Genomic DNA, 142,612 nt, shown 5'->3' with positions numbered 1-142,612 from the left:
CTTAAACAGGCTGTCTTTCACCTGCTGCCTACGCTCACTACAGATCACACTGAAATGTACTGAAATGTACACACTGTAATCAGATTCAATTACGGCTGGCATCATTAACTTGATGAATAAATTATGTCTTTGTAGTTAAATAGCTGATTTGTTTTTACCCCTATGAGAGTTTGGTGACCTGTCCCGTCTGTTGCCCTATGACAGCTGGGATAGGCTCCAGCCTCACCCCTGATTTGTATAAGCGGAAGAAACTGGATGAATGAATCCTTTTCTTTTTTCCCTCTCGTTCTCTTTTTAGCTTGTTTTGCATTATGTTATGTAAAGCATGTTCCTGTTTTCAGTGCTTCCTTTTCTGACTTTGATCAGTAGTTACATTCATTTTCATATTCAAAACCAAGGTCACTACAAGAGAGCCTTTCAAAGTCAAAGTCACCCTCTGCTTTCTCCGTTCTTTAGACATATTAGCTTTGAACTTCACTGCACAGGACATGAAATTGCTGCTACAGAAGCCACATTATGTTGAAATGACACCAACACCAAAAACTAAAGAGATGCACTAAGTTTTGTTGCCTCTGCTGTTGTTTGAGTACTTTAAGATCCAGAGGTTCCAGTTCATGTCTGAGTTCTTTAAGCTGACTTAAATTTGATGGTTTGCTAATTTTCTATCACATCTTTGCCAGACTGGCCACTCTAAAACACTCGTTTGCTGATTTTGGAGATTAATTCTACCTAATGAAGAAGGTAATTACACTTAAAATAAAAGTGTAGAAAGGAGGAGAGCACCTGAGCACAGAAGTACAGATACAGTTATAATGTGTGTTACCATCAAGATATCGAGAGAGAAAGAGAGGCTGCATGCCCAGAGATGCATGGGTCCTTGTAATGTGCTCTTGTGCATCATGGAGACTGCACAGAGAGTACATATGCATGGTTTCTACATCATATCACACTGACTGTTCACAGCAGACAAAAAGACCCTTGGACAACTGCAAACATTCCAGCCTTCCCAATAGCAAGTCTGACCCTCTCTAATATTTGTAGCAATGAAATGATTCATTCAGCTTTTTCAGTTTATCAGAAGCTAATAATTCAGAGTTTGTCCAAACAAAACATTTCCTTTAAACTCATATTCGTTTCGTTTCATTGTATTTGATATAAAGTAAACTCGACTGACCGTCCATGTTGTCAAAAGAAATCACAGTCGTCACCGGGACCTCACGATGTCCTTGCTGTGTGTTTTTCCACCTGCTCTCTTGCTGCACTTTGGCTGTGCTTTCGTTTGTCACCGGTTGGACTTTTAAACTGACACTGTAACTACACAAAACAATGAGCAACACCTGATGCTGCAGGGTGCAGTACACTCACAAATATTTTTTGCTGCAACTCCATGCGAAACCACAACACGATGGTGTATAACTGTTCACATTTGATATATCAGAGCTGGTTATCACATTAACCTGTGTCCACTATTTTTTTATTTTATGAGTGGTAACAGAACTGAAAATCAAATGCCACATATAATAGCAAAATCGTTTATAAATAAAAGCAATTGTTGAAAAAAATAGTTTGAAGCAGATACTTTGATGACTGCACAATGAACTGAGACATAATTTCTTTAGGGATTATTAAAGTATTCTGATTCTGACAAAGTGTTGAACAGCTCAGTAAATCCTCTCAGTGCTTTAAAAACAGGACAATTCAGAGTTTGAATAAGGGACTGGTAAAATGTTTCTGTTTCTCATCCTAGTTAAAGAAGTTTTAAACAAGGAAGGTATTTTTTAATTAGGTTAAGTTTGAAAAATGGGAGAAACTGATGCATTTATTCCCTCTTGACAGTTTACTGGTACATGCACATGTAATGCTTCATCATTAATGCATAACTGCAGATTACACAACCAATCAGTGCATGAAATCCAGTGTCTTTGAAATCAGCTGCTTTTTTAAAATAAATGTAGTATGTTTGATATGAGTATGTAAGTACATAGAATAGGAAAATAGTTTTTTGTTCACATTTAAAAATATATTTCATATATTTAGGGCTGAAAAACACATATAAGCTCTATTAACTAAGTCAATTTTACACCCCTCCAAGTGTCACAATCAAAAGTCATATCTGTGGTCCAAGTGTGGACTAAACACTACATTTGACTGAAATTGGTGAGAGGGTCATGCTGTCTCATGCACAATGAAAACAAGCACAAGCTGAACTTCACTAGCTGGGCCCACGTCCTCATTTTAGGTTTGACAGCGTTTTAGTAGGGAAAGGTGAATGCTTGGACATGAATTGAGCTGCGGATTGGGGAAGGCCTCGAAGGCGACTGGCGATGGCTCCCGGGCCTGGCAGATCCCCAAAGAAGGCATCCCCTAGAAGCAGTAGTGTGCGATACGAAGGTTGAAGACGTCAACGGAATAATTTGATTCTTGATTTGACTTATTTATACAGCACCAAGCCACAGTGGCAGATGCCTTGAGACCCTGCAATGATGTCTAGAGGAAAACCCAACAATCATATGACCCCCTATGAGCAAGCACTTTGGCAACAATGGGAAGGAAAATCTCCCTTTTAACAGGAAGAAACCTCCAGCAGAACCAGGCTCAGGGAGGGGCGGCCATCTGCCGCGGCCGGTTTGGGGAGAGAGAAGGAGAAGAGAACAAAGACGAGCGCACGGAGAACAAACGTCGCTCCGTGGTTTGGAGTGGATGAGCTCAGACAATTCGGAAGGAATGGCAGGAATGCTGGATTTGAGATTTGAGGTAGGGCTTGGCGGCTCGAAAAGCTTGTGACCTTGTCTTTGAGCAGAAGATGGAGAGGGGGTGCTTAGCTTGTTAAGTACTTCAGATAAGGTAGCGATAACGACTGAGCTGATTTCTGAATGAACAGAAGTGACAGCAGCAGCTTCGGAAGAGTTGATGAACTGAACTTCTCCTAAGTTAAATATGCTAAATTACAGTCTTTTTTATGTTTTGAAGTTCTTACTTGCAGCAAATGAATGCACTGCAATGAGAAAAATAGTTCTAATACTATGAAAAACTACTCAGTATTATTGAAGTATAATTAATTTGTTTTTTGATTCAGGTTGGCTTATCTTAAAATATAGCCCAATCGATATTAAATCCAAGCAAAAAATAACTTATATATATATATATATATATATATATATCTCCATCCATCCATCCATCTTCATCCGCTTTATCCGAGGCCGGGTCGCGGGGGCAGCAGCCTAAGCAGAGATGCCCAGACCTCCCTCTCCCCAGCCACCTCCTCCAGCTTATCCGGAGGAACACCAAGGCGTTCCCAGGCCAGCCGAGAGATATAATCTCTCCAGCGTGTCCTGGGTCTGCCCCGGGGCCTCCTCCTAATATATATTTATTCCTCTCATGAGAACAAAACCCTTTTTGTAAACAATATAGGGCTGCTGCACAAACCCTAAAAGTCTAAATCAACATTTTAAAAGGCCTAAACAGAGAAAAAAAATTACATTTTTGGCCTTAAACTTTTGTGACAGTCACATAGTCTCACAATGTTGTAAATAACGGCATTACTGACTTAAAACTTTACATGCCTCAGGTAAAGTGTCATTAAGTAAAGAAAAAAAACAACTTTCATTTGTAAAGCATTATAAGTAAAGCCGTTTCTCAGGACATTACTAGGCAAATTAGGAACAAATTGTACAAACGTACTACAAAACTAAACAAACTGCAAATGACCTGATAAAATTCTGCTTGGTATTCACCTATTTTTCAAAGAATGACTTCCACTCAGCTATTGCTTTCTTATATGCACTAGTGGCATCTTGATCATGGATGTCATCAGTGATTACCTCGGTTTGTATGACAGAGAGGACCGTTGCAACACATTTCGGGTATGTTAAGTGCAAGGTGTAGTAATATGCCATCAACACCAACATTCCTTCCCAGAAATCCTCCAAGGGGAGAGTGGTCACTGGTATGTTTCCTACAGCAACAATGCTGGTTGTCCCATCAAAAAGCAGCACTGATGAGGAGAGAGGCCGCTTCTCCAGGTATAGCATAGCATCTTCACCCAGCTAGCACAAAAAAAGGACAAATTCTTCAAGATGTTAAATGAAAGGGTTGCTGTGCATCCAAACAGCTTAAGACACAAAAAGCAATATCAAGAGTTTAGAATGCTCCAACTGATTTACTGTTGGAATAGAAGAAATAAATATAAAATATCTGACTTACATAAATATGAAATTTTGGAAATGTATTAATTCTGAGCATGAATTTTCTCTAGTTTGCAGCATTTTTATCATGTATATTTGTGCTTTTTTCTCATTTGATTTTTAAAACTATTTCTTTTAACTTTGTTACATATTCTAGTTTTTGAAGGCCTTTTTAAATATATCATTTTACTGCTTCTACTTGTATCCCAACTGTAATGTGCTTTTGCTCTGCGCTGCCTCTCTGGAGTAGGTTTTGAATAACAATTAAGAAATCCTGAATAAGGAGTAATTTAATCCCTGCTGAATTGAGCTTTGACCCGATCTTATTAAGCATGAAAAGCAAAATAATAATATTAATAATAATAATACAAGTAAATGGAGAACAAGTTACAGTGGCTGGTATTGCTAACAGCTGTTCTCACCTTGAGGATATGAAGGAGAGCCTCACTGGCACTTCCCAGTAGTGATGGGATTTCCGGCTCTTTTTAGAGAACCGGCTCTTTCGGCTCCGAACCGGCTCTTCAGGTTGTTTTGTTGCTTTAATTTATTTATTATTAACAATAATATAAAATTATGCAGAAAAGGAATTACTAATGTAAAAAAAGTGGTTTTATTTATATATGTTTATATATAAATATATGCGGTGGCCCCTAGAGACAAAACACGTACAAACTCAAAAGCACATTTCTAGCGTTAACTGAACTTCCAAAACAGAGCTACCTGGATCACTTAAATTACACAATTGAAAGCATATGTGTATTGTTTGTGTATTTATACACAAGCACTCATAGAAATCACAGCTGTAACCAGGACCTTGTGCTGTGTGTTTTTGCTCACTTGCTGCACTTTGGCTGTGCTTTAATTTAACAGTGGTTGAACTTGTTAACTGACACTGTAACTACACAAAACTATGAGCAACACCTCATGCTGCAGGCTGCAGTACACTCAGAAAATTAATTTTACTGGAAATCCATGTAAACCCACAACATGTCGCTGTATAACTGTTCACATATTATATATTAGAGCTGGTCATCATCCACTATTTTGTTCATTTTATAAACGGTAATAGGGCTGAAAACCAAAAAGCCTCATATATGTCAGAACTATGTATAAAAAATGATTTGATCACTATGACACATTGAATTTGACATAGTGTTGAACAGCTCAGTAAAACCTGTACTTTGAAAAACAGAAAAATGTAGAGTTTGAAAAAGGGAGTGGTAAAATGTTTCTGTTTCTCTTTCTAGTTAAAAACAGTTTTTCAGTTAAGTTTAGTTTGAAAAATGGGATAAAACTGATGCATTCATTCTCTCTTGACAGTTTACTGGCACATGTGCATGTAATACTTTGCCATTAATGCATAACTGCAGTTATTAAACAATTAATCGTCAGGGCGCACACTGTGTCTGAGGAGGATGTGCGGAAGTGCTTCAGGAAGGTGAACGCACGCAAAGCTACTGGTCCGGACGTCATGCGCGGCTCAGCTGGCTGGAGTGTTCACGCACATCTTCAGCCTTTCCCTCTCTCTGTCTGTAGTCCCAGCCTGCTTCAAAATGGCCACCGTCGTCCCTGTACCCAAATCCTCCACCATCTCCTCATTGAACAACTGGCGACCTGTAGCCCTGACCCCCATCGTAACAAATGCTTCGAGAAGCTGGTCAGGGACTTCATCTGCTCTGCACTACCCGACTCACTGGACCCTCTACAATTTGCATACCGCCACAACAGGTCCACTGATGATGCCATAGCCCTGACACTACACACTGCCCTGTCACACCTGGAGAAGAGAGACACGTATGTGAGGATGCTGTTTGTAGATTACAGCTCAGCATTCAATACCATCGTTCCCTCGAAGCTGGACAGGAAACTGCAGGATCTAGGACTGAGCAGCTCCCTCTGCAGCTGGATCCTTAGCTTCCTGTCTGACAGACGCCAGGTGGTCAGACTGGGCAGCATCACCTCATCCCCCATCACACTGAACACTGGTGCTCCACAGGGGTGTGTACTGAGCCCTCTCCTGTACTCACTCTACACCTACGACTGCACAGCCACTAACAACTCCAACATCATTGTGAAGTTTGCGGACGACACTACAGTGGTGGGTCTTATCACCAACAGTGATGAGACGGCTTACAGGGAGGAGGTCAGCGCCCTGACCCACTGGTGTCAAGACAACCATCTCACCCTCAACGTCGCAAAGACAAAGGAGTTGATAGTGGACTTCCGGAGGTGCAGAGAAGTACACACCCCCATCACCATCAACGGCGCTGCTGTGGAGAGAGTGAGCAGCTTCCGGTTCCTTGGAGTACATCTGGCTGAGGATCTTATGTGGTCAGTACACACAAACAAAACAGTGAAAAAGGCGCAGCAGCGCCTCTTCTTTCTCAGGAGACTGAAAAGATTCGGCATGAGCCCCCGCATCCTCAGGACCTTCTATCACTGTGCCATTGAGAGCATCCTCACTGGATGCATCACCACCTGGTACGGCAACAGCACCGCCTACAACTGCAAAGCTCTCCAGCGAGTAGTGCGGTGCTGTGAACGGATAATTGGAGGTGAGCTTCCCTCCCTCCAAGACATCTACAGGAAGCGCTGCCTGAGGAAAGCGGGGAGGATCATCAAGGACTCCAGTCACCCCAGCCATAAACTGTTCAGACTACTTCCATCAGGAAGGAGGTTCTGCAGCATCCGGTCCCGTACCAGCAGACTGAGAGACAGCTTTTTCCATCAGGCCATCAGACTGCTGAACACGTCATAGACACCTCAGCTTCACTACTGGAACTTCAACATTATGCACTCCATACTGTATATAAATGCCACTTGTTTTGCACATATTCAACTCTGTATATTTTATATATTTTATTATTATTATTATTATTATTATTGGTTTTTACTATTTAATGTGTAAAAATGTGTATACACACACACACACACACACACACACACACGTAGGAAAATATTTATTATACACATCCAGAAATGCATACACTATTATATATTGTACATATATTTATTAGTTTCAGGTCGGCCATTCTTGTGTTTTGCTCGTTTGTGTTGTTGTGTTTGCACATCTCTGTTGCTTGTGGGGCTCGCACACAAGAATTTCACTCGCATGTGCTGTGCCAATGTGCCTGCACATGTGATGTGACAATAAAAGTGATTTGATTTGATTTGATAATCTGTCATGGTCCCTGTGTCTCTCCGACTGGCTCACCCTTGGCCACATATTTGTTGTTGTTTTTTTTCTCTCCTGTATGCCTGAGCAAAGCTCAGCACTGGGCTCCTGCTCCTGACCCACACACCTGGACTGATTATCCCCGCCTTCCGCTTATTGACCTGGTTTTCTGGTGACTCAGAGCATCTCATCGCTGGATCATTGTACAACCTGAGTTTGTGTAGCCTCGGAAAATTCCTTGTCTTATTTCCCCATAAATCTGTAGCTTGTTCTAACTACTTGTCTCTGTACATAGATTCCCTGGACCTGTCCCTGTAACCTTTCATGGATTCCCAAGTTTGGCTGAGTGGTGTGGAGTGAGAATGAGTGGCAGAAGAGGAGCATGGTGTGCGTGGATTTCCTTCCCTTCTTTCCGTCAGAGCCCTTCACCCCCTGCCCTGCACATTTTATATATTTTGCACTTTGGTGATTGTAAATAAACTTCTGAACTTTTATTATCAAGAGCTTGAGTCTGCGCCTGAGTCCATTCAGTCTGCCTTGACAGACTTCGTGCATAAATCCCATGTCGATTATTTATTTATTAGCCGTCCTGTTTGGTTATTTAGCAATCAGAATTTTTCTCTGAAGGCCAAGAACTATGCCTACCAGATTTACTTTACTAAATAGATCATCACAACCTTGCCATATTGGTCCATTTGATTGACCTTTGTTATTATTATTATTTATTTTATTTTATTTTATTTTAAGTTATTACAGACAAGGCAGACATGACAGGGTATAGGACATCAAGTAACACAGAAAGAACGAATGAAAGAAAAAAGGGAGGGAAAGAAAAAACAGAGGGGAAGAGGGACAGTGAGAGAAGACACCTTAAAAAAAAATCAGCTGGATCACCTGTGATGCTATAGACAGACCCACAGCTGGAACGAGACAATTCTACTACGACAGCAAAAGCAAGACGCAAGTCACCAAAGTTCTTTGTGTTACTCGTGCACGAAGGAGAGAACTGTGACAAGCGTGTTCCTGTCGCTCACCCCAGTCACTCTCGTCTGCTCCCTCGTAACACTGCTCTTTATTGAGGTTACATGAATATGCATAAGTTCATTAACACATGACGTCTTACATAGATATACATCTAAACAAAGAATACATTGTCTGTGTGTCGTGTAGGTATATGTATGTGTGTGTGTGTGTGGTGGTGGTGGGGGGGTCAAGATGTGACCCTGTGAAGACTCCCAGCACCTACTGGTGCCAGGGAGTCCAGCAGTTCACTTAAACAAAAGGCTCTTACACTCAAACAGATATATGTGTGTTTGCTATACCATATGTCAGCAAGAGAAGATACGACCTCTCTCATGACCCTAGGAGGTGTGTGATCTATGCCAGAACACTCTGAAGAGGAGTGAACACACTCCCCTCTTCAGGCTACATACAGGGAGTGCAGAATTATTAGGCAAGTTGTATTTTTGAGGAATAATTTTATTATTGAACAACAACCATGTTCTCAATGAACCCAAAAAACTCATTAATATCAAAGCTGAATGTTTTTGGAAGTAGTTTTTAGTTTGTTTTTAGTTTTAGCTATTTTAGGGGGATATCTGTGTGTGCAGGTGACTATTACTGTGCATAATTATTAGGCAACTTAACAAAAAACAAATACATACCCATTTAAATTATTTATTTTTACCAGTGAAACCAATATAACATCTCCACATTCACAAATATACATTTCTGACATTCAAAAACAAAACAAAAACAAATCAGCGACCAATATAGCCACCTTTCTTTGCAAGGACACTCAAAAGCCTGCCATCCATGGATTCTGTCAGTGTTTTGATCTGTTCACCATCAACATTGCGTGCAGCAGCAACCACAGCCTCCCAGACACTGTTCAGAGAGGTGTACTGTTTTCCCTCCTTGTAAATCTCACATTTGATGATGGACCACAGGTTCTCAATGGGGTTCAGATCAGGTGAACAAGGAGGCCATGTCATTAGTTTTTCTTCTTTTATACCCTTTCTTGCCAGCCACGCTGTGGAGTACTTGGACGCGTGTGATGGAGCATTGTCCTGCATGAAAATCATGTTTTTCTTGAAGGATGCAGACTTCTTCCTGTACCACTGCTTGAAGAAGGTGTCTTCCAGAAACTGGCAGTAGGACTGGGAGTTGAGCTTGACTCCATCCTCAACCCGAAAAGGCCCCACAAGCTCATCTTTGATGATACCAGCCCAAACCAGTACTCCACCTCCACCTTGCTGGCGTCTGAGTCGGACTGGAGCTCTCTGCCCTTTACCAATCCAGCCACGGGCCCATCCATCTGGCCCATCAAGACTCACTCTCATTTCATCAGTCCATAAAACCTTAGAAAAACCAGTCTTGAGATATTTCTTGGCCCAGTCTTGACGTTTCAGCTTGTGTGTCTTGTTCAGTGGTGGTCGTCTTTCAGCCTTTCTTACCTTGGCCATGTCTCTGAGTATTGCACACCTTGTGCTTTTGGGCACTCCAGTGATGTTGCAGCTCTGAAATATGGCCAAACTGGTGGCAAGTGGCATCTTGGCAGCTGCACGCTTGACTTTTCTCAGTTCATGGGCAGTTATTTTGCGCCTTGGTTTTTCCACACGCTTCTTACGACCCTGTTGACTATTTTGAATGAAACGCTTGATTGTTCGATGATCACGCTTCAGAAGCTTTGCAATTTTGAGACTGCTGCATCCCTCTGCAAGATATCTCACTATTTTTGACTTTTCTGAGCCTGTCAAGTCCTTCTTTTGACCTATTTTGCCAAAGGAAAGGACGTTGCCTAATAATTATGCACACCTGATATAGGGTGTTGATGTCATTAGACCACACCCCTTCTCATTACAGAGATGCACATCACCTAACATGCTTAATTGGTAGTAGGCTTTCGAGCCTATACAGCTTGGAGTAAGACAACATGCATGAAGAGGATGATGTGGACAAAATACGCATTTGTCTAATAATTCTGCACTCCCTGTAGAGTTGTTACAGACCTCCTAGGACAAGACATTGTTTCAATATGCAATCAACTATATACTTCTAAGCATAAATGATTATATGTCTCTAAATACAAATGACAATAATAAAATACAAACCCAACAACCTGTTAAAAAGAAAAAGAAAACAAGAAAAAGTAGAGTAACACAATAAACACAACACCACAGCAATAACCTAGATAAGTATAAGTAACAATAAATACTAAATATTGAATGTTATTGTGCAGCACGTGAGACTGACAGCGCACAATATGCCTTGAGGTAGCAGCCAAGAAAGATATAGTTTCTATCTGTGAACATCCGTGTGTACACCTGTTTGCATGAGTGCACTTGTATTCAAAAGGTTTTTCCATGTAATGATCTGCTAGAGGGTGTGGGGAGCCCCAACCCCCAGGGCATGAAGCAGGCATGGATGGGATCCAGGCACCAGACATCCAGAGGCCCCCAGAGCGTAAGAGCCCAAGGAGGACCATCGGAGGGGCAACTGTGCCACCTTCCTGTAAAGAGCTGAAGACAGCCCCAGACGTGGGGGTCAGCCAGCAGCCACGGAGCAGAAGCCATAAACATCCTGTTTATGGCGGTTAAAATAAATAACATTCATATAAGAAATAAAATTGTCTTGTGTAAACTGAATGTAGTGTTAAATAGGCCTATACTACTGTACTTTATTGTTGGTCATAAGGGTGGTACTTCAAGAGCCATACATTTTATGAGGTGGTACTCATTGTGAAAAGTTTGAGAAACACTCCTCTAGGAAGTTCGAGCTTTGAACATTATTTTTTACTCCCTTCAGAGTTGCATACCAGGAAAACATACTTTACATAATAGTTTTGTTGCTCTAATTACCTACATTTACCTTATGACTGTGCACAGGGCACATTACATTCAGGTTACATTTAAATCACATGATTAATTGTGAACACCTTATGTTACTGTGCCCCAAGTCCATGGGAATTATGAGTACCTATACTCCTGAATTTGTCATGGTCCCCGTGCCTGCCCAGCCGACCTCATAAGGCTACACTTGTGTTTTTGCTTTCTCTCTCTCTCTCCCCTACCTCTCTGCCTGGGCGGAGCTCACTGCTGGCTCCCGCCCTTGGCTCACACACCTGTTGGCGATCAGCTGATTTCCCGACTACTATATGAGGCTGGGCCACAGATCTTCTCAAGGCGGGATGATTGTGCTACTAACTTTACCTTCCGGGACCTGTGACCTCCCAGCTGTACGAACGTGTGTGAGTTGGATGTGAGGACGTGAGCGAGCGAGCCTTCCCCTAATCCCTTGGAACCCTGGATTTTTCCCCGTCACTGTATATATTATCACACTGGTGTGTAAATAAACAGTGCTCTGAGCAGAGGCGGGGCCAGACATCTGAAACACCCGGGGCTTAGCCCAAAAGGGTAGTATGCATGTGGGATTTTTTTTTTCCCCTTGGGGGGGGGGTAGAAATGACTGAAAGATTAATTGGCTCTGTTTTGAGTTTTGTTCAAAAAAAGAATGACTTCATATAGGGAAAAAATATATATATCACATGTGCAGGACACCTTAAACTAGTTTTTTAATTAAGCAGCAAGGCAGAACAAAATCAGGGCTGTATCAAGACATGAGGACTAAACCCCAATTCAACCAGACCCAGAACTGATCCGGAATTAAAACAGGACTACAACAGTTCAAAATCAGGACTACTTGGGACTTAACCAAGACAGAACCAGAATCAGAACTAGATGATAGTAGCACTAAAAATCATCATATACCTGCACTACATTTATTTTTTAATTTTACCAAAGTACAATATTTAGATTGAGAAAAGTTTATATAATTATTTAGCCTTGTTGTGCAAACAAGCCTGCATAACTTAATAAATATAGAATTTGAAAAATAACAAACCTAAAAAGAAACACTAGGTACGAGATACATGAGGACCTGTGATACGGTGATACTTTTGGCAAACGACCATTTGACTAACATGTGTGTCTCACCTGCTCTTGTTCATCTCTGTTCTGTCCTCATTCTCCATCTCCCTCTCTGTTCCTCTCTCTCTCTTTGTGCTGACAATCATCAAATATACAGATATTTACAAACTCTTCAGATCAAAACACAAACACTTTTTAAATTGTGACATCAAATCAGACTAAATATTTATTTTTTTTAGATTGATAAATATAAAAAACATATTTGTTAACTTTAAGAGTAAAGAGAGAAACTGTCTGTATTTCTTAATTGTAAATGGCACCAAATTGTATTCAAACTGAGCCACACTTATGGAGCTCCACAGTTATTTTTCTGGTGTTTTGGTTGACATCTCTTGATGTTCCCATGTCACAGAAACAGGCTCTGTGTTTTGCCTTATATGCATCCACAGCTGTGCCACCAGTTTACTCACATGGACTCTACTAACCTATCAGAAGCTTCTTCAGCTCAGAATGGAATCGTCTGGAGTTTTCTTATTAATTAACAATAAACTTAGTGTATATGTACTCCTAAATTTGATCAAAGTGATAAAAAATAGAAAGCTCTGTCTCTCTTTATTCTGACATTTAACTAATTCAAAATATATTTCAATATTTATCTAAAACAAAAGTTTACTCTAAATTGATGTTGTACAGTAAAAATGTTTTATGTTTTCTCCCTAAAGTGTATGTAAATATCTGGTTACAAATGGGAATATCCTGCTGTGTACTGAAATCCCTCGTTTTGCACAGAAATATACTGAACAACATACAAAGCATAATATATAAAATAACATTTACCGGAGTTTTTTCTTTGGAAGAACCCTCTAATGTCCATTCTTATATTTCAGTACATAACTGAAACCGATTTAGTCGGGGAGGGTAAGAACTGAAAATATGAAATAAACACAAGTAAGCTAAGACTCTCTCTTTAAAAAAAATAGCATTTGTTCGGCTTTTCATTTCGCCGTTTGTTGATTCACTCGAACAGCAAGTAACGTAATATGGGTCAAGTGATCAGTTTGATATCAATCTTTCGTGATGCACCGTCATATTTACATTATTTGTATGGTAGGAATGATTTGCTTTGGTACCTGGTCAAACTTAAGCTCTCCTTAGTATGGCTGGCTCCGTCTCTCCTACAGCGCACTCACGGGCAGCAGCTGCCCCGCCCCCTCGCTCAGTTGCTTAGTGCCTGAGCTCGGATCATACCAATATCAGGGGGGATTCACGCACAGTCGTAAATTCCCACAGTGTGCACTATGTGCTTCGAATATTGTGTGTACTTTTTGTTTTATACAGTTGTCAGCCAGACATCTAACTATGAAAAAATTACACTCCAAAAGACCCCGGGCTTCTGACAAAACAACCCGGGCTTAAGCCCAGTAAGCCACCCCCACGCTCCGCCCCTGGCTCTGAGACGTCAACCTGTTCTGCGCTTGAGTCCCTGCTTTCAGATTGTGACAGAATTCCCATTTGGGCTACAATAATTACGCTGTTTTATTATCTGGCTGTGCATCAGTGTTTATTCAAACGGATTCAATTGATTGTATATTCTCTCATACAAAACATGAAGTTGATTCCAAATGGCCTGGAAACCTGAGAATCACCACAACATAAACTAACAGACATACATCTTAGGGCACTGACTCTGTTTGTATAGGGTTTTTTTGGGGGATTTCGCACAACCCAGGAAAACATAATTAATACATAATGGGCTTGGATTTAAAACATAATGAATGAAATGTATTTGGAAGCAGCCCACACCCCCTCCCCTTTTGACAGGTTGTGTGTGAGACTTCAGCAAAGGGGCAGCAGCAAGCAGGCGCACCGAGGGCCCTCGTCCTTATTTTCACGTATATGTTTTTAGTAGAATTTAGAAAACACATCAGTGCAAATTTTGAATCTATATCATAATGTCTGGTGTTTTTGTGTTTGTTGGTTTGTTTTTATTTTGTTTTATTTTGAAAGCTGGTTATTAGTTGCCGCTCCAGCCAGCGTAAAATCACTTGCCACCCCATTCCTCTTATCCCTGTGTGGCCAGCAGCAAGCAGCAGGCGCACCTTGCAAAAATCCCCAAAATGCGCTGGCATGATGTCGGGGCAACATGGGTGCAAGCAACTTTTTTTGCCGATGCCCACCCGCACCACGATGCCTCCCTGGGCAATGGCCCATGTCGCCCATATGAAAAACCGCCACTGTATATAAGCCATCACACCGGAACCTTACACTACTGACTTAATAGATTCTCTTGTTCTGTGAACTACATATAATTTATTCAAAGTTTGAATTTATATTTACGGAATACAAAAGTCTTCATATTTCATTTTAGTTTTTGCATTTTGTCTCACTCATTCCATTTCTTAATAAATGAAACTTTGATAGCAATCTGGCAACATGAGCAACACTTTAAAGCATTAACGATGGTTTATAATAAAATTAATTTAAGATCAAATCAGTTTTTTCTTTTTTTAAAGAAAAGAACAACTTAAAATCATCCACTCATTTCAGCAGTTTCCATTACTGTTCTGGTTTGCAAATGGCTGTGGTTGTTTTGACTGAACTTGTTAAACCTCATCAGCAGGTTCAGCTGAAGTGAAGTCAGTGGAAGCCAAATTAAGTAAAAATGAAAGTTACTGTGTAACATGCCACGGTCTCTTAAACATGTTTGGCTGAAATTGCTAAGGAGGTTTAACGGGTTCAGTTGAATTAATGAATCAAAATGTAAGTAACTGAAAATGTTACTTACTGCTCATCATTAACATGAGGCCATCCAGCTAAAAAATGAAAATTAGGAATAAAATGAGGACCCTTGGTTACATGTTGGCGTGTGAAAAAGTTTGCTATTTTTTATTCAACATTTTTTGTAAAAAAAAAAAAAAAAAAACATTGCAAAACAGAAGCAAGGGTTATTTGAAAGTTATAGATCTATTATTGTCATACCCAGAGATTTTTCAAGCTGGAGTAATGGACCTATTCATGGGTAAAGATTGAAATCTAAACTGCAACATAAAGACTTTCAATGACAAATTCAGAGAAGGAATCACAAGTTTACATATATTAAGCATACATTATGTTACCGCGCCAGATCCGCGGCCCCGAACCGTAGTAAGGAAACCTCTGGCAGTTACTTGACTCGCAGCCGGCAACAGCTTACTAAACAGGTCAACTCCGCTAGCGAGAAAATCGAGGGAGGCGTAGGAAACTGCTTTACCGAACCTTTATTTCTCCTCCAAGGCACGAACACCGCGTACAGTGGGCTGAAACAGTTTACTCACGGCGGGCATCGCCGATACAACTTTGGCTGCCGAGGGAGTTATTATATCCCTTTTATTTACTTTCTCTTCGTCTCTTCTGTAGTTAACCGTTACTTTTCTTTTCCTTCTCCGCTCACCCTCACACACCCGAACGACAGTTCCGCTACACACACCCCCATACATTTCCCATCAGGCTTCACCCTTAAAGGACCATGCCTGTAACAATTACTTCATTTACATATTTACAATAAATATTCAACAAAAACTCTTAAATAGGGCACTAAGTCCTAAATCATGATGAACAAATAGATACAAAAAGGCTTTTCACTATTGCTGTTCTATAATTTTAATAGTGAATCTGTGGTGGCAATTTGTAAAGGTGAGTATCAGTCGTGCCAAATTAACTAGCAATTATATGCTGATTGTGTACTTTTGTGAACTGTTAACCTACTAGGATCTCATAAATCTTATATTTAATCTAGCCCATTTTTACATTTTTTAAAAAGTGTGCTGCAGTATTGTAGTCTGCTTTCTTTGCTTCTTCACTGTGCATCAGTTTCATGTCCATCAAGTGTGGTACTCCTGATTTTATTCAAATTCTGGCTCTGCAGATGCAGGAGAAACTGTGCCAGATACTGTTGCTGCATCTATCGTTAATCCTTTTTCTGCAACTGCTCCTACTGCTAAACCTACACTTATTCTGCTTTCATTAATTTTATTGACCCACTAACAAATGCGCACAGAGCTCCTGTTGTAACTTCCACAGCTTTAAACGCTTTATCAAGCATACTATGTTTTGCCTTTTTTGACCTGTCTTGCCTTACTTTGCACAGCAACCAATCAAATGTTAGAGAATCAGACACCTGACTTCTGTAATGTTTGGAGATGACTGTTTGATGCGACCTTCCTCTTGTTGAATATTTCTTTTCACTTCTTGCAGCATCTCATTGGTGAAGGAGCCTCTTTTGTTTGCCTCAATAATCTTGTCAATGGTTTTGAGTAATTCTGCCACCTGATACTGGTTGGTCCTGTATTCATCTCCCTGGTTGTTCTTCCAGTATTTGTTATCAATGACGTGGCAGCGGCCCCCACACTTCTTGATCAGATCGCTCAGATCTTCACTTTCATTAACAAACTCTTCGATCTTCATTCCCTCAGGAAGCTGGTCACCATGAGTAAAGATTATTATAGTAAATCTAAGCACTTCATCTGAGAAATATTGATTAATTTTGTCTATTACACCCTTTTCATGCTCTGTGTATTTCTCCACTTTAAGCACAATGAGAAAAACATGAGGACCAGGAGCACATTCTGTGATACACTTCAATATTTCAAACTTCATCTCCTCCTCAGACCTGTCTGTGTCAATAAATCCAGGAGTGTCAATTAAGAGTACCATTCTTCCACCGACTGACATGAACTTTGCCTGACATTCCTTTGCTCCATATTTGTCATAATGATGTACTTCAAACACAGGCTCTCCACACAGGGTGTTGGCAGTACTGCTCTTTCCAACTCCAGTTTTTCCCAGGACCACAATCCTTCTTGCTGACTCTATAAAACAGTAATGATTCAGTGTCAGTTATTTATCTATTGCTCTGTATAAGTGGATTATCTTATCAATCATACAGCAGTCATACTCATTTGGAGAATCAATGCAAATGAGACATTGGGTCTCAATGGGACTTCCTGTATGAATAAAGATTTTAAAAAAAAACGAATCTAAAAACTAGAAGTACAGCATTGCTACACATACACGCAAAATCGTGTGTTTTTCTTCATGTCTACATTTTTATAAACAGGAGTCATGGTTCCCTGACAGTTGCCTGAAATTGTTCTCCCTGTATTTGAGTTGCCATGCACAAGTATTTTTGCCTCCCTGCTTAGTGTTTTTCTTTTGGTTAGCTTCTGTGTTACAAAAGAAATATTTTTGCAAGCCTTGAGTTAGTTTTTTTACTTGGCATTTTTGTTTTCACCTGTGTCTCATCCCCAGTCTGCCCTCATTGTTTAGATACTCCTATCTCCTCCCCAGTTTTCTCAAACTGTTTGTGTAAACTCCCTCATGTCCTGTCCTGAGTTACAGTGGGGCAAAAAAGTATTTAGTCAGCCACCGATTGTGCAAGTTCCCCCACTTAAAATGATGGCAGAGGTCAGTAATTTGCACCAGAGGTACACTTCAACTGTGAGAGACAGAATGTGAAAAAAGAAATCCATGAATTCACATGGTAGGATTTGTAAAGAATTTATTCGTAAATCAGGGTGGAAAATAAGTATTTGGTCACCTCAAACAAGGAAAATCTCTGGCTCTCACAGACCTGTAACGTCTTCTGTAAGAAGCTTTTCTGTCCCCCACTCGTTACCTGTATGAATGGCACCTGTTTGAACTCATCATCTGTATAAAAGACACCTGTCCACAGCCTCAAACAGTCAGACTCCAAACTCCGCCATGGCCAAGACCAAAGTTACAAAGTATTGAGTTGTATTTTTGTTATTGACCAAATACTTATTTTCCACCCTGATTTAGGAATAAATTCTTTACAAATCCTACCATGTGGATTCATGGATTTTTTTTTCACATTCTGTCTCTCACAGTTGAAGTGTACCTCTGGTGCAAATTACTGACCTCTGTCATCATTTTAGGTGGGGGAACTTGCACAATCGGTGGCTGACTAAATACTTTTTTGCCCCACTGTAAATCTTTTGACTAATTAATTTCTAGTTTCTCATAATATCTGAGATATATATACATATATACATACACACATATATATACATATATATACACACATATACATATACATATATCTCATATATATATATTAGGGGTGCAACGATACACAAAATTCACGGTTCGGTTCGATACTTTGGTGTCACGGTTCGATATTTTTTCGATACAAAAAAAATGTTCATGCCTTTTTAATTTGTCATTTATTAAAATTATAAATATATATTTTAACTCAAAAGTACAGTTTTTAAATTTAACCCTAACCCTTGTGCGTGTTTTTTATTTTGACAGCGAATGCGCACCTGCGGACCACTTATGTGCAGCCCTGGTTATTTAGCTCGTCATATTGCAGCCACAGAAATTATTTTGTCCATGAAACCATAAAGCTGCACTTTCTTTTTGCCTTATAGTCTGATTTGTCATAACTTCTCCGTTTTGTGGTAAGCTTTTCTTTGGCTGTCACTTCTTCACCCTGACCTGTCTTATTTGGCTCAGCAGAACTGAAATGCTTTTACACGCTCACTCACATAAGCTCAGCGATTCTCTGCACGATCAACCTCTCACATGTTTAAGCTTGCTGCAGGAGATTTCACTTGTCATGTTTGCATAGTAAGCTAACGATTAATAAGACGATGTCAGGAATTGGTGCACAAATTATCATCACTCACAGATCAGTGCTGTCGCTCTCTATACACAGTTCGCACGATTGCAAAGTGAAAGCAAAAAAAACAAGCGCAAATTCAAACGCGATTTCAATATGTCACATATTGACAGTGGCTCACAGATGCCAATGACATAATTACCCAGCTACATTTCTGAAAGAATGCAAAAGCATTGACATATATTTTTTTTTCCTACAATAGCCCGACAGGCAGGGCAGAGATAGATTTTGGTAGCCCGACTGAAAAAAATCGCTAGCTCCAGGACGTCGGGCTAGCGATATTGCAAGCCCTGTATCTGATTGAGGAATCACTCATCTTTGGAAAAGAGAGTTTATTACAGAGAAATGGCTCTTTCCAAAATAAAAGCTATACTATCCGCTTCTTCTGGGCTATATTCTCAGCAGCATATTAAACATAAGGAGAATCATGTGCTAACAGCTGTCTAAATGACTCGGCTAAAGTTAGTAGCATGCTTGTTGTTTTGGTCTTTGCACTAGGATGATGTCGGCGTAAATGTGCAGTCATATTCGTTGTGTTCCCACTAGTGCTTTCAGGTTGATCTCGTTGAAATGACCTTAACGCCACAACACGGCAAATCTCCGTTAACGAGCTACCGCCGATCGCCCCGTGTGTGGGGCTAGACGGCCAACACGTTAACGAGCTAACTGCGCTAACACACTAGTTCCCACCCATGTAATTGAGCATTGCATGGCACATCCAACATACTGTTTTACTTTAGTCCATGACTCGCTTACCTTCAGGGTCATACATCACATGAAAACCAAAATAATTCCAAACGCCAGATCTGAATGAGGGTGGGGGAGGTCCATGTGTCTTGCTAGCTTGCCCTGCGCTCTTCCTTCTGACTATGCTGTCTGTGTTGAGCGCTCAGTCGAACGCAGATTCACTGAGCGCTCAACACAGACAGCATCGTCGGACGGAAAGTTGATAAAATAAATTACAAATGTTGTATTGTTCGATACATATGCGTACCGAACCGAAAGCACTGTATCGAACGGTTCAATATCGATACGAATATCGTTGCACCCCTAATATATATATATCATATCTAGTTTATTTCGTCTTCTTTCTGGACTTCTTTAAAAATACATTTGGACTCTCTATTTTGGACTGTTATATTAAAGCTTGCTTTTATTTAAGTCATGTTGTCCTGCATTTGGGTTCACCTGTACACCCCAATCTTGATAACAATAATAGCTTGATTTGTTTGTTTTTCTCCACACTGAATAGAAGGTTCCCCGAACACGCTGAGGTTTCTTTTTTCTTTTAATAATGGCTTTTAATAATCCTTCAGTTTAAGGGCATCATGATTTGATTGGATACTACTGAAATAATTTTTACCATCATGGTGTCAAATTCCAAACTTAGAGTTTCAAAACTTATAGTTTCTAAACTTCTGATCACAATGGCATGACAGGATACTACATGCTGTAAGGTGGTGAAAGTGACTTTTAATTTTTAGCAAAATTTAAAATGACTCTTGTACTAAATGTACTGCTCGTCCTGGACTCAGTAGACATTTGTCTCATATTCTGATAAAAGAAAATAAAGATAATCAGGATAGACTGAGCTGAAAATTGTTAAAAATGCAATCAAGGTATCACTAAGCAAAACAAATTTAAACTGTAAAGCTACAGGAACGGTGGAGTAATTCATTCCATCCATCTAGGGTCCAAACTGTAATGGTTTAGTTCTAATCAACAGGCTGCATTTATAAGTTTACAGAAATTCACTTCTGAAATATTAAATGTGGTAGCTTCTCTAAAGCAACTAAACATAATGCAAACGTATCATAATTCAAAAAGGAAAAGTTATGTCTATGCCCTGAATTTCAATAAAGCTAAAATAGATGTGGTCCTACCCTTCACCAATGATGAAACATATCAGTAAATAAGAGAGCTAAACATCGAACATCAGCTAATGAGACACCAGTGGAAGGTTTGACCTGACCGGCTTTGCAGTCTTTGCAGAATTTCTGGAAAAACACAAGTTCTAACCAGCTGTTATGCACCTGTTTTACCATCACTTTGTACCAGCAGTGATCAGTGTTACTGTGGCCCAAACATCACTCTTTGAGATATTTTTCGATTAACAGACAAAGAGTCTGTCAGTCTGTCATGATTTTTTTTAATTGATGTTACTTACACTGTGTCATGGTCCTGGGCCATGTTGGCCCAGTATTCTTAGTTTTATGTATCTTTGTATTTCAGTTCCCTGTTTAGGCTCTGTTTCCTGAGTTGCCCTGTTGTGGTGTTCCCTGAGTGCTTTCCCTTTGTGACTCTCACCCCCTGTGTGCCCCTCTGTGTATCTGTGAGCCTTCGTCTCTCCTTATGTTTTATTCCATGTTTCCCCTGCCCCTTATGTCTGTGTTTTTCCCCGTGCTCTCTCTCCTCCTGTCTGAACCTCTGTACTTCCTGTTTGACTCTGCCCGTCTCCCGTCAGTGTCTCGTTATGGTTATCTGTGTCAGCTGTGTTCCCCGTGTGTTCCCACTTTCCTCGTTAACCCTCTGTGTATTTCTGTCTGCGTCTCCCTCTGTTCGGCGTCGCGTTCTCCCTCATGCTGTGTGTGGTTCTCCCCGTGTCTTCTGGTATATGTTACAATTAGCTTTTCCCAGTTTAGTTTTGTATTGTTTTGGTATCACTGCTTTCGTTTGTCACCTGTCAGCAATAAAGCTGCATTTTGAGTTTATCCCCTGAGTCCGTGAGTTTGCATTTTGGGTCCTCATCCTGCCTGCCACACAGCGACCATGACAGAAGAACGCGACCACGAACTGGACCCAGCAGCTCACAACCCCTCCGCGGACCTCCAGGATGACTTGGTCTACACGGTGGAATACCACTGTGAGGAATGGGCGACGCTGCCTAGAGGCGAATACCGGGAGACCGTAGCCGTCCGTCTTCAGCGGATGGTGTCCGGGCTCCCGTGGCTATTCGGCGCGCTGCGCCCCCACATCCGGGACTTTCTTGTGTCCGCCGTGGGCATCCGCCCGGGGCAGCTGTCCCAGAAAGAACCAGAAACGGTCAGGATCGGGACCATGGGGCTCACCACTGGTACGCCGCCTGTTCGCTTCTCATCGGTTTCTACATCTTCGCCACCGCCTGTCTACACTACGTGGCGCACGGAGATGCCAGAGGCCAGTGACTTCGGTGAAGAGGAGCGGCAGCAGGTGTTACGGGCGTACCGGGAGGACGAGCTCCGTTGGAAACCCTGGCTCATCCCGGAGGAGGACCTCTCACCTGCTGCACAGCCTACCAGCCGCTCGCCGTCTCCGATCCGCTTAGGCTATTTTTCGCCTGTCTCCTTTCTGGCAAGGATGGGGGCGGACGACGGGGAACTCACCACTACGTCACCCTCTGTGTTGGCGCCATCAGCGCCCATCGCGCCAGCTTCCTCTGCTCGAAGGAGGCGGCGCGCCCGCCGCCATAAACCGGACAATGCTAAAACTACAAAACATGAAGTGGACGGCGGGTTCATTTTGATAGAGCTATTTTTGTCGACCCTGAGCCTGCCATTTCTCGGACTGTTTTTTCTGAGCCCACTCCTTTTCCTGCTCGTGTTTCTCCTCCCAGGTCAGTTCAGTTAGCTCCCTCGCAGCCACCCTCAGTTCAGTTAGCTCCCTCGCAGCCACCCTCAGTTCAGTCAGCTACCCTCCTGGAAGCCCCCGCTGCCTGGTATTCCCGGCATCTGCATCTTTTCCCGTCAAGATTTATCGCTAAATCATTCGATCCTCCCTTAAGAGAGAGACTGCATCCTCGCTGCCTTCACCCCAGTACACCAGTGTCACCTGGGTCTCCAGTAGCTCAGCTCCCAGTGTCACCTACCCCGCAGCCACTCTCGGCTCGGTTAGCTACCCCGCAGCCACTTTCAGCTCAGTTTCCAGAGCCACCTGTTTCAGCTCAGTTTCCAGAGCCACCTGTTTCAGCTCAGTTTCCAGAGCCACCTGTTTCAGCTCAGTTTCCAGAGCCACCTGTTTCAGCGCGGGCCCCAGTAGCTCCCACGCCGCCATCTACCTCGTCAGCACCCGTCCTAGTTTTGTCCCAGACTCCTCTTATGATGGAGGTGAGTGACTGTGCTTTTTCATCTCATGAGCCTGATATAGTGGAGTGTACTGGGTTGCCCTTTTGTGGGCCCAGCTATGAAGAAACTGGTGCCAAAGACTGCTCTACCATTAATCATGATTTCATAGACACCCATGCTGTGACTGACCTAACTCTAGTTACGAATGAGGGCCAGTCGGAGCAGTGTTGTGATAATGAAAGGACTGTGTGTAACTGTTTTGAAAAACCACACAATGAAACCACAGACAACGTTCTTGACCCTGTAGAATCCAGGACTTTTTCTAGTGTTGCTCCCATAGCCGCACCACATGGAGCCAAGGTTCATGAGACAGCGAAAGGGGTTCACACGTCGACTGTACAGTCTGCTTCTGAGCCTGCTAGGAATGGCGTGAGCTTTCTCTCCGCCTCAGACTGTCATCTACCGCAGCCAACTCGTACAGCCGAGATGGAGTGTTACCCCCGCGTGCAGATCGTAGTGGAGTCTAGTACCGTATTCCCTGATGGTGGGATTGCAGACAGTGCTCAAGACCAAATGCACAGGAACGTGGGCTCTGATGCTACTGCTTCTCAGTTGCAGACTGTTAGGCCAGCCATAAGCATGCCTGCCTCTTTATGTGGCTCTGAATCCAGCTACGGACTTATGTGCAATCCTACCATGAACTATTGTGTTGACAATACCGACAGGGAGTTGGCATCTACTACTCGAGTTACCGAAAGTGTTCATGACCTGAGAAATTATGTTTTCAAAGCTTGTCATGCTAACAGTGTTCTATGTGCTGCCTCACCAGTCGCTTCTGAGCTTAAGACTCTCCCCAGGGCCTCCTCAGATGCCACGTCAGCTGGAGGGTCCGAGGGGCCCGTTCAGCCTCCCGTCTCCGCTGGAGGGTCCGAGGGGCCCGTCCAGCCTCATGCCACGTCAGCTGGGGGGCCCGAGGAGCCCGTCCAGTCCCACGCCACGTCAGCTGGAGGGTCCGAGGGGCCTGTTCAGCCGCCTGTCTCCGCTGGAGGGTCCGAGGGGCCTGTTCAGCCGCCTGTCTCCGCTGGAGGGTCCGAGGGGCCTGTTCAGCCTCCTGTCTCCGCTGGAGGGTCCGAGGGGCCCGTTCAGCAACCTTCCTCGTCAGCTGGGGGTTCAGGAGAACCACACCAGCCTCATGCCACGTCAGCTGGAGGGCCCGAGCCGCCCGTCCAGCACCATGCCACGTCAGCTGGAGGGCCCGAGGAGCCCATCCAGCCACCTTCTGCTTCTGCTACGCCTGGTCCAGCCTCAGCATCAGCTCCTGTTTCGCCGTCGCCTGGTCCAGCTTCGGCTTCTGCTTCTGCTCCGCCTGGTCCGGCTCCGGCTTCAGCCTCATCTTCGCCTGGCCCAGCCTCAGAGTCTTCGTCCTCGCCTGGCCCAGCCTCAGAGCCTTCGTCCTCGCCTGGCCCAGCCTCAGAGCCTTCGTCCTCGCCTGGCCCAGCCTCAGAGTCTTCGTCCTCGTCTGCTGCAGCCTCAGAGCCTTCGTCTGCTGCAGCCTCAGAGCCTTCGTCTGCTGCAGCCTCAGAGCCTTCGTCTGCTGCAGCCTCCGAGCCTTCGCCTGGTCCAGCCTCCGAGCCTTCGCCTGGTCCAGCCTCCGAGCCTTCGCCTGGTCCAGCCTCCGAGCCTTCGCCTGGTCCAGCCTCAGCTTGTGCTTCGCCTGGTCCGGCCCCCGCATCGCCACCGTCTGGTCCTGCCTCGTCTGGTCCTGCCTCGTCTAGTCCTAGGCCCACCGGGCCTCGGCCTACACGCCTGAGACTGGAGAGCCGCCGCTGCCTTCCGCGCGGCCGGCCCCCTGAGCTGCTCCGTCGTCTCCTTCGCCGCCGCCGCTGCCTTCCGCGCGGCCGGCCCCCTGAGCTGCGTCGTCGTCTCCTTCGCCGCCGCCGCTGCCTTCCGTGCGGTCGGCCTCCGGACCAGCTCTGTCACCTGTGCCACCCGCCTGGTCGGCCCCCCGACCGTGTGACCCGTGAACTCTTGTGCCTGTGGGCTCTGGGTCGGCCCCCTGAACTCTCTTTGAACTTTGGTCTTGTGCTCCTGTGTTTTCTAGTTGTTTTGTTTCCTGTTCCGGGCCCTCCGTCCTGGGCCCCCGCCGCCCGCCCTGGGTCGTTTTCTGTTTGGTTTTGTTTTCCTGTGTTTGGGCTGTCTGGAGCCAGCCCTTGTGGGGGGGGTACTGTCATGGTCCTGGGCCATGTTGGCCCAGTATTCTTAGTTTTATGTATCTTTGTATTTCAGTTCCCTGTTTAGGCTCTGTTTCCTGAGTTGCCCTGTTGTGGTGTTCCCTGAGTGCGTTCCCTTTGTGACTCTCACCCCCTGTGTGCCCCTCTGTGTATCTGTGAGCCTTCGTCTCTCCTTATGTTTTATTCCATGTTTCCCCAGCCCGTTATGTCTGTGTTTTTCCCCGTGCTCTCTCTCCTCCTGTCTGAACCTCTGTACTTCCTGTTTGACTCTGCCCGTCTCCCGTCAGTGTCTCGTTATGGTTATCTGTGTCAGCTGTGTTCCCCGTGTGTTCCCACTTTCCTCGTTAACCCTCTGTGTATTTCTGTCTGCGTCTCCCTCTGTTCGGCGTCGCGTTCTCCCTCATGCTGTGTGTGGTTCTCCCCGTGTCTTCTGGTATATGTTACAATTAGCTTTTCCCAGTTTAGTTTTGTATTGTTTTGGTATCACTGCTTTCGTTTGTCACCTGTCAGCAATAAAGCTGCATTTTGAGTTTATCCCCTGAGTCTGTGAGTTTGCATTTTGGGTCCTCATCCTGCCTGCCACACAGCGATCATGACACACTGTGTGTATTTGTTATAGAAACTTTGTTAACCGTATGTATTTGTAAGCAAGTTTCTTTGATAAATAAAACATTTAAGTGTGTGTGTGTGTGCATATATCACTGATAAACACTTGAGGTTGAATGAAATGTTTGATTTAACAAAAAAGGTACCCCAAGTTGTTGCTGCGTCTGGAAGTATTCCTTTCACTTCAGCTGCTCCTGCTGCTGAACCTACACTTATTTCTTCTTTCACTAATTTTGTCTCTCCTCCAAGGAATGAACCCAGTAGAGCTCCAGTTTTAACTTCTGCAGCTTTTAACAGCATATCAAACACAGCATTTTTTGCCTTTGTTGCAGTTTCTTCTTCTGTAATATCTGGAAAAGATCGTTTGATGCAGGCTTCCTCTTGTTGTATATCTCTCTTCACCTCTTGCAGCATCTCATTGGTGAAGGAGCCTCCTCTGTTTGCATCAATAATTGTGTTAATCTTTTTGAGTAATTCTGCCACCTGGTACTTGTTGGTCCTGTATTCATCTCCCTGGTTGTTCTTCCAGTTTTTGTTATCAATGACGTGGCAGCGGCCCCCACACTTCTTGATCAGATCCCTCAGATCGTTGTTTTGTTTAACAAACTCTTCGATCTTCATTCCCTCAGGAAGCTGGTCACCATGAGTAAAGAGTACTGTGGCAAATCTAAGAGCTTCATCTGAGAAACACTGGTTTATTTTGTCCATTACACCCTTTTCCTGCTCGTGTATTTCTCCACTTTAAGCACAATGAGAAAAGCATGAGGACCAGGAGCACATTCTGTGATACACTTCAATATTTCAGACTTCATGTCCTGCTCAGATCTGTCTGTGTCAAAAAATCCAGGAGTGTCAATAAATAATATGGTTCTTCCACCGATATTGATGTCTTCTGACTGACATTCAAATTTGGCCCTATGATTTACTTCAAACACAGGCTCTCCACACAGGGTGTTGGCAATACTGCTCTTTCCAGCTCCAGTTTTTCCCAGGAGCACAATCCTTCTTGCTGACTCTATAAAACAGTAATGATTCAGTGTCAGTTATTTATCTATTGCTCTGTATAAGTGGATTATCTTATCAATCATACAGCAGTCATACTCATTTGGAGAATCAATGCAAATGAGACATTGGGTCTCAATGGGACTTCCTGTATGAATAAAGATAAAAAAAAAAAAACTAATCTAAAAACTAAAAGTACAGCATTGCTACACATACACGCAAAAATGATGGTCCAGTCTGCTTTGTTTAAAGTAAAAGTAAAATGTCCCAAGGCTTAAAAATCAGTAAGTACTTAGCTGTAGAAAGTAGCTGAAAGCATGCTCTGTAAATTTCTGCTATAATATTACACCCTTCTATATATTAGGTCATTTATGCAATTACTTTAGGTATTCAGTGGAGTAGATAACCTTGACTGACTAAACCAATACATTTTGGTTTGGTGGAGAGAAGTTTCTTCCTTTGTGATCCCACATTTCTGTTATTTATTAAAACAGAAGACATGGTATTAAGTGTGACTTACCGTCCATGTTTTTGGAAGAAAGCAAAATCAGCGGAGACACACGATTACTTAGATCCTGTGAACGTTGTGACTGCTACTTCGCCTACCACTCTCCACTTGCTCTTTCTCGAGCCTCCACAGGCAATAGGAACAGGTCCAGGATATCTGTGCACAGAAGAGTCAAACTATAACTGACGCAAAATTCACACGAACAATGCAAACAGTTTCTAACCGGGCTTTCACTAGCCCTAGTCAAACAACAATCCAGCGATGAGTACTGCGCTTCTTCCTTCTAAATATTGGCAGGCAAATGAGGTGCAGGTGTTCATCATCCTCCACAGGTGTGTAAGCCAAAGGCAGGAACCCGTTCCGCTCAGGCGACAGAGGAAGAAGGAGAGAGACAGACAGACACACAGACAGAAGCACAAACAAAACCTGTTGGCAGCGTGGGCCAGCCAGAGAGGCAGGGGACCGTGACAAACATGATAATTGTTCTTTTAATGATTTCTGTAAAAATGTTGGCGAGTATACCTTGTTATAACTTTGTCATAATATCTCAATCTAGAACATGTCAATACCAGCACTGTTTATCCATTTTACAGCATTTCTGAGTGTTAAAATATGGTTATTTCAGACACCTATTTTTACACAGAACGAGGGATAACTAGAAGATAAGCCTGGCATCAATATGCAACAGAAAAATGATTTAAAATTATCTTGATGCATGCTTAATCATCCAGGTAAATACCAAAAAGCTGATTCTGTCCCTTTGGACGTGGTGTTTTTGTTTTTTAATTGAAAAAAAAAAAGTTATGGCATGTTTTACTGGCTACCTATGAATCCTGATTCATAGAATATGGGTCACAGTGAAAAGATGACAGCCGAATGCTAATACCACGTTTTAGGGTGAAGTAACTTGTTTCTGGGTAAGGTCAAACTATTTGGCAATTATACAAGTACAATGACTGAAGCAGTCACAGTGCTGAGTTTCAGTTGTGGACAAATAACATTAATCATAGGTTAGTTATTGGCGGCTGTAGTTCAGGAAGCAGAGCAGGTAATCAGAAAGTTGGTGTTTCAATCTGTGGCTGCTGCAGACGGCACAAGAAACATGCCAAGTTGCTCTCCGATATGTTCATCGGAGTGTGCATGTTAGATAGAAAACGGCTGTGGCATAGAAAAACGCTGTTTGGCTGAATAAATAAAACACACTAAACACACTTTAGTGAGTACCTGTCACAGTTCTGGGTCATTTTGACCCAGCTTTTTCAGTTTCTTATATTTTGGTATATTTCTGTATTGTGATTCATGTTCTGGTTCTATTTTGTATCTGCGTCTTTGTAAATTGTTTCTCGTTTCCTGTTTTACTTTGAAGGTTCATGTCTGATGTCTGTGTGTTCAATTTTACTTCCCTCCTGTCTCTTTAGCCCTAATCTCTCCCAGCTGTGTCTCCCTCCTGTTGCCCATTCCCTGATTACTCCCCTGTGTATATAAGCCCTGTGTTTCCTTTGTTCTCTGTTGTGTCGTTAACGTCTGCGCACCCTCACTTTCTGTTTGGCAGCCTGCCTGTTTATTTTGTTGTGTACTCTCAGTTTAGTTAGTTTTTTGTTCAGTTGCTTTTCAGCAGTAAAGCTGAGTATTTTTGAGTTACCTTTGCCTCCGTGAGTCCTGCATTTTGGGTCCTCTCTTCCTGCCTGCCAGCACACAGCCATAACAATACTAGTAAGGCAGCAGATTGATACATGTGAAATTAAATAGGAAATTATTTTGTGAAAAACATCTTAGTGTTGTACAAACAGCTGTTTGGCATAGAGGTATGTGGAAAAACCTCACAATGCCTGGACTGGACTGTACAGCATCTCTGGACAAGAAAACAGGAGATGGCACTGGTCTGTGTCAGGGGTCAAGTTCAATAATACTGATGCAATATGGACAAGATTGGCTTAGAAAACTGTGCATGAATGGACAAACCAAACAAATGGAACGATGCTAGTTGTACTAAAATGTACACATTTTTCTGCTGTAATGGTAGAAACATTTGGCAATTAATTATTATCATTAAGGAAATATGGCTGATATGTTTGACAATTAAAATAAAATTCATATTAAATCTGAAACTTAAATTCAGCTAGTATCATTTTTTTCTTTTTAAGTGATAAAATAGGCAATCAGAAATTTGCATTTCGTCTCTTTCACAGAATAAAATCCTTCCAGCAACAGATTCTTTTATGTAGGCAGTGCATTTTTGACAAGAGAGCTTGATGGTGGTGCCATCTAGTGTCCAAAGTATGATGGTTTTAGTTCTAATCATTTGGGTTGTATTTATACAAAAATACAAAACATATAAAACATATATGAAATTCACTTCTAAGAACTTAAATGTGGCAGCTTCTCTGAAGCAGTTTAACATATTGCACATGTATCTTTGTTTAAACAGGAAATCTCAGATAAAGATGTATTTTGGATGAGTGACTGGCAGCAGATTAAAAAAAAGGCAAATAACATAATAAATAAGAGCACTTGGAGATTGGAACTCCTGCGAAAGGGAAAAGGCAAAAACTTTGTTTTATGAATATTTTATTACAACATGTTAACTTTAGCCTGTTATAATACCATTGTGATGTCGTGAGGTGACATACTGCATGGAAAAAAATAAAAATGTGTTGTACAGCTGTTTGTGATGGTTCTCAGTCATCCAGGAGCTTGGAAAGAAAGCAACAAGATTTCCAGTTGCTTTCTTTCCAAGCTCCTTAGACTACTATGATAGCCAATACAAACATATCGCCTTGCACTTTGCCTTGAACAGCCTTCAGGTGGTGTGGCAATAAAAGAGGATCAAGATGTATTTTACAGCTCTTTTCATGTCCTTTCAAATGAGATGTTTACTCAATATGATTTCTTGATTTTTTTTTTTCGAAGGTGAGTTTGATCTTCAGACATGAAGCCAAGGTCAAATGCTTATTCAACTTAGGTACTCATGTCCCCCAAGGCCTAGTGTATATATATTCATTAAAAAATTGTGGGTAACATAAAATCTTTGCTCATTATCACATTTGGTGTGACTTTGACGTGATTTTCACCTAAATTAAATCAACGTGAGCTGTTATTGGTATCAACCTTCACACAAAATTAGAACACAAGATCTTAAAATCTCTGGATGCTAAACTGCTAACAAACACACAAACAAATACTGATTACCAGAGATGGGCTGATCCAATTACTTTTTTCAAGTAATGAGTAAAGTAAGGGATTACTATTGCAAAAACAGTAATTAGGTTGCCGTTACTTTCCCGTAGGAACGCTGCGTTACTGCGTTACTAAAACCTGTGATTTTTTGCGAGAAATTCTCATGACAGTGATGTAAGCGAGTGCGACGTTCGTGACAACAGCTGTGTGCAGATCAACAATGGATAATAAATGGAGTGCGGAGAGATTATGAGCATGCAGCGTTTAAAGCGTGGAAGTACTGACCTTACTTTGAGTTTGATTCCATAAAAAGTGACAAAAACATTAGTGTCCGTTGTGCGTGGGAAGAAAACTTCTTTTTACAGCGAAAAAACCCCCTAAACTTCCAAGCAAGCACCGAGTGCGTTACCACGTATTTCCGTACCACGGAAATTCACAGAGAAACTCGCAGATTCTTCCACTGACCGCTGCGGCACACCTGCACCAGGGTAAACCTCCGCCTACAACACTCCTGCTTTACAGGTGAAAATAGAGCAACAGGACCGCTGAGTCTTTGACTTTATTTATTTTCTGCTGTGTTTTACTTGCATCTATTTGAAAGACTGAGTGTAAACACAAAAAATATTTTATTTTATGTGCAGGAATGTGCAGAAAATAGGTTTAAATGTTAAACAAATTTCTTCCAGTCAGAGAATGTTGCATATAATTAAATGTTTGCTTGATGCATAAAGTTAAAAGCTTAAAACTAATAAAACAAGTTTAAAAAAATAGACTTTTCCATTTGATTACATTTTGTATGATGGATTATGCAGAAAAAGTAGAATTGGGCTGAAAGATCTATCGCTTTATCACCTCTTCAGGTTGTAAATCATGTTTTTAAAAAGTAACAAAGTAACTAAGTAATTAATTACTTTTGAAAATAAGTAATCAGCAAAGAAACGGGATTACTTTTTTGGAGAACTTGACCAACACTGCTAATGACACACTCTCTCCTTTCAAGAGAGAAAAAGCCAATAGAGACATAATGAAGACAGACACATACAACACAGATAGACATAATCATTCGAACCAAAATGCTCAGGTGCTCCTGACCCTGCTTTTTATCAGTGCTTTTTAAGGATTGAGAGTAAAAACAAACTTTGCAAATAAAATGGAAATCAAAATAAAATAGAGACTTAAAAAATAATACAACAATCTTGTTGTCTCTTCCTCTTAGTTGGTCACTTTTTTTCTCCAGAGCTGTATTATCATCATGCAGAGCTGCAAAAGTCTGTCCTTACAGGTTCATGTGTTATTATTTTATAGGCTTATGAATAGTTTTTGTGAGAATGATCAGTCAGCTAATGTGCCTCTTCTTTTTGCTTTTAATAAGAATATGAGATGTTACCTATTTTATTATAGGGGTATTGCATATTGTTTAAAAGTAGCACATAATCACTTAAACTTAAGTGAAATTAGTGTAAATTAGCTAGTTAGCCTAACGGCTGATTTAAATATTTTGCTGTTCACACACTTGGATACGCTCTTGTTTATCATCCAAAGCTTTATGTGTTTCATATCAGCTTCTCAGCAAACTGGTCACCCAGCAATAATGCGAACATCTGTCATACACACATATGCTACAAGCAACCTTTAACATGAAAAAAATGAATGTAACCTCATTCTCCCCTGTAGAGGAGGGAGCATGTAATCGTTTTCTGTTTCTTTTCTGTCTGCCTGTTTGTTAATAGGCTTAGGTTGGCTAAGTGTTTGAATTTGACCTTCATTGTTAGCACCCAAGGTCAATGTTCACCTAAAACACAAAACAAAAAGACCCTCAAAAAACCAAATAAAGTGCAAGTCACAGTCCAAGTTTAATCTACATTGTGTAAAGCAAAAGAAACAAATGACAGACTGATATGGAGAGCGATGTGCAACACACTTAAAAAGAAAACGTGCCTTTTTGACATCATAGTGATTCCATAACATTTTGCAAAATCTCAAATGCAGAAATGTATCTAATAATCGTAAGTACACCTCATAGAGGCTGAATAATCAGTCACACGATCATACATTTCTGTCTGGTGTTGTAATTAAATCATGTCACGAATCTCAAAAAGAAACACAAACAGCAAAATTGTCAGAAGGGTCCCAAAAAATGGTACTTTGAGAAGATACCATGTCAGAAGTAACGAGATGAAAACAATTATCCACAAGTCACAATCATTTCTTATCCACTCTAATAAATTGAATATTTTTTCTATTAACCATTCTACCCATTTTACCCATTCTGGTACGCTATCATCACCTAAGGATCTTCTAACTGTTAATTCCACATTTGCTGCTGGCCTTCCAGCTCTTGCTGTATCTGGAGCATCTGCAGAGATGCTGTTGTTAGCCTTATTGTGGGTGTCTCCTTGTGGTAACATCTTGCTGGTGTAGTGCCAATCTTTGTTTTCTGCAACTATCTGGTCTATTGTTTTGAGCAGCTCTGTAACCTGGGACTGGTTGCTGATCTTGTCACCCTGTCTATTGTATTTATTAATGATGTGGTATCGGCTCTTGCATTTCCTCATTAGATCATTCAGATATTCATTCTGATCTATAAACTCTTTGATCTTCATTTCATCTGAGTCTCGTCCATCCTGAATAAAGACAACTGTAGCATATTTGAAAACCTCCTCTGAGAAATACTGGCTTATTTTCTCAATAACAGCCTTCTGCTGCTGCTGCTCTGTGGATTTCTCCACTTTGAGCACAATGAGAAAAGCATGAGGCCCTGGAGTGCACTCAGTGATACACCTCAGTATTTCAGGCTTCAGCTCCTCCTCTGATCTACCTGGGTCTGAAAAATCAGGAGTGTTGATCAAGGTAATCTTTCTTCCATGGAGAGATTTGGACTTAGTTTTGCATTCAGTGTTGTTAACTATAAATGCATCTTCTCCAAACATGTTGTTTTCTAGGCTCCTTTTCCCAGCTTCACTGTCTCCCAGCAGAACAATCCTGTACATTTTTTCCACTGAAAGGAAGTGAAGACAATAAATAAATAGCAACATTTGGTTCTATTATTGGAGGGAAAAGAAAACAGGAAGGATAAACGTTACAAGTCAGAAACTTGACACTCCTGGACTACTCTGAGTTATTCCTCTGTTGTAACAGAGCAAGCTTGGTTACTTAAGGAATACAACTGAGTCACACTCTTCTCAAAGATGTTGTTACCTTCGAGGTACTTTTGAGCCTGAGCTGTTTTTCCTTTTTTGGATGGAACTAAAAAAGCAAAATGAGCAAGAATAACATTATTCAGTTTATTCAGGACTGTTTATTCATATTGTCACATCAGTTAATTTACTACATTACATAGAGAGGAAATAGTTAATCATACATTCCATAGATTGCATTGCTTAATGATACACACAGAAACACAAATACAAATACACACAAAGAGAGAAAAGACAAACTCAAAGCTCGAGTCTGTGTGAGCATGCAAAAAACAAACATTCGAGTAATAATCTGTTTTTATGCTGATTCTGGAGTTTGGCTTTTTATTTTGGATAGGTCTGCATTTACTCAGATCAAACAGGTAATGTCACCTGGTTAACAGAATAATTCAGTGATTCAAGCTTCACAAATACCCAAAGTGATTTGTCATTTCTTTAAACAGCCTTAAACAGGCTGTGTGGGCCCATCGAAACCAATAACAATTTATCTAAAATATGTAGATGTTATATCTGCAGACGTTTAGCATTAAAAGGACTCACCGGGCATGTTGGTTGAAGTGAATCAGCAAAGAGCAGAGCTTGATAACTGTTGTGTGTCTTGTTGTTTTTGACCTACCCTTCTCCAGGTTAGTTTGACCTGCTGTAAGAAATATTCGGGGGTGTGGATAACTGGAGATTTCCCTTTACAAGGAAACACAATGTAAGCAACATTTTGTTTCCTCTTTGCATTTATAAGTCTTAAAACAAAGAACTTCAATGTCACTCATTCTGTTTCCTTGTTGAGATTTAAGTTTTTCTTTCAGTCTTTTTAGTAGCCAATCTTCCAGTCCTGGTGTTCTTCCAGGGCTTCAAATAAGAAAAAATGCACTGAAATTATGGTTGTTTCTCTTTATAAACATGACGAAAATGATTTTGAATAAAATGCAAACGAAATAAATAAGATCAAATGTTTATTTATTGAAATAGACGACCATTAAGAAAAATACGACGGTGTGTACTAAAGTAAAACCAAGTAAATTTCGTTTGACCTGATAATGATATATTTTTTTGAAAATGTACATGTAATATAATGACTGAAATTCCAGATTTTGCCATGAATGGTTTTTGCACAGTGCTGTTGAAGTCCTGCCAGCTGAGGCCTCGACTTTGACAGCGCTATGAGAGCACCTTGATTTTTTTTCTTTTCTAGCTATTCATTTTTTCTTCATTTTCCTGTTGCATGACTCAATTTCTATCACATTTTAACTGTTGGACAGATGGCATCACAAACTTTACTCTTGAGTGCTTTGACATACAGAGGTGTTTACTGTCAACTCAATAACTGCAAAGTTTCCATTTCTTGTGTTTGTAAAAGAAGCCCAACTCATCACCGGTCCACCACTGTGTGGTGCTGTGATGTGTTTATGCTGATATGCTGGGTTTGGATTTCATCAAACGTCGCACGGCTAACGCCTCCACCTCAGTCGCTTCTGTCCTTCTGTCCAAATTATTCCAGAAGTCTTTTTTTTTTCAGCTTCCATGTTTTTTTTTAGAAAACAAAAAAGCCATACCTGTTCAGTCTTTTTTTGTAATTGAAATCATTGTTTTTCACTTGTGAATAGTAAGCCTTTCATCATTGATGTTGTGCTGACACATTCATGAATTTCACAGATCAACAAACTCTAAAACCATAAGCATCTTTTTCATTCTTTGTTTTTCTTCCTCCTCCCTTGTTTTCAGTACTTCCTCTACCCAGAACTGGTTTGTCCTGAATGCTCCAAGAGAGGATGCTTTCACTTTTTGAATACAAAGCAAAAAACAAACAAACAAGGAGGAACTGAAGTAAACTGAAGGTGGCTGTGATGGCAAATTATTATGTTAAAATTATTTGAGTTTGTTTATTTCATTTTGAGTGTCTTAAAATAAGTCACTGTTTCTACCCTTTCACATAGAAAGAAGGATAAACTGCCCCGACTATTAGACCCAAAATTGGCACTGCGCATGATTTTTAATGGCCTCACATAGTCTTTACTGTATGTTTCCTGCAGCCAATACCCTTTTTTTTTTTACAGTGCAAATTTGTCAAACCACGCCATGTGTGAATGCTCCCTGGTTGGTGTGATTGTGCCATGCTACACTTTGCTCGACCAGGAAATTATTGTCTTTCATTGCTTAGCAGTGCTGTTGTTGTATTGTGTGTGATAAGACCTTTTGTATAGAAAAATCACTTTAATTACTAAACAGTTTATCCAAAATCACTTGAATTAAAGTTGGATTTCCGCACTTCAATTACAAATAATTTAAAATGTACTACAGTGGGAATACAAAACAAAATTAAGAAAAGAAAAAAATCCTACCTGTAACTCATATGGAAGCAGTAAGGATATAGTTTTCTGCATTTTAACTAAGTTTTTATTAAATAAATAATTACTCATATGAAAGGGCTTAGAGAGAGAGAGAGAGAGAGAGAGAGAGAGAGCTGCGCAACATACTTTGTTTCAAAACGATGCCCTGTGACATCACAATGACGCCATAACGCTTCGCAAAATCTCACACTGCATGAATATAACTTAAAATCTGAAGCTTTTACAGCTCATAGAGGCCAAAGATTTCAGCTAGTTGTGCTCCAGTCATATGTATAAAGATTATAATACACACCATTTTAGTATGTAATGCTTTAAGGTCATAGTTCAAAGGTGAGACATCAGCATGTTGTACTAAAAACATCATAGTTTTAGTGAGTTCTGACTCTCCGAGTGCTACCTGTTTGTTTCTGTATTCGGCAGAGTAAAAGTGAACTTTACAAGCTGACAAAAACATAATAAATATATAAAAAATCAGTGGTTTGGATTATAGGCATACTTTGCTGCCCACCAGCAGGCTTGATGGGATATATTCGTGTCTGTCTCTGTCCTTATGGACAGAGACAGACTTTTTACATTACACTATTTCTGAAAATGTATATATAATGCACCAAGATTTTTAGAGTTTGATGTTATTATAGAGACACCAGATAAGGCTTTTGGGGGCGTGGTTTCAGCCTTAGGTGTGATTAAAGGAAGCAACTAAAACACGGTTAATTATTTGCTTTATTGCTTATTTATACATAAAAGAGAAACCTTGCACAAGGTTGATACACTATACCCAAAGACGTACAGAATAAAGACAAAATATATGTTAAGATGTATTTACTACTTCCATATAATTACATTTTTTTAAAGCATTACATAAAAGCAGTTATAATTCTTTGGTGGAACAGAGAATATGGTAAGACAGAAAGCATAAACTGAGTTCACACTAATTTCTGATTTGATTATGTTTTTGTTTTTATAATCTAAAGGTAGACACAAGTACAGTAACCCATAGTAAACTGAATCAACTACAAGACATGTATACATGTATGGAAAATAATTTCTGTTGAAAATATGATTTTACAACAAAAAGATAGACAAAGAGAAAAAAATGTTTTTTTTCTTCATGGAGTAGAATATCTCTTTTTAAGAAAACAAAAACAAAAGAAACAATCACTTAAACAATATTTGTGACCATATCACGCATCCTGTATCTTTTAAAACATGTATGATGTTGGTCTTTAAATTAAACCAGTCACACAATCGTACAGTTCTGTCTAGTGCTGTAATTATATCATGTCATGAATCTTGAAAAAAAACCACAAACAGCAAAATTACTAGAAGTGTCCCAAAAAACGGTACTTTAAGTAAAAACCATGTCAGAAGTAATGAGAGGAAAACAATTATCACCAATTCAAAAATCACTTCTTATCCACTCTATTATAGTGAATGTTTTTTCTATTGCCCATCTTACCCATTCTGGTACGTTACCATCACCTAAGGCTCTTCTAAGTGTTTCTACCACATTTGCTGCTGGCCCTCCAGCTCTTGCTGCGTCTACATCTGTTGTTCCTGCTGCGTTTGCTGTAGAGTCTGAAGCTGAAGCCACTAATGTTATCGCTCTTGCTATGACTGATACTATAAATACAGCGCCCTCCTTTAATAATGGTGCTCCTACTGCTACAACTACACCAAACAGAAAACGAACAAAGCACTCCAGTCCTCCTGCTTCTTCTGCTTTTTGAGCAGCATTGCCGTCTTCTCTTTCTCCTTGGAGAAGTAGATCTTCTTTTGTCTTCCCTCCTTCTTCTCCTGTTTTCTTTGTTGTTTCTCCATCTACCTTGCTTGTCATTTCTGTCAGGGAACCTTTGTTTTTCACTTCTGATATAGCTTCTTCCTGTTCAATTAATTCCTCTGCTCCGTTTGTTGTTCCTGGGGTTAAAACTACAACAGCTGGTCCAGAGAAAGCCTTTGCCACTGATTTTGCTGCACAGCCTGTCAATTTGATCATCTTATTCTTAGAGACACTGTTGTTAGCCTTATTGTGGGTGTCTCCTTGTGGAAACATCTTGCTGGTGTAGCACCAATCTTTGTTTTCTGCAACTATCTGATCTATTGTGTTGAGCAGCTCTGTAACCTGGGACTGGCTGATGTCACCCTGTCGGCTGTATTTATTAATGATGTGGTATCGGCTCTTGCATTTCCTCATTAGATCACTCAGATATTTATTCTGATCTATTAAGTCTTTCATCTTCATTTCATCTGAGTCTCGTCCATCCTGAATAAAGACAACTGCAGCATATTTGAAAACCTCCTCTGAGAAATACTGACTTATTTTCTCAATAACAGCCTTCTGTTGCTGCTGCTCTGTGGATTTCTCCACTTTGAGCACAATGAGAAAAGCATGAGGCCCTGGAGTGCACCCAGTGACACACCTCAGTATTTCAGGCTTCAGCTCGTCCTCTGATCTACCTGGGCCAGAGAAATCAGGAGTGTTGATCAGGGCAATTCTTCTTCCATGAGCCGATTTGGACTCAGTTTGACACTCAGTGTTGTCAACTTTGAACACATCTTCTCCAAACACGCTGTTTGCTAGGCTGCTTTTCCCAGATTTACTGCCTCCCAGCAGGACAATCCTGTACATTTTTTCCACTGAAAGTGAAGACAGAACATTAATAACCTATGTGTGCTCTTATTAGAGGGAAAAGAAAGCAGGAAGGAAAAACATTGAAAATTTAAATATGCTCCCCAGGTTACCTCTGTGCTATTCCATATAAGAAAAGCATGAGACTAGGAGAGCACTCTGTTGTAACAGGGCAAGCTTGGTTTACTTGAGGAATGCAACTAAGTCACACTCATGTCTCCTCAAAGATGTTGTTACCTTTGATGTACTTTTGAACCCAAGCTGTTTTTCCTTCCATGACAATCATAGTTGGTGGAACTAAAAAAGCAAAATGAGTTAGAATAACAAATAGAAATTATTGTCTTTGCTTAGGACTGTTTATTTACGTCGTCACATAAATGATTACTGATGTTAACTCAGCTAGTTTGCTACAGTACACAGAGAGGAAATAGTTAATGGCTTGCATAGATTATATTGCATAATGACACACACACACAAAAGTTGTGTTTATTTATTTATTTTGAATACCTGTGTCTTCTGCTTGTGCTGTGACTCCTTTTGGTCCCATGTTTTCCTGCAAAACTGTAATAGTTGGCCCAAAGAAAGCCAGTGAAGATTTCCAGGTTAGTTTCACTTGCTATTACAAATATGTTCATATTAGAGGTGGGGATAGCTGGGGGTTTCCCTTTATGAGGAAACAAATTGTTGCATGCATTTTGTTTCCTTTTTACACAGAACATATTAAAACAAATACATTAATTGTAACCCAGTCGGTTTTTTTGCTCAGATTGAAGTTTTACTTTTTGTGCCTTGAACTCAAACAATCTTTTGGTGCTGGTCATTTTTATTGTATAGGTGTAATTATTTTAACTTGCTTTGAAAAAGTAAAGGCTTTTAAATTTCAGTGAGTGAAAGCCAACATATAATTGAAGGCTACATTTTAAAATAATGTGGATATCAATACTTGAATTTGTTTGGAATGTATTATTTTAGAGTGCCAGCTTGTGTTTGTCCTTTATGTTTTGGAGTGATTTAAAATTTGTAAGTACTATTAAAACTGGGTTTATTTGTATGTATTTAGAGCTGCATTTGAATACAGGAGGTGAAATGGTATTTTACCCATTCAGTTATTGATTTGCTGGTGTGCTTGCTGTCCTCTTGCATGGCCCGATTGTAGTCAAGTTGTAGCTGTTGGAGAGATGGCCAATCAATCAAGTCAATGAATCAATAACTGATTGAAGGTCAGACTTTCAGCTTTAATACAAAGGGTTGTACAAAATCTTTCCATGAACTATTTTGCAAAGTTGGTCAAAAGTAAAGACTCTAATCTGATATGCAACTCCCGTCTCTGATCCATTCCCTGAAGTCTATCTGATTTTCTCCTTGTTTTTTAAGTTCTTTTTTGTTCCTCCTTCCTTGTTTTGAGTTCTTCCTCTACCTAGAACATATTTATCGTGTGTGCTCCAAAACAGGATGCTTTCAGTTCTTAAATATAAGACTGAATGCTTAATAACCCACAGCCAAGCAGCAACTGAAGGTGGCTCTGATGGCAAAGCAGGAAAAACAGCATTTGGTGATATCCAAGGGTTCTAGGCAGCAGGTAGCCACTGACTGCCTCATCCAATGTTTAAAAACAATATTTAAAAGTATGTCAATTTGTCCATTTGATTTTGAGCATCCTCCATTTTTTGTGTACTATTCATTTCGTTTTTTTCAAATCTAGGCTTTAAAAAAAAAAAAACAGAAGTTTTTTAGTAAAGAAAAATTGTTCTTCGTTTGGCAAATTCCTTTATATTTGTTGCTGTTCTTGTTTTTATGGTATTGCTTCTACAGGCATAATTTTTACGGCGGGAACTACCGATGACATTCAAACACTCTAACCTGATGACTGACTTTTGTCTTATTTCCTAATGACTGTGTAATTCTTCTCTCTCTGATTCTGCTGTTATTGTTTTGTGTGTATGTTCCTTCTTCCTTGTTTTGAGTACTTTCTCCACCTTGAAATGGATGCTCCGGTATGCTTCAGGAGAGAGAATACCTTTCAGTTACAAAAGTGAATGCAGGAAGGAGCACAATATGGCAGCACCAATATTATATTTATATATATCTTGTACTTTTTCATTAAGAAAGACTGTGTTTAACGTGTTTGATGCATTTACCAAAGCACAATTATTAAGAGGAACATTTATAAACATTGTATATTCAGCTTGTGATGAAAATACTAAATCAACTGTTATGTAGTACATAACAATTCAATTCAATTCAACTTTATTTCTATATCGCCAAATCACAACAACAGTTGCCTTATATTAGACATTGTACAGGGAGTGCAGAATTATTAGGCAAGTTGTATTTTTGAGGAATAATTTTATTATTGAACAACAACCATGTTCTCAATGAACCCAAAAAAACTCATTAATATCAAAGCTGAATGTTTTTGGAAGTAGTTTTTAGTTTGTTTTTAGTTTTAGCTATTTTAGGGGGATATCTGTGTGTGCAGGTGACTATTACTGTGCATAATTATTAGGCAACTTAACAAAAAACAAATATATACCCATTTCAATTATTTATTTTTACCAGTGAAACCAATATAACATCTCCACATTCACAAATATACATTTCTGACATTCAAAAACAAAACAGAAACAAATCAGCGACCAATATAGCCACCTTTCTTTGCAAGGACACTCAAAAGCCTGCCATCCATGGATTCTGTCAGTGTTTTGATCTGTTCACCATCAACATTGCGTGCAGCAGCAACCACAGCCTCCCAGACACTGTTCAGAGAGGTGTACTGTTTTCCCTCCTTGTAAATCTCACATTTGATGATGGACCACAGGTTCTCAATGGGGTTCAGATCAGGTGAACAAGGTGGCCATGTCATTAGTTTTTCTTCTTTTATACCCTTTCTTGCCAGCCACGCTGTGGAGTACTTGGACGCGTGTGATGGAGCATTGTCCTGCATGGAAATCATGTTTTTCTGTTTTTCATCCCTCTGCAAGATATCTCACTATTTTTGACTTTTCTGAGCCTGTCAAGTCCTTCTTTTGACCCATTTTGCCAAAGGAAAGGATGTTGCCTAATAATTATGCACACCTGATATAGGGTGTTGATGTCATTAGACCACACCCCTTCTCATTACAGAGATGCACATCACCTAATATGCTTAATTGGTAGTAGGCTTTCGAGCCTATACAGTTTGGAGTAAGACAACATGCATGAAGAGGATGATGTGGACAAAATACTCATTTGCCTAATAATTCTGCACTCCCTGTATATTGGATTTCAGTCTAAAATCTAACAGTCTAACAGTGCAAACATATACTTTTTAATACTTAGGAATATAAATATACCCTTTGTGGCTCTAAACAATAATTCACCACTATTACTTTACTCTTTACTGCACCTCTTGTTTGACTGCATTTATAGTGTCCATATGGCATAATGTTGGGATTTACCTATAGATGACAAGCAACGGAGTTGTCAGAAAAAGGAAAAGAGAAACTTTTTTTTAAAAATATATGTTTGCATCATAGAATGTTTCAGATTAAACATGAAATCATTATATTGCAAAATAGCTTACATTATAAAATATCCAAATTACTTGATTATATTGAAAAATGTAAATACATATTCATAGAAAAGAGTAAAGTGAGTACAGAAAGGAAGAAGATCCCAAATTAAATGGATTATCACATTTTTTAACTTTAGAGTGGACTTTTACAAGGGTTTTACAGTGAACTACATTGAACTGAATGAAACTAATAAAAATGCAAAGAATCTTACAAGAATCCTTTCATGAGTCGTAAACATTTTACAAAACAAGGCAGAAAAAGGGTAAGAAAAGGAGCATTCAAATCATAAAAAACTTTTAAAATCTATTATTTCTATATTGCAATTTCTTATTTTGTTATATCTTACCAGTTTTCCAACTCCAGCCAGCTCACTAGTTGGATTAACCATGCCCCTACCTCTACTGTTCCAATATCTAATGTTGTTTTAAAAAGTAATGGAAATCCTGCCCTACCCTCCTAACCCTAGAACAGCACCCATAATGCTCCGTAATGCACCACTTATTCATTCATTTACTGTGCTTATTTTTGGATTACACATTGCACATTACACATACTTTGCTTAATTTATGAATACCTACTATTGATAAACTATTTTCCATAATTTATTTAAATGCCCATGCTGCTGTGCACTTTCTTAAGTCTAAACCAACCCATTCATTTTCCTCATCTGCTCAATTGTTTTATTACCCATTGTGAGTTGGTTATTTTTTTCTGTACATTAGCAGTGCTTCTACCACTGCTGCTGCAATGACTAAAGCTGTTCATTAATGTTAACGTTCCTTCGGTGAATAATGCTGCTCAATCCCCTAAGCCTCCTTCTTAAACTGAAAGGAACACAAAGGGACACGCCACCATCGGGCCACATCGGGCCTAGTTTGGTATTTTTCTCACTATTTGAATTATCAAAACACTTACATGTGCTGCTCCAACATCTACTGCTATTTTTGGTGATATTATCAGATCTACTATTAGTGCTACTCCAAACTTTAACAAAAAGACAAAGAGAGTGCACCCCATGCTTCCTAACCCGATGAGTGCGAATTCTGCAAAGTGCTTTACTTGTCAAATTATGCATATGACTCCTAAATACGCTATTTTCAAGTGTTCTTATTTGTTCTGCTGTTAATGCTAGTCGATCCCATAAAATTGTTGCTATAGACCCTAATATCAAGCCAAAGAGAGCACCTGTTATACTCTGTACACCATTACATACACATTCTACTACTAGTAATGTTATTCCTAACTGCAAAAAGAACACAAATGGATCCCCCACAGTACTCCCTAATCCAGCAGCAACTAAATTTTTTATCCTCCTTACATTTTGGATAGTAAATGCTGCTGCCCTTGTTGCTGCTCTTGTCAGTCCAACTATGAGTGTTGCTGCACTCCCTAATATTGTTCTTCCAAAATGCAAAAAGGAGCCAAATGAAGCAGTGACTACGCTTCCAAATCCACTGCCTAACAAGTGCAGCACTGTGCTTCCTTTGTCCATGACCCATTCCACTAAGTTTTTTACTTTTTGAATTACCCATGCTCCTGCCCCAGTCACACCAGTAAATAATGGAGTTATTAGGCCCACTGCGAGTGTTGGTCCTTTCCAAAATACTGCTCCTATCAACCCTAGGAACAAGCCAAATAGAGCACACCTCATGCCAACTACACCATTACATACCCATTCTATTACTTGGCTTACTTTTTGGATTACCCATGCTCCTGTCCCTGTTGCTCCAAAGTTTAATGATGTTTGAAATCTTCTTATCAGTTCAAATGTGAATGCTACTCCAAGTCCAAATGTTCTGCTTTTTAACCACGAAACCAAGGCAAATAGAGCACCCACCATGCTGCCCAATCTAGTCCATTCTGTCAGGTTGTGTACGTTTTGCATTACGAAGACTTCTGCCCGTCTTGCTCCAGTGTCTGCTTTATCAATCGCACTGTGAGTTCTGCTACAGTGTATCCTCTTTGTGACACCCACTCTAATATTTTTATTGCTTTTTGCTTTACCCATGGTCCTGCCCGAGCATCTCCACTGTCTAATGTTCTTCTAAGTGTTGTTATCAGTCCAACTGTAAGAGTTGCGCCACTCCGTAAGATTGTTATGCCAAACCGCAAAAACAATCCAAATGGACAAACCACTATGCTCTCTAATCCAGCAGCAACCAAATGTTTTATGTGACCTACATTTTGGATTGCCCATTCTGCTGCCTTTTTTACTCCAGTATTCAATGCTATGGTCAATGGTGTTATCAGTGTAACTATGAGGGTGTTTAACCCAAAAAAGAAGCAAAATGGCTCGTCCACTATTTTCCTCAAACCACCAATTACCCATGTTGCTATATTTCTTCCTTTTTGAATTACCCATCCTGCTGTCACTCCAGTGGCTAATGCTGCTTTAAAGGTTATTACTTTGATTTTGGATACCACTGCACCCCCTAATACTGTTCTTGTTAGCCCAAAAAAGATTGCAAATAGAGTACCCATAATGCTCTTCAATGTACCTTTTACTCCTTGTTTTTTTTTTTTTTTGGTTTGTGCTTCATTTGTTTTTCCTGGAGTTAACACTACGACAGCTGGCCCAAAGAATGCATTTGCCACTGATTCTGCTGCACGTCCTTTAAAATTGATCAATCTACTATCATAGACAGTTTTGTTAGCCTTTTTGCAGGAGTCTCCTTGTGGCAACATCTTACTGGTGTAAGAGGGCTGCATGCTTGGCTTGATGTAACATTTTTGCATTTGCCATTACTGACTTACACACAATAAAGCATCATCCAAGTGTATTTTGAAAGCATACTTTATCTAAAATATTAGTTTTCAAAATGAGGAAGTTGTGAAGTCCAAAAAGTGTTAGTGTTAAAAGAACTTACCAGACATGGTGTTTGAAGTGAAGATCAGAGCTTGACAGTCAATGAGTAACTTGTTGTTTATGACTTCAGCTTAATAATGATAATAATGGATTGGATTGATATAGCGCTTTTCAAGGCACCCAAAGCGCTTTACAATACCACTATTCATTCACTCTCACATTCACACACTGGTGGAAGCAGCTACAGTTGTAGCCACAGCTGCCCTGGGGCAGACTGACAGAAGTGTGGCTGCCATATCGCGCCATCGGCCCTTCTGGCCAACACCAGTAGGCAAATAGGGTAAAGTGTCTTGCCCAAGGACACAACAACCAGGACAGAGAGCCCAGGGATCAAACCGGCAACCTTCCGGTTACAGATGCAATTCCCAACCCCCTGAGCCACGGTCGCCCAAGTTTCATTTGCTAAAATATATGTATGTAGAGGGCGGGGATTGCTGGGTTTTCCTTTAAAGAGGAAATAAAAGGCAGGTGGGTGTGTTTTCAGTCATGAAATTGCTTTGCCTTTACATAAACCACTTTTAAAAAATTAATTATTTGCAACACAACCTGTTTTCTTGTCCAGTTTTGATTCAAGTTTGTTTTTTTTATTTTTAATGCAAACGTTATCTAAAATATTAGTTTTCAGAATGTCGTAATGTCTGCAAATATTCGAGTTATATGTACTTACCAGGTGTGTTGTTTGAAGTGATTGAATAAAGAGCAGAGCAGAGCTTGAAAATGACTGTACGTCTTGTTTATTGGGACTTTTGCTCTTTCACTTGGTGTTAAAATATGTGTGTTTGAAGAGTAGGGATTGCTTGGGTTTCCCTTTAGGAGGTAACAATCATTTAGGTAATTAAATTGCTTTGTGCTTACATGAAACAACTATAAAATAAATAAGTTAATTACAACCAAATTTCTTCTCTTTAGGGTTTTTTTTTTTGGGGGGGGGGGGGGGTGTTTCAGTGTTCTTCAAATGACTGAATTCACTGTTGTGCCAAACACTTTACTTTTACAAGATCGGCCCCATAAATTCTCTTTTAGTCTCCTTTTGTTCATGTATTTCTTTTCTGATTATTTCTTCATTTGGAGCAGATTTTTTTTTTTGTTTGTTTTGTTGTTTTGGGGGGGGGGGGGGGGGGTACAAAGATTTTGTTAGCCAAGTGAGTAGGCCTATTTCGAAATTCAGTAGATTAAATTTTTGCTGTATGATGGATTTCATTTGGAACATATTCCATCCATCCAGTTCCGCTTATCATTTTCAGGGTCATGCTGGAGCCTATCCCAGCTGTCTTAGGGCAAGAAGCAGAGTATACCCTGGGAAGGTTGCCAGTCTGTCACAGGGTTTTGAAACATATTTTATACATATATTTCTTGAAATGATTCTGTGGACAGATGAAACCAAGAATGACTTGCAGCAGAATGATGGGGAGAGAAGAGCATGAGTAACATTGGAAACAGAACACATACTTAAACAAGCTGTGAAGTTCCTGAAAGACTTTTAAATTGTATTGAAACAGGTACTACTTTATTAACAAAAGTCATTAAACATTATACACTCATATTATACATTATACAATTCATCTTGTGTTTTGGGTTAATTCTGATTTTGTATTGATTCTTAGGGTTGGTTTTGGTGTTTAGTATTTTATCATCCCTACCTGTGTTTTTCCTCTGTGCTCTGTCCGTGTCCCCGAGTTTGTGTTGTAAAAAAGTCTGTGAGTTTTTTGTTTTACTTTGTAGGTTTGTTTCTCGTTATGCCCATTAGTTCCAGCTGTGTCCCCTCCTGTTTGCCATTTCCTGATTACCTTGTGTGTATTTCTAGTGTGTGTCTGCCTGTGCTCGTCGTCGTGTTGTCTGCTTTACTCTGTGTTAACTGGTATTCATTCTGCATCTCTCTGCCAACATTCTTTGTGCATTTTGCTTCTTCTCGCATGTGTGTTTGGTTTCAGGTTAGTTCCTTAGTTTTCCCCAGTTTAGGTTTGTTTACTCCCCACTCTGCTCTTCCTGTTTTTGCCACTTTGTCACTCCTGTGAATAAACAATCACTCGCACCCCAGCCAGTACCTGCATTTTGGATCCTTTTTCTCAATACACCACACGACTGCTGCCCCAGACATCATGTGACAGCTCTTGCTTTGTCAAATACCTTTATACTTGTTGCTGTTATTGTTTTTGCTTTTTCTGCTGCAGCTTCATAATTATTAGAACAGCTACTGCCACAGCAAGAAAAGCTACTTAAACACACCTGTTAGCAAGCATGCAAACTTGCTCACAAGTATTACAATCATTCTATCCTGATGGCCATCTAATTCACACCCTGTTTTTTTTTTTTCCTCCTTCCTTGTTTTGAGTAGTTCCTCTACCTGGAAGCAGTTGCTCCTGTATACTCCCGGAGAGTGGTTGTTGTTCAGTTATTAAGTACAGGGGAGAACAAGCAGCAACTGAAGGTGTTTGCAGTAAAGACCTGACAAAGCATCACAAGATAAAGAACAGCATTTGGTGATGTCCATGGTTTCTAGATTTCAGCTGGCCCCTGGCTGCCTCATCCAAGTTTTATAAACAGTCCTTCTATCTAAAATTATGTTAGTTTTCATGCTGGACTGTTTGCCTTTTCACTGAGAAAGTGCTGCATTGATCACTAGGTTGAGTGAAAGGCCCAAAATTTGTACTGAGCCGGCTGCTGCTTCTTGCCTGCACTGCCTCATTGTTTGCAGCAATGCATGGTCTTTATGTGCACTATATGTACTCACTCCCTGTGTTTCAAATTTATATCACACCACAGAATATGTGATTGCTTTCCAGCAAATGTGCTTTTGCTGTGCTGTGCTTTGCTTTGCTCAATGCAGTAGGAAACCATAATTGCACAGCTCAAGCCATAGAAAATAATGTTTCAGTGCTCAGCAGTGCTGTTGCCATGCGAAGGGGCATTGTGTTTAAGAAACGGTGTAATTGCTAAATAGTTAATAACAATAAATTCAAACCTGTTGAATTAAATTGGAAAGTCTGCACTTCAATTGTGTATTGGAAAAGCAACTGTGGTGGTGCACTTAGACAAAAATGTATTGTTTTCTAACAAATTATAGACCTAATTATAGTTATTCAAATTATTAGAACTGCCACAGCAAGAAAAAACACAATTGTTGGCAAGCATGCAAACTGGCTCACAGGTATTTCAAACATTCTGACTTCTGTCCAACATATTTCCTGATGACTTTATAATTCACACACCCTGTTTTTTCCCCTCTTCCTTGTTTCGATTAGTCATTGCATCTAGAAGTGGGAGAATTACTCAAAACTTTACTTTTAAACATCTGGAAATTAGATTCTGTGTATAAAATTGTCTACACCAGCAGAACAGTTAAATCTACATTTAAAATCTAAGCTGAATTAAAACTGAAAGTCTGCACTTGATTCTCACATTCAGTCATATGTTGTTCATCTGAGGTTTTATTGAATATATATTTAGAATTTGCTAATGACAAGATGTTTTAGCATTTTCTGATACATAAACTTTATTCATCATGCAGGTACAAGTAATGCAGATAGACTATATTTTGCTTCTGTTAGATACACTTAGATCTGGTAAATAAACACGTATGTACACAGGAAATGCATTATAGTATGATATTAATAAGCTCAAGTTATTTGTGTAATGTTATTTACAAATTAAACGCTATTATTGATTACTCCGATGTAATCGTTGTGTATCAAAGCAAACTTCTGTCATGCTATGCCTATCTGATTCTTATTGCTGTGCAAATTTCTTAATGTATATTTAAAAGGAAAAAGAAAACAAAATGAATATATACTAAATCCAATACCATTTACTTAAAAGTAAATACTGCACCACAGAGTGAAATGCTTTGGCAAACAAGTGCTTCTTCTTAAGCCGTGTGTGATGCTGTTCTCTAAATTAAAAAGGGCACACACATAAACTGTGCTAAAATTCTATGATGGCAAGAATGGTGACAAGAAACAGAAACTGTGTTAAGATGAGTGTCCCAGCAAAGGGCCCTTTAAGAAAAAGCCATGAAAGAAGCAAGGAGTAGAACACAAACACCAGTAGATTCACTCCTCGATTTTGACACAGGTCTTGCAAAAGTTGATTCATTTTTTTAATCCATGCTAAAACTCTGCATATAATATCATGTGCCCAATTTACTAATTTTCTTACTTTTAGCATTGCCCATGTTCCTAATATTGCTGTAACTCCTATTATCACTGCTCTTGATATACACCCTAATGTGGCTCGTATAGACTCTAATGTGGCTGGTATAAATCCTAATGTGGCTGGTATAAACCCTAATGTGGCTAGTATAGACCCTAATGTGTCTCGTATAAACCCTAATGTGGCTAGTATAGACCCTAATGCGGTTGTTCCCAACCCTAAACAGAACCCAAACACAGCACCCAGAATGCTCCAAAATCCGCCGCTCCCGGATGATTGTCCTCTTTCTTTACTATGGGGCTTGTTTGTTTTTTCATCTTTTTTATATTCTTCTTCTTCTTTAGGTTGCTTTTCTGTTTCTTCATCCTCATTATCTTCTTCTACTTCTTCTTCTACTTCATCTAATTCTTCTTTTTCTTTATCTTCTTTTTTATTGTCTTCTTCTATTTCCTCTTCTACATCTGATCCGGGAGTTAAAACTACAACAGTTGACCCAGAGAAAGCCTTTGCCACTGATTCTGATGCAGGGCCTGTAAGTTTGATCGTGTCATTCTTAGAGACACTGTTGTTACTGCAGGTGCCTCCTTGGTGCGATATCTTGTTAGTGTAGCACACTCCTTTGTTTTGTTTAACTATCTGATCTACTGTGTTGAGCAGCTCTGTAACCTGGGACTGGCTGCTGTCACCCTGTCGGATGTATTTATTAATGATGTGGTATCGTCTCTTGCACTTCCTCATTAGATCACTCAGATATTTATTCTGATCTATTAAGTCTTTCATCTTCATTTCATCTGAGTCTCGTCCATCCTGAATAAAGACAACTGTAGCATATTTGAAAACCTCCTCTGAGAAATACTGGCTTATTTTCTCAATAACAGCCTTCTGTTGCTGCTGCTCTGTGGATTTCTCCACTTTGAGCATGATGAGAAAAGCATGAGGCCCTGGAGTGCACCCAGTGACACACCTCAGTATTTCAGGCTTCAGCTCCTCTTCTGATCTATTTGTGCAAAGTAAATCAGGAGTGTTGATCAGGGTAATCCTTCTTCCATGGACAGATTTGGACTCAGTTTGACATTCAGTGTTGTCAACCCTAAACACGTCTTCTCCAAATATGGCGTTTGCTAGGCTACTTTTTACAGCTTCAGTGTTTCCCAGTAGGACAATCCTGTACAATTTTTCCACTGGAAAGAAGTGAAAACAGAAAATTAATAGGAGCATTTGAGTACTCATATGTTGTAATATTAAGCTCAAAGATTAAATAAGAAAAATACGCATAAGTGTGTCTGTTGTTCAGCCATCATTCATTAGATAATAACTGTTTAAAGGTTTGTGCTAGAAAAGATGTGACTGTGTCCAGTGTAAACTGACAAAGGAAAGAAGAAAACAGGAAGAAATCAAGGATTGAATGAAATAGACATTTCCACACGCTCTCTCTTCAAATGTATTTACCAAAAAGAAAAAAACAGGACCAGGAGAGCAGTCTGTGATAATGTTTTCCTCAGAGAACGCACCTGATTCAAACTAAAGTGTTCTCAAATAAGTTGTTACCTTTGATGTACTTTTGAGCCCCAGCTGCTTTTCCTTCCATGACCATTATTGTTGGTGGCACTAAAAAGGTAAAATGAGTGAAAATAACACATTAGATAATTCTGTTTTGATAGAGCGGTTTATTCATATTTCTTAAATCAATTTTTTTTTAAGTTATACGAGGAATATAGTCATGCTTTGCAAAGAATAAATTTGACAAAATGACACAGATATGCTGGGTTTATCAGTTTCGTTCAGGATACCTGTCACATCGTCTTTCTGTGCTGCATCTTCTTCCAGTGGTGTTACCACTTTAACGCTCATATTTTCCTGCAAACCTGCTACACTTTGACATAAAGCTTCCATCAGTTGTCCAGCTGCAGGACCTGTTAATTTGATCCATGCATCCTTGGAGAAGCTTTCCCTGACTTCAGTGGGGAGCTGCGGGATTCCTGGGTGTTCTAGAAGAGATAAATTGCAGTTTGTTTGTCAAACCATGATCACAAGCTCCAAAATCAAAACTGTATTTTGTTAGATACATAAAAAAAACCTGACCATCATTCATGTTCATATGATCTCATGTTTATCACACTAACTTCACAAGAAAACTCCCTCTTTAGACATTCTAGAGCTACATTTATGTCAGTTGTGCAATTGACTATGAATTTATTCCAGACTGTAACTCATGGAAAATGTATGCATGAGATGGTCTATGTATGTGTACATTTATTTTCAGGACTAAATATCTGTACATTTCAATGTCATGCATTACTCTAATATTTATAAACTCTCTTCAATTTCCACAGAGGTAAAAAGCAGGTGAAAATGGGTCTTGAAGACAGTGAGAAACATGTCTGCTCTACTAATGTTTGGTTTTGGCTCCATCTAGAGGTTCCTGAAATATAATGCAATGTTGTGTCATGAAGCTTTGTTATCTTTGGTTTCAGTTTTGATTTCTTTTTTCCTGCGTTCACTGCGACCTTGTAGATGAAATGACAAAAACAGAGCTAATTTGGTTTTGTTTTCGTTTAGTTATAAAAAGCTACAAAAGGTCATTAAAATCAAATGTATTTAAGGCAAATGTATGTAAGTCTGGCTGACATGTTAAAATGATGAGTTATGTATCAAAATCAATTAAGGCGCCAGCAGGTTACTTGCTTGGTCTGGTCCAACATTTCTGTGATTATGATTTCATCGCAATAGTCTTAAAGCACCAACCAAGTTTCGTTTCCTTTGATTATTTATTAGACTTATCAAAATGCACATGGTTGTTTTGACTGCAGGATATTAGTGCTAAAATAACTTACCAGGCATGCTTGCAGAAAATCAGAAGACCGGAGCTTGAAGACCGTTGCTTTTCTTCGTTTATTCTCTGAGTTTACTAGTGATGTGACGTTCTGTATCGAGGCTTCAAAGCTTGTGTCGAGTAATGGAGGGGGCGTTTGCGCAATGCGCGTATCGAGGTTTGCCTCGTTTATGGGAGAAGATGAAAATGATGACGTCCGAAGCCTCGCTGCCCGGCTGTACCACGTGACTGGTTCATGAAGTGGCTCGAACTTTGCCGCGAGATATGACAGCGATATAAACCCCTCAGACTTCCTTCAAAATGTGGGTGTTTGATGGAGAGCTGCGGTTAGTGAGAGTTTGGAGGTTTATGAGAGTGAGGAGAGAAAGTCAGGAGAGAATGGAGCCAGCTATGAAGAGGAGGATGTCCTCCCCTGTGTGGGAACATTTTGATCTTATTCCTATCAACAAGGTATGTTAATTTCTACAGAAGATATATTTTCATAATACTGATGGTGCAATACAATTTATGTTAAGCGGCTTTACTTTTGTACAAGGTGAAGTGTTTGCTATGTGCCAGGGGGCTGGGATATAACAACAATACCTCATCCATGCTTAGGCACTACAGAGCTTTGCATGAGAATAAGGGGAACACCGATTGTGGAGCAAGACCAGGTGAGCCATCAAATGTCATGATAATATAGCATGCAGTAATGTTACTAAATGAGATAACAATATTATACAACTGTAATAAGTTACGTGTGTGATATTTATATTTGTGCTTTTTCTTTATTGTCTTTCCTCAGGAGAACAATCTCAAATAGATGAAGACCTGGTTAGCATGGTGATTGAGGACTCACAGCCATTTAGCATTGTGGAGGACGAAGGATTTAAAAGATTTGTTAAATCATTAAATCTTAGCTATGTTCTCCCCACTAAAAAGGTCATAACAGCAGTGAAAATGTAGTTTTTACAGAATAAAATGTGAACAGGCAGGACTGTGTAGCTGTCCATACCTCAACGTTACAAAAGCACAACCACTGTCCACACCCCAACCTCACCTTACCTCACAGTAAATAATCATTTTCCATACTGCCAGTATAAATATACACAGTATACTGCATCACTACAATATACATGTTTTACACACTCCTTTTGTTGTTGACATTTACAGGCTGTGTGCAAAAGGCCACACTCTTCAAATTCATGCCAACTAATATTTTTACGTCCAGTAGATGTCCTACTAGAGCAAATGAAGCTTCAAGACACTTTGCGCTGGGATGAACCAATTGGATGAAAAGCTTCAGTGCTTCATGAAGCTTCATCTGCCCATCACTAGAGTTTACTTTCACTTGCTGTTTGAAAAGTTGGGGTGGAGAGAGCTGCGGTTTTCGGTTTGAGTGGAAATAAAAAGTGCAGCTGAATGTCTGTTTTCTTGTGATGGGTAGATGAGGCCTCGTGAAGCGTTTCAGCACATTTCCCGAACTGTATCGATACTGTGTCGACAGTTTCCCGGCCAATGCACAGTGACTTCCTTTGACGACACAGTGTTGCTGTTTTGCTCCATACTGACACCTGCTGGACCTTAAATATCATTGCAGGCCACTTACTTGAGACTCACAACAGACACTGATTCCATAACCTAGTCATACTTGTACACTTTAAGGTATTGTACTTTCCATGGAATCATTTTATATCTTTTATATTGCAAATATTGTAGACATCTTTAATTTATATTGTGAATGACATTAAGTGAACATTAAAATGAAAGTATTGTGAATGTAATATTACCCATTTGACTCAGTTTATTATAAATTTCTATTCAGAAAAATAGGTTTATCCAATGTTTTTGCATTCAGTCTATTGCGTTTATTTTTTTACACCATTTCCCCAGCTTTGGAAAACTCACAGGCACAGATGAAGCTGGGGTACACAAAAGCTGTAAAGCCAGGTGGAAAAGGTTCGGATAAGATGTCTTCCTATTCCCTCAGTACGTTAAAGCATCCTCTGATCTTGGAATTTTTCTCTCCGACACTCTCCACAATCCTAAGGGGTTGGCAGTCCTTTATAATAAAATTCAGGACTGCCTGGTCCAGAGCAGTCTTCCTAGATGCTTGATTTAAAAATAATAAAACACATATTAATAAAAAAATGATGATAAAGCTGTTCAGTGTCTATATAGGCCGACCTGTGTTCATTCTCGGTGTGTTTGTCTTATTTTCATGTTTGGCTCTGTAATGCCTAAACACTGAGGAGGTGCTTTTGTTTGTGTAAGAAAGCTCCGCAGAACAGATGCAACATTTAACCTGCATAAAATGAAATACATAATTTACACTTCAAGTCACATTGCTGTTTTTCCTATTCTGATAGATTACACTGAAACAAAGACAGACAAACTATAAGTATATATAAGTATAAGTCCCCATAAGTATTTATATATAAACATACATAAAGAAAACCAAGTTTTTTTACATTACTATTTCCTTTTGTGCATAATTTTATATTGTTGTTGATAATTAATTAATTAAAGCAACAAAACAACCTGAAGAGCCGGTTCGGAGCCGAAAGAGCCGGTTCTCTAAAAAGAGCCGGAAATCCCATCACTATGCGGTACCTTTTAAACAGTTTGGCGCGTTGGCAATGATTGATACAGCGGCTGTATCGATCACGTGACTTTTTCTTAAAGCGACGCACGCACCGATACAGGCATCGCTCTGTGAGCTTGATACATGCGTCGGTGCGTCAGTGTTGCAGGACCCTTCACTACTATTTTCAGTTGCTGAATTCTGCGTTAGCATGAATATCTTAACACATACGTGAGGTTTACCCTTCTACACTAGAACAGAAAAGATAAATGTTCCAGTGGTCCTGCTATGAGCCCCTATATGTTATTATAGCATGTTGCTCTGGCATGAAGTGGATGATGCAAACATATAATGTTGCATTATTTTCTTTTTCGTGTGTTTCCACAGGTGAAAGTACAGTAGAAAGTACAGTATATAACTACACATGACTGGTTACAGGTAAGACACGTGTTTTGTGCAGAAACATGGTAAGCATTAAAGGATAGAAGACGTTCATGTCTAATATTAAGCCAGATTTTAAGTTTTCTTGTTAATATTGATTTTATTCACCTTGCTACTACATCATTAATTTCAGAAAGCCAAAACAAGCAAGTATAATCTATTATGAATAAACACAAACATATAAATGTTAAAATGGGTAAATTCCTCTTTTCTAAGTGTGTTTTCTAAGGTTTAATCACATTTACACCAGTTTGGACTTTATTCATTGCAGCATGTGCTTTATTTTTACCTTTTTCTGTGATGTTTCTGCTGCATTACATCCTGTACAGCCACCTTTAGGTGTTAAGCTTTTCTGATCTTTCTTTTATTAAAATAATTTCCATTTTTAATAGTTCTCTCCCAGTGTCACAATAGTGTCACTTTTTTGTAGTACCTGTCAAAATTTCCCCAAAGGCACTAAAAACTAAACTGTATGATCTCTGCTTCTGTGTAATTCAGCCATTTGCTTGTTATATTTCTGTCAGCCCTGCTTTCTGTATAACTGCTTCTTTGTTTGCTTGCAATGTACTTCCCGTTTCTTCAGGCAGATCCTCCACCTGGACCTGGTTTTCATCCTTTAAAGTTACTGTCAAGAGTTTGTTTTAAGGACATGAAGATGGCTGCCAATCTTATTCACCAAAACACTGATTAACTTCTTCTGGAAATGCTGCAATAGCTTTAACACTACAATATGGCACAGACCAACAGTGTAAACAATAAATACTACTTTCACCACAGCAGTGTGGCACACATGCCGAACTTTGCATAAAATACTTAATAGTGCCTTCTGCCCTGCAGGGTCTCCTCTCAAGTGATTCATGTATCAGTGTTGGGTATTTAAAAAGACGTATAGATTTCCAACAAAATTAAAGTTCTTGTATTCATTGTAGCAATTATTTAAAGGGTGAAAACACATGACTCAGAATGTATATTCTTATTTGAATTAAAATTACTTTTTATCACTAAGTATAACTAATTATCGATACTTCCTGTCATCTTTGACAGCTCATCTCACTTATTCTATTTCCTTTCCAAATGAGTAAAAAGTCTGAGATATATTTGTTTTATGATAAAAGCTTTATTTCTTTAACTAATACAAATATCATAATACTGTGTTGGTATTATAATGATATTGATACTGATATGACTTTAAAGCACTATTAACAAAAGATTACAGGATGATGATCTTTCAGTTAGAGCGTGTTGAAATGCAAGTGCCCAATTTTGCCACCCCCCTGTGCTCCAGTGTGCTGACTTTATTGGCTTTAATAGTACATAATTTACTTTTTTCCCACACGATTATATGAAATCTCACACTTTGATAGCTGAGTTGTGTTGCACACATCATTTCACATTAGAGGTTAAATGCTGTATGGCAATTATTTGATCACATTCAAATAAATACATACTCACAGGCAAAACTGGCTTTTCAAATTTGGGAGTCCTTCGGAGGATTTCAAGATTTTAAGAAAGTTTCAGGATTTTGAAATGGGGGGGGGGCAACATTAGCGCTACATCTCTCCTCTTCTCAGCCACTGACAAACACTAATCTGGCACTGTAGACTAGGTCAGCAACATAAAGCAGGAAATTGATGGCAGTGAGTACAGCTGCAGCGATTGTTTCTGAGTTATCGTTTCTCCCGTAACTCTTGTTAAACTGGAACACAGGCCAGAGGATGGTGGCAGTCAAATACATGATAACTGCCAGGAGCCCATATGCCGAAAGGAACTTGGAGAATGGGATGGGGAGACAGCCGGTCCACTCTCCCACACACAGCACCACCACAGCCATGGAGAGGATGAAGCAGATGCAGTACACTGCCATGCACCACTTCAGTGCTGGATGATGGTCGTATGTCACTGGGCTGCTGATGAGGATGAAGATAATACAGGCCAAAAAGGTCTGGCACACTTTCAGTAAGCCCGGAGCTGTAGCCATGTAACCTGCCACCTCTCCTGGCCTTGCTTTAGACAGGCTCACCTCCCCCATGTAGGCAACAGCTGCCAGGCAGGAGAAGACTGTGGAAACTATGCGATGGTCACGAGTTTCACCAGAGGGCAACTGGTATTTAAGGAAGAAGACTGGGAAGATGATGGATGCTGAAAGGCAGAGTAGGGCAGCGTAGCAGGCGACAGTGATGGGGAAGTTGGACCAGGACACTGGCACCCGGGCCTGCAGGCCGAACAACTCTACCAGCAGGACCAGCAGAGTGCAAGCGAAGCTGAACGCCCAGCAGAAGATGCACCAGTCAGCCATGCCTCCGTGGGGCAGATAAGCTCCATGTGCAGCGACGCTGAATGCCACACAGGTGAATAACAGGGCAGCTACTCGCATCCAGAGCAACTGGGAAGTAGGGACCACAATCAATGGCATGATGGGATGTTACAGTCTGTCAGGAGGTGAAAGTGACTTTAATAGTCCTGCAAGTTTTAAGACGAGTCTTGTACTGAATGTCGGATCCTGCTTCTCCTCTACTTAGTGGGCATTTGTCTCATAATCTGCAGGAAGAAGACAAAGATGCTCAGAATAAAATGAAGCAAATATGTTTTAATATGCAGTTAAGGAATAACTGTACAGTACGTCTGTGGAAAACAAAATTATTTTAGACATTTTAAAAATGTTGAAATTGTTTTAAATTTATTTATTTCTTGAATTATTCACAGTCCATAAAAAGAGTAGCTGAGTTTTCCAAAGTCTAACATTTAAGTTTAATCTTATTTCTTGTTAAAATCACATACCATCCTGATGCTATACTAGTACTATACTAGCAAAATTTTACCACTGGACTGTTCATAAATAAGCTAACAGAAAATCCCAAGGAGGGAGCATTAGACAGCGATTGATGAGTGACTTTTAACAAAAATAATCAGGTGTAAGCTCAGGTTTCACATATGTTTCTCTCTGGAAACAGCAAGGCAGTTCAGGTGAATGAGAGGGGGATAAAGGAAAATCTGTATGCTTTTGACATGAGAAATAACTGTACTGATAGAAATCACTGGGCACTATGTAAAAGGTTCTGAGGATTAGTACAGGTGGAGTCCAGTATTTATCCAGAGGAAAGCTGCATTATTACAAACAGAAATCTGTGTGGAACTGCTGATGAAAAATACCAAATATTATTGAGCATCAGACCACAAGCTGTCCCGGTTACTATTTTACTGCACCGTATCTGCAAATCACTTTAAAATCACATTCTAATAATAACAAATGCAACATTTGTGCATTAATCTAACACCTGCATTTTCACTGACATTTATTTTACTCATTTCAGATTTAGCAGGTGAGTCCCTCACTGTGCACGCACTGCTGAGAAAACCCCCAGTTCAGTTCATTTCTGCTTGAAATTCCCATTATTATTGAGGAGCATTAAGTGGGGCTTGCCTCTAAACACTCACCGTGAGGACTGAGTAAACAGTTTTAAGATTAAGAGTTTCCGCGCTGCTCATAACTTCTCATGTGCATTACTCATGTGGACTCCCTCTGAAGTCCACATGGATCTGGCATCTTGAAGCTAATCTATAAAGCTTCATGATGCCAGTGTCTCCAAATTCTGCATTCTGCATTTTAGCCAAATCCCCATATACTTATGAGATAGGTAAAAGTAGGTGTTTTGGCAGATTGAGTGAGTAAGGAAATACCCTTTTACCTACATCATTTTTAATGCAAAAGAGTGAAAAATCTGTTGTATTTCTAGGGTGTGGCGAATTTCACTAGAAGATAAACTCTAGCTCACCCCCGCCCCCATAGGTCACGTTCAATTGCCATTAACTCCACATATCCTGTTGCACATAAACTCACACAAAACAGGAAGCAGCTCTGAAGAGCTAACAGCGAGTATCCAGGAAGCAACAGTAGCAACATCGAAGCAGTTTTTCAGACTAAATGGTAATCAGGCCAGAATATTAGGACTATTTCGGGTATATTTTTTAACAGGGATCAACATCCAGAAAAGTTTTTTTTAAGTTCCTGTTTGATTCTCTCAGTTTAAACACACTCCATGCATGGTGATCTAAACTGAGAGAGATGACTGTTAAATTGCAGCAGCAGCATGGTCCTGATACATCAGAAAAAAGGTGCGGTTCTGCGGTGTAGGTTATGTGGCCTCTTCTGCTGACAGGAAACCAGGTTTGGGTTTACGCTTTTTGGTTTGGTAGTGCGCATACCATGCATACCTCGGTTCTTAACACAACCCAGTCGAGAGGGTAGTGCCATATAAAGCTTAAAAGTTAAAGGGAACCACCCACACTGTTGTAAAATGGGGGCAAAGAAAGTTTCTCACAAATAACAGGTTATGTTAAATCAAATAGGCTACTGCAGGATTTCTTACCTCTCTTAAAATAATAAAGCTATGAAAGAAATCTATGCTCGTTTTCATGCAGATACCCTATCAGAGGAGGCGTGTTTATTTCTAAGAGTATGTTCTGTATAACAGACGCGTTTAACAACCGTTTAACTGAGTAATTAAGAAGTTTTCCATGTCAGATAGCGGACATACCGCGCCTCGGTGCTATGCCTTTGTAATCAGCTCTATTCCAAGAATAGACCGCGATAAACACGAACTGCTACGTTTTACTTAAAATCTTTCAGAGCAACATATCATTCTGAGGCGGGATCTTACCGATTTCTGAGCCAGGAGTTTTATTTCACAATAATGTTAAAGCTTTAAGTTCCTCGGCGCATCCCCTCTGTTATCCAGCGATATCTGTCTGCTGGCTGTGGGTCCCACGCCCCACACTGCCATATTTGGTAAAGTCTAAAACCTCCTCCACGTCCAGCAAAATCGTCACAGTTCCTCTTCTCGGAGATGGCTTACTCACATAATAAAGGAACAAATAAAAAGGTCATTTCTGGCATGTCCTCACTAGGGAGTTGTGTCGAGTAGCGCTGCTGCATGGGCGTGGACGCTTGTTACTGCCAGTAAACAAATAAATGAATAAATAAATTAACAGGCAGCGATAGGTCAAAAGTGTAAGTTATGTCATAATTTGGGGTTATTGTGTCAAAATTCTGACACAATAACCCCACATTATGACTATCTTGAAATTTCAAGTTACTTCTGAGTAGAAATGTCAAGACTCCTGAGTGGAATTTTACAGAGGGGAAACAGTAAGTGAGCCTGGAAAGAATCACATCAAGCATCCAGAAAATCCTCCCAGGGTTGTGCCCTCCTCTCTCCTCCCTCTAAGCAAACCGCTGCACCCGTCTGGTACAATCGTGAAGTTCACAGATGACATGTCATTAGACTCATCGAGGATGGTGATGAGCGTGCATAAAGATGTGGGGCAAAACTTGATTTTACGTCAGCTGTCACGGTTCGCTTGAGGACTCACACGCAGGACTCAGAGGCACAGTCAGTATTTATTACAGTTCCACCAGGTGTATATACAAACAGTGCAGGGGATAGTGCTATATACAAAGCGGTGACAGGGAAAGGGCTCCGGGGAAATCCAGGTAGGGAAAAGACACTTGCTCCTCTTCTGGCTCTTTCTCCAAACGCTCACACAAAAGGGAATCCACTCGGGGAATGCAGGGTCGGGTCCAGGGGATCTATGTACAGAAGGAAACACACGTTAGACGTTTTGCACAGGGAAGCAAAAAAGAACTTGCTCAGAGCCGGGCTGCACTGACGCGAGTCACACACAACGATCCAGCGATGAGTAGAAGCCACTCCCTGGCTTAAATGCTGGCTGCGCTGACGAGGCCCAGGTGTTTCCTCTTCAGAGGGGCGTGGGCCGAGGGCGTGAACCCACCATGAGTTCCGCCCTGGCGAGAGAGCGAGAGAGAGAGAGAGAGAGAGAGAGAGAGAGAGAACACTACTAGTCAGCGGCCTGCTGATCCCCTGGCCGTGACATCAGCAGCACAGAAAGCGTCTGAAGGTGAGCTTAAAAAATGATTGCAGGCTACATTATGGAAGAGCTGCTACCGCTGCGTACTGTCTTTAAAAAAAATGATTAATTTCTATTGTTTGCCCACTCAAGGTTTATAGGGATTTTAAGAAGTATTTAGTTAAATTAAGTTACTTTTCTGACACAGCAATTAGATAAGTATTTTAAATACAATATTGACTAAGTAATTAGTAATTAATTACTTTTTTAAAGTAACTTACCCAACACTGGTGCTGACCCATGTGTGGGCCACATCTGGCAAACCAGATCTGGGCCAGCAAAGGGCTGTCATTCTTTGCGGTATGTGAGCCATGTGTACGCACATTGTGTGGGCCAGGTCCGGGCCATACCATTTTGCTATGTGGTAGTAGCACCCACAACCAAATCAACCACAACATCTTGTTAGTGTTGCACACTCCATCATTTTCTTTGGCAATTACTCTAAATGTTTTATGTATTATGTATTTATTGTGTATTTAGGGCAATGTCTTACAGCGGTTCGACACTCTGGCCTATGTGATGACTCGTATGATTAATAATGTGTCAATAACACTAGGACCATCTCTAAAGAGACACCCACTCTAAGGCTTAAATACCTACAACTCTGTCAGTTGTTTTGGAACTCAAGAAGCTTCTTGAGCCTTCTTTTTAAGCACTCAATACAACCTTCCAAGTCAGTAAGGGGAAAAATGCATCCAAAAATATCAGTGACAATTCATTCATTTATTTTTGCATAACACAAAGAAATATGTGTGACAGAACATAGTTGATTTTCTTATTGAAAAATATAATTATTTAAAAGTAGAACATAGCGTAATTACTCTGGAAAAACAGGTTTTGTGATTTGGTAGAAATACTAGAGTACAGAGTTGATTTTAAATGAATTATTACTTTATTAAACATAATTGTTTAAATACAGAAATAATTTATTGAGTTTACAAAAAAGACAAAACAGAGAAAAAAATGATTCTGATTACAGAGCAGCATGAAAATAACGGATATTTTGGGTAGTTTTGTAAAATCTCATTTTTGAAACAAGGAATTATAAAACCTGTCATGTTGTATCACAGATTCTGTGTTTCTGATTCATGTGCCATATTGGACATAGCCCTTATCTATGGTGTGATTATATGATAACAAGAATAATAACAAGCAACAGGAACATAAATGATAAGAGGAGGGTCCCAGCAAATGGTGCTTTGAGAAAAAACCATGACAGAAGCAACGAGTAGAAAACAAGCACCAGTAATACCAATCCAAGATGTTGTTTTATCAACTCTATCACATTTCTTATTTTTTGTATTAGCCATGCTACGCCTACTGCTCCTCCAGTGACTACAGCTGCTGCTGCTGCTGCTGCCACATATCCTGCTGCTGTGCCTCCAGCCCCTGCTGTACCAGCACTTGCACCTGCTCCTGTTGCTTCTACTGCTCCTGCTGCACCTCCAGTCCCGGCTGCACCTCCAGCCCCTGCTGTACCAGTACTTGCACCTGTTCCTGTTCCAGCAGCTACACCACCTCCTATAGCTGTTGATACTGCTCCAGCAGCTACACCACCTCCTATAGCTGTTGATACTGCTCCAGCAGCTACACCACCTCCTATAGCTGTTGATAATGCTCCAGCAGCTGCACCACTTGCAGCTGTTAATAATACTCCAGCAGTCACAACACCTCTTGCAGCTGTTCCACCACCTGCAGATGCCCCACCCCCTAGTTTGTTTTCCCCTGCACTCTCTTGTACTTTTTTGTGTGGCTTGTCTTCCCTTTTTCCTTCGGTCTTTTCTTGAGTGTCCTCTTGCAGTTTTTCTCCTGCTTCTTCTATTTCTTCTTGTGTTTTATTTGGTCCTTCATCTTGTTCTAGTTCATTTGATTTTCCAGTTGTTTTTCTTTCTTGTGCTTCTTTTGTTTCTTTTGCTACGTCCCCTTCATTTTTTCTTTCTTCTTTTTCTTTTGCTATTTCTCCATTTTCTTCTTTTGTCATTTCTGTCTGTTCATCATTCATTTTTTCTAATGTGACATGCTCTTCATTTTTTCTTCCTCCTCCTCCTTCTTCTTCCTCTTCCTCTTCCTCTTCTTCTCCTTCTTTTGTCACTTCTGTCTGTTCATCATTCGTTTTTTCTGATGTGGCATGCTTTTCATTTTTTCTTCCTCCTCCTCCTCCTTCTTCTTTTGTCATTTCTTTCTGCCCATTGTTAGTTCTTTTTGATGTAGCTTTTCCTTCTACATTTTCTCCTTCTTTTTCATCCGTTGCAGTGCCATCTTTCTCTATTGCATTTGTTGATCCTGGAGTTAAAACTACAACAGCTGACCCAGAGAAAGCCTTTGCCATGGATTCTGCTGCAGCACCTGCAAGTTTGATCATTTCATTCTTAGAGACACTGCTGTTAGCATTATTACGGGTGTCTGCTTGTGGCAACATCTTGCTGGTGTAGCACACTCCCTTGTTTTCTTTAACTACCTGGCCTACTGTGTTTAGCAGGTCTACCACTTTAAACTGGCTACTGTCACCCTGTCCGTTGTATTTATTAATGATGTGGTATCGGCTCTTGCACTTCTTCACCAGATCACTCAGATATTTATTCTGATCTATGAACTGTTTGATCTTCATTTCATCTGAGTCTGGGCCATCCTGAGTAAAGACAACTGCGGCATATTTGAAAACCTCCTCTGAAAAATACTGGTTTATTTTCTCAATGACAGCCTGCTGTTGCTGCTGCTCTGTGGATTTCTCCGCTTTGAGCACAATGAGAAAAGCATGAGGCCCTGGAGTGCACTCAGTGATACACCTCAGTATTTCAGGCTTCAGCTCCTCCTCTGATCTACCTGGGTCTGAGAAATCAGGAGTGTTGATCAGGGTAATTCGTCTTCCATGGAGAGATTTGGACTCAGTTTGACATTCAGTGTTGTCAACCTGGAACACGTCTTCTCCAAACATGGCGTTTGCTAGGCTGCTTTTCTCAGCTTCAGTGTTTCCCAGTAAGACAACCCTGTACAATTTTTCCACTGGAAACAAGTGAAGACAGAAAATTAATAGAGCATTTGAGTACTCATATGTTGTAATTTTGAACTCGAAGATTAAACATCAAAAATATACATAAATGTGTCTGTTGTTAACCCATCACTCATTAGAGAATGATTGTTTGTTAACTAGAGGTTTGTGCTAAAAAAAAATAAAAAAGGAAAAAAGATGTGACTGTGTACACTGACAAAGGAAAGAGGAAGAAAACAGGAAGCAATCAAGGATGAAATGAAATAGACATTTTAACATGCTCTCCCAGACTCCTCCATTTTATTTCCAAAAAAGAAAAAAAACATAGGGCCAGGAGAGCAGTCAGTGATGATGATTTCCTCAGAGACACAACTGAGTCAAACTCATGTCTCCTCAAGCATGTTGTTACCTTTGATGTACTTTTGAGCCCCAGCTGCTTTTCCTTCCATGACAATCATTGTTGGTGGCACTAAAATGGCAAAACGAGGGAAAATAACACATTAGACAATTCTGTTTTTGTAGAGTTGTTTATTATATTTCTGTTTAAAAAAGTACTTATCAGCTCAGGTCATTTGCTACATTGCATAGAGAGAAGTAAGGTCATGCTTTGGAAAAATGATATTAGATGAAATGACACAGAAATACTGCATTTATTTGTTTAGTTATTCAAGATACCTGTCATGTCATCTTTCTGTGCTTCTCGTGGTGTTAACACTTTAGCGCTCACGTTTTCCTGCAAACCTGCTACATTTTGACAGAAAGCTTCTGTGAGAGATCCAGCTGCAGGGCCTGTTAATTTGATCCATACGTGCTTAGAGATGCTTTCCCTGATTTTAGCAGAGGGATGGAGCATTCCAGAGTGTTCTAGAAGAGATCAATTGCAGTGTTTAATTAATGGTGTACATTTATGTAGCTGGAAAATCCATTATCACTCATTTATGCTTTTGCTGAAACAATTGCACATATTTGTAAAATTCTTAAATCACCAGAAGAGGTTAAAAACATCCACAAAATAATGACGGCATAGGAGAAACGTGACATTGCATTCTGTGCAGCCGCAATAAGAATCAAAGTAACATATCTGCCTTCATGCAGCATGTCGAGTTTGTTTGGCAAAGCATGATCACGAGCTCCAAAATCAAAGATACTTTTTGAAAAGTTTTTGTAACCCCAATCATTCATGTTCATATGATGTCATCTTTTTAACACTAACTTTACAAGAACATTTTTAAACTACCTCTTTAGACATTCTAGAGCTGCATTTATTTGAGTTGTACAATCTATAACTTTAATCCAAACTGTAACTCACTGTGAGGAATGTGTTTTGGCTGAAAATGTACATTTTAAATGCATGCATGAGATGGGCTATGTATGTGTTCTGTACATTTATTTTCAGCTCCAAATATGTGTAAGTTTCATTGTCATGCATTACTAAACTCTCTTGAATTTTCAAAAAGATCAAAAGGTCTTCCAGTGTTCTGACAAACCTTCCTACTTTGGCAAAATGTCCTACTGTAAGTAGTTTATGCACATTTCTGCTGTCACAGAGTAATTCCAGCACAGCTTTAAGTAGGTGTGACGGTTTGCCACGTAACTTTGCCCATCAGAATATGCTTGTAGCTCATATTCATAAAGCCAGGACGGTTTGCCACTTCATTTTACCTGTTAAAGTATGCTTGTAGGTAACATTCACAAAGGTAGGATGGTTCGCCATTGAATTTTAGCTATTGAAGTATGCTTCTAGCTCAGAAGGTAGGACGATTTGCCACTTAATTTAGCTGTTAAAGTATGCTTGTAGGTCACACTCACAAAGGCAGGCACTTAATTTTACCAGTCAGAGTATTTTTCTAGCTAATATTCACAAGGGTATGACGGCTCGCCACTTAATTTCGTGTTGTGCGCATGTGCAGAAACAACAGGTAGGATGGTTTGTCAGGTAGGATGGATTCCCAGAACACCGGGACCTTCAGGTGAAAATGGGAAGACCGTAAGCAACAGCTCTGCTCTACTAATGTTTGGTTTTGGCTCCATCTAGTGGTTCCTGAAATATAATGCAATGTTATGTCATCAAGCTTTGTTCTTGTTGGTTTCACTTTTGATTTCTTGGGTCTCTTTGATCCTGCATTCACTGCGCGGCCTTTTAGGTGAACTGACAAAAAACGAGCTAATTTGATTTGTTTGTTTGTTTTTTATTCCATTATAAAAAGCTAGAAAATGCCATTCAGATCAAAGGTATTTAATGCAATTTGGCTGACAGATTAACATGATGAGTCGTGTATCATAAAAAATCAAAAGTGCCAGCAGGCTACGTGCTTGGTTTGGTCCGACATTTCTGTGATTGTGATTTCATCACAATAGTCTCAAAGCACCAACCAAGTGTCGTTTCCTTCGATTATTTATTAGGCTTCTCAAAATGCACGTGGCTGTTGTGACTGCAGAATATTAGAGTTAAAATAACTTACCAGGCATGCTTGCAGAAAATCAGCGAAGAGCAGAGCTTGACATCCGTTGCTTGTCTCCTCTGGGTTTACTTTCACTTGCTGTTTGAAACGTTGGCATGGAGAGAGCTGAGGGTTTCGGTTTGAGTGGAAATAAAAAGTGCAGCTGAATGGTTGTTTTCATTTGCTGAATTCTGCATTTGCAGAATATCTTAACACAGATGTGAGGTTTACCCTTCTATAGAACAGATAAGATAAATGTTCCATTGGTCCTGCTATGAGCCCCTATATGTCATTATTGCATCCCACATAGCAAGCAGGTCTGGCCCAGATCTGGTATCAAGCCGCCACTGCTGGCTGACTTCTGGCATGGTAAGACGCATGCCATCCAGATATGGGCCAGGCCTGGTATAGACTGCACTGTCTGTGTGATGGCATGCCACATCTGGCCCGATTGTGGTTCGGTTTATGTGGCCCAGGCTCATAGGAAAACAGGTCTGGCCAGGATCTGGCATCAAGCTGGCACTTCTGACTGACTGGTGTCATGGCAGGGTGTATGTCAACCAGATGTGGGCCAGGTCTGGCAATGGTGGCACTATTTATGTTCCTATTTTAGTTGGAACCCCAAAGTGCAATGTTAATATACTATACTGCTATGGTAGCCAACATTACAAATTCAGTTATGACAGGTTTGTGAGTGTACACTTTATCCAAAACCTAGTGAGGGTTTACACATGTTTACCACCGGGTGGCTGTAGCTCAAGTGGTAGAGCTGGTCACCTACTGATCGGAAGGTCAGTGGTTTGACCAGCTCCTGGCTCCTCCAATCTGCATGTCAAGAGAGTGAATGTGTATGAATGTAATTAGGAAACACATAAAGTGTGTGATTGGGTGAATATGGCATGTTATACAGAGTGCTTTGATTAATAAGGGGGAAAGGAAAAGAATCAGTTAATTCACTGTCTGAACAGAGGTTTGTCATGTTACTTTTGCACTATTTATCTTCCTGCACATGTTGTTATTACATGGCTTGATTAAGGTACACATTTGGCTGACATCTGGGCCAGCACAGAGCCAGCTGTATGTCTGCAACTGGCCTTGTGCTGGCCCATGTCTACCTCTGGCAAACCTGATCTGGGCCGCCAAAGGGCCATCATTCTTTGCGGTATGTGGGCCATGTGTAAGCACATTATGTGGGCCAGATCTGGGCCATACCTGTCATGGTCTCCGTGCCTGCCCGGCCGGCCCCACAAGGCTACATGTCGTTAGCTTCATAGCATAAGTGCCTAAGTCATTTGTTTGTGTTTTCGGAAAACAAGAAAAAGGATGATGCAGCAGTGGTAGGGGAGTAAAGTTAGGCGAAAATCTCAATTTGACCAAAAAATGACTTAGGCACTTATGCTATGAAGCTAACGATGTGCTGTTTTGGTTCTCTCTCTCTCCCTCTCCCTCTCTGCCTGGGCGGAGCTCACTGTGGGCTCCCACCCTTGGCCCACACACCTGACAACAATCACCTGTCATCACCGGGAGTACTATTTGAGGCTGGAACACAGATCCTCTCGTCGCTGGATGATTGTACTACTGACGTTAGTGTTTCTCGCAGCTCCTGTGAACTCATGCTTAGTAATTTGTGATTTGTTTGTTTTTTTGGAGACGTCTAACCGCTCTGCGCCTGAGTTCCTACAACCAGATTGTGACAATACCAATTTTGCTACGTGGGATGTTGCTATGACATGAAGTGGATGATGTAAATGTATAATGTTGCATTCTTTTCTTTTTGTGCCCTTGCCACGTAATGTGTAATTTAGGTAGAAAGTACAGTATATAGCTACACATGACTGGTTGCAGGTAAGACACATGTTTTGTGCAGAAACATGCTGAATATTAAAGGATAGAAGAAGCACGTGTCTAATATTAAGTCAGATTTTACGTTTTCATGTTAATATTAGTTTTATTCACCTTGCTACTACATCATTAATTTCAGAAAACCAAAAAAAGAAACTATAATCAACTATGAATAAACACAAACATACAAATGTTAAAATGGGTAAATTCCTCTTTTCTAAGTGTCTGTCTCCCTAAAGGCTTAATCACATTTACACCAGTTTGGACTTTATTCATTGCACTTTTTTCTGTGATGTTTCTGCTGCATTACATCCTGTAAAGCCACCTTGAAGTGTTAACCTTTTCTGATCTTCCTTTTATTAAAATAATTTACATTTTTAATAGTTCTCTCCCAGTGTCACAATAGTGGCACGTTTTTGTAGTGCCTGTCAAAATGTCCCCAAAGGCACAAAAACCTAAATCGTCTGACTCTGCTTCTGCATAATTCAATAATTTTTTGTTGTATTTCTGTCAGCCCTCCTTTCTGTATCACATTGCCATACCTGCTTCTTTATTTGCTTGCAATGTACTTCCCGTTTATTCAGGTTGCTCCGCCACCTGGACCTGGATCCTTTAAAGTTTCTTTCAAGATTTTGTTTTACAGGCATGAAAATAGCTGCCACACTTGTTCACCAAAACACTGATTAACCTCTTCTGGAAACTGCTGTAATTGCTTTAACACGGCAATATTGCAGAGACCAACAGTGTAAACAATAAATATTAACAAATTTCACTACTTAAAAAAAATCAAAACTTTGCATAAAGTTCTGAATAGTGCCTTCCACTCCGCAAGGTCTCCTCTCAAGTGATTCCTGTATCAGTGTTGGGTATTTAAACAGACGTATAGATTTCCAATGAAATGAAAGTTCTTGTATTCATTGTAGCAATTATTTAAAGGATGAAAACACATGACTCAGAATGTATATCCTTATTTGAATTAAAATTACTTTTTATGACTAAGTATAACTAATTATCGATACTTCCTGTCATCTTTGACAGCTCATCTCACTTATTCTATTTCCTTTCCAAGTGAGTAAAAAGTCTGAGATATTTGTTTTATGATAAAAGCTTTATTTCTTTAACTAATACAAATATCATAATACTTTGTTGCTATTATAATGATATTGATACTGATATGACTTTAAAGCGCTATTAACAAAAGATTACAGGATGATGATCTTTCAGTTAGAGCGTGTTGAAATGCAAGTGCCCAATTTTGCCACCCCCCTGTGCTCCAGTGTGCTGACTTTATTGGCTTTAATAGTATATAATGTACTTTATCATGATACATAATGTATTTCATTATGAGAAATCTCACACTTTGATAGCTGATGTAAGAGTTGTGTTGCACACATCAAGATTCAAGAAAACTTTATTTGTCACATGCAAGTTGCCCTGCAGTGAAATGGGACCCCCCGACCTTACATACACAACACAGACATAACATGGGGAGACAGGTCGGAAACCGGTAGTATTACGGAAAACACTGAAATGTACAATACAATGGGAAAGTCCAAGGGGGGGAAAAAAGAGACCTCTACTCATGCTGTGCTTCTATGGGAGGACAGCATGAGAACAGAAAACAAAAAAACTCCTCTACACAGAAAGCACATAAATGTCCACAGCACAACATTATGGAGCACGTGACAAGCAACAGGGGTGGGTAGAGGGTGAGAAGTAATCCGAAACATTTTTTCCAGAATTTTTTCCAGCGCTGGGCCCAGACCCACCGTGTTCTCCGGGGGGGGATCAAAATTAGCGCTACATCTCTCCACTTCTCAGCCACTGACAAACACTAATGTGGCACTGTACACTAGGTCAGCAAAATAAAGCAGGAAATTGATGGCAGTGATTACAGATGCGGCGATTGTTTCTGGGTCATCATTTCTCCTGTAGTTAAACTGGAACACAGGCCAGAGGAAGGTGGCGGACAAATACATGATAACTGCCAGGAGCCCGTATGCCAAAAGGAACTTGGAGAATGGGATGGGGAGACAGCCGGTCCACTCTCCCACACACAGCACCACCACAGCCATGGAGACGATGAAGCAGATGCAGTACACTGCCATGCACCACGTCAAAGCTGGATGATGGTCGTATGTCACTGGGTTGCTGATGAGGATGAAGATAATACAGGCCAAAAAGGTCTGGCACACTTTCAGTAAGCCCGGAGCTGTAGCCATGTAACCTGCCACCTCTCCTGGCCTTGCTTTAGACAGGCTCACTTCCCCCATGTAGGCAACAGCTGCCAGGCAGGAGAAGACTGTGGAAACTATGCGATGGTCACGAGCTACACGATAGAACAACTGGTGTCTAAGGAAGAAGACTGGGAAGATGATGGATGCTGAAAGGCAGAGGAGCGCAGCATAGCAGGCGACAGTGATGGGGAAGTTGGACCAGGACACTGGCACCCGCGCCTGCAGGCCGAACAACTCTACCAGCAGGACCAGCAGAGTGCAAGCGAAGCTGAACGCCCAGCAGAAGATGCACCAGTCAGCCATGACTGTGATGGGCAGATAAGCTCCATGTGCAGCGGCGCTGAATGCCACACAGGTGAATAACAGGGCAGCTACTCGCATCCTGAACAACTGGGAAGTAGGGACCACAATCAATGGCATGATGGGATGTTACAATCTGTCAGGAGGTGAAAGTGACTTTAATAGTCCTGCAAGTTTCAAGACGAGTCTTGTACTGAATGTCGGATCCTGCTTCTCCTCTACTTAGTGGGCATTTGTCTCATAATCTGCAGGAAGAAGACAAAGATAATCAGAATAAAATGAAGCAAAGATGTTTTAATATGCAGTTAAGGAATAACTGTACAGTACGTCTGTGGAAAACAAAATTATTTTAGACATTTTAAATTTTTTTGAATTTTTAAAAAATTATATTTAAAATTATTTTAGTATTATTTATTTATTTGTATTTTTATTTTATTATCCTTTTTATTATGTACAGTCCATAAAAACAGTAGCTGAGTTTTCCAAAGTCTAACCTTTAAGTTTAGTCTTATTTCTTGTTAAAATCACATGCCATGCTTAGTATTTCTCATAATCAGTTAATAGTTTTCAAGCACTGCTTTAAACACTTTATTCATGATGAATAAGCTAATGTACAACACTTTTTATTAATTATGTTTTCATGTTCTACAACTCATTGATTAATCATTTATAAACGCTACTCTGCATCAGTTACAAACCAGTCATTTCAGGATGTTCAATGGTATACAAAATAACTGGTAAAAGGTAAGTAGATGGTTAGTAGTCCTATATAATACTATAAACTCTACATGTACTACACATAGTAGTTTCATACTAGATGTTTTATAAACACTGAATATCAGGGTTTCATCACTCATATATATCTTAACAGATGTCTTATAATACATTTATAACTGTCACTTAAAGGCTGCCAAAGCTGTAACTCACTATCGACCAACTTCTTTTTTGATAGATTATCTAAAATGCTCATAAATACCTTAATAAACTTATTTAGGAAGTTACAAACCATTTACTACTTGTTAGTAAAGTATCTTGAGTGAGCCCATCTAAAGTGGGGACCATATATACCATACAACCTATTTATAGATGTGAAAGTTTTTAAAGTACATTGTAACAAAAAATAAATGACAACACACAGGGGAGATCCAGAACGCAATGTATTTTTAAGATGCCAATCACAAAAACATGAGAACAATGCTTACAGATTGGACACACAAATTTTGATACAAAAATAAAAAGTGTCAGCCAATATTTGAGGTAATACAGAACACGGCTGGATGCAAACTATATGACTTGTAGCTCTTTACATAAAGTGTATCACATGTATGATCATTAAAATTAAACTACAAAATTGATAAAAGTAAAATAATGAAGTAACATTCAAACCAAAATCAGCAGCAGACATGGTGACTCCTCTTTTGAACAGCCTCAAAATCTTGTTATACCGGTTGACCACTTGCTTCGGATTCTGGACTGCATTTGAGAGAGCATAATCATTAATGTAATAGTGTGGTAATGACACACACCACATGCAAAATCAAACTGTTAAGTTAATCACTTGACTTTTTGTTCTTGGTTTTTGGTCATGTTTCTTTGACTTCTTGTGTTTTTTTGCTTTGCCCTTCATCCTCTTCTTCCTGTCTTTATCTGATGAAGTTGTGCTCATGGAGGAGTCAGAACTCTCATCAAAAGACCCATCAGAGGACAGTGAAGATATGCACACTTAAAATCAATCCTTTGATTTTTCTGAAAATCGACAGTGCCCCTTATAATCCCGTGTGCCTTATGTATGAACTCTGGTTGTGTTTACTGACCTCGAAGCGATTTTATGTCGTACACGGCGCTCGAAAATCTGTCAAATGTTTTAGTATGACTTTGCTAAGCTATGAACCCGCACTGCTTGATGGATTGTCGGAGCATTACGGCTATCGTAGTCAGGCGCCTCGCGGAGTGATACATACTGTGCTTCAACATAATATTAGGGTATTGTGTGTGTATTAAGTTTTGTGGATATTATACATGGTTATGCTGAGGATATGTCGGCCAGTTTCCACTGGAAATGCCTTTTGGTTAAACTCTCAGCAAGGAATTTGCACTGTTACATTTTTATATAACTTTAATGCACATAAAAAACAGCTGCTTGTTTAAGTGAAAATACATTGATGGGGTTTTTTGCACTAATAAAGTTGTGGAGTTGTAAAGTATTTTGTCTAGTGTCAATTATATCGTCAGTTATATTGTTATCGCAAATTTTCAAATGTATATCGTGATAAATATTTTTGGTCATATCGCCCTGCTCTAGCTTATATGTCACCTCTTTTATTTGTTGATGAAAACAAATTGAAATGAAGTTAGCGTCATGCATTGGGATACTGAATTGTATCGTTGACATAATTGCAATTGAACTGAAATGCGAGTAGGGCTGGGTACCAAAACACGATACCTTTTTAGTACTGACTGATTCAGTAGGTATCGATACAGAAAAAATAATATTTTTGGCGCAAAATTTCTGTACTTTTCTAATTAAATCTCTGTTACTGAGCCTCACAGGTCCTTTTCTTCTGCTGCTGCGGATCACATGCCAGCAGTGGCTTCGCACATGCGCGATTCATTTGCAGTCTGGATGCAGTGGGTTAAAAATCATCTGTTCCATATTCCACTCTGTCACCAATTATCAGAGGCAACAGCCTTAAAAATTTCCAGTTTTGTATTAACTGTCCTGAGAGTTTGTTTGAGGAGTGACCTCACACGGCTTTGAAGAGGTATCAAAGTCAGAGTATTTAAACTGTTTAATGCTCTGATTTAGAATGGAGTGGGTCAACCATTCTTTTTTTTTTTTTTTACAAAAAATTTAAGAAACAGCACAACATCATATGACAAAATGCCCTTAAAATGTTGTGTCCTAATCAAAATGGCAAACCTGGCTGTCAGATGTGAAAATATTTTAAACAGTTGAAAACTGACTCAAATTTTATTCCTCCTATATCTGGTGTACCTTCAGTCTTGAGGTGTTCAACAGGAGGGTTGTACATCTCTATGGTGCATTCTGCACCACACTAATGACACTCTAATGACACTTACAATGAAATTGAAGGTTGTTGGTTCAGTGCAGGGTGCTGCTGGCCTCCCTTGCTGAGCTGATTCAGTCTGGACTAGTGATGTTCGATTCGCGAACGAATCGTTCAATACTCGAGAATCACTTTACTGACTCGTGAATCATGATTCACAAGCCCAACTGACTCACTGACTCATCCCTGTTGCTGTTAGCAAACTAATTCTATTAGTAGAAATATATCTAGCTTATAATTAAAATTGTGGGGGGGGGGGACAACAGCCAGTTTCGTAACAAAAGCATTTCCGCTCTGAACTGGAAGAAAAAACCCTGAGTAGAAGCTCACATCAAGAAAATAGCTCCTCGGTTCAGAGTAGCATCGCGCTGCTAACATGCTAACAACATGTTTTGAAGATTAACAATGACTAACACTGAGCAGTACTGATTTTCTAACACTGGAATATTTCTAACATTTTGAGTTATTTTCCAGTGTTAGAAAATCAGCACTGCTCAGTGTTAGTCATTGTTAATCTTCAAAACTGACTAGGTTACTTTTAAACATATAACACTGTCAAAAGTGTTAATTTAACACTCAACAGTGTTGTATTTAACACTCAGAGGTGTGGACCCATATAGACACTCTCTAGTGTTAATTTAACACTGGAGATTTTGCTGTGTACCAACAAGACAGTGTACATCACTGTCACAAAAGCGTTTGTTTTCATTCAAAGGCTTTATGGTTTTTCCTATAATACCTGGTGGGCTGGTCTCTAGTCAAAATGCCCGGGCCGATTTTTTGTCCCAGTCAAGCCCTGGGTACACAGTGGTCATAAACGGATAGAAATGAATGGTCGAAGTTCGAGTAGAGGAGTAATCAATTAACTAATAAGAAAAGTTATGTTTAATGATCAAACCAAGTTAACTGATGAATCCCTGAGATTCTGAATTTGAATGTATTTTTTTTTTTCAATGATAAGGAAGATTAAAACACAATCACTTGTGACTCATGATATGCATTAAAGGGTTAGAAAACACTGTAAAAGCACACAGACGGTGTTATTTTTAGGGTAATTGGTTCTACAATAGAAAATAGCCTTTTGCCATTATTATCCCACAAAATTTAGTTTCATTATAAATAGCTGTCTTATATCAAATCACAATCAAATCAAAATTTATTTATATAGCACATTTAAAAACAGCAGTTTTGATCAAAGAGCTTCACAAGTTACTTGGTGAGACTGTAGAACTTAAAGAAATAAACATTTTTTATTTTTAGTAATTGCTCGTATTTACTGTTAAGATATACTGTTTTATCAAACAGTCTGAGCTTGTTAATATAAAAAAAAATCACCGTAATTTTCACAATAATTCTAACAGTGTTTTGACATTTTCTTAAAATTAAAAGCACGGTATGTTTTGAGTAATTAACATACAGTTGTAAACTGTAAATTCAAATGAAAAAAGCAGGAAAGATTGTCATTCATACAGAATTATTGTGTAAATTGTAGTTTGATTAATTGTAGATAATGTTACAGATTTTTCCTGTTGTTTTCAAAGACAATGTGCCATATTACTGAAAATTAATATATTTTCAACATATTAGCAGTGTAAAAATAAAAGCAAATAACCGCTTGTCAATATACAGTAATTTAACATAGATATTACAAGCATTTACCCTTTTTGATTTAATGGCAATTAACCGTTGCCATTTTACAGTTATTTAGGGTGATTTTTACGTACATTTCTTATTTCTAGGGTGTGGCGAATTTCACTAGAAGATCAACTCTAGCTCACCCCCGCCCCCATAGATCCCGTTCAATTGCCATTAACTCCGGTGTCACATCTCCTGTTGCACATAAAGTGACTCAAGAAGCAGCTCTGAAGAGCTAACAGCGAGTATCCAGGAAGCAACAGTAGCAACATCGAAGCAATTTTTCAGACTGAACGGTAATCAGGCCAGAATATTAGGACTATTTTCAGGTGTATTTTTTTTAACAGGGATCAACATCCAGAAACACATTTTTTAACTTCCTGTTGAATTATCACGGTTTAAACACACTCCATGCATGGTGATCTAAACTGAGAGAGATGACTGTTAAATTGCAGCAGCAGCATGATCCTGATACATCAGAAAAAAGGTGCGGTTGTGCGGTGTAGGTTATGTGGCCTCTTCTGCTGACAGGAAACCAGGTTTGGGTTTACGCTTTTGGTTTGGTAGTGCGCATACCATGCTTATAGGTTCTTAACAAAACCCAGTCGAGAGGGTAGTGCCATATCAAGCTTAAAAGTTAAAGGGAACCACCCACACTGTTGTAAAATGGGGGCAAAGAAAGTTTCTCACAAATAACAGGTTATGTTAAATCAAATAGGCTATTGCAGGATTTCTTACCTCTCTTAAAATAATAAAGCTATGAAAGAAATCTATGCTCGTTTTCATGCCAGAGGAGGCGTGTTTATTTCTAAGAGTATGTTCTGTATAACAGACGCGTTTAACAACCGTTTAACTGAGTAATTAAGAAGTTTTCCATGTCAGATAGCGGACATACCGCGCCTAATGAGCTCTATTCCAAGAATAGACCGCGATAAACACGAGCTGCTAAGTTTTACTTAAAATCTTTCAGAGCAACATATCATTCTGAGGCGGGATCTTACCGATTTCTGAGCCACCAGGAGTTTTATTTCACAATAATGTTAAAGCTTTAAGTTCCTCGGCGCATCCCCTCTGTTATCCAACAATATCTGTCTCCTGGTCCTAGCCTGTTTGGCACCCCGGGCGAACACTCCCTTGCTCGTTTCTCCTCCTCTTGTTTTCTATTTTTTCTAAACTGAGCACCTGATGGCTTTGAACTTTTCTTGTCCATCTTCTATTGGTTTTGATTTTACACTCCAGTATGAAGACAAATCCCCCATATCAAGGATCACCACAACATAACCTAATAGACCTACACTTCAGTTCACATATTATTCACTTTATCTGGGGTTTATTTCTGTGATTTTCGCCAGAGACTCCCCCGCCGCCCCGCCCTCTCCTCCCTGTGCCGTAAGCAGCAGGCGCACCTCGCAAACGGAGGACGCCCTTACTCCCAGCAAATGGGGGATAGAAAACCGATCGGTGCCTATGACATTCCCAATATGCGTATGAGCATTTTTTTTTCTTTTTCTTTTTTTTTTTTTTTGCCGATGCCCGTGATGCCGCCCCGGGCAACCGCCCGTGTCGCCTCCCCTCTAGGCGCTACAGAGCACATCAGGCCAAAACAACCAGACATCTGTACAGTTTCTTTCCATAGGTCACTCACATATTGTCTACTACTAAAAAACCCACTGTGCCTGCTACTGAACCCAAGCATGCATAACTCAAAATGTTGTGATATGATTCCAATACATTGACTTGCTCACGGAAAAGAAAAATCATTGAAAGAAATATAACGAAATATGAAAAAATATATTTTCCATAATTTGTTAAATATGATGATATTTATTTTTTTTTATGAAAATATGTTTCATGAAATCTGTGGCACAAACAAGCTAGAGTGATAGCGACGGAAAAAATAAATATTTATGTCAATTATTTAAAAATATATTTTTATTAAAAAAAAAATCTTTCCATAAACGGATGCAATTCAAACTTATCCTGTCTGGTTACTGTCCGGTTGTAGTACACAACCCTGACCAAACGAGGGCGCTGTTTACGCTCTGTGTGTACGTCGTGTGATCCTTGAGGATATGGTGGTGGATCAGCAGCCAGACAAGACAGCAAGATAACAGCACAGCATACAGCTTAATGTCAAGGACTTTGGAGAGGAGATAAACATATGCTACGACGATTATTAATTAAATCCGGGTTTTTGTGGCAGACCACGAGAGGGAAGCAGATTCTGCTGTAACCGCTGTGTATTTGGAAAGAAGACCTGAGGTGGAGCTCTTACTGGAATCGCTAACTAGCTAATATGCAACTCTGCGTGTGAATTTGCACGAAAACAAGACTGCTGGATATAACAACCCGGGGCTTGCATTGACTCCCCTCCCCTTTCCTTTCTCATTGTGATATCCACCTGCTCACATGCAGCTAAAGTCATGCCGGTCTTTCGTCTTGCAGATATAGCCTGGTTAGCAGACTAGCTCGGAGGCTCGGCAGGTGAAAGCCGGGCACGCAGCGCTTCGGTTCTGCGTGAGACACAACGCCATGCCGCTGGTTGAAAGAGGCCGATTCGTAGAGCTGACTTCACCGAGCTAACGCTAGCTGCAATTAGCAGGCCGCCGCAATCATCTTCAAGTCAGCTAATTACACAAAGCCACAGGTGAACGGTGGAGATCACCTTTCGCTTTCTTTCTTTGCTGTGCTTACTTGTATATAAGCTCCATCTGCGGGGTGAGCCAATACCCAGTAATCTGCTAATCGGCTAGCCCTTTAGTTAGACAGTAGCGTTAATGCAAAGCCATTTGTAGCGTCTTGGTTTTGCTGTTGTTTACATTGTTAAGAAAAACAGACTGTTTTCTGTAGCTTACAGCTAGCTCGGGTGAGTGATAAGGCTGTTTGTAAACGTGTGTATGTATATATATATTTTTGTTTCACTAATACACGCAGTTTGATACTTGTGTATTGAGTAATTTGCACTAGATAGCCACATGTACATCACTACAGATCATATCATATTCACTTTGTGGTGGCTTTATTATTTTTAAGCATTATCAGTGAAAGCAAAGTGAATGAGCAGTACTCATTTGAATGGGGTTATTTGGTCTGGGATCTCTGCTGAAGCCTCCACATGTAAACAAGTCTGAGTCAAGTGAGTGTCAGGTTCGCATTAGTATTTCTTTTAACTGCACGTAATCACCGAATATCCAGTTAATCCTCTGAACGTTATTTATCCATGTTTAAGCAGTTACTTTAAACCTGACACAGACAAAAACAAAAAACAGCAACAAAAAACCCAAAAATGGGATGTTGTTGACCTCCTGGAGCATAGCCAGACATATCAGCCCATTCATTCATGATTGATGATCTTTGTGGAAGTAGGTTGTCCTCTATCCATTTGCCACTAATGTGAGACCTCAGCACCAAGCCACCAACGATCTGTATTTAATTTTAACCACTAATTTAAAGGAGTGAAGACAAACCCTGGGGAGATTTGAGCGTTTATAGTTTTAGCAGCACTTTCCTTTAAATCCTACTGAGCCTAAAACTGGAACCACTGGTGTGAAACATGAAGAGCACTGTGTCTGATCTAAACCCGCAGCCCTGTAGCGTGGAGATCTGATCAAAGCGCAACAGAAAGGCTCATTGTACGGACTGATAGTTGAAGAGGAAACGGAGATCATGGTGGTGATAACAAAAGCAGCCCAGTGACAGCTTTGAATCCCGCACCAGGAAGCAGAGGAGTGTCTATAAAGGCTGCAGACATGAGTCTCCGCCAACCCACCTCCACGCTGGACAGGTAGGAGCCTCACATCCGCTACACCCAGACAGTTTATGTGGGTAAAGGTATGCCTCTTTACGCCTCGCTAAAAAAAATGTGGTATTCCCAGGTGAGCATTGTTTTTATCTGACGGATGTGCAGTGAGGCCACTGGAAGAACAGCTCAGACGGCTTGTTGACTTCAGGAAAAAAAGCAAAAGATTGCACAATAATGTTCATTTATGTCATTCAATCTGCATTTCCTCTAATAAAACACTGGATGTAGTGCACCCCGTCTTGTTTGTTAATGCCGTTCGTCACCACTTTCACCATATATCCCTGCACTGTGTGATCGTCTTTGTGATGCATCTTTGTTGTTTATCATGTGTCTTTCCTCTTTCTCCTGCTGTATACTGTTTTCCCCGATTTGCACGTGCCCATTACCTCCCACTGCTGTGTCTTTGTGTGTGTCATGTGACGGCAGGGCAGCCAATAAGACAGACAGCCAACTGTTCAGGTAGGACAGCTGCCCGGTGGTCGCTCATGTCAGGGTTTGGGGGTTAGTGAAGCCTACAGATTGTACAGCTGTGGCAGCAGATTTCGCAGCGGTTGGCTGCTTGTTTTTTTTCACAGTGCTTTGGAGACATTAGGAACCCAAAATACGAGAAAAAAAACATTTTATGACCTCGTTACAAGCACGATCCTTACATGAACACTTAATTTTAAGTGATAAAGAAACACTTTGACATCTTTATCTAAATACTGCCGTTTTGTCAAAGCCGCTGCTGTCCCACACTGGAAGTATAGCTCTGTGCTATGCCTATGTCATAACAGCTAACCCTTCCGATACCCCTCAATCTAACCTACAGCCCCAATGTTCATGACCCTGGAGATATAACTACATGTGACCATTGACCAACCCGTGCAGGTTTAAATGATGGCAATGGTGTTCAACACCTGTGTAGGTGTTGTAGGTGCTACGTAGATTAATTGCAGAAGTCTCAAATCAAACATCAGAAATTGAGAAGGTTCCTACTCTTAATTTGTCAGGTATGGAGTGAACTTGCATTACTGGGTAGCTTAAGCCTCGATTATACTCGTGGTCATGGACACGTACACAGACAGCTGGAGACACCACAGCCGAATATCATTTATGCTATCCTTATTTAAAGTCCACCATGTGGTGCATGTGCATAGTTGGTGCATTTAAATATCCATCCATCCATTTTCTACCGCTTATCTGGGGCCATATCACAAGGCAGCAGCCTAAGCAGAGAAGCCCAACCACCTCCTGTAGCTCATCTGAGTGAAAACTGAGGTGTTTCCAGGCCAGCCAAGAGATGTAATCTGTCCATGGGACTACCCAGGGACATCCTCCTGGTAGAGCACTCCTGGAACACCTTAACAGTCCTTAATGTCCTGTTCAGGTACCCGAATCATCTCAGCAACTCCTTTGTTTGCCAAGGTTATGCTGATAGTGTCTCCTAAGGCACGTTGGTCCGGGGTGAGCTACCTTGCCCAGGGATAGATGTACCAGAGCCCTGTAATACCTGGGATAGGCTCCAGCCCCCCTGAATTGGATAAGCAGAAGAGCATGGTTGGAAGGATGTAAACCACTGAGTGAAATTAAAGTGTTCAAGTGAAACTACTCAGAGTAGGAAAACAAAGCAAAAGGCTTCTAGAAGGACATGAACTGCAGTGTAGCAGCCGAGATGTTGGTGATTTTTGCCGTCTGCTGCAGACTGTCGCAGTTTAAAACAAAGCTGTTCCACATTGGAGCAAATCCCCACATTGGAGTAGCCAAAACCAGTTTGATTTGAGAATTAGAGACATTCTCAAGATAAGTTTTTCGTTCAGATTTCTTTTGTTTCTCTTTTCTGATCACCTAACCCTTAAGTAACTGATCGTTTCGGTGCTACTTGCCTATGTGAGGAGCTCTATCTGTCCTGATCGCAGCACATTTCTTTGGATTTAAAATGACCTTTGTTTGAATTATTCCCTTTAACCTTTGGAGTGTGTTCTTCCATCACACCCCTTCATATAAATATATTCCTTGAAGTCATGGCTGCTTTCAGTGTTTACAGTCTGTAATAGTCTGAAGGGCATAGTGATGGTTTAAGCAGCCTGCCCTCTCCCTCAGTCTGTTTCTCTCTGTTGTTTTCTCCGTCTTATTCTTTATTCTGACTTTCTGCTTCTTCCCCTCTTCTCTGTTTCTTCCTTCTTTCCTGTCATGCTTCGCTTTCAGCCCTTTTGCCGCTTGGTGAGTTTTCCTGTCAACTGCTATCTTGTCTCTTCTCTGCTATTCATGCACTTATTACTGTTAATACCACAGCAAATATAACCGTGTGCCTCCATTGAATCTCCTTTTCTCTCTTCATTTTCTGCATTCCTGGCTAAGCTTTTTGGCCTGTTCTGACTTTTGATTTCTCTCTCTCCTCCACTGACCCTCATGTTTTTCATTTATTCCCTTCAGAGCTTCCTTGTCCCTCCCAGAGCGTTTCCTAAATTGGCCTGTTCAGTATCATGCCGTACTAAAGTCTCTTTCTTTTTCTCGTCTTTCAAATCCAGGATCAACAGTTTGACAATTGGGGACTCGGAGCGTAAATCCTCTGGCCCTCAGCAGAGAGAGCCAACGGCAGAAATCATTTCTGACAGTACAGGTAACTGCGACTTATGATGGGTTATTTTTAGTTGCCGTTATATTCTTGTTTCATTTAATGTCATCCCGCCGCTCATTACGGCTTCTTCTTCTTCTTCTCCCCCAGGCACTGGACTTGTGCACAGATGTGTGGTCGTGCAAAAGGACCAGCTGGGCTTCGGCTTCACCGTGTGTGGAGAGAGAGTGAAGCTGGTACAGAATGTCCGACCAGGTGAGACAGAGATGCTGCGCCTGCGTTGTCATAGAAACGTAGACAGTGTTAAAAGGTGAACGCAGGTGCAATTACATCACCTTTTGGGTTTTGAAGGCTCAGTGAGCATCGTTGCCATCGTCACCTTAGTTGCAAAACCCAGAGAGGAGGAGAGGCGGGTCTGACTGTGAAACGGCACCCTCACTGGCTCACAGCTTGTGATTGACATGCTGTTAGCCAATGAGTGAGCAGATAATACTGCAGATAATTGCCCCTTTTTAAACGTAATTTAGTGAAGATTTGTTGTTCAGTATGGTAAACTGAGTCCTTCTCACACACTCAAACACGTTATGCAACACGCCACAGCCCCACCCATTCATAAGTGGACTTTTTTCTATGCTTAAGTGTTTTCAGGCTAATATTTACTCACATTCACGCCCAAGAGCAACTTGGGGTTAGTATCTTGCCCAAGGATGTTTGGCATGCAGACTGGAGCAGGGATCAAACCACCAGCCTTTATGATTAGTACACGACCTGAGCTACAGCCATCCTGTTATGATGACCCAAAACGAGTGACTGAGACCGTAAACTCACCAGGATTGTGTTTACAGAATCCAGTTTCCCATCTGTGAACATTAACTAGCATTAAATGAATGCGATACAACAAATAACACAATCTCATTTGCTAATATGCCAGCAGCAATCAGTAGTTCTATTGTTGTAACACCACTTCGGGCTTAACGGCGGCAGTAGCTCGGCTCCGAGGACGGCAAAGTATCCTTGGAACCACGAGGTGCTCTCTGATTCGCTTATCAGAGTGAATGTGATTGAATTTTTGATAGATGGAAGAACAGTGTTTGTATGACTTTGTGTGAATGAGGCATGTCGCTGTGGATTTCTACGAGTCATCACTGTAAAGAACGCTTGTTCAAATGCAGTCTGACCCACGTGCTCTGGTTGGTGACGGATTACAGCCGTGCTGACTATGTGTGAGTTAAATCGTCCTTTATCCTTTGCATGAGTTTGAATGTATGTTTGTATGGATGCTCTTCAGGTGGAGCAGCAGTCAAGGCTGGTGTCCAAGAAGGGGACAGAATCATAAAGGTTTGTACTGCTTTCTAATTTCACTGAATGTGGGAATCTGTGCTTTTTGTTCCTATTCAATAGTAACATTACTGATTCTGTCTCTCTTTCTGCTCAGGTGAACGGCTCGTTGGTTGCCTCCATGTCCCATCAAGAGGTGGTAAAGCTCATAAAATGTGAGTATATGTTTGGCTTTAGTGGTTACGTGTTTTTGCTTTTCTTATTTTAACCTCATTCTTTTATCATTTATCATTTCAAAGCTGGATCTTACGTCGCACTTACACTACAAGGGCCGTCTCCATCAACCACCTCCTTGCCCTTAGAGCCCCTCGCCACTGATCACACTCTTAATCAAAGATCATCTCTGGCTGGGGAGGCTGCACCTCCTCCACCTCCACCCTTGCCCTCTGGACTGAGCAGCACCCCCTCCCAAAGGATCACAGGACCCAAACCACTACAAGTACATGAAACTTTCAGGACTGATATCTAGTCGGTAAAGCTTACTTACCAGCAAAGTAAACGTCAGTGATTTACAGGGTTTTTTTTTTGTGTGTCACACTCATTTTTTTAGGACCCACAAGTACAAAAACATGCGACTCAGATACTCAGGAAAATGCTGGAGCAGGAAGAGGCCGAGCTGCAGGTATCCATGCCACCTGTGCTATTTGTATATCGATACATATCAGTGAGCTGCCCGTGTTGCAGAAAAATCTAGTGCATGCTGTCTCCCGTTATCACCGTGTACTTGAATAAATATTTTTTTAAGCTCCTTTGGCCTGTTTTGCGTTTGGAATACTAGTTAAGATAAAGTTGTGTGGATAAAATCTGCTGTTTATAACCAGACGGAGACTGACTTGATTTGCAGGACTTGATGGATGAGCAGCTGAGGAACCCGTCGCCATTGCTGGAGGAGCGAATTGAAAGCGCCAAGAGGAGAGCTCACCAAGTCAGAGTCAAGATTCAGCAAGATGTGGTGAGGCGACCCGGCTGTTTTACTCTATTACAGTTTCTGTAATCGCTGAAAAGCTCCTGTAACATTCACTTGATGATCTTACTAGGACAGAGCTTACACTAAGACACAATAAAAAGAACAAACCATATTACTAGAAAGGCAACATGACCAGATAAATTCAGTTAAGTTAAAAAAAAATGTTTTCAGGGGAAACATCAAACAGAACGATCTGACTAACATGCTTGGTGCTTTTTTCCATTTGCATCAGGGACATAAAACAATGTCATTCTTTTAAATTGATTTGCTGCTCTAACTGTGCAGTATTGATCTCATGAAAGAGTTTAATTCCTATCCTGCAAACCCTGATCGATCGCCCAAAAATGAATTAATTCTATCATAAAGGTAATAAACAAGCGTAACTTCTGTTTAAAGCTTGTGCTTCAAATCCATTTAACTCGCTTTATTCTTGGTTCGTAGGAGGGAACGAGGTCAGAATCTGTCACAGGCTACTTCATAGCAGGAGAAGGTTTGTATCTGTGGGTCTTTGTAAAGCTTCACAATATACAGTGCTGTTTAAAAGTCTCGAGCCACGCGTCATCTTTCTTCTTTCTTTTTTTAAAGAGGTGTTGAGCAACAGGCTTTCTGAAAGTCTTTCAGAGCTTCTATTTGGACATTGTCTGCTTTTTCACTCATTTTCAGTCCAGTCCTTGTACCTGACCATTTTCAGAGGAATGTTTATTTTTTAAGCTACTTAACAAATAAGCTGTGTTAAGAACGAAAAAGGAAACTAACTGTAAACTGAACCTAACTAAAAGTGACAAAGATAACACAGTTTGACTGACAGAAGATTGTATGAGTCCCATAAAGATATTAGCCGGAAACTTGGCGATTCTTCGCGTTGTGTGCAGCGAGTCATTAAAAAAAGTTTCTAGAGTAGATGAGCGGTGTCTTAAAGTCGTGCCATTAAGAATCCAGTGAGGTGAGGGTCCTTAGTCATCTATAAAACACAGTGGAGGCTCTGTCATGGTGTGAAGCTGGTCTTTTGCAAAGCACTCTGTGTCTTTTAAGCTTTATTCACTAGAAACTTTAATGATAGATTTGGTTGCTTCATAATCAGTTTCCATTGATTCTTTGCTTTCACAGGGCGACAATCAATAGACTCCAGTGAAGGAGACATGGAGGTAGGCGCCACAATCTCTCTTTTAATAAGCTTGTTTGTGTGTGCTTGTGCATGTGCACTCATCCCGTCCCGCTCGTCCTTCTTCATTCCCTCCTTCTCCTCGTCCTCCTCCCCAGGCCTTTGAGAGTCCCCACTCCTCCCCCTCATTTTCCTTCAGGACCCCCCTGCACCGGCGCCAGACGTCCGACATATCCACCTTATCTGATTTGGTGAGATTGATGCACATATTCACTGCAAAGACTTTTTCCTCTTTCTGCTGCTGGAGTCACACAGGACTAATGACTGAAAAAATCAGAGGATCGTCATCACACGATTGAGATAAATGTGTACTGGAGTGGTAGGAGGGCATGCAGGTCGAAAAGAAAAAAGAAAGTGAGAGAGGGAGATGGAGAAAGGGCACCACGTTAATGTATCACTTTGGAAATTTCAGATTTAGTGGTGTCATGTGATTGTTACCAAACCAGGCTGAATGTTATTAATCACTTTTATAGAGCAGAGTCAGTAAGTGAGGAGACGATGCTGTATTACACAACATTTCCAGTCTGTACTGGGAGTCTGCGTTCGTACCTGCATGTTCTGCATGGTTCACTGTGACACGCCGACCCTTCAAGGCAACAGCTGCTTTCCTTCTCAGACATTCAGGCTGTCGCTTCCTGCCTGTTTCTGCCGTGTGGCACTTTGATTTGCCCTTTCCTTTCAAATGCACCAGACAGTCGCTGAGATCATATATCAGCATGAATATATTCATTATTTATATTGATCCCTGCACATGAATTATGTGAATTAAAATGCACATGTGTGTTTTCCAAAGTATTTTCCGTTTTCTGAAATCTGTGTGTCTGTTCAAGGGTGGAAAGGCCCAGATCATCGGGCCCGAGGAGGAAGATGAAGAATATGACGGCTATGCATTTAATGAGGTGACATAGATAGATGGATATAATATATATTTTTTGGAAGATGTCTCTTCTTTTTTTTGTACATTTTCCACCAGTTGAGCATCCCTTCATATTTTTCCCGTCTTTCTCTCAGATGGACGGTCCATACCAAGATATTGAGCTGTTAAAGGCACGACCAGCACACATGGCAGTGTTCATGAGATATGTCTTTACCCAGCTTCTGGATCCCAACCCTCTGGTCAGTTTATATTATCTTTTGCACAAGGTTCAATAAATTCCCCCTTTTCCCAAAATTTGAATTTTATTGCAGTTATGTCATGTTTCAGACTTTAAGAGGAGGTTAAGTGTGGGACGACACTCGAGTTCATATGCGTGTGAAGGCAGATAAGCAAATATTTGTGGCAATACAGTTTAGCTTTTTATTCAAGGCCTCCAATTTTAGTAGTTCAAAATGTTTCTGATAATCCAGAATCTTATGTATATTTCAATTAAATTGGTGCATGTCAGCACTAAGTTACACAAACGCACGTGCATGTCTGTGTTTGATTTCTTACTTTCATGGTTGTTTTCTGTGTTTCTGCATCAGCTGTTCTACCTGTCTGTGGAGGCTTACCTCGGCTCCCTTCCTAAAGATGCCCGCACTCTTGCACCTCAGATCTGCTCCCTGTTCCTGGAACCAGATGCTGTATGTAATGAGTCTAATCCTGTTATCCCTGTATTAACTGACTGGTGATGATGGTACCACAATTATCTTGTGTGCTCCGGTTAAAAAGGACTGACTCTATATTTTTACCATAGAGTAACTGTAAGAAAGAAAACATGTGTGTTTTTGGTTACAGCCCCTGAAGATTAAAGTACGAGAGGAGTATCTTGCTGATATCGGTAAGTGAACTAAAATCGCGTGTTCATGTTTGTGTTGATGTATCCAGCCATATACAGAATTTTCTGTTTTGTGAAAAAGCCTCCAAAAGTCAACCTTTACCACATTTCATTAAGGTAAATTGGCGAAATGAAGGTCTTCAAACTGTAGCATCATGTTTGTGTGATGTAAGAATTGTGCAGGCAGTGAATTCACAGCAACTCAGTGAGCGCCATTCCTGCCTCATGTCGCCTACCCACTTCCTGCTCAGTGCCAGATGTGGGAAATGTTATTAGGAATGCCTGCTCAACTGTTATTAATGCAAATATCAAATTAGCCAGTCACATGCCAGGAAGTGAACACATTTAGGCATGTAGACATGGTTAAGATGACCTGCTGAAGTTCAAACTGAGCATCACAGGAAGGTTTAAGTGACTTTGAGTGTGGTGTGGTTGTCGGAGCCAGATGGGCTGTTCTAACAATGCTGATCTGCTGGGATTTTTCCACACAGCCATCTTTAGGGTTTACAGACACTGGTCTGAAAAAGAGAGTGAAAATGCCTTTTTGATGCAAGATGACAGAGGAGAGCGGCCGGGCGGTTTTTAGCTAATGGGAAAGCAACAGTAATGCAAATAACCACTCATTATAATCAGGGTTTGCAGAAGAGCATCTCTGAACACACAGCGCATCAGCAGAAGATTGCAATGGGAGAACAGCAAACTCAAAAAAATTGGACTTGAGAAGACTGGACTGGATGTGGCCTGGTCTGATGAGTCTCTGTGGATATCATTTCACTGTGGACCAAAATCTCAGAGGAATGTTTCCAGCTCCTTGATAAATCTGTGCCATGAAGAATTGAAGCAGTTTTTAATGGAAAAAAGGGGTCCAACATGGTAGCAGCAACATGTACCTAATAAAGTGGCCAGTGTGTCTCTCTTCCCCCAGTGATCCACCAATGCAGTGCATCTTTTGCCCACAAGGTGGAGCCTGCCAAACAGTTTGAGAGTAGCTAGAGTAAATAAATAGTAGTCATCAAGTTTAAAGGTTCATGTTATTCTGTCAAAGCAAACATGTTATTTATTATTATTAAAAATATTAGTTTTATTTTTCCTGCTGACTAACTGTACCCTTTGCTATTATGTCCATCGTCCCATAAGAAAATCGACTTCATGCTCAGGAGGACATCCGGGGACCTCTGTCTGAGCTGCAGCAGCTTGTGCTGCCAGAAATCCAGGACCAGCTGCAAGACTACAGGTGCATCACAGAGGATTCATTTTGTTTGTTTATTCAGTGGAAAACATTGTTTTTAAATCCGAAGAAGAGTTTCTCAGAGGGTTACATTAACCTCGTGTCCGTGTGTTTCAACAGGAACAAGCAGATGATGGGTCTCGGTTCTCTGTTTGGAGAAGGAGACCTGCAGCACCTTGATGGAGACGCTGTGAAAGAGAAACAGGTGGTGGACAAACAAGTCACCGCCCTGTGGGAAATACTGTGAGTCTGTCTGCATTTATTGTGGTATTTTAGCCCTAAACTGTAAAGTTTAAACCACATCGAGTTCAAAGTGAAGGCAGCGGTTTGTTTTTGTTTGATCGGCTGATTCAGCTTTCTGTGTTGCTGTGTCCAATTAAGTTTATTTACTCGTGCTCTCACCACACGCGCACACACAGACTGAGCCAGGTTTGCCTAGCGACGCCGTCAGTTGTTCGGCGTCCAATAAAACTGTTATTACATATCAGTAAAGCTATCATGACAAAGGTCATTATCCCGGCCACAAACTCTGGAAAAACCACATGACATTTCCTCCTCTCACGTTATACACACACAGAAGCTGCTTCCCGTCACATGACTGTGGCTCGGTGCTGTTTCTTGCGTTCTTATTTGCACCTGAATAAAGTGGATTTAAGTTTGAGGAGCTCTTTGGAAAAGGGATTTTTGTCGTGGAGGGAGTTAACAACGTTTTTATGTCTCTTTGTCTTCCTGCTGCAGATCAAAGCACGAGGAGGACAGAAGGTAAAAGAAGAGGCTCGCCTGTTGGAGTGAAATATAACAGCTACACCTGCATTAGAAATTTCCTAATTCTTCAAACCTTCTTTTCTGGTCTCTGCTCTTCACTCCTCTCCTTCAGTTCTCCTCTGGCTTCAGCTGTGATCCTCTACCTGCGTCATTCTGGGATCAAGCCTAGAGACTCCAAGGTCTTCCCCGGCCTGACCACAGAGAAGGACAAGTGGATCACTTTCTTAAAGTCCAAGAAGGTAAGAATGGAGACTTGCCTTTTATCTTGTCACCTTCTGCAGCTGTAATCATTAAAGTGACGGCGTCTTAAAGAACAAACAAACTTGGAGAAAGTAAAAAGGACCTGGCCTGTGATTTTTCTACCACAGTATTAGGTACACCCTACTGCTACCATGTTGGACTCCCTTTTGCCTTCAGAGCTGCTTTAATTCATCATGGCACAGATTCAATAAAGTGCTGGAAACATTCCTCAAAGATTTTGGTCCATGTTGACATTCATTGACATTCAAGTCATTGTCACGACAATATCCCCCCACACCATTACACCACCAGCTGAACAGTTAATACAAGGCAGGATGGATCCATGCTTTTGTTTATGCCAAATTGAGACCATCCAGATGTTGCAGCAGACAGGAGTGACACCAGGTGTGATTTTCTGCTGCTGTAGCCCATCTGCTTCAAGCTTTGAAAGAGTTGTGCATTTAGATATGTTCTTCTTCATATCTTAGTTATAATGAGTCGTTATCTAAATTACTCTGGCCTTCCTATCAGCTCACTCATTCTCCTCTGACCCATCACTGAGGGACTTTTGCCCGATGAACTGCAGCTCACTGGTAGTCAAAACAAAGAGCAGCCTTTCTTTCTCATTCTGAAGCTCAGCTCAAACTTCAGCAGGTCCCGACTATGTTTACCTGCCTAAATGTACCGAGTTGCTGACGTATGATTGGCTAATTTGTGTTATCGAGCTGTTGAACAGGTGTACCTAACAAAGTGGCCAGTTTCTCTGCATTGATTGCATGATATTTATTTTGATGTGACTGTGTGTTTTCCAATTTTCTCTCTTAAAAGTTGTTGTTTGTCGCACTCGATCTCAGTGACTGAACTCAGACCTCCTCTCCACAGCTGAGCGGTACCAAGAAGGAAAAAGATGGAGAGGATAAAAAGAGAAATCCCATCCTGAAGTACATCGGCAAACCCCGGACCACATCCCAGTCCAGTAAATTTAAACAGCACAAACACTTTCGACACTTTAGAAGAAGCTTTTTAAATCATCATCCAGGCCCGGCTCATGGTCATGCTTCCTGCGGTCTCTCGACATTGTCTAATAACGGCTCCTGTCAGTGTCAGCTGATGGTTCGCTGACACACAACAAACAGCAGCATGCTGACACACGTGACCCTCTCACTCATTCTGCTTCTATTGATTCCTTTTTGTCCTTTGTTCGCCTTTTAATTGATTTTTCCTGGTTTCATGCGTTGATTTATGGGATTTTCATTGTGTCATTATTCTGATTTTTATTGTTGTTTCTGTTTGGCTCGCTTTGATTTTGTAGCATTCCATGTCCCGCTGTCACCCACCGAAGGTACTTCACTTATAATTTCACTTTTAATTTTACCCTTTTGTGCAAATTTAATTTTAAGAATCATACCTGGTGATGGATTTGAATTTTTTTTTTTGTTTTTTCATCAACTGTTTCTCCTTATAGTGTGTGTCTGTGTGTGTGTCTGTGTTTGTGTCTGTGTGTGTGTGTGTGTGTGTGTGTGTGTGTGGGGGGGGAGGAAAGGAATGTTATTTTATTATACCATTAAAGTAATGAGTAACGTTTGTATTGGCAGTCCGGCCTGGCAGCGTGCGGAACATCATTCAGCAGTTTGAGAATAGCACCGAGACCGGCGAGGAAGTCGGCGACGGCGCTGACCCGCAAAGGCTCTCCTCCAGCAGCCTCGGGGATGAAATGGACAGGTAGCTGCGCCTGCAGTATAAGTTCACAGCCAGCTGGCAGCAACTGAGTGAAGCAGACTTTGCTTCATTGTTTTTGTTGGAAGTGGTTAAACTGATTTAGCCTTTTGGGTTTTGCTTTGTGCGCTCTGTCCCCACCAGCCCTCTGCCAGTTCGTCTGGCTCGCAGCGAGTCACTAAAGGCTCAGGGAGAAGGGCGACGGCGGGGCGGCACCTCAGGAGCCGAGTCTGTGCCCCGCTCTCGTAGCGATGTGGACATGGAGGACTGCGCGGATGAGAGGGACGGGCCAGGCCTGAGGCCTCTGCAGCACAGCGCCTCGTCCTCTGCATCCAGCAACTCTGCACGGTAAAGATTGACCAAGCCAGACCTGTCGGGGTGCTCAAACACCAACACACGCACCTTAGCAGCCTTAAGGCAGGAGCTGAGGTCACTTTATTTGAAGGAGAGACTTTTGATCCCCTGAAGCACATGTAAATAAAGTTTTTTGCCCCTGATTTGACCCTGAGAATTCTAGGTTTTCACCTAGTGCCGTCTTTCTCTCCACTCTCTCAAACTCAGGTCTCTAGAGAACCCTACACCCCCATACACCCCTCGGTCTAGACGCAGGTGAGTTAAACTGTTGTCACAGTAGATGGACAGGGCAAAGGAATAAAGATATGGACATTTGAAGATGAAGTTGGGTTCGCAAGCAGGAAAATTTTTACTTTGATCATCTTACAGTACTAGTACATTTTAAAAGAACTATTTAGACATGGAGTTACAGAGATGATCGTGGATTCACGGCTGATTATTTTCTGTTTGTCTCTTCGTGTGTCGTCCGCCACTGCTGTCTGCCCATCGCTCCATCTCTCTGCGGGTACACGTCGGTCCGCCTCATCCACCCGTGTTTCTGGATCCCCGTGTAGGAGCGTGGAGTCGCCGCTGGCTCTGCTACCCGATGCTGCAGCGCTGGAGGAGGACGTGATGGATAGTAAGACCTGGCAGGAGACTGTTACCCCTCAGCTCCTTGCAACACTCAGCCCCAGTGAGGTGGATAGACAGGCTGTCATATACGGTAAGAGCTACAGCAGATATTTTAATTCTCAGTACAATCAGCAAGTTTTAATTTGCTTTTATTTCCTAATACACATCTCTCACATATGCGAGGTAGTGTGACCCTTTCCTCTTTCCTCATGTGGCCTCATCCTGTTCAGAGCTGTTCACCACTGAGGTGTCCCACCTGCGAACCTTACGGGTCCTGGACCAGGTTTTCTATCAGAAGATGAGGACTGTCCTGAACTCTGACGAGCTGGCCTGCATCTTCCCCAACTTGCCTCAAGTCTACGAGCTCCACGGTCAGTGTTTGTCCACCATAGCTGCTAAAGGCCTGTGAAAGTGTTTATACACAGGCCTGGTTAGTGACATTTTAATCAATACAAGCAAGAAAATGGAATAAAGATTGATGTTTGGATGTCTTCATATTAGTTAGATGAGTTAAATATGAACCATATCCTGTGTAAATGGAAATCCTCCCTTTTTAAGAACCCTTTGCTGTCCTGCTGTGTCTGTTTGCACACCCGGTGTGTTGTACTTTGAGTTGCTTTGTGTTCATGGCTCTGTGTTGCTAGGTAAACGGCAGCTTTTCTATATGTTTGCTGAGCCTTTATTTCGAGCCATGTAGACACTCAGTGTTAGACCACTGTACTCCCTCACTAAGGGGAAGCTTTGTCCTCGTTCTTAAAAATACCTCGTGTGTTGTTTTCATGATTAATTTAAACATTTCCAGGCTTTGATGTTCTTTGTTGCTTTTGTGTCTCTCGTTTGCAGCGAGTCTGTGTGAGGCGATGAAGAAGCGAAGAGAATCCCCGATTGTTCAGGACATCGGGGATGTGATGCTGACCAGGGTTTGTTTTACTCCTCCCGTCTCGATGGCAAGTAGAAACATGTTTTCGTGCTCCATATTCAGTGTGTTTACAGTTTGTGTGTGTGTGTGTTTGTAGTTTGAAGGGGCAGCCGGAGACGAGTTTCAGGAACAAGCGTCCCAGCTGTGCTGCCAGCAGTCTCAGGCTCTCGAGCTCATTAAGAGCAAACAGCGTAAAGACCCTCGCTTCGCTCACATTATCCAGGTACGTACACACACACACAGCCTCTGACAAAACATGTAAAATATTCATGCAACACACACTTTGATGCTCCTTGTGCTTATTAAAGCTTTATGCAGTGAACACATCATTTTAAAAAAGTGTGTAATTTACTCACAGTTGACGACAGAAGTGTGTTCATGTGTGTACAGTTTGTCAGATTGTTCAAAACTGTGTCACCTTACAATAACTGCACTTCTAAGTTCAACAGTTCAGATTTAAAAGACCAAAGTAAAAGTCACACAGTCGGAGGGGCTGTTGTTTTTACTGGGACTAAAATATTTTAACATTTCATACTTTGTGTGTTTGCCTTCATTTTTAATGACATGGTCTCTTTTGGCACACAGGAGGTCAGTGTTGCATCATTTCTAGAGTTTTGCTTCCTCCCAGCTGCGTTTTCTTTTTCACTGTCTCAGCTCATAGTCTCTCTATTTTTTGCTTCGTGAGAGGACATGAATTCAAGCTTTCCTGTTGGGTATTGTTATGTTATAACACTCCTTACAGAGGAATCTTAGAAGTTCTGTAGCCGCCGTTAGGCTCTTATGATTTAAATGTAGTTTTTCCCAACATCCTTTGCTCTCGTGAAGCCCTGCATCTTCACACTCCCACATCTGTGCTTTCCTGCCGGGATTATACATTCACTGTGATAATCCTGAGCAAGTTCACACCGAACACACGTACAGGACGCCGTCTTAGTCTGAAGCAAGCCTTCGTTGTTTCACCACACTGAGAAAGCAGCGAGCAGGAGGTCGTGTCTGTGGCCGCAGCTGCAGTGGTGCACATGCAGGTTTTTATCTGGCTGCTGATCTTTCTGCTTTCTTTTTATGTCTTTGTGTGAAATCTTTGCATTTTCCAGTTAATTTTTCAGGAAACAAACATGCTCTGTCATTATCATCAAAAACACAGCGGCCACTTTATTAGGTATACCTTGCTAGTTTCAGGTTGGCCTTCAGAGCTGCTTTAATTCGTCGTGCCACAGATTCATTAAGGTGCTGGAAACGTTTCTCCGAGATTTTGATCTGTATTGACATGACGGCATGACGTAGTTGCTGCAGTTTGTTCTTCCACTTAAAGCTGCTCTATTGAACTGTGATGTGGTGACTGGATGTCATTTGAGTGCAGTAAACTCATGTTCAAGAAACCAGTTTGAGATGATTCAAGGTTTGTGACATGACTTGTTGTCCTGCTGGAAGCATCCATCAGAAAATAGGTACACCGTGGTCATAAAGGGATGGACGTGGACGAGGCAGCCTGTGGTGTTTAAATGATCAGTTTGTACTGAGGGTCCAAAGGAACCAGATGTTCACAGTCCCTTAAATCAGTTTGAGCTTCAGTAGGTCATCCTGACTGAGTTGCTTCCGTGTGATCGGATGATTGGTGACTGATTTGTGTTGAGGAACAGTTGTTATTAATCGCTTTATATCAAGTGATATTCGAGGGTGCACTAAATAGTTCTGTGTACAGGATAGTTATTATACCGTGTATATGTGTCATAGGTGTAATAAAGCGTATAGTTGTGTTTAAACATGACCGCGTTGTTTTATTTGTTCAGGAGTGTGAGGCGAGTCCTCACTGCCGCAGGTTACAGCTCAAAGACCTGCTGGTGTCAGAGATGCAGAGACTCACCAAGTACCCGCTGCTGCTGGACAAAATCGTTAAATACACAGAAGGTGAGGAAAAGCAGATCCAACATAACCCTGACCACAAACTGAGCTGTTGCTAGGAACCATGAGCTTATTTGTTTTTGTTGATTTTAGCGGGCTCATCAGATTTGCCCTTGCTCCAGCGAGCGCACGCGTGTTGCCGAGGGATACTGCAGAGCGTCAATGAGGACGTTAGGGAATCGGAGCACCGGCAGCGCCTCAGCGAGTACCAGTGCAGGCTGGATGCTGCTCCTCAGTTCAAGGTGGCGGACAAGTTTAAAACTTTTTATTTTTCTTCTGATTTTTAAATGACAACGATTCATTTTTGATCTGTAAATGTTTCGCTTCGTTCTTGTTTCACGCAGAATGTGGACCTCACCACGAAGAGAATGATCCATGAAGGTCCTCTCACCTGGAAAGTTAACAAAGAAAAGCTGATAGGTGAGCATCGCTGTGGTCATTATGTCTCATCAGTTTAGTTTCAGGCCTTCTAACCACAAATATCTGCATTCCTGTGTCAGAGATCCAAGCGCTGCTGCTGTCAGACTGCCTCGTCCTCCTTCAGAAGGGCCCGGACGACCGGCTACAGCTGCGAAATCATTCCAGCAGATTGGGTGGAGGCGGGGGAGGCAGCGGTGACAGCAAGACCTCTTTCAGCCCTCTAGTGAACCTGGCGTCGCTGCTTGTTCGCCCGGTAGCTACAGGTACGCTCGCAGCCTTTTGTTTCTCTGTTTTTGTCATTTTTTAATAATATTTAATTACCTTTTTTTTATTAATTTTATTTTTTTATTTCTGTTTTCTCTAGACAAGAAAGCTCTTTACATCATCAGCACCACAGATATGCAGATCTATGAGCTGGTGGCTGCAACAACATCCAAGAAGGAGACGTAAGCTCTGTTCTTTGATTCATTCACATTTACCTGAGGAAACCTGTGCTGCGCTGCACTCTTCACTTAATTTAAAATGTCTTAACTTCTTCTTGTTAAACAGCTGGAAAGATTTACTGGAAAAGGCCATCTCTGCCGCCGGCGGATCGTCACCTCTGATGAATCACAGCTCGATACCCATGTCGTGAGTAGATTTGATTTGAATCATTTCTTTGATGAAATGTCCTGATTAGACAGTGAAAAAAATTGAACTTTTCTGTCATTTAATTATGTAACTATCACTTATTTATGTTATTGTCGTATGAGTGGTCGTGGAAGCAGGAAAAGCTGTCAAACTTTACCAAACTTAAAGGTGCAGAGTTCACATGTTCCAAAACAGTCCGACTGGCAGGATTGGAGTCTTTGGTGGGCTGATTCTGGCCCGCAAGCCTTATGTTTGACCTCCCTGTTTTAAACACAATATGATGATCTGTATGTTCTTTTGGTCTGTTTATTTTTAATCCAAAAATATGCGTCATACTCTTTATTCTTCCTCCAGGTCCCCGAGTCTACGCAGTTCTTCCCCCGTCTCGACTGGCAGCAATGCCTACGGAGGTAATGACCACGCCGCGATCGTCGGCCTCAGATCTGTAAACAGTCTGCAGATGTTTTAAAAACCTTTCTCCAACTTCGCTGTCTCCCAGATAACTCGATGACGGAGCAGTCAGACTCCACGGAGACTCATTCCAACAGCGACGAGCCCGCGATCTCCCACAGTACGCCTGTGGACCAATCGGAAGCTTTGCTCAAAGGACAAGGCGTGGCGGAGGCCGCTCTGCAAGACGGTGAGAGCCTCCGAGTATTTTACGTTGGATTCTGTTTCTTCTGATTGTGGAACATAAAAAGTAGAAAAGAAGGAATCGAACCTTTAAACCTGAATCATCGCTAATCCAAAATTCATCCGTTTTAAAAAATTTTTACAGTTGAAACCTTGCGGCAGCTCATATTACAAGATTTCGGAGAGGACTGTTGGAGCCACGATTCAGATGATACACCCACCAATGAGACGGCCGCTGAAAGCAACTCATTCACAGAGAGGCAGCGACCGGAGTCTCTGGAGACGGTCCTCAGCTGCTGCACCGATGAATGGGAGGCGGAGCCAGAAGAGCTGCTGCTTGCAAAAGCACCCAAACCTCAGGTTGTGAGGAAAGGTAAACACAGCCTGGCTGCCGAGCACCCGTTTTTTCATGGTTTTTTTCAGCAGCCGCTCACTCACGATTGCACTAAATTCTCAGATAATTAAACATCTTAAGCTATAATTTGCACCTTTTTCCCCCAATGAGGTGACACGTGGTCACTGTCATCTGCTTATATGACATCTGGGTGTGAATAATGGCCGCCGTCCTTTGCATGTCTTCTCTCTCACGCACTTTATCTTCTCGCTGTTGAGAACACGGCGGCACACTGGTTGCTTTAGTTCAACTCTTCACTCCTTTACACCTTTCAGTGCACTCCTCTTTTGTCACAAGTCTATCCTCTGTGTGCGTAGCTGTGGTTGCGGGTCCTCCTCCTTCTTCTTCTTCTGTCGCTGAAGACATCACTGATGATGTCACCCTCCCCTCCAATCAGTCATCCAAGTCAAGAAGCGAGGCCAAAAAGCAGGGTAATGCTGACCGACCTGGTCCACAGCTGTAGTTTTTTTATAGGTGTAATAAAGAATATAACATCTGATGTTAGCGGTGTTGATTTTACTCTCTGTTCATTCACTAAAACACTTCTTGTTTTGTTACACCTCTGCGATTCAGGAAATACCTTCTACCTGGTCATGCCCATAGAACAGGGCGAGAGCGTGACTGAAGATCTCAACGACCCCCCTACACCCACCGCCAGCCACTTCCCTCCACCTGTAGAGGAAATGACGTTGCCACAGACGCAGATGGAAGAAGAGCCGGCAGCCCGCGGCCCGGAGGCCAACCAATCAGAGACTATGCAACTAGAACAGGAAAAAGAAACAGGCCATTTGCAGGCTGCGCAACACACTCACGTAATCAGAAACGTGGATGAGATTTTTCATACGATTGAGGAGCTGATGACAAAGTTGCGCCACCTGAAGGTGAGTTTTGTGGAAAAGACGGCGACAAAAAAGAGCAACCGGCTAAAGGTGTTATTCTGTCTGTGCCAACTGCCAACTCCACACCCCCGACCATGTTAAGTGTGTGGTTATTAGACCACAGTAACAGCAGAAGATTAGATATTAAATGCTTTAAGAAGCTTTTAAGAAACAAGAATCTGAAGAAAGAGGGAAAAATGTGCATAATCATCACAGTTAATCTTCAGTCTGTCCAGTAAAGAAACATAGATCATTGTGAATAGGTTTCATTTGCTTTGGTGCGAATGAAGGTGATGACAGGACACCTGTCATAGCCTTAGATTGTGTCCGGTGCACAGATAGTGTAGCTCCTCAAAGATCGTTAACTGTGTCTCCCAGCACAGTCTGAAGGGTGCGGAGGAGATGGCAGGAGGTACGCTGTTACATGAGGACGGCTGGTTAGGGTGAAAGGACGTTAGTCCAGGAACATAGGAGCAGCACTCCTGCATAATGACCTCTAGGAGGTCACTCAGGTGGAGGTTTGTGACCAAACTTTAGTCAGACTGTATTGCAGAGACTCAAGGGCCCAACATCCCAGGATACCCACCGAGTCGGTCGCTTTGATTGTTGTAAACAGACGGTGTCATCACACAGTTACTTCTATTTTTGCTCACCGTTAAGGCGCAGTAAGCAGCTGCAGTATTCTCCTGAAAGATAGGTGTCGCCACTCACACAGCATCACCACATAAGCACTGATGTAGGAAGAGAAGTCTCATATTTTTGAAACTGTTGCAGCATATCCCGCTGCGCAATCTGACGATCTCTGAGCTGCTTTACTGAGCCGTCATTTAAACGGTGGTTAAAAACCGACATGATCGTACACTGGTGTCAGTTTTGTCACACAGCCATGCAATAGGGAGAGAACAGAAAGCATAAAAGCACCATTAGTAGGACCTGTGCTCACAGCCGTGTGCCAGTTAGCATTTGGTGGCCCGTTCTCCTCACAGATGAGAGCAGGTTCACCCTGAACACGTGACAGACGTGAAAGAGTCAGGAGACCCCGTGGAGAACAGTTTGGTCTACTCTTGGATGCTCACAGGCTTTCCCTTGCCAGCCAGCGTTCCTTCACAGCTGTTGGTCACCACACTGACCTCTCAGACACATCATCAGACATTATGCGGGTATAGTGAGCATCGTGGTGCAGGACAGTGCCTGCCTCATGTTGGCACAGTGTGCAGGGAGTTGCTGTCATTGTCTGGTACTCGTGTTCCCCAGAACTGAATCCAACTGAGAAACCCTGCTGTCAGTGAATATGTCAGTAAAGAGTTTCAGCTTAAACATTTAGTTGACCAGGATAAAATCTATGATTTAAGTGTTCACTTACTTGTTTATGAGCAGTTGTGAACTTACTTTAAAGCCACATCGATATGATGAGTCCTGTGTAGATAAAAACAAGCTTAGTGATTTATTCATTCAATTTTCTTTACACAAAATTAAATGTGGCACACATCACATACCAGAAATAAGTGTGTTTCCTAAAACTGTTAACTCCTTTGCAGGAGATAGAGAAGGCCCACTATAAGCTTCTGGAAACTCTCAGAGAGTCCTCCATCAGTCAGGAGTCTGAGGACCAGCAGTGTCGCTCGGCAACCGTCTCCAGGACGCCGTCTCTGGATCGTAGCTCAGGAGATGGTGAGCACGCACTGAATTTGCAGCTTGAACTTTTACATATTGTTGGCCGATGATAGCAACTTCTCCTCTTGTGCTACTAATTAATGCTTTCATCCTTCAATCACACCAGGCAAAGAGAGCAGACCTGCCGAGCCCAAAATCCTGTCGACTGGATTCTGATGCGGCTGCATGGTAAATCCATTTGCAGTCGCTTAATCTTGATTGGCAGTCTGACGTAGCTATCCACTTTGGGGCTTCCCCTTAGACCCGGTTCCACTCACCCATCAGCCCCGCGTGCACCAGCCTGTGGCGCAGAACATCAAAAAGCCCGTCACCATTTCTTTGTTTCTGTTGCCCTGATATAACAGGAAGGTGATCTGACTGATCGAGGTTTCTGAGCTCAGTAAGCGCAGAATGAACGGAGTCCACGGAAGTTGAGGAATAAATACGAAGGAAAGGAAGAAAAAAGAAGAAGACAAGTTGACTGTGGAAGAGAGAAGTTGGAAAAATTGAAAGTGGAAATGTGAGCAAGTTTGGATATTTGTGAAGGAAAGAAGTGTTCATGTAATGCTTTTGGAGAACTGGTTGAAGGAACAGAGCAGCAAAAATGTTTAAATGTTAATTTAAAGAAGAAGAAAAAAAAAAAATCAGAGGGACCCGTCACCCCAGCACTTTACCCACAACGCACCTGTCTGTCATGTACGTCCTCTACAGCGGACAGATCAGGGACTGAAGGATTCAGGCTTCATTTAGGGAGGGTGGGGTGGAGGGCTGAGACTGCCTCCTGATGGGGTCTCCCTCCCCCTCCACCTTCGCTGTTTGCTTTACACCGACTTCACCTGCCACCTCGGCCGAAGGACTGTGTCTATATAATTCAGGTTATTTGCACTGGGTAAGGAAACACACACACGAGCATAGCCGAACTCTCATTCATCTCCTACACCGACTGTGGAAGAAACTCTTAATTCATTTCGTTCACACGCCTTCTTTGAAGCTACAGGAAGGCTTTCATCAGTGCAACATGTTTCACATTTTTGTATTTTGGAAACAGTACTACGCTGTTTACTACTGAAAATGCTGGCAGGATTTATTTTCAGCGCCGCTTCAGGGGCGCACAGGGATCTCAGCGGTTCTTACGTGCTCAGCGGATTCATGCAGTTGCTCGACCGTGTACAGCTGTTGGAACGTTTTGGGGAGATTTACAGTATGTTGAGGTGAGACTCAAACCTGGGATGATTCAAACTTAAGAAACTTGAATTTTCACCAAGAACCTGTTGCCAAATAACCAGACTGGCGTCGCCTGTCTACACTTTAGGGTTTAACTGTGCATCCCTCTCTAGTGTTTTGTGTAAATGTGTAGTGACCCACCACGGTGAATACTGCGAACCAGCAACTTCTACTCATTTAATATTAAACCCATAAGTAGTGTTTATATCCTCCCAGGCCTACACTAAGCCATGAAAACGACTGCGCTCCACCCCCACTCCAAGCACACATCCACTTTGAAATTGTGGAAGATTAAAAGCTTTGTAAGAACCTTCTGACATTTTATGGGAAAACACTCAGTTTCGTTGCCTTAGCAGGTGGTTAGCGGAGCTTAGCATCAAAACTGGAAGCTGGGCTTGACCAAAAGTAAGCAAACCCACCTGCTAGCACCTCCAAGAGCCAATTTTCACATCTGAACTCAGCACAGCATTGGGAGAATCAAGTCAGGATCGTTGTCCAAATTAGTTTGCCTTTTCTCACATGTAGCGCACAACGGGATATTTTCACAACTGGAAACACTCAGTCTGGACTTAGTGGGCGCTACCTGGTTTGCAGATATAGTAAATGGGATATGTGGTGCTCTCTAGTTGGCACACTGTGAACTATTTGGATTATTACCTACTCTGTTCTCACTGAGCTTAGCAGGTGGGTTTGTTGCTTCTGGGAGGAGCCAGACTGGCTCTTTCAAGTCCTCATGCTAAGCTAAGCTGGCTAGCTGTTAGCTGAAGTTCTGTATTCAAAGCACATACGTGAGACTGGTGATGGTCTACACATCGAGGTGTGTTTCCCAGAAGTCAGGCCGTTCCTTTAACTATTTTTGGGAACATATTTAGGATTGTTTTATTGCTACTGACATTCAAATTTTTTGTTGAACGCCTTGTTTGAGGCACATCTAACCAGCAATGACTGACACTAAAGCCAAGTGATTTTTCTCTATTCTGTCCTTTTTCTCTCAAACTACATCTGTCTGGTACTAATTCTAATACACGGCAGGACAAAATGTGTATTTTAAACTGCAACTAAATAGCAGTTTAAGTGTTTTTTTTGTTTTGTTTTGCTTTTTTTGCCTCTTTAATGCTCATCGCGCTGGGCAGAAACACACCGCGCTGAATTTGATTTGAGCTGGTTTCAAATACTAACTGAGGAGTGAGTAACCCTGATTACAAGCTCCATAACTAATCCTAACACTAAACGGATCAAAACCAGGAGCAGATTCAGTCGTTCGCACTGTCAGATTCTGCCATTTGAACGGATGTTTCACTGCCCAGTGGAAGGTTTTTGCTCTTCAGCCACCAACACTGTGTAGGAGAACGTGTGACTGTCAAATCACACGTATACAAAACATTAAATGCAAATTTAAAAAAAAAAGAAGAGAGATGATTAAAGCAGCGCTACTTAATGCCAGGATGGCTGATTTTTCTTTTCACAGCTGTATGAAATTTGTGCTAAAATGTAAAAATGTTTTACCAAAGTGATTTTTTTTTTTTTAACTCCAGAGGTGTTTAAGGGAACACGTTTTTTTTGTTTTCTTTATTCACATTTTGGCGGCTGAGTTTCAAGCACTTCAGACCAAGAGACTGACATTATTACTATTAAACTTTAAAATCACTATTTTTAACACCTTTTCACATCAAGCTGTCAGTACACAGTTTTCACACTCTACATTTTATTTATAATTAAAAAACAAACACAAAGCACCAAATGGTCTGAGCTGGTTGAATGCTAATCTTTTCTTTTCTGCACATCTTTCAGTGTATTGTCCTCTTTGTTCCTCCAGAGTTTTCTAATTCCTACCTCTACACTTTCCTTTTAGTGATTTCCTTATCATTTTTACGTCAGCGCCGCAGCCCTAATGGCTGGAAAGAAGCTAGAATTGATTCCATTGTTTAAAAAGAAGAAAAAAAAAATCTTGCACAGACAAAACTTCCCTGCACAGTGCAAACTACTGTATGCATAAACACATCAATAACTATCATCTCATTCTTTATTTTTGTCTTTTTTTAAAAAAGAAGAAATCTTGTTCACATGTAATATAGAGATCAACCCACTTGTTTTATATACGTTAATTTTTTTTTTTCTGTAAAGCGTTAGTCATTGTATTTGATTTTATTTTTGTAGATATAAAAAAAATGATGTATAAATTATTTTCTTCTCCTTTGTTTTTAAAATTGGTGAGATTGTTAGCTGCACAGAAGGAAAAAAAGAGCTCATGTCTCAGATTCATGTGTTTTGTGAGATTAAAAAAAGAAACTGGTTAAAGAGGACTGGCGTGGATTGTGACTCTTTGATTCAAATATATTTTGTTGTGCTGTCTTGTTTTGTTTTTCTTGTCCCTAAACTTCGACCTCTCCTGTATCTGCACATCAGCCACCTTAGTCATCAGTTATAAATATTTTCCTGGCATTTGTGTCTATCCTTCATGGAACAGAAAGTAGGAAGAGACTATGTAGGAGAGCCCTCGTTTCCTGCCCGCCCCCCCCCCAAAACAAAAACAAAAAACCATATTTTAGGTGTGATTGTGATAGATTGTAACTGAAAAAGTTTAAAAAAAGTCTGATTAGTGCGTTTTTTTTGGCTTAGAAACCAGATTATTAAAAGATTCATGGACAAGACAGGAAACATAGTTTCAAAATAAAAGCATGAATGAGAGTTTCTAAGGCTTTCTTGGTAAACCTGCTTTTCTGTATTATATGGAAAAGATATGAAATGCAGTTTCCATGTTAAGAGATTGTAAATAAATAATCAGGTGGCTGTGGAAATACATCCAGGGAAGTTTTTAAGGTTTTCGAGATGATTTTCGCATTGTCTTTGAGTTTGAAAGTTCAGTTTTATTATGAAAATCCCTACCGGAAGCCGAGAACATACTCCAACTGTGCCGGTTCAGTACGTGCGTGCGAGACCCCCCTCACAGCGGGACACCGCAGAAGTAGATCGGGGATGAGGTCTGACCCGCAGCCTGTTGTTGATGTTCGCTGGGAGGATTTTATTAAAGAGAAAAATAAAACAAAGTGTGCGCACAGCGGAGATTCAACATTCGCTCCTGCTGTAAATGAGCGAGGAAACTGAGGACAGATGAGAGAAAGTGAATTGGGAGCGTTTGGAGTCGCTTTTGTTGGACACTCTGCCCTCTGGCACCGCTGCTGCTGCTAACAGCGGCTCTTTGTGCAGCAGGCTGCCGCTTTTTCCTTCAGGGAGAAAGGTAGGACCTCTGGAAAAACCTTCCTGCAGGTATTACACTAGTTTATTATACATGCATTTCTCCAGCACCACAACACTTGATAGATAGAAGCTGGTGCTCAGCCTCTCATCCGTGGACTTTTACGCACAGTGTGCTTAAGGACGCACTTTGCGCCACGCGTGTGGGTAGACTTATTTCACTGTCATGAAATAAAAGACTGGTGACCAACTTATTTGCTGTTGGTCACCAGTCTGCTGCTCACAGCAGCATCACTTCAGCCTGCATGCTCTGCTTTGTTTTAACACCGATTCTCTTTGACGCTTAAAGTAAAATCGCGTTACGTGCAAACCTTCCCTGGAAGCGCCGTCACATCTATCATGTCAGCTGTTTGAGTGTTTGTAGAGTCCTGGATTATTCAACTACTCTGTTTAGGGTTGACTCTTGGAGTGAGGACAGGAGGCAACCCACACCTCACTGGCTCACTGCCACCCGGAGGACAGGAGACCCCTGTGAGTCACAGAATTACACATGAGGCTAAACAGCGACAGAGAGTTAAAAACATCCTAAACTGATTTAAAAAATACAAAGTTTCACCTGCTGACGAATGCATTTTATTTAAACATGAGTGGAGGGACACATAGTGATATGAAGGCAGTGAAAGCTTTTTAAAAATGCAAATCCACAGATAGTTATCTCTCAGCATCGGCAGAAGTGGACGCTAGTAAACACTGACAACAACAACTTAGGACTTTGAGGCAGGCCTCTTAAATTCAAATTTAGTTTAAGTGCTGGCAGTCCCCTTTCCACACTGCACGTGCAAAATCTCACATGACAGTGGACTGCAGTGTAAATCAACTAGTGAATCGATTACAGTGGGATAGCCTTATCTGATCAGTGTGATCGATGTGATTAACTGTGTCCTGTCAGCGTGAGAGAGAGAGATGAGGGGCTGGTTTTGTTCACATTCATAGTCAAGGACATCCATAGAGGTTTGCACTCTCTAGACATACAGAGGTAACTGGGACTCCTTTTTCTGTTTGAGACAGTATTTGAAAAAAAAAAATTGTCTTGATGAGAGGAATCATGCTCAAACTGCAGCAGCTCTGAAGATAATTTTTCATCGTGTCAACGGGGAATATGAGTTCTTAGGTCAAAGTGATTTCCATTTTTATCCAGAAAGTTGGCAGAGCGCTCTGCCCAGCATGGTGCTGTGACAGGTAGTCCATACAGCCATGTCTCTCTCTAAGGAGGCAAGAATGCCGTTTTATGCCCTGTGGACACAGCAGACAAAAACTATGCTTAGCAACTCATTGCTAAACTCTTCACTTCATTTATGTGTTCCCTCTTTTAGTTCATATACATTCAAAGAAGGTTTTACATGAAAACTGAGGAGACATTTGACTTTTATTGGGATAAAAGTCCTCACTTTTTAAGTAGAGATAGTGTCTCTCTCATGAATCCAAACCTGGAGCTGGTTCCACAGAGGAGGGGCCTGAAAGCTGAAGGCTCTGTTTAACTGTTTGTTCTAAAACATGGCCAGATTTCTAAATAATCAGGTCAGCGTATGTACAGTCAATTATATGTGAGCCACAAGCTCTAGGCCACGTCCACACGTACATGGATATCTTTTTCAGTATCAGTATCAAGAGGCCAGTATCACTAATATCATCATCTCACACACATAGCTCTAGCTTTAAACACAGAACTAACTCCAACTTACTTTTTAAGTCTTCTGTTTATAAGGGGCTGTTAATCAGAAGAAAGCTGTCTTAAAAAGGAAGGTGTGAAACAGTTTGTCCGCTGTGAACCAGAAGCTCAGGATTCACAGTTTTCTTTCAACCTGTGTTTCTTCATTACGTCAGTGCAAGCAGATATCCTAATATGTTCCCTGATAAGGCACACATCCCCAGCTGAGAACAAAGAAGCCCCACCCATCTGCTGTTTAAATATTTTGTTTGCTAGGAGTAGCCAATCAGAATAAACTTGTCTAACAAGGAGGGGGAAGGGAACTAAAACTGCTTGTTTTTGACAGTGAAGAGAGGGGGTGCACAGAGCCCGAGTATAAAACGAATAAGGGTTATGTTTAACTGTGAGTTATGCAAAACTGCATGAGTGAAGTCTAATAAAAAATATGGAAGTTGAATATAACAGGTTCCCTTTTAAAGCTGTGGTCCTCATTTCTGCATTATTAAAATAATAACAGCTTCTACAAAGTAAATAAATCAGTGTGTCAGAGAAATATTGATATTTAAGTGTCAGAAATTTTCAGTGACCCTCTGTGGATGTAATACAACTCCACATGAAGGTCCGATCTCCTAAAATTTAAACCTACTCATGCGCCTTCTTGCAAAATGTCCGTCTTCAGAAGTCCATGTTTGAATCACATGAAAGCCGTTAAGTAAAACCTGAAGTCTCTAATGTGGAGATGTGATGCTTCAGGTCACAGCACAAACTGAGAGCACGAGGTGGCTTGTTATTAGATTAAGTGTCTGCTTTTTCTGCAGGCAGTTTGGAAAGTACCCATGAGAAAACAACCCGGCTCTATCTGCATGAAAACAAAAACAGATTACAGGTCTGTGGATTCAGAGGAATGTCCTTACAATGATGCCAGATTTGCTTAGTTTAAAAAAAGTCTTGAGGTGTGCAGTTGAGGGATAAGAGAACAGGATGGGGTGCTGCTGAGTTGATGTTTTGGTCGCCACGACAACTGCTCCCCCTCCTGTCTTTTCTCACCGCTAGCCTCCCATTCATCCCCATTGTAGTAGCTAAGCTCCGTTGCCCCAGGAGACCACGGGGGACAGTTGGGGAATGTGGGCGAGAATGCAGATCGCAGACCGACCCACAACAAAACTCTACGGAAAGTTAAATATACCGAAATAAATGAAGCTCACTTTAAAAAGCAACAAAGTGCAGGTTCTTTATTCTTTTTTTAAACTGCATGTTTCCAAGATTTTCACGTATAAGACAGCAGGAATATTTTCAAGCGGCTGCCATGTTGGGCATCTGTTCCTGTGTGTCCTGCACACTGGAGACTTGCAGCCTAAGAATAGAAGGTGATGTGGTTGCCCTTCATTGGCTGAGAACACACTTGGAGCCAAATCACTCAGTTTGCTCATTTAAAAAAAGAAAAGGCAGAATAATGGGCTCAGTTATGTTCTTCCATACACTTAGAGTGCCAACATTTCAACAAAGCTGTCTCTCTTCTTGTTGCCATTCCTCGGTATGTGTCCCTCTGAGACTGTTTTACTTCTGTCTCACATGACAAATTATCTTTTTCCTATCCCTCCTTCTCTTCATTCATCTCTCTGCCTCCTCTCCCCGCTCTCCCTCTCTCTCTTCTCTCTCAGCTTTCTCTCTCTCCCAAATGGTCTCCATGCCTTTTCCAAACACTCACCCTATCTATAATTAATCTCTCACTCTGTCTTCCTCCCCCATCTTTCCGTCTTCTCCCAAGGCTCCAAGATAGATTCCCTCAGGAGTAAAGTGGATCTGCTGCGCCTCCCTCTGGCCCTCTCTACCAAGTCCATCAGCAACTGCAAGAGCCAGTTGGGAGTGGTCTGGGACAAGGGCGGTTTGGGGACAGGAGTGGCCCGGAAACTCCGCCCACCGCCGATCACTGACATGGACAACGAGTCAACGTACTCGGGATACTCTTACAAGTCATCCCACTCGAGGAGTTCCCGCAAACACAGGTAGAAGAAGCACGCTGAGCAGCAATGCTGTCCAGTGTTTGTGTTTGTGTCTGTCATTGTCCTCACCCCGTTTTAAAATAGCAGAGCATTTCTGAAAGGCCAAGCTGAGGTCTTTAAATCTAAATTCTAATGATCGATGAACTTTTCAGTCATATTACAGCTGGATGTCACAACTCTTACAGTAATAAACCAAATCTGTGATTAGGACATGAGCAGCGAAACTATCGCTTTCAAGTACTGTGATCACATATCATCATGGTGCATAACAACCACATGACAACAAGCGAAAATGATACTTCTGACATCTTAGAAAACCACTGAATCATTTTAATTTCACAACAGTAACATCTAATTTGTATTCACAAAACTTTTAATACTAGACAAATATACGAAATGCAGGTGTGATTTATCCACACCTCCCCAGTCCTCTGTGAAAAAAGAATTGCCCTGTTTGTTAAATCCTGAATTAACTGTGATTAATTGCACTCGGGCTTTATTACTGCTAGACCTGTCAAATCAAGAAATCACAAACGATCGCAAAAAGCAACACATCATGCCATGACTTAAAGAAACGGCTGACAAACAACCAGTTATGTCTAAGCCATTTCTAAGGCTTTGTGATTCCATGAACCGCAGTGAGAGCCATTATCCACTAATGGATAAAACTTTGAACAGTGGTGAAGAGTGTCCTGCCTACCAAAATGACTCAAAGAGCACACTGACGACTCATCTAGGAAGTCGTAAAAGAACCTAGAACAACATGTAAAGAACTGCAGGCCTCACAAGTCTCAGATAAGGTCAGAGGTTATGATTCAACAATAAGAAAGAGACGGCAAAAGTGCCATCCATGCGAGAGTTCAAGGAGAAAACCACTGCTGAGCAAGAAGAACACAAAGGCTCGTCTCACATTTACCAAAAAACATCTTTGACCCCAAAGACTTTTGGGGGGAAAAAGCTGAACTTTCTGGAAGATTTGAGTCCTGTTAGATCTGCATTAAACTGACACAGCATTTCAGAAAAACACCATCATACTAACAGTCAGACATGGTGGTGGTAGTGTGATGTCTGGGGCTGTTCTGTTGCTTCGGGACATGAATTCTGATCCCTACCAGATAATCCTGAAGGAGAATATCCAACCATCAGCTCATGCTCAAGAGCGGAACAAAACGTCCTCCACATGTGAAAGGCTCAGTTTTTTTTAGTTTTTTGGCACTGCCAGTTTTAGGGGCACTTGCATTTTAATGCAGGCTGTAGGTTTGGATAACTGTTTTCCCCTTAATAATGAAATCATTGTCTAAAAACTCCAAAAGTTGATTCTGTTCATCTGGGCGTAGCGTTTTCAGTGGGAGAACACGTCCAGAACACGTTGGATTTTGTTGAGAAGGTGAGAGATGTCATTATGGAGGCAGATGAAACCATGGTCTCGTACGATGTTACATCTCTGTTCACTTGCATCCCAGTCACGGAAGCGTTGGAGGTAGTTTGTAAGAGATTACAGGATGACCTCAACCTCAGCAACAGGACCACTCTCAGCATCGACCAAGTGTGTTTGCTTTTGGAACTGTGTCTTCATTCCACCTACTTCACATACAAGGGTCAGTTCTACAGGCAGAAACATGGGTGTGCCATGGGCTCCCAGTTTCACCCATCGTGGCCAATTTGTACATGGAAGAAGTGGAAAAGAGGGCTTTGCTATCCTACCCTGGAACACCACCAAGCCATTGGTTTGGATATGTGGATGACACCTGGGTGAAAAACAAATCTCAGGATGTACCACAATTCATGGATCACATTAACTCGGTGGACCGACACATCAAATTCACCAGGGAGGATATGAAAAGTGGCAGGTTAGCCTTCTTAGACTGTGAGATTTCCATCAGTAATGGGGGACATCTAAAAGCTGATGTGCACCGTAAACCTACGCATACTGATCAGTATTTAAAGTTTGACTCTCTTCATCCACTGGAGCACAAACTCTCCCACTGAAAACGCTACGTCCAGATGAACAGAATCAACTTTTGGAGATTTACTTACCTGGATGACTGAGCACGCATCAAGACATTGTCTAAAAACTGCATCTTTGTCTTTACTTTAGTTATCTTTGTCTAATATTAGAATTTGTTTGATAATCTGGAACATGTAAGTGTGACAAATATGCCAAAAACTAAGACATCTGGAGGGGAGCAACTATTTTTTCACCACATTGTATTGCAATGTCATCAATGGACAGTCCGTTAATTGACATATAAATCATCTGACTAAAATCAAACAAACAACTCTAGAGCACGGGCATTTACTAGTAAATAAACAGTAATACATATCTTTAAAGACACTAGATAAAGTCAACACGCTGGTTACATGAAACAGTAGTGTATAATTACATTATATGTTCATAATAACAATGCAGTAGATTATGGAAAAATATAAAATGATGTTTTTTTTGTTAAATAGCAGAGTTTCACCACAACCGCTTCTGAAGAATCAGATCAAAATCTGCTGACATGAATTAAGTGTTGTGCGTTTGTAGACAATAACTACTTTTTTCTTGTGTGTGTGCAGGGAGAGAAGGGACAGGCATCGCTCTAAGAATCGCGATGGCAGCATCCGTGGAGAGAAATCTGTGGTCATCCAGGCTCCGGGGGAGTCGCTGCTGGACGCAGATTCCCCCAGAGAGGACGACAGGGTGAGAGATTCATTTTTCATTTTTAGTCTTGTAACAAATGTTCTTCATAGCCGCAGCATTTCTGACACTGACCTCTTCCTTCAGGATGACAACTGGGGTGAAACAACCACGGTGGTCACCGGCACCTCCGTGGACAGCATCTCAAACGAGGACCTGACGCAGCTATCTAAGGACTCAGACGACTCTTCAGCGCTGAAGTGCCGGCGTTACGTCAGCCCAGCACTGGGAGCCATTCTGGGCTTCGTCTCTTTGATCACTCCACTGGCCTTCTTGGCCCTCCCACAGCTCTTGTGGCGGGACTCACTGGACCCTTGCGGCACGCCGTGCGAAGGCCTTTACATTTCACTCGCCTTCAAGCTCCTGATCCTCCTCATCTCCACGTGGGCGCTGTTTCTCCACCCGCCCAGAGCCGCTCTGCCACGCTTCTTTGTGTTTCGCTGTCTGCTGCTTGCGCTGGTCTTTCTCTTCGTGGCGTCCTATTGGCTCTTCTATGGGGTGCGGGTGCTGGAGCCCAGAGAGACAGACTACAGGGGGATTGTGGGCTATGCGGCATCTCTGGTGGACGCGTTGTTGTTCATTCAGTACCTAGCCCTCGTGCTGCTGGAGGTCAGACACCTGCAGCCTGCTTTCTCTCTGAAGGTTGTGAGGAGCACAGATGGAGTCAGCCGCTTCTACAATGTGGGACATCTCAGGTTAGTAAGTGTGGAAAATCAGGAGTATTTGTCTATTTTTTTGTGTCTCTTTTTTTTCTCGAGTTCTCTGAAATAATGCTTTTTAAATTTCAGTGACACTTGCTGCAGAGTTTGGCCACGCTGTAGTAGGGGGCAGCATTTCATCACTGTTTGATCTGTCTGGGTCATGTTCGTTTCAACCCACTGCTAAGATGTCCAAAAAAAGCCCACTTTGTTTCGCACCACATGCATTATTTTCTCCAAACCGCATGTGGATCAACCCACAAAAAAAAGTCCAGATTTTGTTACGAAGTTTTCCCCACAGTGTCGGTGGAACTGTTCAGTGCTACAACTTTGACTCTGACTCTTGACCTCAATGCATTGCACTAATTTCAGTTTTAGTCATTGCTCTAGTTTTCCTGCAGTTACCAACCAAACCGCAGTGAGTGGTTTTTAAAATATGCAAAGATCGTGTGGATGGTGTTGCTTTCATTTTCTGTGGGTGGTTAGGAAGTCACGCCCGTGCTATGTGTGTTAGACCCCTCTTAACCTTTGGCTCTGCTGCGAAGCTGCAAGCATGTGCTGGTGGTGCAAGCAGAGCGATCGGACTAAAAACTCAACACAACTGCAAAATATGTGGCCATAATTAGGTGATGATTTTATTTAGAGAATTGCAAATCACAATAACAGTCATCTTCAAGATAAAGACATTATAGATGGAAAAAGGAACAGCCCAGCAACACTGGAGAAGGGGAGAAAAAAAATAAGCTCTGGATGGACCAGACAGCTCAGGAGGGCAGACGTCTGCTACAAATGTCCAATTGCACAGCAGGATGGGTGAGAGCTGATAAGGATCACAGATTCAGACGGGATCAGGCCCAGATCCTGTTCAGCTCTGATCATTTTGCACTTAACTCAGGGTGAACATCCTCAGAGTGGACTGAACTCTGATCAACCTTTCTGGAATAGGAAACTCCAAAATTGTCGATCTCACAGTTATTCAAGCCACAGTTTCTTTTTAAACTCAAGAGTTTGTTGAACCTGCTTCCTGTAATAGGGCCCTGGTGACTGTGGAGGTCATTTGAGTGCAGTGAAGTCATTGTCACGCTAAAGAAACCAATTTGACATGATCAGAATATTGTGACTTTGCGTGTTGCCATGGAGCTGTACACATTGTGATCATAAAGGGATGGACATGATCAGCAACGATACCCATGTAGCCTGTGGTGTTTAAATAAAGATCAGCTGCTATGAAGGGACCCAATCTGTGCAGAGGAAACATCCCCCACACCACCAAACCACCACCAGCAGCCTGAACTGTTGATGAAGGCACGACGGAGCCATGCTTTCATGTTCTTTGTGCCACTACACTTACCATCTGAGTGTTGTAGCAGGTTGTCTCAATCATGTCTACATGCCTAAATGCAGAGCCCTGTGATTGGCTGATCAGATATTTGTGTTCATATGCAGTTGCAGGTGTTCCTAATGAGGTGGCCAATGCAGCGTACTTCATAGCAGAGGATTGTTGTTGCATGTGATTTATAATTCTTGCAGTGCTGTGCACTTTTTCTTGTTTCACACTGTTATGATTGATTTACGTTGTCACTCCACAGCAACCGTTTTTTGAGCGGCGCTCCATCTGAGTGACTGTTGCTGTTTCTTCCTGTTTCAGGGGCAGTAAAGCAGCGAGGATGTTAAGGTTGCCGACGCTGATAACAGCTCTGCGTCCGTTTTAACAAACTTTCTTCCTCTTTGTTGTGCAATGCAGCATTCAGAGGGCCGCAGCGTGGGTTCTCGATCAGTACTACAGCGACTTTCCAGTTTATAACCCTGCTTTGCTTAACCTCCCCAAGTCCATCCTCACCAAGAAAATGTCTGCTTTCAAAGTCTACAACCTGGGGGAAGGTAACAATTCAGCTGAGCAAAAAACCTTATCAGTCCGAGTGAAATAAATGACGCTGAATGAAAAAGCAGGAGTTTTCACCTCCACATGTAAAGCCATAGCTTCAGATTGCATAGTGAATTTCACACAAGCACGAGTCTATTAATTTATTTCTTCCAAATTCTACATGGAATAATAACTGATAAGCTCATCAGAAGTATCAGAGCCACCTGTGTTACTCTGCTCACGAATTAAATGTCACATTTCTGTTCACAGACAACAGCACCAACAACTCCACAGGCCAGTCCAGAGCCATGATTGCAGCGGCCGCTCGGAGAAGAGACAACTCCCACAACGAGTACTACTATGAAGAGGCCGAGGTGGAGCGAAAGGTCCGCAAACGCAAAGCCAGGTACTAACGGGTGTGTGAATACAGAAGTATTCACTGACAAAGATGCAGAAGTTGCAGACTTGGTTAAACTTAAAAGGTTGTTTTCCTATTAAAACATAATCATATAAACATACTCAAAGATAAGAAGGAAGCACAAACACAAAAAATAATGTTAAGATGTTTGTTGTCATGAACTAACTAAATTTGTGGAATTCATATTATTACGTTTTTACCTGAAAGTCCTAAAATGATGCTCTTTTTTTTTCCCCCTGGGGTAATAAACATAGAAGTATAGAATTTGTAGTTTCTAATGTACATGACATCGGTTTAGTGGAGTCATGGTGTCCGTAATCCTCACAGGCTGGTGGTGGCAGTAGAAGAAGCTTTTACCCACATCAAACGTCATCAGCAGGAAGATGCAGTCACTTCGTCTCCCAAACACCCGCGGGAGGTGATGGATCCCAGGGAGGCAGCTCAAGCCATATTTGCCCCCATGGCGCGGGCCATGCAGAAGTACCTTCGTGCAACCAGGCAGCAGACTTACCACAGCATGGAGAGCATCATCAGCCACCTGCAGTTCTGCATTACCCACAACATGACACCAAAGGTAAGGAGGGTCAGTTTGTGTGCGTGATTTTCCCCAGTTCAGTCCTGGGAGGAGACACACATCCCTTTAGCGTTGTGTCAGGAACGTAGAAATAAAAATATGATACAATAAGCAGAAATGCACTATTTCCAGCTAAAGGTTCAAATAAATGAATTCTGCTCTTGTGTAAGTAGACAAAGTATGAAAACAGTGTGAATTTCTTTTATAAATGTTTTACATTTGATTATGAATTGTGATCAAAATTGTCCAGCATTAAAGTAGTGGCAGCCTTTTATTTTGACATCACATCCAGCCACATTAAACAGTGTGATGGAGTTTCTGCAAATTGTCTGCTGTCATTAAAGGCTTTCCTAGAGCGTTACCTTGTCCCGGGCCCCACCCTGCAGTACCTGGACAGCAACAGGGGGCGCCGGTGGACACTAGTGAGCGAGGAGCCAGTGACCGCCTCTTTACGTCAAGGCCACGTCTTCAGCCTGAGGCGCCTCGACCTTTCTCTGATTGTGACAGTAACGCCGCTTCCTTTCTTGCACATAGCCGAAGAGTTCATTGACCCCAAAAGCCACAAGTTTGTCATGAAGCTTCAGTCAGAGACGTCTGTGTAGGAGGGGAGAGGCACCGGGCAAGGCAGAGGAGGGGCAGGATGTCGCATCATATGTACTAATAACTGAGGGCTAATTTTTGGGGGGGACTTTTTTAAGGTATATTTTGTTTGTTCTTTATTTACTTTGCAGTATTTAAAGCCTGATTGTCATGACTGTTTTTCAGAGTGTGAGACAGAATGGTCTTTACTGACATGAATATAGGAAAAACACCAAGGCCACAAAAATAGCAGGTCGCTGACCGTCTTCCGTTTACTTGCTTGTAAAACTGCTGACTGTTAACTTCGCTAAGTGATTCTACTTCCTGTTGTTGCATTTTGTTTGCTCTTTAAATTAGATATTTTTATACATGTGATATTGCGCTATTTACCTAAGATCCACCCATTATAGATCCATGTAGGAAAATATTTGAGTGTTCCTATTGTTCAAAATGACCTTTTCTATGTGCAGTCAAACCTGAAAGGCTTCGCTTTACTTTATCTTTCTCAGACTTAAGCTCAGTTCTCTTTTCTTTCTTTAGCATCTCCTTTTTTTTAACTTTTTTTAGTTCCTGACAGACGGACCTTGAAAGGCAAAGAATGAACAGAAAACTTTACTAAAAGTTTGCCTGACATTTATAGACTGCTTTCATAACCTAAATATGGAGACATGAAACCATCTTTGAACTATTTCTTCTTATATTTTTTTATTCCACTGAAGGAAGATGAAATACTTACTTTGCCGTAAATATGTTGTTTTTGTGGTTTGGTCACTCAGTGAGAGCTCCATGAACAGAAATGTCTGACATGATGGGGTAAAAAAAAAAAGAAGCTAAATTAAGAGCAGGGCCTGGAGCCTGTCGCAGCTATCGTAGATCAAGAGGTAGCTGGGCTAACAAAGACAGGCAGACAACCACATTTAGATTCAAAAGTTGAGAAACTTCACAGATGGTTGTTTTGAATCCAGAACTTTCTTGCTGTGAGGCAACAGTGCTAACCACCACACTATGCACTTCCTACTTAATAAAGTCTTCCTCTAAAAGCAAAAGTACTACATTCAGTAATTTACATTAGCATCATGAATACATTTAGTCTTTACGGCCTATTTTAAAGTTCTATTGGATTAACAATAGCGATGCATTAATGCTGGTAAAGTCGGGCTTTTATTAGCAGCGGCCCTGTAAGGGAACAGCTGATATCAGGCTGTTCTGAAACTGCAGAAGCTCTAAAACTAAAAACTTCATGCAAGTATTTCAAATTAAAATCCTTAAAGAGTTTCAGTGCATAGGTGCCTTTCATTACTGAATGGGGCTTTTATTATGAAACATAAGCAAGTATGGATGACAATAAAACACACAAGAGGTTGATTGTATTGTTACATTTCTGAAACTGAAGCAGCAGAAATCCACCTATGCTTAGGTTGTGTAGACATTACACCACCATTGGCACCTGGAGCTTATCTAGACTTGTACTATGTCTGTGTATGGGGGTCAACCTTTATCGGTTATGAGGAGATGAATCTAATAACACTAGCTAGGGCCTGGTTGTTTGGAGTAAAAACAAAGGTGTTGATATAAATGATGGATATATTTATGTGTCTTTTGTCATTCAAAGATGTCTTTTTTTTTACACTACAGATAGTCGCGTTACTAATGAGCAGTTTACATGTACATTTTGAGTGTTTACCATTTTTAAAATGTGATTTTATTTTTTATCAGGTGTATTTTGCTGTCACTTTGTTGTACTGCAATTAATCTCTAACACTCATCTCTACAGGTCACTGTCTTTTAAGACTATTTAGTCTTGAAAAAAGAACATTATTAAACGATGTCAGTCAAACCTCATGTGTGTCACCATATGTTTGAGTTGTGGGCGGGGGGTTTTTTGGTACTGAAAAAGGGAAGTGACGCTGACATAGCATAGTAGTGTGTGATTGCGCCCTAACATGAGGTGACAAATTTCCACAGTCATGGTATTCCATGTTGCTAAAGTAAATTCGAATTTGCAATACTACGGAAACATAACCTACAATAATGCAAAAAATAAATGTGCTACAATTGAAGATGAAACCATAAAATAAATCCAAGAGAAAAACTGAAAGAAAGATGTGAAATGTACCAAAAAATAGAGGTTTTTAACTTTAAAAACAGGAATATTTGGAAGAAAACTGATGAACAGGATATAAAAAGAATGTTTTTAATGAAAGTAGTAAAGTATTTCTGTAGTAAATTGTATGATGTGGTAAAGAGTGGTGATTGGAGCTGACTTTAATAATATTTTAATAATATTCTATTGTATATAGTATGTTATTCTATTTCATTCTATTCTATTGTTTTTCTTAATTTTTGATGATTGTAACTTTGTAGTCCACTTTCTGCCATGCCAACAAATTTCCCACGTGGAGGACATATAAAGGTTTATCTTATCTCTCTTAATGGACATGCAGGTGTAGGAGATGATGTGTTGGGCAGGTATGTTGTTAAGGAGGAAAACACAGAAAGGGATGGTTGTAGATTTCCAAAAAGGATGGACATTGGTGTGGTGAACACTTCCCAGATGGAGGACAGGTAGTGAATCAGGAAGGCAGTTGGTCTGGATGACATACCTGACAGGGCCACAGGCTTTTTAAACAAACTCATTAACACAGTTTGGTGATTGAGACAAAGAGTACTTTGACTGATCTTCAAGAACAAGGGTGATGTGAAGACAGGTCACTGAGATGAAAATGTTAAGGTTTTCTCTGGCTGTGACCAGGATAGACAGCAAAAAAAGTGAGTACATCAGAGGACAGCTCAGGTGGAGCGTTTTGATAAAGTTAAAGAGTCAAGGCTGAGATGGTTTGGAAATGTTCAAAGGAGGGAATGTGGATATATTGGACAAAAGATGATGAATATGGAGCTGTCAGGAAGGAGGAGAAAAGGAAGAATGTTTATGGTTGTAGTGAAGGACAACATGCAGAGGGTTGGTGTGATGGAGGCAGATGTGGAAAAAGGACAAAGCAATGTAGTAAATACAAAAAATACTCTTTTGAGGATTCACACACAGGACTCCAAATTCTGATGCACACAAGGAAATTTATTAACAATCTTCACCGGGTGTAACGTACACTTCCTCTGTGGATCCTTCTGGCTGTAAGAACAAAAAGTCATAGCACTTTGACTGTGTTTCACGTCAACTACCATGAGACTACCGATCCTGTTTATTCTTTTCTTTAAAGGTATGTCCTGTGTACATTATCTTCAGCTATTTATTATCCACAGATGTAAGATGTCGAGATAAAAAAAAATATATATATATATATTTTTACAGTTTTGTTTTGAAAATGACTTTACTTTTAAATTAATAGCCTAAATGCTGGACATAAATGCCCACATTTTCTCTTTGAATTTTTAGATTTATGCCAAGAAAAGTGTGTATACTGGAATGATTTACTGTTGTTAGTATTCGAAAAAAGGAGGACGGTTAATTGGTGTATAGACATGGCTGCTGTCACATGGCTTAATTTCCGGCTTCTCTCATAGAACTCGTTAACTCTTCTCGAAATGGGACTGCATACCCATATGTTTAGTGTTCATTAACAGATATTCCTGTTACGCATGTTATTAGCTTGACCATTTTTAGTGTGATTTTGGAAATGTTTTGATGTTTATCTTGAAAGATCATAGATTTTAAATCTGTATTGATATCTACCCTAGCTTACACTTAAAAACGAGAATGTTGGATGTCCAGACTGATGGAGACATTGGGATTATCAGTTTGAACCAGAAAGAAAAATATCTTGACACTAGATGTTCAATATTAGAAATATTTCCAATTATTTCTAATGAAGATCAAAACATAATTATGTGACAGATAGCTGTCATTAGCCATTTTATGATAATATCTTATTTAGAGATGGGTCAAATGAAACCAAACAAAATCTGTTGGCTCATGCAGTGGAGTTGAAATGTTTACCCATTTTTCTAATCGAAGGTCAAAAGTATTTTTAGAAGTGCTTTTCCTCTCTTTTTTAGTGTTTAAACCTGAGAGACAATGTACAGTGTTACTAAATGTGTTTATATATATTTTTTTAACAGCAGTACAAGGTGTACAAACAGCAGCAGTGGCTAAATCACCTCCAAAAATCTTGGGGTACCTTGGAGAAAGCATCACGTTGCCCCCGGGAGTCGACCCATCGTGGAGTCTTACCAAAATTGAGTGGTCAATATTCGAAAACATCACTTGGATTGCCACTTATCAACAAAGGAAAATAAACACTGAACGTGTCCCTCAGTACACTGGGAGACTCACTCTTAACACAAGATCAGGTGACATTTATGAGCTTTTTTATTGCAAGGGAATAGCAGTTGTTATTTCTTTATTGATTTTGCTTTTAATGTATTTTATTGTATAGGTGACCTAACAATTCACAACCTGAAGGAAAATGATGCCACTGAATACACTGTAGAATTCCGCAACAGTGAGGGTGAAGACAAAGTAAATAAGATTAAACTCACAGCAAAACGTAAGTGATGTATTAATGATCAACTATCATCACAATACAGACCTTTCCTAAATTTTCAATGCATTTTCAAGTATTGTCTTTACTTTGTGTGAATTTCTCATTTTCACTCTCCCACCTTGCAGAAAGGCTCCAGCAGCCATCCATCCAGATAGTCACGAGCACATCTGTAGAAAGTGGCTGTTTAATGGTGGTGACCTGCTCTTCTTTGGATAAGGGTGTTAACCTCTCCTGGAGTGTTGAACCAGTCAGTGTGCTCACCATCAACAAGAGTCATCCCAGTGACAGCTCTGCACAGCTTTTGGCATTTGTCAACACCAAAGAGAACTTTGCCAATTTCACCTGCATCTCCAGCAGAGATACAGAGACAGTTTCATCTAAACCTGTCACACCAAAGTGTGAGAGTAAGATCTGTGGTAAGTTGTTGAATGGGACACTTTCTGTAACAAACAAGCACAGCATCAGCTGAGATAGAGATTAACCAAAGGATATGTTGAAATTAATGATGTTGAAGTTGAAATTAAATCAGACAAATCAGCTCACACGCAATAAGTCACATTTCTGATTTTAAATTTTTTGTTTTCCTCCTTTTAGTTTCAAATTGTACAATAGTGACACAGCCCAGGGCAAGAAATTATATTTGTTTCTTTGTTGGCGTTGGAGCAGGTGTCTTCATAGCTGTTTTAATTTACTGTTAGAGAGGTAAGAGGGGAAACTACGGAGCCCCGCAAGGGATATGGGAGAAAAAAAAATTTAGACGGACTTTTGCGAGATCTCGCAAAACAAACTCGGGATCTCGCAAAACCTTTGCGAGATCTCGCAAAAGTTTTAGCCGCATTCTTCATTTGCATTCATTTGCATTCATTTGCATTCTTCGGAGGCTGCCAGCTCGAAGCCGACCGGGAGGTCGAGGCACGATGTGCCGGGAGAGCGGTGACCTGTAGTAGGTCTCGAACTCCCGTTAGCTTCGAGATGGTGTGTGTCAAATCTCCGAAAACATCGGAGCACTTTTGCAAATATCTGATGTCTTGTAAACCGAGCAGATATCTGACGTTTACACAACTACATTCATGCCTCAAAATATCTTAAAAGTTTATTTTGTGACCCAGAAAGAGTAATATTACAACTAAGTAGCTGCCGCCATTGTTGGAATTCAACTTTTGCGAGATCTCATAAAACTTTTGCGAGATCCCGAGTTTGTTTTGCAAGATCTCGCAAAAGTTTTGCAAAAACTCAATCGTAATTTTTTTTCTCCCATGTCACTTGCGGAGCTCCATAGGAAACAAAACACAAACAGAAAAGAAATATTTATTCTGTAACCTCCCTTGTTTGCAGTTTAGCAGAAAGCAGTGAAGATAGTGGTTGATATTAGCCATGGAGGTGTTTAAACCCCTTTTTCAAGCACCCTTAAAATAACAGCTATATAACTACAAAAACATTAATAATAATAGTGTATTTTAATATTATTATCTGGCATTTTTCCCAAATGTTAAGTTTTGCCAACTCTTCTACTGAAGACACGGTAGAATAAAGACAGGTTTCAACGTTCATTGTTGATGATGCTAAAGGGCACCCACATAACCTGCAGCATGACTTGTCATTAATATTTAAGACTTTATTTGCTCCAGCAGAAAGAAGAAAAAGAGGTAATGTAATGGCACAAATAAGTGGCGCAAACTGTTCTGATATTACATGGTCATTAATGTGATTTTTAAAATGTCTGTTTATGTTGTTGTTTTTTGTTTTGTTTTGTTTTTATTGATGATCTTACACAAAGTATTTACATTAGGATTAGTGATATTTGTCATATTTATATACATACTATTTTACTAGGTAAGATAAGTTATTTAGACAAAATAGCTTCTTAACTCTTTAATTGTACTGGGCCATTTGATCCACAGTTTGTTGAATTTATCTATTTGAAGCTGCAAAGACATAGTAAGCTTTTCTATTAAAAGTATTTGATAGACAGTATTGTACAGTTCTTGTGTTCCTGCTTTGAGCCATTTCCTAGTCAATGTTTTCTTAGCATTAAAATGATTCTTAGTAGATATTTATCTGCTGGAGTAGTCATATTTGGGATTTCGAGGCTGAAGTACATATAAAAGAAATCAAAGGGGATTTGGGTACAGAAAATGTTTTCCAAACATTTGTGGATATCTTGCCAGAATGGAGTAACTTTGGGAGAGAATAGATGACAGTGATATGCCTTTAGACTCCCACATAACCTCCAGCTGCCTCCAAAAGCTAAATTAAGAGCAGGACCTGTCCCAGCTATTGTAGATCAAGAGGTAGCTGGGCTAACAAAGAGAGGCAGACAACCACATTCAGAATCACCATTTGATCTTATCCCACTAACTTCATGTTTTTGGACTGTCGAGGAAGCCAAAGTACCCTGACAGGCAAACATGGGGAGAAACTCTACACAGATGGTTGTTTTTTACCCAGAACCTTCTTGCTGTGGGGCAACAGTGCTAACCACCGCACTGTGCACTTCCCACTTTATAAAGTCCTCCTCTATGAGCAAAAATAGTATATTCAATAATTTACATTGGCTTTGCGAATACATTTACGGCCTATTTCAAAATCCTATTGGATATATATGTATATATATATATATAATAGTGATACATTAATGCTGGTAAAGTCGGGCCTTTATCAGCAGCAGGCCTGTATGGGAACACTCTAATATCAGGTTGTTTTGAAACTGCAGAAGCTCTAAAACTAAAAATTTCCTTCATGTGTTTCAAACTAAAATCCTTAAAGAGTTTCAGTGCATAGGTGCCCTTCATTACTGCAGCGGGCTTTTATTATGAAACACGAGCAAAGGTCAACACATGCCATATTTACAAACAGCTGGATGAGATTAAAGGATGACAATAAAAGACAGTGTTAAAAACAGGATGATTGTATTGTTACATTTCTGAAACTGAAGCACTAGAAATGCACACTATGCTTACGTGGTGCAGACATTACACCACCATGGACAGCCAAATCTTATTTACCCTTGTGCTATGTCTGTATATGGGGGTAAACCTTTAGTGGTTATGAAAAGATAACTCTTTAACACTAGCTAGAGCCTGTTTGTCTGGAATAATAACACAGTTATTGATAGAAATGATGGATAAAATTGTGTGTCTTTTGTCATTCAAAGGTGTCATTTTATACACTACAGATAGTCACGTCACTCATGAACGGTTTACATGTACATTTTGAGTGTTATATATATATATATATATATATATATACTATATAAGATCAACATGACCCTGAGAGCCTTCATCAGGAACTCAATGGGGATGTGGCGTACAACACTAGAAGCCAACTCCAAGCCCATAGCACAAGTCACCATCAAGTGTGGGATCTACCAAGGAGATGCCCTGTCCCCACTGCTGTTCTGCATAGGCCTTAACCCCCTCAGTGCGATCATTGACAAGACTGGCTACGGATACCGACTACAGAATGGAGCAGTTGTCAGCCACCTCCTGTACATGGATAATAATAATAATAATAATAATAATAATGGATTGGATTTATATAGCGCTTTTCAAGGCACCCAAAGCGCTTTACAATACCACTATTCATTCACTCTCACATTCATACACTGGTGGAGGCAAGCTACAGTTGTAGCCACAGCTGCCCTGGGGCAGACTGACAGAAGCGAGGCTGCCATATCGCGCCATCGGCCCCTCTGGCCAACACCAGTAGGCAAGTAGGGTAAAGTGTCTTGCCCAGGGACACAACGACCAGGACAGAGAGCCCAGGGATCAAACCGGCGACCTTCCGGTTACAGATGCGATTCCCAACCCCCTGAGCCACGATCACCCCCTATGACACCAAGCTGTATGCCAAGAGTGAACGAGACATCGATTCACTGATCCACACCACCAGGATATACAGCAATGACATCGGAATGTCGTTCGGACTGGAGAAGTGTAGTCGGATGGTAACAAAGAGAGGGAAAGTAGTCAGAACTGAGGGGATTGAACTACCAGAGGCAACATTGCAGACATAGAAGACAGTTACAAGTACCTGGCGATCCCGCAGGCAAATGGGAACTATGAAGAGACTGCTAGGAAAGCTGCAACCACCAAGTACCTGCAGAGGGTCAGGCAAGTCCTGAGGAGTCAGCTGAATGGTAAGAACAAGATCCGGGCCATCAACACCTACGCCCTGCCCGTGATCAGGTACCCTGCTGGGGTAATAGGCTGGCTAAAGGAGGAGATAGAAGCCACTGACATCAAGACAAGAAAGCTCCCTACCATGCATGGAGGGTTTCACCCCAAGTCCAGCACCCTGAGGCTGTACGCTAAGGGGAAGGAAGGAGGCCGGGGACTAGTGAGTGTCAGCACCACAGTCCAGGATGAGACAAGGAACATCCACGAATACATCACGAACATGGCCCCAACTGACAGCGTGCTCAGTGAATACGTCAGGCAGCAGAAACCCAAAAAAGAGGAGGAAGGCGAGGAACCATCATGGAAGGACAGGCCCCTGCATGGTATGTATGTACCACCTCCGCAGATAGCGGAGGTGGCTGATACCCAGAAATCCTACCAGTGGCTGGACAAAGCTGGACTGAAAGACAGCACAGAGGCACTAATCATGGCAGCACAGGAACAAGCACTGAGCACAAGATCCATAGAGGCTGGGGTCTATCACATCCGGCAAGACCCCAGGTGCAGGCTGTGTAAAGATGCCCCAGAGACAATCCAGCACATAACAGCAGGGTGCAAGATGCTAGCAGGCAAGGCATACATGGAACGCCATAACCAAGTGGCCGGCATAGTGTACAGGAACATCTGTGCCGAGTATAACCTGGAAGTCCCGAGGTCAAAATGGGAGATGCCCCCAAGGGTGATGGAGAATGACTGAGCTAAGATCCTGTGGGACTTCCAGATACAGACGGACAAATTGGTGGTGGCTAACCAACCGGACATGTTGGTGGTAGACAAACATGAGAAGATGGCTGTAGTGATCGATGTAGCGGTTCCGAATGACAGCAACATCAGGAATCGATCTCACAGTTATTCAAGCCATAGTTTTAAAAAACTATGTTTTTTTAAACTCAGAGTTTGTTGAACCTGCTTCCTGTAATAGGGCCCTGGTCACTGTGGAGGTCATTTGAGTGCAGTGAAGTCATTGTCACGCTAAAGAAACCAAGAATATTGTGACTTTGCGTGTTGCCATGGAGCTGTATTTAATGTATTCACGCACATATATATTAGTACTACTTTAATTCTGATTCTTGTTTTCATTTTCTTTATTTCTGTATTACTTATAAACAATAATTTAATATTAATAACAATCTACAGTTACATTGCAAACAAATTATCTTACAGCATCCATACAATCTAAAATTTACAAAATCATTAAGATCTTCTTGTGTCCTCGTTTTTCTTACATTATAATTCTAATTTCTAATATTAATTACAAACATTGCATTAAGTAGATAGCTAGCTGTTAACTGAAAAAAATAACAAACCATAAAGCTTATATAATTAAAAACTAAAATGTGTTACACACACCTAACAAATACAAACAAAAAAAAATATCAACATTATACACCACATCCATAAACTCTCAAAAACATTCTTATAACTTATACATTACAAAATTAAACAAACCATAACCAAAACGTCTAACCGTTATTCTATTTCGCAACTCTTGCCTTTATATTAATGTATGTCACACATTTAAAAATAGGTTCTTATATTCAAGACAAATATTATTTGTAGACTATACTCTTATCTATCATTAATCAAAATATTTAGTATTTTTGCTATTTTAACCGAAAGTAAGCTAAATGATTCGATCTTAATTTTCAATGAGTTTAAACTAAAAATCACTTTTAAATACACAATAACATAATGTGGCATATAAATTTAAATTAACACAAAAAAAAAAAAAAAAAACAACATATGACTTAATGTCAATACAAACAACAAAAAAAAACCTTATTATTGCAAATTCATATAATCGATCTAACAGTATTACACGTAAAACTTGTCTCACAACTAACAGCAAACTGATATTGATTTCTTTTAATAACAAAGGTAAATGAGAAACAGATTTTATTTTTTTTTTAACACATTATTTAATACTAATATTAGTATTCCTGTGTAATAAATGTTAAACACAACATACTGGAGATATACCAGGTACTCATCAGATACGGACGTATGCTTTCAATTTATCATTAAAATATATACCTTGATCTAGTTACAATCTTCTATGATCCTTCGTAGACAATATATTGTGTGTGCGATTATAATTAACAAACACACAAAACACAACCAAAATAAACAAATAACAAAAACTAATATCATAATATTTAACTAAATCTTAGTTCATGTCATAACACACACCCTCCCCTTTGACAAGCACCTTCAAAGAACATCACCGGGATTACTGACATTAATTTTATGACTTACAACCCACAAAGAAACCCCAATTTACGCTAAATAAAGTAATCAAAAGGAAAGAAAGTTAAAAAAAAAAAGAGCTACTGGGTTTTTTTTCATTAGGATGCTTTTTTTTAATTAAAACAAACAAGCAAAAAAAAGTCTCTTACCATGAACTTGCAGAGTGATGCTGACTGAAGGCCTTTGCTCATCATTCACCTCTGAGACAAAAATGAAATCACCAGAATCTTGAAGAGTCAGTTCTCTCACTGTTAAAGTAAAGTCTGTGAGGTTCAGCTCTGATCTGTCCTTAAATGGAGACTCTTTAGAAACACCCTCATCTTTGTCTGCAACTGTTATTCCTCCATATTTCCATGTGGCAGCAGTCACTCCTTCAGTTGGTAAGCCTGATGAAAGCTCCACAGTATCTCCGACATTTTTATGAATGACACATTTTCCACTGGAAGGCTCCACATCTGAAAAACATACAAACAACTGAACATAATCTTTTTGAAAGTTCAAAGTTCAGTCAGTTAGGGAGAAAAAAAAGAAGACCAAATTGCCTGCAACCATATGCTCTGCATGGTTTTAGTATGCAAACTGTGATTGCTAATGCAAAAATAACAAAACTGGACAATCAAAAAAATAAATAAATAAATAAAAAAATTCTTATTACAGAATGAAGACATCTGTCAGTTGACATTTATGATATAAGTGACCTTGCATAACTAAAATTTTAAATACGGCAAAAATAATTACATATGATTGCTCCATAGATGTTTCTAGGTTGTTCTTTCTCTATGGGCAAACAATATGAATAAAAAATGAATAAATAAAAATAAATAAAAAACAAAAATAAATACTCAAACAAAGAAAAAAAAACAAATGAAGGCATCTGAAGGCAGTGGTTTATTAGTAGTGGTTATTTATAGCAATAATTAATACTTTAACACAACAATAGCCTGTGTGATTACCAAAACTGCCGCATTTTGATTAAAAAAATGGTGCAACTGCAAAATTCATGGGCAAAGATTACATCTGTCCTCTGTGTTGTGAGCTTATCACTTTCAGCTACTGTTGCTGCTACTGGTGTACTGGAGAGTACTCAGGAAATGCTTCTGTTGCTAGTGTCATTTCTGACTCACAGCTTTTTCCATTTTGCTATACTGAGTTTATTTGTCCTTTCTAGTCACTACATATTTTTCATGTATTTTTTCTTTTCCTTTGAAAAGTGACAGAAATGGTGATCGGTCCTTGAGTTTCTTAAGTTAGATTTCGAAACAGATGCAATCTGAAGTAGCAAAGATGCAAACCAAGCTGCCAGTTTAGAAATACAAGATGTAACAGGTTCACTGTTCATTAAGTTATAAATACTCAAGTAGGGAGAACACATTTGTAACACAACACAAGAACATGAGACTTAATCAGGAGAAAACTAACGTTCTTAGAATATTTAGGTGTTGAAAAACATTAAAATCTTGTTTATTTATTTTTCAGTCCTCAAGTTCACATGATATTATAGCTTTAAAGTCACCGCTACATTTAGTAACACCAGGTTTGGAAACTCACAAGAAAAATACACTGCAAACCTCTTCCAAGGAAGACACGTCACTTCTCAAGAGGAGAAGCTCTTCTGACGTACTAACTAAGCATGTATCAGAGTTTATGAAGCAAACAAATACAACACATTAGTATTGTATTTGTGGCACATATATCACAAAGATCTGAAAGCACAGGTGTACTTACAGTGGAGGCAGACCAAGAGAAGCAGCACAATGCTGTGAACGAAGTAGCTACGATAACAAAGTCGACCACCAACCATTGCTGTGGGGAGAGGAACAACGTCTGTTTCCTCTTCTTGTCTGTCAAACTAAGGCTTTACAAGTAAGTGCAGAAAAAAAAAGCTGAGAGGGTGGAGAGTGGGGGGAGGTTTCAGTCAACACAGAAGCAGAACAAGCGGCCATAAACTTGCCTGATATGCACCAAGATTAAAGTAGGCATGCTACTTAAAATCCAACTAGAACACATTAAAACTTAATTAAACTTAGTTAAATAAAAGATATTGGAGAGGATTTTCTAAAACACTGTTAAGTACAGTTATGATGTACAACAGCATTGCTTATTTTTGCTGCAACTAAATTTTTTAGGTCACAGAAAGAGCCTAAATAAATATACATTCCTACTGACATTAAACATTAACAATACTGGGCCCTTATTATTGCTAGTCAGTCCTACTTTGCATTAACATTACAAATCCTGCATTTACTGCTACAAACAACTGTATCTGAGCTAGATGTGAAGATAAGATGAGAGATTAGAGTCCTTTTCTAATAACATTTCTGCAGGAAGAACATAACCACATCCTGCCTTCAGATATGTTGCACTTAACAGAGTGTTGTCCTATACTTTATTCACCCCAGAATAGAGGAGAACATGGATCCAGATAATGAACTGCAGAGTCCATTGAAACATTTAAATAAACCCTGATCTCTGTTATGACTCAGTTTCTTATTACCACAGCAGCACCCTGTCTGTATATACTGTATATATATACATATATACGCAGTTCTCAAAAATTATAGTGGACAAAATGAATAAACAATTAGTTTTAAAGATAAATCTGTTCGAGTTCCCCTCTCCTGAACAAGTCTTTTCCTTGCTGAGCTAGAGATTTCTTCACAATAAGGAAATTATTTTGGTCTACAAGAATACTGATGGAACTTTGTCCAATAAGTTGTGAAATATTTCAACACTGCTGCTATGCACTGTTTTCCTCTGCACACTATATAGATGAAAATATACTTATTTTCGTATTTCCTCTGTAGGGCTTCAGTCTGTCCTTGCACGATGAGGCCTATAACAGTATATGCCTTAAGCAAAAGTTATGGTTGTGTGGGGACTTAACACAGGAGGAAGTGAACTACCCATCATCAAGATAAAGCTCATTTCTATGCAGCCTGCTCAGAGAAATTACATGTAAAGAGGATATATGACCATGCTGACCTGCCTGGTCTGTCCTGACTGATCTGATTCGCTGCAGCCAACATTTCCCTGTTTTGAAATATTGGGACTGTGTGTGGTAAACCTATGCTAGCTTGTCTCCCAAACTATGTCACATACAACTGCGAGAAAAAAACAAAACAAAACACTTTTCAGACACATATATATTTTTAAACACACCCAGAGACAGATGGAGTAAAGTAAGAGTCTCGATGGACTAAGATGTAGGTGTATGGACACCATCTTTATGAATTCCCCAGACAAGTGCCTAAAGAGGTTCGCCACTGTCTATCATTGGGGTTTACGTTTTATTACTGCCTGTGGAAACTGTGCACATCACGGCTGTCTGTATGCTGCTGCCAAGTGGCCAACTCTGTCTCTATCAGGAGAATCTCCCATTGGTTACTTTTTATCTAGAAATCTCCTCTTGGGCTGTTTTTTTCTTATCCGCGTCTATATGTGCAAACCCCACAACCAGTATAGCCAACACTTTCACAATATAGAGAACAGCTCTCTTGGTCAGTGTTGCTGCTTTTAATGTCACTCTTGCAATGATAAAGGTTTTTAATTTTAACACCCAATACATAGCATTATACAACAACAACAACAACAACAACAATAATAATAATAATAATAATAATAATGGATTGCATTTATATAGCGCTTTTCACAAAGCCCTAATGAGAGAAAGTCAAATATCACACTTGCACTTTACATAATACGGTTGATCTATTGTATTTTTAGCTTCAGATGAGTGTACGTTAAAGGTGAGTGCATCTTAACTGCAGCTAAGCAGCCAAAGCCTGATCTCCCACAGGCAACAAAAGCACTGGTAAGCAGTTAGGGTTGTATCACAACCCATAAAGGAGAATTGCTGCCTTTGGACAATTTTCTACTTTAGTGTCAGCTTTGCGGTAAAACATAAGCACTCAAAGAAAGAGCCTGTGTGTGTGTGATAAAAAAGCCCAGAAGCGATCACAGCTAATGCAACGATTGCAACAAAATCTGTCATTTAGCTGTCCGTTTGACATAATGGCCGTTCATGAAACAGAGCAATCCACCTTAAAAGTTTCCAGAAGCCTTTCAGTAAATCCCCCCCCCCCCATATATTTGATTCAGTCTGACATTAGTTTATGTTGTTACTTGACTAATGTGTGGAAACTTGCCACCATAACTGTGGTTACATAACTACAGAAAAATGTCACAGCTAAGTCATATCTGTGAACTCGGGTCCTCTAAACTTAAAGTAATAGTGAGCTAATAAGATTGCGTCTTTAAATGGGTATAATTATGAAAACGCTAAAATACTTGGCAACTGTAAGATTGCAACTATGTAGCAGTGATGACTTAGGGCTGATTGCACAGACAGCTACAGTGCTTTTCTCGTATTATGATTCGGATCAGTTGGATTATTTTTATATAGTGTTAGTGCATAACAGCAGTCATCTCCATGTGCTTTAAACTGCAAAGCAAAAACCTTAACAATATAAGAGAGAAAACTTCAGCAGAACCAAACACAAAGATAGGGGCAAGGGCAATAAATGTGAAAACAAAACAGAAGTGGAAGCAAGAGTCAAAGTCAATTTGATTTAAATAGCACATTTAAAACAACACATGTTGACCAAGGTGTTGTACAATAAAAGAAATACAAACGTAGGGAGACATGATAAAAGTTAGGAGAAAGAATCATAAAATTAGAAGATTTGAGTAAGAAGTAAGATAAATGAAAGTAATACAAACTCATTCTGATTTAAAAGTCATGGAGTAAAAGTGGGTTTTCAGACGGGTTTTAAAAGTGTCCAATGTTGGGGAGGTCCTGATTTGAAGTGAAGTGGAACAATTTAGGAGCAGTTACAGCAAAGGCCCGATCTCCTCTGTGCAAGGCGTTAGTTAAGTAAGTGTAAAGACAAAGATAGGAAGTTAAATGACAGGAAATGCACAAGGAAAGGTAATTACCAAAATAAAACAAGAAGCCAAAAACTCAGAAAAAGGAAATAAAAAGTTGTGGAAACAGAAGAACGGAACAAAATAAATACAAGGAAGGAAATCAGTGAAACAGACCTGGAGAGAAACTCAAATATTAATCGACACCCAACAGAAAGCCACATACATTATTATACGTGTATAGAAAGTTACTCTTTATGATTCTGTATGAGAAGGCTTTTGCTAAACCTTATGTATCTATTAATACAATAAACATAGTTTTAAGACATTTTATAGTTTTTTGTACTATAATCAGAAATAAGATTGACTAATATTGTCATGAGGGGGGTCTTTATTAAGAACCTGAAACTGTGTAGCTGCTGCAGTGTCTCTTTGGCCAGCACCACTGTGGTTTTCCTGGTGTCACGTGTTCATGTGAAGCAGAGAGAGCTTACCGGCAATGACTGAAACTCACAGTGTGGTGTTCACAGTGGTCTCTTCACGTATGTGCACACCATGAAGTTGAACGTCTTTTAATTTAAATTTTTTTCTTGTTTACTTCAAGGAAAATGATCTCTCTGTAAACACCCTGCTGATGAAACAAAAAAAGTTTTGATGTTTCCTGTTTAAAGCGTAGCAACACAAACTGTGTGTAACACCTCCCACATCTGTGCGACTGACGATCAGCCACTGGTCTTACTTCTCTGTAGAATACCATCTTTATGAGTTGTGAGCGGCATTGTTTTCACATCGAATCACAAAAAAACAGCTGAGCTTCAGTTTCATACTTTTAAATAAATCCAGTGTTTAGGTTACTTGTGTCAGACCTCGCATATATTTCTCTTGTAAGAGAATAAAATCTGAAAAAAAATAAAATTAGCATCATTACTTTTTCTCGAAACTAGAAATAGCCTGGTTCAATGATGTTAACAGTGGCTTTATGGCTGGAAACATTTGGTTAACAGATCCACAGACAGATATTTCACTGGTGGTTTACCAGTATAACTTTGTACCAAGTAGAATTTTGTAGCTGCACTGACTGCATAGTGAGTTAAGTTTAGGCTGGAGTTTATCACCATTACCACCATTACATTTAAGATTTTAATTCTGAATAATATGTCTTTAGATGGCTGACAGCCTCATAGGCTGAACTGACTTGGAATGATCCTGGGAGAAGACATGTTTTCCTTTAGAGTTGTAGAGCTACGCGGTGCTGTGACCCCTTATGAAGAAGGGGGGAGCTTTTTATAAGTCGTTAAAGATGTCTGCTGTAAAATCAGTTTACCCAGGAAAAAGGACAGTTCAAATAAATTATTCAAAACCCAAAATTACTATGACATTCATCACTAAGATGAAACTTCTGACGTCAACTGTAGCATCAAGTAGTTCAGACATGTTTGTTCAAAGACAGTTACTGTGTACGCTCAGATGAGTCTGACCACGTCTAAATGTACTGAGGCCTTTTAGCCGCTTTGAGATATTACACAGTTTCCTGTTTTCTGAGATATGGTGAGGGGAATTGGATGACACAGTTGCTTTTTAAAGATGTAGTCATACCATGAATACTCCCTTTCTCTTTTCCATCACGTCATTTTCTATTTATTTCAAGCATTTCCCACTAGTTTGTGTATCCGATGCTTCAGAAAGATCAACTGAGCTGGTCAGCCTTTGAGGAAAATAACTGGTGAAAACCTGAAGTGTAACAGATGTGTGGTTAGTGACATTTTTGAAACAAGAAGTGATACAGTACTGGTAAAGTGAGGCCGAACAATGACTCATTCAAGAAACAGAACCAACACAGGACACCCTTAAGGACACTCCCTGGAAAATTTACCAGAAAGATCTGCAGCACAAACCCGATGAGTTCAAAAGTTTGTAACAATGTTACAATAAAGTTTCCACCAAGTTAGAATTCAGAGGTGCATGAACACTGCTACAAATAATGACATAGATATTACAATACAAAGCACATTTGTCCTCTAATATTACATATTTAAACGCAGTGAAGTTGTACACTTGACTCTTGCAAACCGCCATAAAAATGGAGCAGAAAGCAAAACCACAGAGCCCCACCACGTGGCTAAAAATGGTAACCAGCAAAAGTGATACCAGTGCCTTTAACCTTTGGCAATACACTCTTCTTCACACACACACACACACACACACACACACACACACACACACACACACACACACACACACACACACACACACAATTGCTGAGTTGAGCATGCCTGTGTGTGTGTTTGTGATTAGTGTACATAGACCTGTTACAAACTGTTAACTAACAAAGTTTATCACATATCAACTCAGATGCTGACTGTAGTTCATTCATTCAAACCTTCAGACATTTCAACCGCAGTTAAAAATACTTACCTGCATTAACAGACACATGAGGTCATTGGTAGCTCAAGCTCATGGGAAACAAAGTCTCTGTGATACCAGGTAAATCGTGTGATAGTTTTAATGTTTAGCTTCTTCTGTTTTATATTTTCAAATCAAGTTTGAATCATAATTATGTTTACTTAAGATTGCCGTTAGCTGTTTGCAGATACACAGGAAACCAACTAGGACACTGTTGGTCAGCGTTAGCGGGTGCATTTCATGCTAATATTTCCTCTTGCAGAGACATCTTCCCACAGCAGCACCACTTACATACTTTAAGCAACACTGTTTAAAGAGTCTGTTAATACATTTTTGTCTGGAAAAATTTGTGCCACCATAATTTAGCATGTCAGAAATCTTGCTTTCTATATGTGTGATGGAAAAACTATCAATATCAGAAAGTGCACCAGAGAATACAAAAGAATAAGATGAGCATGGCTTTAGGTCTGCCTTAAAAAAAGAATGTTTTTAATCCAAATTGAATTACTTTAAATCCATCATTCAATCACTAATGAATACTAAGTTATTAACCCTTACAATCTCTTGCCATACATTATCCAGCATCTTCAGGGCCACTCATTAGTTCAGAACTGTCACCACAGCCGTCACCTACTGTTCTTTAAAAAGGATCATATGAAATAGTCTTTTTGTCTGTGAAATATTTAATACAAAATTAAGATTTTGGCATAATGATTTCTTTGTTATTATACTCTATACTCAGAACTCAATAGGGAGAATAAGTCATGCTTAATATCTATATTTACATGGACAAGGTAATGTGTTAGGAATAAAAGGCCACATGGTTTAATGGTAATTAGGCCACTGTTGTGAAGTCTGTTTCAAATCCACACAGTGGGCTGCTGGATGTCATTCTGTAAGAATCTGACGGTGCTCATCCTGTTCTTCCTTGCACAAAGATACAGATTGTCCTGCTGATGGGTTAAGGATCTCGTACAGCCCAGTCCAGCTCTCCTAGAGTAGCTGCCTGTCTACTGGGATCTCCTCCAGGCCCTTGAGTTTGTGCTGGCAGACACAGTAAACCTTCTAGCAATGGCACATATTGATGTGCTATCCTTGATGAGTTGGACTATTTGTGCAGCCTCTGTAGTATCCAGATATTGCCACATACTACCAGTAATGAGACTGACCACAGTCAAATTCAAGACTAGTGAAAAACAGTCAGAAAAGGTGAGGAGGGAAAAATGGCCTCCACTGTAAAACCATACCTGTTTAACAAACAAACAAGCTTTTATTTTGTTACATACAGTATCATATGTAGTGAAATGTTCTTGTGTCCATGCTGGAGATGTAGCTGTGGCGTTCCACTGCCTTTTTTTAAGCATGAAGGGTCTAGGCAGGACCCTTACTGGGTGGGACTGAACTTGCGACTCCTGCTCCAAAGATGTGTCATGTTACCACTACACTTTCCAGCTGTTTTGGGACTTGTCTCATTGTTGCCCCTCTACTGCATCTATTATTGATTGATTTCATCGACGCCAACGCTGAGTCTAATTAAAGGGTCGAGACGTGGTGGTGTTAGACATTGCAATAGCCTATCCGGTGTACAAATTAGCCTTTGTGCACATGGTTGCAGAATTTTCACTGACACTAAAGTGCAGTCACTTCTTCTTCTTTTCTTCCCAACACTAAATTGGTGTGTTTCTGGTCAACATTGTGTGAACAGGACTGTTTTCATGGTTCCTCTATAAGAGATGTGCTGCTGTGATAGACACACACTTTGAGTCTGCAAACTGGACAAACACTTTGCAACTGTTATTTTTGTGTGCCAGCTATATTTGAGGTCACACCAACAATGTAAAATTAGACGTGGGGCTTTTGTTCATGTCAGTTTCTCACAAACATACTGTGACACCAAAAGTGTAACAGAAAAAGCAGCACGTTTTCTCCTACCGTTTGTGTTTCCACATTATTGCAATTATATTTGCCCAGTTAGATTTGAATATATGTGATTATATTGTACGCCTAACTTTAAAAAGTTAGGCGTACCGGCACAAAAGTTAGGCGCACACAAATTTTATAATAATTTACATAATATAATGTGTTTTTCTGGATACACTGTGCTTTTTCAGCATTCAAAGATTGATGACACCGTGTCAGAGCACTGGCTATGAATTTCAGAAGGATCAGGCCTTAACTTAACAGAAAAGTTAGCAATAGTTCTTTTCCTATTACAGCTACATCCACGTCTGTCGTGCCTAGGCTGCTCACTAGGGCTGGGTATCATCACTGATTTCTATAATCCGTTCGATTCCGGTTTTCAAAGTCCCGATTCGATTCAACTTAGCCTCAGACAGTCAGAATATTATAATTCTGATCATTTATCAGTACTGACTTCATCAGAATTGTGAACATCACAGCAGATGCCTTTGTGTGAAAGTAACTGAGAATAAAACACAGAAAAACATGAAGGAGATTTTCCTGTCTGGCTTTCTTATAGCAGATAACCTTAAAAATATTCCACAATGTTCTGCATATACAGTGGGCAAAAAGTATTAGTAGAAGATGTGCAAGCCACCGATTGTGCAGTTTCCCCCACTTAAAGAATTGTGCAGAGGAAACATCCCCCCACACCACCAAACACACACCAGCAGCCTGAACTGTTGATGAAGCACGACGGAGCCATGCTTTCATGTCTTTGTGCCACTACACTACCATCTGAGTGTTGTAGCAGGTTGTCTCAATCATGTCTACATGCCTAAATGCAGAGCCCTGTGATTGGCTGATCAGATATTTGTGTTCATATGAGTTGAACAGGTGTTCCTAATGAGGTGGCCAATGCAGCGTACTTCATAGCAGAGGATTGTTGTTGCATGTGATTTATAATTCTTGCAGTGCTGTGCACTTTTCTTGTTTCACGCTGTTATGATGATGATACGTTGTCACCCACAGCAACCGTTTTTTGAGCGGCGCTCCATCTGAGTGACTGTTGCTGTTTCTTCCTGTTTCAGGGGCAGTAAAGGCCGAGGATGTTAAGGTTGCCGACGCTGATAAGCTCTGCGTCCGTTTTAAACAAACTTTCTTCCTCTTTGTTGGGCAATGCAGCATTCAGAGGGCCGCAGCGTGGGTTCCGATCAGTACTACAGCGACTTTCCAGTTTATAACCCTGCTTTGCTTAACCTCCCCAAGTCCATCCTCACCAAGAAAATGTTGCTTTCAAAGTTACAACCGGGGGGAAGGTAACAATTCAGCTGAGGAAAAAAACCTTATCAGTCCGAGTGAAATATTGACGCTGAATGAAAAAGCATTTTTCACCTCCACTGTAAAGCAAGGCTTCAGATGGCATAGTGAATTTCACACAAGCACGAGTCTATAATTTATTTCTTCCAAATTCGACAGGGAATAATAACTGATAAGCTCATCAGAAGTATCAGAGCCACCTGTGTTACTCTGCTCACGAATTAAATGTCACATTCTGTTCACAGACAACAGCACCAATAACTCCACAGGCCAGTCCAGAGCCATGATGTAGCGGCCGCTCGGAGAGAAGACAACTCCACAACGAGTACTACTATGAAGAGGCCGAGGTGGAGCGAAAGGTCCGCAAACGCAAGCCAGGTACAACGGGTGTGTGAATACAGAAGTATTCACTGACAAAGATGCAGAAGTTGCAGACTTGGTTAAACTTAAAAGGTTGTTTTCCTACTAAAACAATCATATAAACATACTCAAAGATAAGAAGGAAGCACAAACAACAAAAAATGAGGTTAAGATGTTTGTTGTCATGAATAACTAAATTGTGGAATTCAATTATTAGTTTTTACCTGAAAGTTCTAAAATGATGCTTGTTTTTCCCCTGGGGTAATAAACATAGAAGTATAGAATTTGTAGTTATGTAAGATGAAATTGGTTTAGTGGAGTCATGGTGTCCTTAATCCTCACGGCTGGTGGTGGCAGTAGAAGAAGCTTTTACCCACATCAAACGTCATCAGCAGGAAGATGCAGCACTTCGTCTCCCAAACACACGCGGGAGGTGATGGATCCCAGGGAGGCAGCTCAAGCCATTTGCCCCCATGGCGCGGGCATGCAGAAGTACCGTTCGTAACCAGGCAGCAGACTTACCACAGCATGGAGAGCATCACAGCCATGCAGTTCGTGCATTACCCACAACATGAAACCAAAGGTAAGGAGGGTCAGTTTGTTGCGTGATTTTCCCAGTTCAGTCCTGGGAGGAGACACACACCCTTTAGCGTTGTGTCAGGAACGTAGAAATAAAAGTACGATATAATTTTAAGCAGAAATCCACCTTTTCTAGCTAAATGTTCAAATAAATGAATTTTGCTCTTGTGTAAGAAGACAAAGTGTGAAAACAGTTTGTTGACTTTAATCCCAAACATGTTTTTATAAATGTTTTACATTTCATTATGAGTTATGCATTGAAATTGTCCAGTATTAAAGTAGTGGCAGCATTTTATTTTGACATCACATCCAGCCACATTAAACAGTGTGATGGATTTTGTTCACAAACCGTTCTGCACATTGTCTGCTGTCATTAAAGGCTTTCCTCGAGTGTTACCTTGTCCCGGGCCCCACCCTGCAGTACCTGGACAGCAACAGGGGGCGCCGGTGGACACTAGTGAGCGAGGAGCCAGTGACCGCCTCTTACGTCAAGGCCCGGTCTCAGCCTGAGGCGCTCGACCTTTCTCTGATTGTGACAGTAACGCCGCTCCTTTCTTGCACATAGCCGAAGAGTTCATTGACCCCAAAAGCCACAAGTTTGTCATGAAGCTTCAGTCAGAGACGTCTGTGTAGGAGGGGAGAGGCACCGGGCAAGGCAGAGGAGGGGCAGGATGTCGCATCATATGTACTAATAACTGAAGGCTAATTTTTAGGGAGGATTTTTTATGTATATTTTGTTTATTCTTTATTTACTTTACAGTATTAAAAATCTGATTGTCCTGGTTATTTTTTACAAAGGAGTGTGAGACAGGAAGGTCTTTACTGACATGAATATAGGAAAAACACCAAGGCCACAAAAATAGCAGGTCGCTGACCGCAAGAAAAAAAAAAAAAAAAAAAAAAAAAAAAAAAAAAAAAAAAAAAAAAAAAAAAACAAAAAAAAAATAATCAGATGACAGAGGTAATTTGCACCAGAGGTACACTTCAACTGTGAGAGACAGAATGTGAAAAAAAAATCCATGAATTCACATGGTAGGATTTGTAAAGAATTTATTCGTAAATCAGGGTGGAAAATAAGTATTTGGTCACCTCAAACAAGGAAAATCTCTGGCTCTCACAGACCTGTAACGTCTTCTGTAAGAAGCTTTTCTGTCCCCCACTCGTTACCTGTATGAATGGCACCTGTTTGAACTCATCATCTGTATAAAAGACACCTGTCCACAGCCTCAAACAGTCAGACTCCAAACTCCGCCATGGCCAAGACCAAAGAGCTTCGAAGGACACCAGGAAAAGTATTGTAGACCTGCACCAGACTGGGAAGAGTGAATCTACAATAGGCAAGCAGCTTGGTGTGAAAAAATCAACTGTGGGAGCAATCATCAGAAAATGGAAGACATACAAGACCACTGATAATCTCCCTCGATCTGGGGCTCCACGCAAGATCTCATCCCGTGGGGTCAAAATGATCATGAGAACGGTGAGCAAAGATCCCAGAACCACACGGGGGGACCTGGTGAATGACCTGCAGAGAGCTGGGACCAAAGTAACAAAGGTCACCATCAGTAACACACTACAACGGCAGGGAATCAAATCCCGCAGTGCCAGACGTGTTCTGCTGCTGAAGCCAGTGCATGTCCAGGCCCGTCTGAAGTTTGCCAGAGAGCACATGGATGATACAGCAGAGGATTGGAAGAATGTCATGTGGTCAGATGAAACCAAAGTAGAACTTTTTGGTATAAACTCAACTCGTCGTGTTTGGAGGAAGACGAATACTGAGTTGCATCCCAAGAACACCATACCTACTGTGAAGCATGGGGGTGGAAACATCATGCTATGGGGCTGTTTTTCTGCCAAGGGGACAGGACGACTGATCCGTGTTAAGGACAGAATGAATGGGGCCATGTATCGTTAGATTTTGAGCCAAAACCTCCTTCCATCAGTGAGAACTTTGAAGATGAAACGAGGCTGGGTCTTCCAACATGACAATGATCCAAAACACACCGCCCGGGCAACAAAGGAGTGGCTCCGTAAGAAGCATTTGAAAGTCCTGGAATGGCCTAGCCAGTCTCCAGACCTCAACCCCATAGAAAATCTGTGGCGGGAGTTGAAAGTCCGTGTTGCTCGGCGACAGCCCCAAAACATCACTGCTCTCGAGAAGATCTGCATGGAGGAATGGGCCAAAATACCAGCTACTGTGTGTGCAAACCTGGTAAAGACCTATAGTAAACGTTTGACCTCTGTTATTGCCAACAAAGGTTATGTTACAAAGTATTGAGTTGTATTTTTGTTATTGACCAAATACTTATTTTCCACCCTGATTTACGAATAAATTCTTTACAAATCCTACCATGTGATTTCATGGATTTTTTTTTTTCACATTCTGTCTCTCACAGTTGAAGTGTACCTCTGGTGCAAATTACTGACCTCTGTCATCATTTTAGGTGGGGGAACTTGCACAATCGGTGGCTGACTAAATACTTTTTTGCCCCACTGTAAAGTTTAAATTTCTTCAGTATTGAATAACAGAAAAAATAGGCTTTCTTGTCCGAGGTCAGCCACAGCGCTGTAAACAACGGTAGACTGGTGGGTAATAAGCGAATCAATAATTCTTCCTCAAAATTCGAACCGCGACAACAGAAAACAGAGATTGGAGACGGGAAACTGTTCTTGAAGTACAGAGAGAGAGAGCTAGCTGTGCATGAAGTGTGATTTTAATAGTCGTGGAAGCAAAACAGCAAAATTCATGACGACATTGATCAAATGTGAAGCGCAGTTTGCTGCTTCTTTTGCTGCTGGCTCGGTGAATTTTGGTTGGAGAGACAAAACCTGCAGCTCAGAATCAGTGCAAAAAGACGTAATCACAGCGCGGACTGGACGCATCAGGATCGCTAAGCTCCGACAGCGTGTCCGTGTACGGGCCGTCGGGTGAGAAAGCCGAGAAAGACAAAGTTGATTCTGATGCGTCGGGTCCGTCCTGTGTTTACGTCTTTGTGTGGAGTCCGTGTACCTGCTCTCATCTGCTGTTTGGTTGTTGTTGAAATGGTTTTGTGAGTTTTAATCTGAGAATCTGGCGTTTCTGGCAAAACACAGTTATATTTAAAAGTCGATTCAGGATTTAATGAATTGATATCGCTTTATTCAAGCTACTCACCTCTCACTTCCACCTGCACTTTCAACTGGACCACGGCCAATCAGGGAGGTCCCGCCCCTTACTATCTCTGATTGGTTTAGTCCACGATAGGGGCATAATGTGTGTCTGTTGTTGACCACAGGGAAGGTTGCAGTTTTTTGTTTTTTTTTGCTACCCGAACAGTTGGTCGTACAGGTGCAACCAATTTTTTTTTTTCAGTCGCATTTGCGACCGAATTGGTCGCACTCTAGAGCCCTGCCCTAGAGACAAAGCACGTACAAACTCCAAAACACATTTCTAGTGTTAACTGACCTTCCAAAACAGAGCTACCTAGATCACTTAAATTACACAATTGAAAGCATGTGTGTATTGTTTGTGTATTTATACACAGGCACTCATATATATTCAAATAATTTAAAAAAATGTTCATTTACCTGTTACTACCATGCACCAAATCCGGTCGTTGGTACTTGCTGGCTTGTGTAGCCACCAGGTAACAAAAGCTCAACACTGCGCCCAGCATCCTGGAGCACTTCTGTTGTCTTTTGTACGTGTTTTGGAGTTCGTACGTGCTTTGTCTCTAGGGGCCACCGTAAATATACTTTTATTTATTCACTCCACATAAAATGTAATAAATAAATCATATAATACAAAAACCAACTATTTACATTTCAACTTTTAACTATGTAAATTTTCACCTTTTAAACAAATTTAAAATGAAACAACACAAAACACTGCAAACCACAACACAATTAAATATAAATTGAAATATGAAAACAAAAAGAACATGCATATTCTCTGTCATATGGACCTGCATGAATAAACTTTCTGAATCCTTTATCATCTGCAACCGAAAATAGTTGTGGATGATTACTATACCTTTCTAATGTGACGTTGTTGTCCCTGGCTCTCTCTCTCTCTCTCTCCCTCCCACTCTGTTCCTGTGCTACTGAGTGTAACTACCGTCCCTCCCCCTCTGCCCAGCGCAAAGCACAAGGCTAATAAGAATAAATTACACAGATTATGAAGATCTTACATGTAAAAACCACTGTACGTTCCTTAACAAAAACTTGTCCTAGATCAGTACTTTTTAAATAGATGTGATTAGTGACATGCAGACATTGATGCTGATTTATTTGTTTAATTGGAAAACTAAATCCAGCAAAGTCACAAATTGTACTCAGTAACCAGTTGTACCCAGACAACGATGGAGTCACAGAGGAGGGCAGGGTCACTCTGCCCCCTCCTGGAACAGTTGTGCTATTGCCACTCAATTTGGTTCAGCTGCTGTTCAGCTTTCAACAACGACACAACAAAAAAACCACCAGAACCAAACCAATTTACGCAACTAGATTGAAATAAAAGTGGTAAATATTTGTATTTATACTTATTCAGTTACATGTGTAGGTATTTCAAAAAACTAATAAAGTTTGAACATGATGGGAAAAAAAGTATATTTTCCAAAGTGGCAAAAACTTTTCTAAATTCTTGGTATATACCTGGTGCACCTTATTCCCAGGCAAGCAACAGTCAAGTATCCTATTGTAAAGTGTCCTTGGGTGACTTGAAAGGCGCTCATAAATAAAAATTTATTATTATTATTATTATTATTATTATTATTATAAGTAGTACTCAGTGTTGTGGAAGTATCAAATCTCAAGGAAAGGTGCAGTAAAACTACACTGCTGTGTACACCAAAATCACATATTTCAAAGTAAAACTCAATAAAACAACATTATTTATATGACTGTGCTTATATGAAAATTAAACAGATTAATCAATTAATTAATGCATTTATTTAAAAAAGTGCTACTGGAATAATAACATAAAATTGTTACAACTGCACACTTTGTTGCTTCAAATAGTGATCTGAAAAATGGTTCCCCATCACATGTTGGAAAATCCAAGACTTTTTCCTAAAGATCAAAAAAACAAAACCCAGTTAGCCTGAATGACGATAGGGGACCCAGGTCAATATTAACTCAGGAAAAGTCTCTGGATTTAACATAGCATAGCAGTAATTTACAGCTGGGAAGTTAATAGAGTTGAACCTGATGATCATGATCCTTCACCATGCAGATTGCATTCTGGTGTCTTGCACCATCAACTCAGCTCAGTAAGTGGCAGTGACACCAACTTATTTTAGCTTTAATTGCAGAAGAAGAAGAAAAAAAGAAGAAAGCGAAGAAGAGCTGTAAATGCAGTAGTTATTGTCTTCAGCGCCCTCTGCTGGGTCAGTAATGATCACATAAGAATGCATAAAAAGAAAACCCATCTGTTTGAAAGCAACAAATGTCAGCACACACTTTGTGTCATGCTTGATTGACAATGTTAATTACATTAAGACTGATAGAGGGAAAATAAGTTATTTAGTGTAAAAGTCTTGAACCACCTCTCATTTGTGTATATCGTGATAAGAAAATAGGTGAAGCGATTTATTTAAACATGTTCAAACATACAAAGAAATAGTGTATATGAGACAAAAACAGAGGTTTTAAAATTCTATCATTTTTTACCATCTTTAAGATACATTCAGTATTGGGGTCCCCCCTTTTCCTACAAACATACATCAGGAGTCAGGGGGGTTGTTGTGTCTAAGAAATTACTCAGTTACGATGAACACATTTTCAGACCCATGTACAATGCAGGAAGGTTCATAATTCTAATTTACATTTCCACCACATGTTGTCCTTCATCACTTTTATTCTATGTAATCT

At 40.6% G+C, this 142,612-nt stretch overlaps 8 protein-coding genes and 2 long non-coding RNA genes across 33 annotated transcripts in view; 4 read left to right on the top strand and 6 right to left on the bottom strand.

Annotated features, from left to right (window-relative positions):
* The window catches only part of LOC120739366 (GTPase IMAP family member 7-like), a 127,894-nt gene extending 101,137 nt beyond the window's left edge, over window positions 1-26,757 (bottom strand). For 3 of the 7 annotated variants that reach the window (XM_040041116.1, XM_040041118.1, XM_040041115.1), the window contains exon 1: window positions 25,990-26,757. In XM_040041116.1, coding sequence (XP_039897050.1) covers window positions 25,990-26,551 — 562 coding nt within the window. In that variant the 5' untranslated portion in view covers window positions 26,552-26,757. Of the gene's footprint in view, window positions 1-1,174; window positions 1,357-15,817; window positions 17,135-25,989 lie in introns of those variants that run through there. The other 4 variants (XM_040041117.1, XM_040041119.1, XM_040041121.1 and 1 more) reach the window with 4 other exon arrangements.
* Window positions 26,758-31,747: 4,990 nt separating this feature from the next.
* On the bottom strand, window positions 31,748-34,334 carry LOC120739390 (GTPase IMAP family member 9-like). The gene is made up of 3 exons (XM_040041145.1): window positions 34,268-34,334; window positions 33,729-33,776; window positions 31,748-33,528 (listed from the first exon to the last, which is right to left on the bottom strand). The coding sequence occupies exons 1-3, from the start codon at window positions 34,272-34,274 to the stop codon at window positions 32,603-32,605; spliced, it is 981 nt and encodes a 326-aa protein (XP_039897079.1). The 5' UTR covers window positions 34,275-34,334; the 3' UTR covers window positions 31,748-32,602.
* A 2,447-nt stretch (window positions 34,335-36,781) lies between these two features.
* On the bottom strand, window positions 36,782-40,374 carry LOC120739363. 2 transcript variants are annotated; one of them, XM_040041112.1, is made up of 4 exons: window positions 39,800-40,374; window positions 39,209-39,262; window positions 38,939-38,998; window positions 36,782-38,709 (listed from the first exon to the last, which is right to left on the bottom strand). In XM_040041112.1, exons 1-4 carry the CDS (start codon window positions 39,801-39,803, stop codon window positions 37,472-37,474), a joined length of 1,356 nt encoding a protein of 451 aa, XP_039897046.1. In that variant the 5' UTR covers window positions 39,804-40,374; the 3' UTR covers window positions 36,782-37,471. The 2 variants fall into 2 exon arrangements, with proteins under 2 accessions (XP_039897046.1, XP_039897047.1); XM_040041113.1 differs by lacking the exon at window positions 39,800-40,374 and having other exon boundaries at window positions 39,209-39,421.
* A 7,967-nt stretch (window positions 40,375-48,341) lies between these two features.
* On the bottom strand, window positions 48,342-66,631 carry LOC120739307 (myeloid-associated differentiation marker homolog). Of its 5 annotated transcripts, none has more exons than XM_040041036.1 (5): window positions 66,484-66,614; window positions 64,697-64,885; window positions 64,431-64,490; window positions 63,856-64,035; window positions 57,522-57,645 (listed from the first exon to the last, which is right to left on the bottom strand). In XM_040041036.1, exons 1-5 carry the CDS (start codon window positions 66,488-66,490, stop codon window positions 57,623-57,625), a joined length of 459 nt encoding a protein of 152 aa, XP_039896970.1. In that variant the 5' UTR covers window positions 66,491-66,614; the 3' UTR covers window positions 57,522-57,622. The 5 variants fall into 5 exon arrangements, with proteins under 5 accessions (XP_039896967.1, XP_039896966.1, XP_039896968.1 ...); XM_040041035.1 differs by having other exon boundaries at window positions 63,819-64,035; window positions 66,484-66,613; XM_040041033.1 differs by lacking the exons at window positions 57,522-57,645; window positions 63,856-64,035; window positions 64,431-64,490; window positions 64,697-64,885 and adding exons at window positions 48,342-50,451; window positions 50,819-50,878; window positions 51,061-51,258 and having other exon boundaries at window positions 66,484-66,631.
* On the top strand, window positions 50,059-64,071 carry LOC120739312. Its single transcript, XR_005697174.1, has 2 exons — window positions 50,059-50,154; window positions 63,733-64,071. It is a non-coding gene; the product is annotated as an uncharacterized LOC120739312 (long non-coding RNA).
* Window positions 66,632-69,393: 2,762 nt separating the features above from the next.
* Window positions 69,394-76,662, bottom strand: LOC120739309 (myeloid-associated differentiation marker homolog). The gene is made up of 2 exons (XM_040041040.1): window positions 76,546-76,662; window positions 69,394-71,086 (listed from the first exon to the last, which is right to left on the bottom strand). Exon 2 carries the CDS (start codon window positions 70,959-70,961, stop codon window positions 70,122-70,124), a length of 840 nt encoding a protein of 279 aa, XP_039896974.1. The 5' UTR covers window positions 70,962-71,086; window positions 76,546-76,662; the 3' UTR covers window positions 69,394-70,121.
* A 905-nt stretch (window positions 76,663-77,567) lies between these two features.
* Window positions 77,568-102,998, top strand: arhgef11 (Rho guanine nucleotide exchange factor (GEF) 11). Of its 10 annotated transcripts, XM_040041026.1 has the most exons (43): window positions 77,568-78,191; window positions 79,131-79,328; window positions 79,773-79,805; window positions 81,857-81,948; window positions 82,054-82,158; window positions 83,192-83,241; window positions 83,339-83,396; window positions 83,481-83,680; window positions 83,792-83,863; window positions 84,086-84,193; window positions 84,650-84,698; window positions 85,316-85,353; window positions 85,469-85,561; window positions 86,201-86,269; window positions 86,382-86,486; window positions 86,835-86,933; window positions 87,088-87,130; window positions 88,265-88,361; window positions 88,476-88,598; window positions 89,094-89,117; window positions 89,233-89,359; window positions 90,243-90,336; window positions 90,673-90,702; window positions 90,956-91,082; window positions 91,221-91,424; window positions 91,638-91,685; window positions 91,985-92,133; window positions 92,273-92,413; window positions 92,886-92,962; window positions 93,059-93,184; window positions 94,752-94,869; window positions 94,957-95,105; window positions 95,208-95,283; window positions 95,364-95,546; window positions 95,648-95,729; window positions 95,833-95,913; window positions 96,268-96,323; window positions 96,413-96,553; window positions 96,692-96,919; window positions 97,258-97,371; window positions 97,514-97,821; window positions 99,357-99,489; window positions 99,599-102,998. In XM_040041026.1, the coding sequence occupies exons 2-43, from the start codon at window positions 79,294-79,296 to the stop codon at window positions 99,646-99,648; spliced, it is 4,335 nt and encodes a 1,444-aa protein (XP_039896960.1). In that variant the 5' UTR covers window positions 77,568-78,191; window positions 79,131-79,293; the 3' UTR covers window positions 99,649-102,998. The 10 variants fall into 10 exon arrangements, with proteins under 10 accessions (XP_039896960.1, XP_039896961.1, XP_039896959.1 ...); XM_040041027.1 differs by lacking the exon at window positions 79,773-79,805 and adding an exon at window positions 81,534-81,548 and having other exon boundaries at window positions 77,568-79,328; XM_040041025.1 differs by having other exon boundaries at window positions 77,568-79,328.
* Window positions 102,999-103,434: 436 nt separating this feature from the next.
* On the top strand, window positions 103,435-116,429 carry LOC120739308 (vang-like protein 2). Of its 2 annotated transcripts, XM_040041039.1 has the most exons (9): window positions 103,831-103,933; window positions 104,345-104,421; window positions 107,367-107,604; window positions 110,164-110,287; window positions 110,372-110,979; window positions 112,727-112,863; window positions 113,117-113,252; window positions 113,592-113,838; window positions 114,183-116,429. In XM_040041039.1, exons 3-9 carry the CDS (start codon window positions 107,534-107,536, stop codon window positions 114,438-114,440), a joined length of 1,581 nt encoding a protein of 526 aa, XP_039896973.1. In that variant the 5' UTR covers window positions 103,831-103,933; window positions 104,345-104,421; window positions 107,367-107,533; the 3' UTR covers window positions 114,441-116,429. The 2 variants fall into 2 exon arrangements, with proteins under 2 accessions (XP_039896972.1, XP_039896973.1); XM_040041038.1 differs by lacking the exon at window positions 104,345-104,421 and having other exon boundaries at window positions 103,435-103,933.
* A 374-nt stretch (window positions 116,430-116,803) lies between these two features.
* Window positions 116,804-119,437, top strand: si:cabz01074946.1. Of its 3 annotated transcripts, none has more exons than XM_040041042.1 (4): window positions 116,804-117,632; window positions 118,492-118,722; window positions 118,809-118,919; window positions 119,042-119,434. In XM_040041042.1, the coding sequence occupies exons 1-4, from the start codon at window positions 117,596-117,598 to the stop codon at window positions 119,383-119,385; spliced, it is 723 nt and encodes a 240-aa protein (XP_039896976.1). In that variant the 5' UTR covers window positions 116,804-117,595; the 3' UTR covers window positions 119,386-119,434. The 3 variants fall into 3 exon arrangements, with proteins under 3 accessions (XP_039896976.1, XP_039896977.1, XP_039896975.1); XM_040041043.1 differs by having other exon boundaries at window positions 116,805-117,632; window positions 118,516-118,722; XM_040041041.1 differs by lacking the exon at window positions 116,804-117,632 and having other exon boundaries at window positions 118,347-118,722; window positions 119,042-119,437.
* A 6,325-nt stretch (window positions 119,438-125,762) lies between these two features.
* Window positions 125,763-127,410, bottom strand: LOC120739311. The gene is made up of 2 exons (XR_005697173.1): window positions 127,067-127,410; window positions 125,763-125,796 (listed from the first exon to the last, which is right to left on the bottom strand). It is a non-coding gene; the product is annotated as an uncharacterized LOC120739311 (long non-coding RNA).
* Window positions 127,411-142,612: the final 15,202 nt, after the last annotated feature.

This window comes from Simochromis diagramma, unplaced genomic scaffold (assembly GCF_900408965.1).
Source record: "Simochromis diagramma unplaced genomic scaffold, fSimDia1.1 OVJJ01000370.1, whole genome shotgun sequence".
In the NCBI taxonomy this organism is placed as follows: Eukaryota; Metazoa; Chordata; class Actinopteri; order Cichliformes; family Cichlidae; genus Simochromis; species Simochromis diagramma.
The sequence above is the reverse complement of the archived record's forward strand: the minus strand, read 5'-3'. Positions and strand labels throughout refer to the sequence as shown.

Bases quoted from the DNA above. Each gene is read 5' to 3' on its own strand.
- LOC120739390 (XM_040041145.1), bottom strand. The intron at 33,529-33,728 runs GTAACAACATCT...ACTTCCTTTCAG, and splicing joins GGCTCAAAAGTACCTCGAAG to TGGAAAAAATGTACAGGATT.
- LOC120739363 (XM_040041112.1), bottom strand. The intron at 38,999-39,208 runs GTATTCAAAATA...TTGCTTTTTTAG, and splicing joins AGCACAAGCAGAAGACACAG to TTCCACCAACTATGATTGTC. The intron at 38,710-38,938 runs GTAACAACATCT...CTTCACTTTCAG, and splicing joins GGTTCAAAAGTACATCAAAG to TGGAAAAAATGTACAGGATT.
- LOC120739307 (XM_040041033.1), bottom strand. The intron at 50,879-51,060 runs GTATCCTGAACG...TTACCTTTTTAG, and splicing joins ACAGAAAGACGATGTGACAG to TGCCACCAACAATAATGGTC. The intron at 50,452-50,818 runs GTAACAACTTAT...ACTTCTTTCCAG, and splicing joins GGCTCAAAAGTACATCAAAG to TGGAAAAATTGTACAGGATT.
- LOC120739309 (XM_040041040.1), bottom strand. From the start codon at position 70,961: ATGCCATTGATTGTGGTCCCTACTTCCCAGTTGTTCAGGATGCGAGTA.
- arhgef11 (XM_040041022.1), top strand. From the start codon at position 79,672: ATGTGTCTTTCCTCTTTCTCCTGCTGTATACTGTTTTCCCCGATTTGC. The intron at 90,703-90,955 runs GTACTTCACTTA...TTGTATTGGCAG, and splicing joins CCCGCTGTCACCCACCGAAG to TCCGGCCTGGCAGCGTGCGG. The intron at 95,730-95,832 runs GTAAGCTCTGTT...CTTGTTAAACAG, and splicing joins ACAACATCCAAGAAGGAGAC to CTGGAAAGATTTACTGGAAA.
- LOC120739308 (XM_040041038.1), top strand. From the start codon at position 107,534: ATGGACAACGAGTCAACGTACTCGGGATACTCTTACAAGTCATCCCAC. The intron at 107,605-110,163 runs GTAGAAGAAGCA...GTGTGTGTGCAG, and splicing joins AGGAGTTCCCGCAAACACAG to GGAGAGAAGGGACAGGCATC. The intron at 110,980-112,726 runs GTTAGTAAGTGT...TGTGCAATGCAG, and splicing joins TACAATGTGGGACATCTCAG to CATTCAGAGGGCCGCAGCGT.
- si:cabz01074946.1 (XM_040041041.1), top strand. From the start codon at position 118,362: ATGTTTACCCATTTTTCTAATCGAAGGTCAAAAGTATTTTTAGAAGTG. The intron at 118,723-118,808 runs GTGACATTTATG...TTTATTGTATAG, and splicing joins CACTCTTAACACAAGATCAG to GTGACCTAACAATTCACAAC. The intron at 118,920-119,041 runs GTAAGTGATGTA...CCCACCTTGCAG, and splicing joins GATTAAACTCACAGCAAAAC to AAAGGCTCCAGCAGCCATCC.